The 144179-nt window shown below is 44.3% G+C and overlaps 1 protein-coding gene across 2 annotated transcripts; it reads right to left on the bottom strand.

The window, feature by feature from the left end:
- Window positions 1–34797: 34797 nt before the first annotated feature.
- On the bottom strand, window positions 34798–135603 carry IL2RB (interleukin 2 receptor subunit beta). 2 transcript variants are annotated; one of them, XM_029590064.1, is made up of 12 exons: window positions 135452–135603; window positions 134848–135094; window positions 127079–127262; window positions 92059–92160; window positions 86213–86327; window positions 85608–85686; window positions 82554–82665; window positions 82173–82321; window positions 81867–82032; window positions 64824–64938; window positions 46599–46683; window positions 34798–38489 (listed from the first exon to the last, which is right to left on the bottom strand). In XM_029590064.1, the coding sequence occupies exons 4-12, from the start codon at window positions 92135–92137 to the stop codon at window positions 37689–37691; spliced, it is 1701 nt and encodes a 566-aa protein (XP_029445924.1). In that variant the 5' UTR covers window positions 92138–92160; window positions 127079–127262; window positions 134848–135094; window positions 135452–135603; the 3' UTR covers window positions 34798–37688. The 2 variants fall into 2 exon arrangements, with proteins under 2 accessions (XP_029445924.1, XP_029445925.1); XM_029590065.1 differs by lacking the exon at window positions 135452–135603 and having other exon boundaries at window positions 134848–135106.
- Between the last annotated feature and the right edge of the window lie 8576 nt (window positions 135604–144179).

Genomic DNA, 144179 nt, shown 5'->3' with positions numbered 1-144179 from the left:
CTGTGCACGTCACCTTTGTTGTACATTGGCTCGGGATGTGGTTGATCAATTGTCTCCTGTTTAGGCACAGGGTATTCAATTGGAGCCCTTCCTGAGTGCAGTTGCCTGGCTCTTTCTCATTCCCAATCCCCACGGGATGCTGGGATCCATGGTTGCACGGAAGTGTTTTCCTTGGGGCGTGTGCTTGGCGCATGAGTTAATTGCAATGCATCCGTGCAAGTCAGAGCTGGTGGATCACTGCCATGGCGTTTAGTATTCATGGCATTTTGCGTTTCAGGTCTGATTTCTTTGGTCAAGGAAGCCATTTGTGAGGGGGAGCGCGTTCTCCCATGATGCAAGGGTTGCTCTGAGGGAGGCGGCGTTTTGGTGCTGGCGTGTGTTGGAGGGTGAGCCGTGACATACTCAAGCATCCGTTGGGCCGTGTCCTGCTGTGCCATGGAACTGAGTGGGTCCCCCCTACCGCCTTGGTCTAGGGCCACATCAAATACCTTAGTTTCTGCTTCAAGGGCTGCTGCTTCTTTTTTCTGCCACAACACGTCCAAGGCGATATCTAGTTCAGCCTTTCTGCATGCCTCGGTGGCAGCTGTAGCAGCAGCTGCAGTAGCGGCCTTCTGTTGTTCTTCTTCTATTCTGAGCCTTTCTCTTTTAAGGGCTGCTTTTTGTTCAGCATACTGTATGCATATCATGGCTGCTTGCAACTTTGCTTTCTTTTGGAGGGCAGCTGTGCTGAGTTGAGAACAATTCGAGTATCTTGACCCGTGTGACCTTGCGGACCTCGTTGTATGATTAGAGGTGCAAGAGTGCTGAGAGTCAATCTCGCTTATTGAATCGCCTGCTTCTGCATTGTTAATGGTATCCATTACCATTCTCTGGTGTACTTGGTCTAAATTTTGTTGGTGGATTTTTTTCTTCAAGGCTTTCTGCAGTGTTAATTCGTGTTAAGAATTTGAGATACTCTTCTGTGATGAGCTGATAGGTTTGGGAACAAAGCTTCAGCTGTTCTATATGGTACTTAAGATTGGCAGGGTTTTTTGAGACCTTCTCCTTTTCCTGCTCGACATTATGCCACTCTCTTTCTATCCTGTATTTATGCTCTTTTCTTCTTGTCTCATATCTCTGCATAGCTTTCTCTGTTAGTATACATAATCTCTTCGATTCACTGCTTTCATCCCTCCCTTAAACACTCTCCCCTTTTTGCTCTGTGTCATCTCTTATTCCCATTGTTTCAGTTAGCTGTTTTAAGGTGTCTTCTTGTGTTGCTGCTTCAGCCATCTCAACAGCAAACACTTCTTTCAGTCACTGAGATAAAGGGGGCAAGAGCTACCTGACACCTCAGGAAAGTTTGTCCCTAGGCGGTTGCTTTCTGCTCCCTGTCTGTAGAGTCAGCAGAGATCTGGTATCAATGGCAACCTTCAGCGGCAAATGTGTAACAAAGGAGTGGAGGGAAGGGCACAGCTCACTTTCGGTAGCAAGGTATGTAACAAAGGGATGGGGGAAGGGCAGAGCAGCTTTCACAATCACTGTCCTTTCAATCTTGATCCCCAATGCTGTGTGTGCTCAGCTTGAATTCAGTCTTTTCTACTCAGTTCAGTTCCCCACATTCACCAGCCTCTTATTTCAGAACCCTCTCATATTTCTTAATAAAGTCTTCACAATTATTCAGTTCTTTATTTGTTAGTTCTTGCTGCCCTGTCTTTGCAGCTTAAGGGCTTTACTTCACTGGTTTTTATTAGTTTTCACTATTTTCCTGTTTTGTCTCAGGTTTTACTGTTCTGGATCAGGTAAATATCCATGTTTTGCATATCCAGGCAGCTAAATATCCAGGCAGCTAAATTTTCTCTCCAATCAGTCCTCAAGGCAAAGATTCTGTAAGTTTGAAATTATTTATTGTACAGGTAAACTCTACTTACAATTGTTGCATTTCAAACGTGAGCCCTAGGCAAGAATCTTTGGTAACTGGAGACAAGGTAGGAAAAAGGGGTCTCTTGTGTTGCAGGAGTTGGTTTATGGTAGAGGTAGGAAGCATGAGGAATATGAGGCTGATTTAGTCCTTAAAAGAAGGCAATAAGAGAGAAGGTAAAACCCGATCCTTTTCAGGGGGTATCACAGAGCGATGCTATTCAGAAGCAGGCATGGAGCAAACTGAACTCTCATCGAGAGCTGCTAAAGGAAACACCTCCACAAGCTGGAGGCAGGGGACAGGGTCCAATGGCAGTGAGCCTGAGAACCATGTAACATAGGGGGAGCATGAAGGGCAGTCCCTTGAGCCTATAAGGCACCTTGGAAAACTTAAGTTAGATTGAGTGGAGGGGGGAGGGAGCTTCTCTTAAAGGCAAAGGCTCACAGATTTTTATCATAGGTTACAAACAGTGTTTCAGTATTAAGAATCCTCAGAAGGGAGGACTGCACTAAACACAGTTAAACTACAATATATACAGATACAAACATGTACTCACTGCTGGGGACAGAACACCGCTAGTCTGCTGCCTGTCCTGACTCCTGGTCCGCTACCTCGACTTGCATTGCTGCTGCCTGCCTTGACCTCTGGATTTCCTTGACTTCACTTCACCTCCGCCTGCCTCGACTTGGACTATGTTCTGACTATTCTTCACCAGAAGATTCTGTTGGTCTCCTGCCCCTGATCCGCCTCCTGGCTTTGGGTTCCGCTGCAGGCCTCTCTTCAGCGGTTTCCATTCATCTCCAAGCAGGTTCAAGGGTCCACTTCACAACAGTTCACAACAGAACCTCTGTATCAAGAGAGAGAAAGTTCTGACCCACTTTAAATCTCTATACCTGAATTTAGCCTTTTTGCAAGAAACCCACCTGTCACATACAGAATCTCTTAAGCTTAAACAATACTGGGTTGGCCAGCATCTTTTACTCCTGCAGTTCATAAAAAAAAGAGTTGTCATATTAGTCCATAAGTTCTTGTTTCTACAACTTATTCAAATGGAATCAGACCCTGACAGTAGATGGAATGCTGCAGTGGTTTCCATCCATAATACCAAACATTTGCTACTAAATGTTTATGTCCCTAACATGGATGTTTCCGCCTTTTACAGTGCTATTTCTATCATATTATGCACTTATGCTGATCTGCCTGTACTATTAGGAGGTGATTTTAATCAGCCCATTGATTTGGTGATGGATTGTCAATCCACTTGCCCCATGAGAATCTCTGCATCTTACCAAGTGATTTCTAATCTTAAATGTACTTATGGTCTTGTAGACCCTTGGAGGTTACTACACCCTACAGATAAAGATTTTACCTTTTTTTTTCTTACCTCACCACTCTTACTCTCATATTGACTACTTTTTAATCTTCAGCTCCTTAATACACCCCACTTTCTCTTCTGCTTTCCCTGATACTTATTTCTGATCATGCTATGGTGTCTTTATCTATCCACTGGGATATGCCACCACCTGGTGCTCTTAGCTGTAAATTCAATGCAGCTCTGTTAGAAGATTCCAAGTTCCATTCTCGAATTTCAGTTTTCATTGAAGAGTTCTTTAAATAATGCTATAGATATGCCTCAACAAACTGTTTGGGAAGCCTTTAAGGCAACCTTGGAAGATGAAATTATTAACTATTCCGTTCATGCTCGTAGAGTCTTTAAGACTCAACTTGTAGATTTAGAACATCAGATTTCTCTTTTAGAGCAAGCTCATATTGGCTGTTTGGATAATTCCCATTTGCAACAGTTGTACAAATTGAAATATCAATATAATACCCTCTTAAGCAGTCAAGCTGTTAAAGCTATATTCCTTCAGAAGTCTAGATATTATTTGGAACAGAACAAATCTGGTAGGATATTGGCTAACTATCTCCGATCTTGTAAGGATTGCCAGCGGATAGTCACTCTCATATCTAGCACTGATACTATGCTCTCCACACAAGTTGAAATTACTATTTGTCCCTATATACTTGTGAGTCCCGTAAGGATCCCTCCCTTATATCTAATTTCCTTTCTTCTTTAGATCATTCATCTCTTATCCCTGAGGATAGATAAAGACTTGATTGGCTGATCACTCAACTTGAAATAAGGCTTGCTATATCCTCACTCCAGTCTGGAAAGTACCTGGCCTAGATGAGCTATCTGTAGAATTCTATAAAATCTTTGGCTCCCCGCCTTCTTCATTTGGAGACTCTATACTCAGCCATGCAGACTTTTGGTTTTGCAGCTCCCTGATTACATGATGCAAAAATTGTGGTCTTCCTTATACCAGACAGAAATTCATTACTGGTTACCAGTTACAGACCAATTTCACTACTTAGTGCAGTCTACAAGATCTTTGCAAAACTGCTTACTCTGATTTAGCAGTGTGATCAGAAAATGAATGCATGTCACACAATCTGGATTTATGAAGGGGTTGACTCATTACGCATAATGCACTACTTTTCCTTAACTTTTTACATATCGCTACAAATGTCCCAGAGACACTAGCTGCTTTGTCCGTTGATGCTGAAAAGGCTTTTCATCATGTCAAATGGGACTACCTCTTTGAAGTTCTGCATTGGTTTGACTGTGGTGACTCCTTCCTCTCATTAACCAAACTCCTTTATCGTTCCCCAAGCTCCTTCATCTCTATTAATTCTATCTCAATAAGTTCTCTTACAAAGGGGGGCATGACATGGTTGCCCTTTTACTCCATATCTGTTTACCATTTCTTTGGAACCCCTTCTCTTATCCATTTGGCAAGATCCTGCAATTGCAGGGATTCAATATTGTGGGATGGAATTTAAATTATGGCTTATGCTGATGATGTCCTTTTATTTATCAGCCAACCCCTAGACATGATCCCAAAAATAATGGCTCATATTTCTTCCTTCTCATGCATTTCTGGTTATCATGTCAATTGGTGTAAGTCAGAACTGATACCTCTCAATGGGTGAGCCCTCAAAATTGTGTCCCAACTTCACCAGTTTAGATGGCTCCCCGATGGCTTGAAATACTTCCTTGCCGCCCTCTGACCCTTTCCAAATCACCCTCTTAACTGAGAATGTTACTAAAAGGTTGCCCTTACTTCTTTCCTATTGGAGTTATCTGGACAAAATTAAGATAGTGTTTGCTGCTCAGATAAATTTTATTCTTAGTATGCTCCCAATGCTATAAATGTTATTTTAGAATGGATGGCATATTATCTCATTTTTCTGGAATAATAGACCTCCACGAATAGCATTACGGAAGCTCAAATTGCCTAGACAAATAGGTAGAGTTAACTTTCTAGATTTTCGATATTATCACCTTTCCTTTATATTATAGCAGGGTTTTACCTCAATCTCTAAAGCGGTTCATCTTTCTTCTCTCCCAGTGTGACCTCCATTAGAGCAAGCAATAACCAGCCCGGTTTCTTTATCTGTTCTACCGGGGTTAGCTACAATGACGCCTTTCTGCTCTCACCCAATTCTTTTTGCCACCTATACAGCTTTTCACACTCTGGAAAACATTATCCCACAATCATCTGTACCTGGAAATGAACAGTATTGGTATCATTCTGGCTAAATTCCAAATTTCATATTGCCCAGAAACCCATGTCTATATGGAAGTCTGCTGGTTTGTGGTCCCCTACTCATTTATTTCAGAATGATAGACCTATACCATTTACACAATTATAAGAAAAATTCCATCTCCCCTCTTCCCATTATTTCTGTTGGGTCCAATTGATTTAATGTCTTTGTAGAGCATCCCAGGATTATAATTTGAGTTCTTAACTACCCCACGTGGTTAAAGTACTTCACACTCTGACTCTCAATGGCCATAGTATGTCCCATATCTATAAGTATTTTAAACTTTATTCCTTCCCATGTTGCAATGGTCTAGAAAGGGTCTGGACCCAGGAGTTGTCACTCCCTGATGATTTACCCTGGACAACGTTTTGGGATAAATCTATACAAGTATCTCTCTCTTCTCATCTCACTCAATCAATGCTCACCATGCAGTATGGATGCTAGGGATGTGAATCGTTTTAGGATGATTAAAATTATCGTCCGATAATTTTAATATCGTCTTAAACCGTTATGGAACACAATACAATAGAGATTCTAACGATTTATCGTTATAAATCGTTAGAATCGTGAGCCGGCACACTAAAACCCCCTAAAACCCACCCCCGACCCTTTAAATTAAATCCCCCACCCTCCTGAACCCCCCCCCAAATGACTTAAATAACCTGCGGGTCCAGCGGCGGTCCGGAACGGCAGCGGTCCGGAATGGGCTCCTGCTACTGAATCTTGTTGTCTTCAGCCGGCGCCATTTTCCAAAATGGCGCCGAAAAATGGCGGCGGCCATAGACGAACACGATTGGACGGCAGGAGGTCCTTCCGGACCCCCGCTGGACTTTTGGCAAGTCTTGTGGGGGTCAGGAGGCCCCCCCCAAGCTGACCAAAAGTTCCTGGAGGTCCAGCGGGGGTCAGGGAGCGATTTCCCGCCGCGAATCGTTTTCGTACGGAAAATGGCGCCGGCCATACGTGTATGGCCAGCGCCATTTTCCGTACGGAAAATGGCGCCGGCAGGAGATCGACTGCAGGAGGTCGTTCAGCGAGGGTTCCGGCGCCTCGCTGAACGACCTCCTGCAGTCGATCTCCTGCCGGCGCCATTTTCCGTACGGAAACGATTCACGGCGGGAAATCGCTCCCTGACCCCCGCTGGACCTCCAGGAACTTTTGGCCAGCGCACTAAGCCGAAAACTGATTTTTCATGAAAAAAAACGTCGATCCATGGGAAAATGAGATTTTCCTGTGGCCAGACAAACTCAAAAGCGGGAATGATTGGGCACCCGATTCATATCCCTAATATCCAACCATTAAAAACTTATAAAAAATTAAAAATTCTCCAAACCCCAATAATATTTCAAACAGCAGACATATCACATAAACCCAATAATTAAAATGGCAAGTCAATAAAAAAAAAAACAAAACTTAAAAAAACACTTTTACTTACCCTCTCCAGCAACTCTCCTGCTTTCCCTTGCAGGCCAATAGCAGACACCAGAACTAGCAGTAGCTGCTGAAGCTCTGTCCTCACGGTCCTCTTCCTTTGGGCCCACAACCAGTCTGTCTCTCACACACACACACACACACACAGTTTCTGCCTCTCACACACCAGACTCCTTCATGACCAGTCTCCCTTTCTCTCACACACACCAGTCACTTCCCTGACCAGTCTCTTTCTCTCACATACCATCGTCTCCCTGACCAATCTTCTCTTTCTCTCACATACCATCGTCTCCCTGACCAGTCTTTCTCTCACAATTACCATTCACTTCCCTGACCAGTCTCTCTTTCTCTCTTACACACACGTCCCTTCCTCTTTCTATCACACACACCAGTCAGCTCCCTGACCAATCTCTCTTTCTCTCACACATATCTTCTTACACTTACTTATACACAGGGTCTCAATCACATACATGCTGGCTCACTCTCTCTTTCTCGCTCAGCTTCCCCCCCCCCCCCCCCCCCCCGAGCACACAAGGCATCCTGGATCTGCACTGGCTGACTGAGAAGGGCAGCCTGTTTCTGCAATTAAAGCAGACTTGTGACAGGCTGGGAACTGCAACAGGAGTGACTCCCTCTGGCCTACAGCACTAAGAAGGCAGCACTCAGTGAAGAGCAGAGGGACAGTCAGCTGAGAATGTGGTTGTGGGGATTTCCAATTTCCCTCCTTGTGGCTGTTGGGAAATGGACATTCTCCTGTGATTGCAGGAGAGGGAGGGAGCCTTGGGGCACTTGATCTCTGCAATGGTGGCAGCAGCAGAATGGTCCTTTCTTCTTCTTGTGCACCTGCTGAACATCACTTCCAGGCCACAGAGGCGGGAAAAAGAAAATGCCATGTTGTTGTTGTCGGCTTCCAAGAACACTGCTACCATTCCTTTCTGGGCTTGAATGTGCTGATAGCCCAGGCAGGAAAGGCAGCAGTGTTCCTCAGAGAGCTATCTTCATCTCTTTGGGATGGGGGAGAGGGAGGGAAGAGCAGCGGAAGACCAGGAAGTGCGAGGCAAACCTGCCACTGCTTGGCGACACACTAGTATGTTTCTAGCTGTCCAGCCACCTCTATCTCCTTCCTGGGGGAAATTATTAGATTTTTTGTTATCTATAGCCCTTAAGCTGGTGCTAGTCAATTGGAAGAAATCTGCTAATTAAAATGTAACCTTTTGGCGGCATACCGTCTGCTTATATTATAGATATGAGAAAGAGGTGGCTAGAAAATACCAATGAATAATGCAGCTGGCTAGTCGGTTTGACCACTTCTTCAAGGAACCGGACATTGATCAGTAACGGTGATGTTCCTTTTTCTCATAATTTGAACTGTACTCCACTGTACCAGTTTTTGTTAACTTACCATTTCCAGATATCTCATTGTTTGATCAGCTTGCTCATATATCCATACTGCTTGTCTCTGAATGCACCTTTATATGGATTATACCCCTTTTGTATTTCTGGAAGCTCTCCCCCTCCTCGCCTTTCCTTCTTTTTTTTTTTTGTTTCCCCCTGATTTTGGTTGTTGTGAAACTTGACTCAATAAAGATCTGAACTAAAAAAAAGAAAAGAAAAGTAACAGCCTTCCACAGCCTGGATTCTAGAAGAATTCTCTCCTTTTATAGCTGTGGAGGATAAAGCTTCTCTAGAAGTTGCACCCAATTTTTGTTTCAATTGATCTCAAACTGTGGATAAATGCACAATTTTCAGTTGGTTAACACAGGCTTCCCAACCCTCTCCTGGAGGCAGCCCTAGTAAGTCAGTTTTCAGGATTTTCACAATTAATATTCATGAGATAGATTTGCATACCCTGGGTTTCCAATGCATGCAAATCTATTTCATGCATATTCTTTAAGGATATCCTGAAAACCTAACTGGTTAGGTGTGTCTCCAGGAAAGGGTTGGGAAAACACTGGGTTCACAGACTGAGTTTTTCATTGTTACACCCTAGCAGGCCTGAATCTAGAGGGCCACCCCAAAACGCATTCTGTTAGGGCTGTAGCAACATTGTTAGCCAATCTGTGGTTGTTTTCCTTCCCTGTGATTTGTGAAGCTCCAACATACAGAGCAAAAATATAGACTGCTCAGTTTCTTAGGGGGCAGGGAAGGAATACAGAGCTAAATGTGGGAAAGGCATAGGTTTATTTATCTATATGTATTTATTATTTATATTTCTAGTAATCACCCTTCAGCAACAATTGATTACATGTTTTTAAAAATAGATTTTTTCACTCTGTAAATTGAAAACCAAAATCTAGAGTGAAAATCAAGACACATTTACATGTTCAAAAGAAAATGTATTACAGCTGTCCTGGGATAGCATTGCAAAAAAATTAACTACAGAGAGCTCCATTCATTTTATGCAATACTAGAATTCTTCCATACTGAATGTATTTTGTCAGATTGGTGCTGCCTAGATAAACTAATTAGCTCTAATGTTAAGATTCATTTCCATGTGATTGAGCTTGGCTTAGCCCATGACTGATTGCAGAAATGTCATTAATTCTACAAAGGCATGAGAATGATATTTCTGATGATGAAATAGGAAGAGTAAAGCTGATTTTAATCAGCTTTGACAATTCTGAGGTAGCTATCACAGATATTTCCCTTATGTCCCATTCAGAAGGTCAACCACATCCTGAAGAGCCGCAACTTTAACTTTCCACTCTTTTGCAATATTCAAAAGTATAGCATGATGAAGCTGTAATAAAAAAAAAGCATCCAGATGTGTGAAACTCTGCAATTGACGTGCTATCAAACTCTCCAATGGCAAACTTCATTGTTGCTCATTGTGTAAACTGCTGCTAATATTATCAACTACATCATAAACAATTTTCCTGTAGGATGAGTGATCAGGTTAATAGTTTTAGAATGAAAATTGTTAGTGGTTGGAACATGGAACCAAGGGTTACCTCTAGTGCGAAGCTATTTCCATCTTAGGCAGCTTCGCTTATTGCATTCAGTTTTTACCTGCCTAGAATGGTGGATAGATGGGCATAAATTTTGTAAATCAATCAATCAATCAATCAATCAATAAATTTAAAAAAGTTTTGCAACAATTATTCTTGCAACTCTACAAGTCTTGATTATTGTAATCTTTTATATCTGGGCTTGCCAAAAAAGAACTTCAAATGATACAAAACTCTACAGTTGACTTTTTAACAGGTCTAAAAATGGAAGAAGCAGTATTAGCCAAATTGCATGAGTTAACAACATAGTCTAGAATCATATTTAAAACAAAGTTGGTCTTGACTTACAGAGCATTAAATGGTATGTGCCCCCAATTTTTGTAATCCAAGCGTATGAAGCATGAGCAGAGCAGGTCCTTGCATTCACAAAATGTAATCTGTTTTGAAAAAGGTGAGAACAGTTAAATTAATAAAGCAATCCTCTTGTTTTGTCCCATGTTTGTGGAATATTTTTCCATGGAAAATCTGCCTGAGAGATTTCTCTTATCTTTATATGTAGGTTAAAAATATAAGTATTTTAGTTTTGACATACCAATTTTTTGATAATTTTCTATACTTTTTCTATTAAAATATGATAAAAGATCTTAATTCTGGTGAGGTAGTTAGAAGTTTTAGTTGGCTATAAGTAGAGAGATGAGGTTGATTTACAGTTATTTAAAGGTATATTGCATAGTGATACTAGGATCATATTTTAATTTTTATGTGATTAAGTGCTTGGGTGATATTTTGTTATTGTGTATGTATTACTTTATTGTTGTTTGTTGTTACTATCTAGAATTTTGTAAGATGCTTTGATTATTTTACAGAAATATATGGTGTAAATATTGGAAATAAATAAATGTTACCCAGGCAGCATCTTGAAAAGTGAGGGGGTGGGGAGGCAAAAGGGGCTTCTAGATTAGAGAGCAGAGTATCTTTTTTCTACTTTGCTTAGTCCATTCTAGCTAGAATCTCCCCTCCCACCTCCCTTCCCTTCAAGAGATAAAATAGAAGGAGAAGGGAAATAACAGGATGCAGATAACAGGCACATTTGATTAACCAGCATAGCCTATTCACCATGCATGCCAGATAAAGGGGTATTCATTATGTATTTATTTATTTATTTGTGCAATTTTTATATACCGTTGCCCAGAACAAAAAGTTCTATCTTAACGGTTTACATAATAAATTAACTTAAGACAGTTAAGAAAACAGAAATAAATACAATAAAATATCAATAAAATACAATAAATAGAGTTATTTAAAAACTAAAATAGCATAAGTAAAGTTAGAAATAAAAAACCATAAAAGCTGCTATAGATTTATAAAAATCTATATATATATTTATATATATATAGATTTTTATAAATCTATATATATATTTTTTTTTTAATGTTGCTTTTACTAAACAGAACTATTTAAGATTTATTGTCATTTTATAAGTGTTTTATGCTTACTTTGTTGTTTGTATTGTTTTTATATATTATGTACGCTGATTATGTATGTTACCGCCCCAAACGCAATACGGAGGGAGCAGAATATAAGAATGCTAAATAAATAGAATTCCTCAGCAGACTAAGGCTAGTGAGGCTCACACCCAGAATCGAACATTCTTGTAGACTTCCTGTATGTAGGAAGGGTGGTACTTTCTAAATCTAAGTTTTTTTTGTTGTCATGGTATTTTTTGACTAGAATTCTTCAAAGAAGTTCCTCAGTTACTTTGTACTTTCCTTCATGGACACCAAAAGAAGTTCTGCTTGATGGATTTGTAGGTTACTTTTTTGAAGCACTGTATTTAGTGTCCAAATACTCAAACATGTTGTGCTCGGGGGTGGATCCCTGTCCTGTGGCAGTACAGGGACTGGCCATGGGGAGAAGCACAGAAGGAGACAGGGGCAGTGTAGGTCTCCACCACTGGAAGCCCAAGGTCCCCCCGGGAGGAGCCCATAGGGACACAGGCCTTAGGTTGGCCTCTCAGGGTCTCCTGGGAGAGTCAGAGGCCGGCATGCCCACAGACACTGGGAGAGTGCTATCAGGTTCGAAGCTGGAAACAGGTTGGAAGAGAGAGAACCAGAATAGAGTTGGAGAGGACAAGGCCAGAATCAAGCAAGGTCAAAGTCCAAGAAGTGGTCAATGAAGCAAGGGTCACAATCCAGATGTCAGGCAAGGTCAAAGAGCGGGCTGAGGTCTTTGGCAGGCAGGTCAGGAACAAGCTGAGGTCTTTACCAAACAGTCAGTCCAAGGTAAGACGAACAACAAACAGAACTGGAACAGAAGGTACCTGGAACGAGACTAGAAACAAGCAAGCAAGAACACAAGCAAGGGCAAGGGCAATCTCAGAAACAAAGCAACCCAACATGTAGATGCTCTTGGAATTCTTGAAGTAGGAGCTTGAACCCACAAGCTTAGAAATGAGTTTTCTTCAAATCAAGGATGTGGGGGTTGGGACCCATGAACAAGGAATCAATTCTAGGAAGCACCAAGAGTGGTACTTGAATTCACAACCTTCGTATCAAGGTCTCTTCACCTTAGACCAGAGCTTTCCAAACTTTTCATGTTGGTGACACACTTTTTAGACAAACATAATTTCACGACACGGTAATTCAGTCTACTAGTAAACCAGAGGTTAAAGGTTAAACGAACGAAACATATTTCGACAATTTATGCATGTTTCCTTAAATATATACATAAATAAAATGTTTCACGACACAACCTTTCTCATGAAAACCTTAAATGTATATTAAAAATATATATTCCAAGATTCATGTTATTGTTATAATTTATGAGAAACAATAATAAAACAAATTGTCTGTCCCCCACACACTCATCTCTCTCCTCCCCCCAGCACATGTCTGGCCCCCACACACTCATATCTCTCCCCCTCAAGCACATGTCTGTCCCCCCAGCACATTTGCCCCCCACTCACTCATCTCTCTCCCCCCAGCACATGTCTGGCCCCCACACTCATGTACCTCGTCTTTTTGATTGTTGCCAGTTAAGTGCTTCACTCCCTTCCATGATCACCAGACACTGCTGCTTGCAGTCAGTACTCCTCATGGCCAGGCCTCATCGGCAGCAGCAGCCAATGCAAGGATGGCTGGGCTCGTTCCACCCACCAAGCCCCCCCAAAAAACGCGATTGACAGCAAAAATCACCCAATAATAAGCACCCCATAAAATGAAAAAAAAAGTGAATCTCTAGAAAAAAAAAAGCCCAAACTCGCATCAGAGTTGACCGAGCTTGCGCGACACACCTGCACACTCCAGGCGACACACTAACGTGTCCCGACACACAGTTTGGAAAGCTCTGCCTTAGACATTGTGCCACATGCCAAGGCAAGGAAGTGAGGCCAGGAACTTCCTAATAACATAAGTTCAATAACGGTGCGCCACGGAACTAGGCCCCGCCTGGAACCTACATCAGGGCGGCTGGTCCACGCGTGCATAGGGGCGTGGCCAGCTGCTGAGACTCCGAGGCCTGTCATGAGGCTTGGCATGCAACAGAAGGCCCGACGACTGCTGCCGCGGGATGCCAGGGCCTAGCTGGACTTGCAAGGACCACGAGGGAGACAGGACCGGGACCCGCTGTGTGACCCCAAAGGTGAGCAGTCCCGTGTATGAGAAGACCACCGGTGGGGCACGTAACAGTACCCCCCCTTCTAGGCCTCCCCCTACGCGGCTGGGGTTTCTCAGGATTTTGTCTATGGAAGGTCTTCAGGAGATCCTTGTCAAGGATATTCTGAGAGGGTTCCCATGAGTTCTCCTCGGCCCCATAGCTCTCCCAAGCAAGGAGATACTCCCATTTGCCTCAACGACGTCAGATGTCTAGAACCTCTCTTACCTGCATACAAGCATCGGGTTCTGCCAAGATGCGTGGAGCTGAAGGGTCTTTGCGAGAGGGCCATGATAGGAAAAGAGGCTTCAGCAAGGAAACGTGGAATGTGTTGTGGATGCCCATGGACCAGGGAAGCTGGAGCTGATAGGAAACAGCCCCCACTCTTCTGAGGATTGGGAATGAACTGATATACTTCGGAGCCAGCCGATGAGATGGAAGTCGGAGATGAATATGGCGGGCACTCAGTCAAACTTTTTGTCCAGGTCGGAAGAGTGAAGCAGGTCGTCGATGGAGATCCAAGGTGCATTTAGTACGTTCAGCAGCCTGTGAGAGATGTTCTCTTACTTGGGTCCATACTTGGCAGATGGTTTGAGCCATAGATTGTGCTGCAGGAGACGGAACCGAAACAGGAACAGGAAGGGGCAGACGGGGCTGCCTTCCAAAACCACTGAATAGGGAGATACATTGGTGGCTGCTGCAAGGTGAGTATTATGTGACCGCTCGGCCCAAGGGAGGAGGTCTGACCAATCATTCTGTTGGTCATTGACATATGAGCGTCATTCTCTCGGCCTGCCCATTGGCCTGAGGGTGATAGGCCGAGGTGTAGCTCAAGGAAATACTGAATTTCTGACATGGGAAGCACCAGTACTTGGTGGCAAACTGTGGTCCCTGATCGGAGACAATCTCCTTGGGGAGTCCATGAAGTCGAAAGATGTTTCTCAAGAAAAGTTTTGCAAGTTCTAGGTCTGATGGAAGACCCGGTAATGGGATGAAGTGCCCCATCTTCAAGAAGCGGTCGATTATGACCCAAATCACAGTGTTGCCTTGTGATGGAGGAAGATCCTTGATGAAATCTGTTGAAATACTGGACCAGGGTTCCGTAGGCACTGGGAGTATCTGTAGCAAGCCCCAGTGCTTTCCTGTGGGTGGCTTTTGTTGTGCGCAGATGGGACAAGAGTCCACATAACTCCACGAGTCTTGTATCATGGTGGGCCACCAATAGTGCCGGTGTAGCATCTCTAGTGCCTGGCATGGCTAGGGTGGCCTGCTAGTTTTGAGTCATGGGCCCTCTTTAAGACCCGTTCTCGGAGGTGGCGAGGAACAACAGTCTTCCCGACTGGAACCATGGTGGTTGCTGTTAGGGATATACAGGCAGGATCGATGATATAACTAGGAACTTCTGGAAGGTCTTCGGTTCAAAGGATCTATATGGTGCGTCAGCTCGCTGATTTTTTGAACCAGGAAGGAAACAGAGATTAAAGTTGAATCTCTCAAAAAGCAAGGCCCAGCGGGGATTTAGAAGCTGGGCTTCCTTGAGGTGCTCCAAATTCTTGTGATCCATGAATATAATGAATTTGTACTGCCGCCCCTTCCAACCAGGGGTGCCATTACAGGAGGACCTTGCAAGACTGGAAGATTGGGCATCCAAATGGCAGATGAAACTTAATGTGGACAAGTGCGGGGTGTTGCATATAGGGAAAAATAACCCTTGCTGTAGTTACACGACGTTAGGTTCCATATTAGGAGCTACTACCCAGGAAAAAGATCTAGGCATCACAGTGGATAATACTTTAAAATTGTTGGCTCAGTGTGCTGCAGCAGTCAAAAAAGCAAACAGAATGTTAGGAATTATTAGGAAGGGAATGGTTAATAAAATGGAAAATGTCATGTCTCTATATCGCTCCATGGTGAGACTGCACCTTGAATACTGTGTTCAATTCTGGTCACTGCATCTCAAAAAAGATATAGTTGCGATGGAGAAGGTACAGAGAAGGGCAACCAAAATGATAAAAGGGATGGAACAGCTCCCCTATGAGGAAAGGCTGAAGAGGTTAGGGCTGTTCAGCTTGGAGAAGAGACGGCTGAGGGGTGATATGATAGAGGTCTTTAAGATCATGAGAGGTCTTGAACGAGTAGATGTGACTCGGTTATTTACACTTTCGAATAATAGAAGTACTAGGAGGCATTCCATGAAGTTAGCAAGTAGCACATTTAAGACTAATCAGATAAAATATTGATTCTTCACTTTCAATGCATATCCAGCATAGCTCTCTCCTTAAATGGCAAGGGGGGAATGAAGAAAAGTGGATTTATATTCAGACAACAGCCGACGAGGACTGAATTGCATAGGCTGGGTAAACAAATAAGTGTGGGAGTAGCTTGCTTATTGAGGCAGTTACTACCCCTAACCAATTAAGCTAGATACTTCACTTAGATGCAGTTACAGCACTGCTCTCTACATTAATGGCAGGGGTGGAAGGGAATTGGAACCAAAAGGTTACTAAGGGCCAATAGTAACAGATAAGTATGAGAAAAAAACAAGTGTGAAAGCTTGCTGGGCAGACTGGATGGGCCGTTTGGTCTTCTTCTGCCATCATTTCTATGTTTCTATGTCACATGCGGCGACTCAATTGGCCGGTCCCCAGTTCCCTACCAGTCTGCACCAATTAAGGAGCGGACTGGAAGAGAACTTTCATATCCCTAACCCTACTCTTCCTACCTCTTCCCCTCTCCACCCCGGCCCCTAAATCTATCTTAGCTATCCTATTTTTTTTTCAACTTACTTCATGCCCCGAGTTGAAGTATGTTGCATGTGCTGGCTGACTGACAGCGCAAAATGGCACTGTCGAGGCTCGACCCCCACCCTGCCCCTCCCTACCCAATCCTGTTTCCAACAGCGACCAATCCAGGTCACAATTACCTGGCAAGTACCCAAACATTAAATAGAACTCAAGCTACTATTCCTTATTGATTAATAGCAGTTTATGGACTTTTCCTCTAGGAACTTATCCAAACCTTTTTTAAACCCAGTTACGCTAACTGCCATAACCACATCCTCTGGCAATGAATTCCAGAGCTTAATTATGCATTGAGTGAAAAAGACATTTCTCTGATTTGTTTTAAATGAACTACTTGCTAATTCATGGAGTGCCCCTAGTCCTTTTATTGTCTGAGAGAGTAATTGATTTACATTTACCTGTTCAAGTCCTTTCATGATTTTGTAGACCTCTATCATATCCCCCCTCAGTCGTCTCTTCTCCAAGCTGAACAGCCCTAACCTCGTTAGTCTTTCCTCATAGGGCTGCTGTTCCATCCCCTTTATCATTTTGGTCACCCTCTTTGCTTTCTCCAGTGAAGCTATATCTTTTTTGAGATGCGGCGACCAGAATTTTACACAATATTCAAGGTGCGATACAGAGGCATTATGACTTTTTCGTTTTATTCACCATTCCCTTCCTAATAATTCCTAATATTCTGTTTGCTTTTTTGACTGCTGCATCACACTGAGCCAACAATGTCAATGAATTATCCACTGTGACACCTACACCTAGATCTCTTTCCTGGGTGGTAACTCCTAAGATAGAACCAAACATCGTGTAACTACAGCATGAGTTATTTTTCCCTCTATGCATCACTTTGTACTTGTCCACATTAAATTTCATCTGCCATTTGAATGCCCAATCTTCCAGCCTCACAAGGTCCTCCTGCAGCTTATCACAATCCTCTTGAGATTTAACTACTCTGCATAATTTTGTGTCATCTGCAATTTTAATCACCTCACTTGTTATACCCCTTTCCAGATCATTTATAAATATATTGAAAGGCACCAGTCCAAGTACAAATCCCTGAGGCACTCCACTGTGTACCTTTTTCCCACTGTGAAAACTGACCATTTAATCCTACTCTCTGTTTCCTGTCTTTTAACCAACTTGTAATCCACAAAAGGACATTACCTTCTATCCCCTGACTTTTTAGTTTTCTTGGAAGCCTCTCATGAGGGATTTTGTCGAATGCCTTCTGAAAATTCAAATACACCACATCTACCGGTTCACCTTTATCCACATGTTTATTAACCCCTTCAAAAAAATGTAGCAGATTTATGAGGCAAGACTTTCCTTGGGTAAATTCATGCTGGCTGTGACCCATTAGCTCATGTCTTTTTCTATATGCTCTATGATTTTATTCTTTATAGTAGTTTCAACGATTTTTCCTGGCACTGAAGTCATTGGGGTTACATTGGTCACCCTCCAGTCTTCAGGTACAACAGATGATTTTACTGATAGGTTACTCAGACCATATAAAAATAAATATTTCCATTGTGTATGAAAACACTGGATTTTCAGCTACTCTGCATATGTGAGAGCATTTGTTTGGGTGAGGCACAGCCTAGGGCAGCAGAATCCTCTTGCTTCCTCACTTTGGAGAACCTGTTTCTTTCCCTGCTTCCACAAAAAGACACACGGCTAAAATCCTTATGTTAAGATGCAAATTCCTTCCAGAAAAGGGAAGACAGGATACCTATATTAAATATAATTTCCAAAGGTCTCCAAAAGTAAGCATTTGAAATGCAAGTCAGTTTTCCTAGTGTAACACAGTAAATGAAGGCAGAAAAAAGCTAATAGGCCCATCTAGTCTGCCTGGATCCAGACTCTTTTTCCCTCGTTTTTGATCACTTTGGGTAGATGAGTGTATAAATTTGCATTGCCTAAACCACCCCCAGCCCCCACCCCCCATGTTTCCCACCCAAACTCTTAACCTTGCTCGCACTACCATCCTCCATAACTGCCACACATCTGTCCCCCTCTTTCATTTCTTCTGTTACTCTCAGCAGCCCTTTACCACCATACTGCATGCCTGTTTCAAGTATTTTAAAATCCCATTGTGATTTTGACTGCAGCTACCTATACTGGTAGGTTTTTCAAAACATCAACCATGTTCTCAGAAAAGAAGTATTGTATTAATTATTTAGTTTGTACACCACTTATGCCAAAGCCCTAGGTGGCATACAAGTCAACACGCATAAAATAACTGTGAGGCAAATTACATAAAAGTTAAGATCAACAAACAGTAAAGTTGCTGTCATGGGTAATCTGTATCTTATAAAAATGCTTGCCTGATGAATGCATTTGTACAGTCAGTGAGCTGCATTTCTTGAGGCAAAGTGTTCCAAAGAATAAGAGCGGAGATAGAATATGCCTGTTCTCTCATATCCATCAACTGGGCATGACGCATAGCTGGAATGTCTAGTAGGCCCCTTTGTGAAGCATGTAGGGACCTCCCAGGAAAACACAAATCCGAAGTAATGCATTAAGACCAAGGAAAGGTGTTAAGTGTGAGCAATGTTTGTACCAGGAGAACAATTTTGAATATGATCCTCCACTGCACCAGAAGCCAGTAGAGTTCAAACAAAACAGGTGATATATGATCTCTAATGCTGAGACCAGGAATTAACTGTGCTGCTGCGTTCCACAATAACTAAAGCACTTTTTATTATTTTGCTGGTATACCAGATAGACTGCATTACAGTAATGCAAAGTAGGAATTATCAAGGACTGGACAACAGAGTGGAAATCAGCAGGCTACAAGAGGAGTTTAATACAATGTAAAATTTGAGGCTTATAGAAATCGGCCCTAATTATAGATTTAATTTGAGGGCCCATAGACCATGCTGAGTCAATAATTACCCAAAGAATGACATTGGGAAGAATTTTAAGTGTCTCACTCTCAGCTTTAATACTGGGAAGTTTAAGCAGACTTTCCCTATGTTGAATGTCTACCATTTTGCTTTTAGCTAAATTTAAAGCTAATTTATTATGAGAAAGCCAGCATCTTACAGAGGTGAAGCACAATTAAATCATGGCAGTTGTTTCTGACTATGAATGACCCACAGGAATATAACGCTGTATGTCATCTGCAAACATACGGAAGTCCACTTAGCAATTTGCAGATCGCCACTCCCATGCACCTTCCTCACTGCAGCTTCACATCATGGTCCCTTGCCATGAATTTCCTGTTCTATAGAAGATTTCACCTTCTCATACTTGAAGACTGTTAAATAATTGTAAGCATCCCTTTTTTTTCCTCCAGTGAGTACACTTTGAGCATCTTAAGGCTTTCATAGAAACATAGAAACATAGAAATGACGGCAGAAGAAGACCAAACGGCCCATCCAGTCTGCCCAGCAAGCTTCACACATTTTTTCTCTCATACTTATCTGTTTCTTTTAGCTCTTGGTTCTATTTCCCTTCCTCCCCCACCATTAATGTAGAGAGCAGTGATGGAGCTGCATCCAAGTGAAATATCTAGCTTGATTAGTTAGGGGGTAGTAGGGGTAGCAATAAGCAAGCTACACCCATGCTTATTTGTTTTAACCCAGACTATATTATACAGCCCTTATTGGTTGTTTTTCTTCTCCCCTGCCGTTGAAGCAGAGAGCTATGCTGGATATGCATCTAAAGTGAAGTATCAGGCACATTTGGTTTGGGGTAGTAACCGCCGTAACAAGCCAGCTACTCCCCGCTTTGTGAGTGTGAATCCTTTTTTCTTCTCCCCTGCCGTTGAAGCTATGCTGGGTATGCGTGAAGTATCAGTTTTTCTTCTCCCCTGCCGTTGGAGCAGAGAGCTATGCTGGATGTGCATCGAAAGTGAAGTATCAGGCACATTTGGTTTGGGGTAGTAACCGCCGTAACAAGCCAGCTACTCCCGGCTTTGTGAGTGCAAATCCTTTTTTCCACATTTCCTCTTGCTGTTGAAGCTTAGAGTGATGTTGGAGTCACAGTAACCATGTGTATGTTTATTGAATAAGGGTATTGTGTCCAGGCAGTAGCCATCATTCTGGCGAGTCACCCACTCTTCATTGGCGGCCTCTTGACTTTATGGATCCACAGTGTTTATCCCACGCCCCTTTGAAGTCCTTCACAGTTCTGGTCTTCACCACTTCCTCCGGAAGGGCATTCCAGGCATCCACCACCCTCTCCGTGAAGAAATACTTCCTGACATTGGTTCTGAATCTTCCTCCCTGGAGCTTCAAATCGTGACCCCTGGTTCTGCTGATTTTTTTCTTATGGTAAAGGTTTGTTGTTGCCTTTGGATCATTAAAACCTTTCAAGTATCTGAAAGTCTGTATCATATCTCCTCTGCTCCTCCTTTCCTCCAGGGTGTACATATTTAGATTCTTCAATCTCTCCTCGTACGTCATCCGATGAAGATCCTCCACCTTCCTGGTCGCCCTTCTCTGTACCGCTTCCATCTTGTCTTTGTCTTTTTGTAGATACGGTCTCCAGAACTGAACACAGTACTCCAGGTGAGGCCTCACCAAGGACCTGTACAAGGGAATAATCACTTCCCTTTTCTTACTCGATATTCCTCTCTCTATGCAGCCCAGCATTCTTCTGGCTTTTGCTATCGCCTTGTCGCATTGTTTCGCAGACTTCATATCATTAGACACTATCACCCCAAGGTCCCTCTCCTGCTCCGTGCACATCAGCCTTTCCCCCCCCCATCGAATACAGTTCATTCAGATTTCCACTCCCCATATGCATGACTTTGCACTTCTTGGCATTGAATCTCAGCTGCCATATCTTCGACCACTCTTCCAGTTTCCTTAGATCCTGTCTCATTCTCTCCACTCCTTCCGGCGTGTCCACTCTGTTGCAGATCTTAGTGTCATCCGCAAAAAGACAAACCTTACCTTCTATCCCGTCCGCAATGTCGCTCACAAAGATATTGAACAGGACCGGTCCCAACACCGATCCTTGCGGTACACCACTTAAAACCGCTCTCTCTTCAGAGAAGGTTCCATTTACCATCACACATTGTCTTCTTTCTTTATAGGGCTTGTGATGGAGCCTCTTTTTTGACCTGCCTCCATCCTTTCAATATCCCTACAAAGTGAATACACCTTCAAGGTGTACAAACCATATCAACAAGGCATGTTACGTTATAAGGAAAATAATACAGAAAGGTTTTATATGGGTGTGTGCATTTTATATGTAGATATGGACTCCACATTGCTCTACTTCTCTCTTTCTCTGTACATATTGATTTGCCTGAAACTCTTTGCATAAGATATGTGTATATATATACTGTATATACGTAGAGACCACTAGATGGCCCTAGTTCCTAGCCCTTGGGTAGATAGCTGGAAAGGGGCATATCATTCTATACAGCACCTCCCCCAGAGGTTGACTGGAATAGGGAGTCTCTGAGGCATACGTGGGGGCTAGACTAGGTTACACTGTGGCTGTGTAGTTTTGATTTCAAAGGAGAAGCAGCTGTTCCAGTGTGCTTTCCAAGTTAAGGCCCCAGTCTAGCACAGAGAGAGAGAGAGAGAGACACTCCCCTGCCAGTTCTTCTGTTAGGACTGAAGAGGAGAGAGGGAAACTGAAGGATTTTTTGCTGGTTTTGTCTGATTTTTACAGTGTTTGTCCTATTCCATTCCTGGTAGCTCCTGCTCAGAGTTTTCAAGAAGGAACTGTGCAGCTTTTCACTCGGACCAAGAGGAGGTTACAGTGACCATTCAAAAAGAAGAGTGAGCTAGAATTGAGTTTTACCAAGTTGTGTTTTTTTTCCCCCTTTCCTTACCCAGAGCTGGAGGACTACCTCCATTATTTAGCTTTTCCTCTTGGAGGGCTGCAGCTATTCAAATTGAAGAGGAGTTCAGATGAGAAGACCCTCTGAAGGCCCCCAATGGAGTTTCCACCCCTGGGAAAATGCCGGTTTTGGGTTCTCTGTCTGCTTCAGCTAGTGTGGTAGGGGATCCAGTCATGGTTAGGACACCCTAGTCCACGTGGGACAATTATCATTCCACCGCATGGAGGATAAGCAGATTCCAAGCCCCTACTTGGAAGGACATGTCCACAGAGGCAGAGATCCTATAAACCCTGGCTTTTGTAAAGCTGAGGACCATGGATGTACTTGGACATTTAACTTTTTTTGCATCCATTAATTCTTTTGAGATCAATCACAGTAAATTCTGATTTGAACACAAGTACAGCCTGGTTTGTAAGTGTGCCTGTCCCAAAGAGCTATGATAGCACGCACACACACACACACCACACCACACACACCACACACACAAAGAGGAGTTCATCTATGCCCTGGGTCTAGAATATTATCCTTTCCCCCAATAGAAAGCACCCAAACCTTGGGAAATGAAGATGGGGAATGTGACTGCAGAGATAGCCCCGAGAAACAAATTCTATTATGGCCCCTTGAAATACAGCTTCTCCTCCAAAAAGGGCTTACATATATATATATATATATATATATATATATATATATATATATATATATATATATTATACACACACACACAAACACACTCGCTTATTTATACTGTTTAGATATGTTGATAAGATGATATATACAGATAATGTTGATCCCCTGGTCTGGAAAATTTAGTAGTTAGGCAGAATTCTTTTAACCTATAACTGACTTTCTTTCCTTGTATTTCTAACAGTTTTGCACAATGAGTTGCAGGCTGCTTTTGGCAAATGAAAAAGATGGCATACAGCCCATATTTAGATATTTATTCTTGGAGATGCGAGGGCTGAGGCCTCCTAGCTGTGCATTCTTGCTTCTCCTTATAGCAGGATAGTTAATATCTGTCACCATGCTCAGAACAGAGATAAAACAGATTATTCTGCTTGTCAAAAATGAAGACCAGGAAGTTCCTCACCACAGACCTACAATTTCTCAAAACAGATTGAAGTTACTCTTCCTGTATAAAACCAACTCAGCAAGGTTTCATTTATAGCTCAAAAGGTGCAGGCTTCACCTTTCAGCCAGTTTCAGAGCATCCAGTCTCTTATTGCAGAGTAACTTGATATTCTCAACTATTTAATACATCACATAAACTGATGAGTTTAATTGGATTAAATCATCAGTTTACGGTCTGAAAAGGCTCTGAAAAATATTAATTTCAATATGATGTAATTCTAAAGAATATAAACGTCTAGTATCTACATGCCATCTTATTTTGACACCGTGGCAGCGGTTTGCAGTAACTTTATTAAGTAGGATCCATGTTGGATGTAAAAGAGCTGGAGCAGAGCCCTTAAAAATCAGTGTGATGCAAGGCAACAGGCCAATAACATATCGCCACCACTGTCTTTCCTCAAAACCCTCCCCCTGCCTTCCTCATGCCATTCTCTCTCTCTATTACTACTACTACTACAACTACTTACCACTTCTATAGCACTACTCGATGTATGAAGCACTGTACAAACACACATATGAGACAGTCCATGCTCTGTAGAGCTTACTATCTAATGAAGAGAAACATACAGGGCAAACATCTGGAATTTCTTTTATTATGAAAACGATTAAAACCAATATGACTGAGAACACGATAATCAGGGGTTAAAGACTGAGAAGCAGCCTCAAAAAAAAATTGGGGTTTTAGACTTTACTTGAATGAGGCAAGAGAGGAAGCATGAGGCAGCAGCTCAGGAAATCCATTCCTTGTCCATGGTGCAGCCAGGTGGAAAGCACAGAATCAGAAGGTGGTGGTAGAAGAGAAAGGCACAGATAGGAGTGAATTGCCTAGTGAATGGAATGCCTGAGCAGTGGTGTAGAGAGAGGTAAGAGAGGCGAGATAGTGGGGAGCTGCAGAGTGAAGTCTCTTGTAGGTGAGCAAGAGGAGCTTGAGCTGTATGCGGAAATGGATAGCCAATGTGGTGACTTGAGAAGGAGGTGATATGAATGTAACAGCTTTGGCAAAAGATGTCTTACAGCTGAAGTTTGGATGGATTATAGTGGAAAGAGATGGTTCACTGGGAGACCTGAGGTCTAAGTGAGAGGTGATGAGACTGTGGATAAGGGTTTTACTGATGTGTTAAGAGACGAAGGGATGGATTTTGGTGATATTAAACAGCAGTGTTATTCCAGTTTTCCAGGGCCGCAAATGAGTAAGGTTGTCAGATGCTCCCTAATAAATATGCATGAGATAGATCTGAATGCAGTGGAGGAAGTGTACATGCAAATCTCCACTCCACTTGTCCCCGGTCACATGCGGCATCTTCGTTTAAAAAGTAGATGCTGCATGTGACAATCAAACTACTCACACTTTTCCAAATCTCATGTGGTAGGTTTTAGGGATGTGCAGAGGGAGGCCATACGTTGCATTCGGGATTCGTATTCGTTGGGGGGCAGATACGTTGCATTTGGCAAGGGGGGCCCCCGATACGTTTATACGTTAATTCTTATTCGTTTCCTGGCTAAAATTAAATTAACTACAACCCCCCCACCCTCCTGACCCCCCCAAGACTTACCAAAACTCCTTGGTGGTCCAGCAGGGGGTCTGGGAGCCATCTCCTGCACTCACACCCTCTGCTGCCGGTATTCAAAATGGCACCGATAGCCTTTGACCTACTATGTCACAGGGGCTACCGGTGCCATTGGTCAGCCCCTGTTACATGGTAGGAGCACAAGATGGCGCCAGCATTGGATTCCCAAGTTACTTTTTTGCAACAAAATGAAGAACAGCTGATTAAGTCGGATCTCATAAAGCAACGGAAGTTGGAAAATATAGGAAACTCCATTCGATATCAAAATTTGCGTATACTAAATTTTCCATTCTCAAAACTGATATCTCCCTTGGAAATGTTTACAAAATATATAACGGAAGTTTTGAAAATTCCTGAAGAAGTGATGCCTACTTTAGCCAGTTTACATGACAAAATCTATTGGTGTGGATAGGTCTGAACAGATGCTTGAACCTGACTTGGATCTGACACAGTTTCTGGAAACATCTTCAGAAATAAAGATATCCAGATGAGGAAATTTGTTTCTACAATGCATTTTTTTCCCAAGATAGAGATATGATATTGAAATCTTTCTTTCATTATAGGAAATCTCAGTTTTTTTGTCAATTAGGGAGTCATTTATCAAAGTGCTATATGGCGTTTTCGCATGCAAAAAATGAGAGAGAGAGAGAGAGAGAGAGAGGGAGACTAGCCTTAATGCCCTCACACTAGACAGGTATTTATATCTCTAAGGGAGACCCACCTAGTCACTCGAGGTGAGGTTTAGGTATTAGTGTAGGGGTTAGGGTAGGGATGTGAATCGTTTATCTGATGATTGAAAATATCGTCCGATATTTTCAATATCGTCAGATAGCGGGTGGTCCCCCATAGCGATAGGAAACCCCACGATTAATTTAGTGGGTTTTCTTATCGTTATGGGGGGGGGGAGGGCGGGAAGAAAGGACACAACCTAAAAACACAAACTGACCCTTTAAAATGAGTTTGTTAGTATCCCCCCACCCCCCAAAATTTTTAAATACCTGGTGGTCCAGCGGGGGTCCCGGGAGCATTCTCCCGCGCTCGGTCTGTCGGCTGCCACTAATCAAAATGGCGCCGATGGCTCTTTGCTCTTACCATGTGACAGGGGCTATCGGTGCCATTGGTCAGCCCCTGTCACATGGTAGGTGCACTGGATGGCCCGCGCCATTTTTAAAGATGGTGCCAGCCATCCATTGCTCCTACCATGTGACAGGGACCAGCCAATGGCACGGATACCCTGTCACATGCTAAGGGCAAAGGGCCATCGGCGCCATTTTGTTTACTGGCAGCTGACGGCCCGAGTGCGGGAGAATGCTCCTGGGACCCCCGCTGTACGACCAGGTATTTAAAAATTTTGGGGGGGGATTCCGGAGGGTGGAGGTATACTAACAAACTCATTTTAAAGAGTCGGATGTATTTTTTGGTTATCGGCTCGGGCGCAGCCGATAAAAAAAAACCCGATCGGACTGCAAGAAAAAAATTTCACGATGTGAATTGGAACCGGAATCAGAACCGATACCGGTTCCGATTCACATCTCTAGTTAGGGGTCACTTTGACATTCAAAGTGAGATGTACGAACAGAACAATGCCCCCAGGTAGAGATTCCATCAAGCTAGGTTGAGAGAACATTGCACAAATCTCATCTTTGGGTGAGTTTCCTCACTCCAAAGGTCATCAAATCTTCACAAGAGAGCACTGTTCTGTTCGTACGTCTCACTTTCAATGTCAAAGTGGCCCCTAACCCCTATACTAATACTTAAACCTCACCTCAAGTGACTAGGTGGGCCTCCCATAGAGATATAAATACCTATCTAGTGTGAGGGCATTATGGCTAGTCTCCCTCTCTCTCTCTCCCCCCAGTGGTTATATGTAGGAAATACAATTCTCACACTTATCACAAAGTGTGAAAAAGTTATCACAATTTGCACTAAGATAGCACTTCACATAGGTATTAGTGCATATTGTGATAAACTGCCTATTACCATAAAACACACCCTTTTTCCTATCACATGCGATATTTAGTGCATTTTGATAAATCCAGGCCTTCATTTTGGGTTTTTCTGGACATTACATGTTTCACCCAGGAACGTAGGAAAAAATTTCTCTGCATGCATGCTGAAGTAGTGGGTATGGGGGCTAAGTTTAATCTTAGATTATTCATTATATTATAATGAATATGCAGGGTGTGAAATAGGTTTACTTTGATCCAGAACAATTGCGTTCCTTTTTAGACGCATGTACTTCGGTATGTCCTGGTTAATATGTATTTTTCCGATCATGGTATAAAGGAAAAATTGTATCATGATAGCTTCTCAATTGCTTAATGTTTTTGTTTTACTAAGATTCCGCTCATGTATCTTCTGTCTTGGAATCCCTTTATTTCTTTAATAGGAGAAGAGAATGTAATTTAGTAAATTAAATGTATTTCTTTTTTCTTGGAAATGTAAAATCATAACTCCTATTTGTATTTTCCTTTAAAATTACCTGTAATTATGGTAAAAATTCAATAAATTAAAAAAAAACCAAAACAATTTAAGGTGTATGAGTTGTCCTAAATTCAATGGTTTCTCACCTGTAGGATTTTCCAAATGACAGAGTGCCTTCCATTCAGTGCAGTTTATGTGAAGAAATTCTTGTGAATGTTTTATTACACAGACCAGAAGACACTTGTATATTTTTTTGCAGAGCCTAAGCAGTTGGCTGTTTACTTCAAGAGTAAATCCAAGAAGATTGAATTGGTAAATGTGACTAATATTTCTTAAAGTACAAGTTTATTGGATATTTAAACTTGATGTTAGGTGATATAAATTTTCTGGAATTTCTCTCAGCTTCACACTGTATTCTAGGAACTGTGTTCCTCCCCTCTTTTTTGTGTGGTTTATATTTTAATAATATGATTATTGGATCTCCTTTTTATTGGGTTGTTAAAGGTTTTTCTTTCCTTCTCTTATGTGAATATTTTTTCATTTTGCTTGTAATATTTTTGTCACTGTCATTTCCAAAGCTATTTTGATTTAAGAAAGTAGTGCAAAATAAGTAAATGTAGTAAGTTGAAATAAATGCAAGTATTCTTTGATAATAAATAAATAAAAGGAAGAAGCCATTCATCCAAGCATATTTTTGAATACATGGATTTATTTTCTTCTAGAACACAGTTGTCATGGCATTCATTCAGCACATTAACTTGTTTTAAGCCCCTTCCAATAATTACAAATCAATGCAATCACTTACTGAAAATCTTATATACAAACTGCATTGCAGGAGATCTTAGTTTGATTCCTAAATCTTGTGTCTGCTCCTTAGGCTGGCCAGAGCTTCAGGGGCTGTGGAGGCAGTGTTCACAGATGCCAGAGGGGGAGAGAGGGAGGGAATCTCAGCTCCTGAATAATGGTGTTATGTAATGGTCAGATTTGGCAGGCCTATGTACCAGATTCTGGAGGAAGCTTTGATAGGCGTCCCCTGGCCAAGGACTGTGTCTGCGATGGCTGGTACAGTGAGAGTAGAGGGAGAAAAGATTAAAAAATGGGGAAGGCCCCAATAGATTGAGATGGAAGTCCAAAAGAAGAGGAAGAAGCTGTCAGGGCAACAATGAATATTTCCCTTACTACACGTTTGTATCAAGTTTGTTATTCTCTCATTTTCAATATATCATATTGTCTTACACATTCTTTGGTGTCCCTTGCCTTGTATTTTTTTAATCTGCTGATAGCTGATGGACATCACTAAATCCAGGTGTAGCAAGCTCCTATAAACCAGGCTCTTGCCTCCATGAGCTTATCATATGATGGATCCTTACAATGTGGACCAAGCTGTGTCTGGATCTGAGTGATGTGTTTTGAACCTTCCAAAGAGTGTTTTTCAAGCCTGCAGAGACTGCATGCCACTGCAGCCAAGGTGAAGAAACCCCTGTGTGCTCTTCTGTGTTTGGCAAATGTTCTGCAAGAGCCAGCACCCAGCACTCATTGTGTTGACAAGTTGGGAAAAGGGCTGTACTGTTCAGTCTGCCAAGAGAATAACATTATATAGCCAGCAGAGGAGGAAACCAAAGGAATGCTGGGAGACTATTTAAGGTGGAAAAGGCACAATTTGGCTGGCTCTGTCTGTGTGTGAGGGGAGGGAATAGCCAAGAGCTGGAGCCAGGAACCAGGAAGAGAGGAGTCTATCTGGCAGTTGGATTCAGTTCTTTTCCTGAAGAGCTAATTATTGAGGGGGAGAAACAGAAGTCAGCTATTCTTATTTCATAGCTGAGCTATATGTAAAATCCCAACAAGGGACAAAGGAGCCAGGAACTGAGAGACTGAGAGACTTCCTTTCCAGAGATATCCAGGCCCAGGAGCACAAGGCTGGATCATCCTCCTAAAAGACTGAGTTAAGTAATCTAAACTTTGCACAGAGAGGATCTTAGCAGAGGAGGGAGAAGGTTTATTTCCTTGCCTTTTGTCATCTAGCCAGCTCCGTCATCAAGAGGGACTTCTTCATTTTCTTGATTTTTTTTTCCCCACACAGTTTTGTGTTTGGGACAAGGTGCACCTTTACAAACTGATGACATTGGGATGGATCTGTTCTCCTCATCCCCTTTTGATTATTCAGGGGTAAAGACAATTTTTGAAAGTTGTGTACTTCAATGATTCCCCCCCCCCCCCCCCCACTCACCTTTCTCTATTAGTATTCCTTTTTTTTTTACTATGTATATGAATATGTTGGTTGCCCTGGCTGACAGGCCTTATCTAATGTTATTTTTGTATTACTTGATTTAAAATAAGAAAACTGCCAGTTTATATTATACTTCCCTGCTGTATTTTTCCCATTTAATGTTCTGGTTGAATTTACTGTCTACTTACATAATTCTAGTAAAAGGGTTAAATATTGTTTACTCTGGTGTGATGATTGTATTTGGTCTGTGGTGCCACAAGTGAGAGGTTGTTAGGGAAGGGCACAGAATTGTGGTATCGGGGTGACTGGGATCCTGTCTCATCCCCCACTCAGGCTATGAACCCTGAGGATAAATCATAATAGTACATATAGGGGCGGATTTTCAGAGCCCTGCTCGCGTAAATCCGCCCAAAACCGGGCGGATTTACGCGAGCAGGGCCCTGCGCGCCGGGAAGCCTATTTTACATAGGCCTACCGGCGCGCGCAGAACCCCGGGACTCGCGTAAGTCCCGGGGTTTTCGGAGTGGGCGTGTCGGGGGCGGGGCCGGAGCGCGCGGCGTTGCGGGGGCGTGTCGGCAGCATTTTGGGGGCGGGTACGGGGGCGTGGCTACGGCCCGGGGGCGTGGCCGCGCCCTCCGTACCCGCCCCCAGGTCGCGGCCCGGCGCGCAGGAGGCCCGCTGGCGCGCGGGGATTTACGCCTCCCAGAGGGAGGCGTAAATCCCCCGACAAAGGTAGGATGGGGGTTTAGACAGGGCCGGGCGGGTGGGTTAGGTAGGGGAAGGGAGGGGAAGGTGAGGGGAGGGCAAAGGAAAGTTCCCTTCTAGGCCGCTCCGATTTCGGAGCGGCCTAGGAGGGAACGGGGGTAGGCTGCGCGGCTCGGCGCGCGCAGGCTATACGAAATCGATAGCCTTGCGCGCGCCGATCCAGGATTTTAGCCGATACGCGCGACTACGCGCGTATCTACTAAAATCCAGCGTACTTTTGTTTGCGCCTGGAGCGCAAACAAAAGTAGGCTGTTCGCGCTCGTCTGAAAATCTACCCCATAATTTCTCATGTGGTTCCTCCCTTCCCAAGCATGGGGTAACTCATAGTCTGGACCAAGGGGAAGGGGACGGATGACCAAGGAATGGCATCCATATCTATCACAAGTTCCATCCAGTCATATTTTGTTTATATTTTATTTTGAAAAAAGGCAAATTGTATATTTTTTTCATTTGAACAGGTTTTTGAACTTGGAAGTTGAAACACTGCATAGTTGAGAGAAAGTGAGCAAACTTTTCACCTGAAAAAATCCAGGAAATAAAGAAGATGGCTGCTCCTTTAGTCCATGGCTAGTTTACATTGTATAAAGCAAGATAACATAATCCCTGCATCCCTAATTTCATAGGTCTAGATATTTTCACAAGGAGTAGATCTTATGTTGCATGTCCACTCCTGGCTCCTGTCCCCACGATGATGACTGAATGGAATAAAGAGAAACAAACATCAAAACAGTCTCAGATTGTGTGATTTTCCACTTGCTCACCAGGTTTTGGGGTGGGATGTACCAAAAGACTTCATGCCATGAAAGTCAGTCCTGATTTTGTTCAATTTTATGTAGGGAATGCCCTCTTTATTTATTTATTTAAAAATGTTTATATACCGCCTATTCAATTGCTTGGTCAAAATAGTTTACAAATATAAAATATAGGTTTAAAAGTCAATAAACAGAGAGAGAAAAAATACAAAAAAATCAGTTAATATAAAGCAAACTAAATAAAAATATTATCTTTCCATAACAAGAAAAAGAGAGCATGAGCCTACTAGTGCTACAAATAGTCTCTAAGAGGGAACCAACTATAATTGGTGATAATGTTCTTCAGTTTTCTGTGATGTTATAAGCTAATTGAAAAGGATATGTTTTAAGTTCTTTTTTGAATTGCTTTCTATTGGGTATGTGACGGAGTCTGTCAGGTATAGAGTTCCACAGGAAGCAGGCCAAGTCCCAGCATACAGTGAGCTAGGAGATGAACAGCAATACTAGCTCAGGCTATTCCCTTTCCTTATGATCTGGAGTTACCTCAAGCAGTATATCACGTTGCGTTCCAATCCAATAACATATCAGGGGTTTAGGCCTGGCCAGTATTTGAATGGAAGACCTCGAGGGAGCACTGGCTCTCACAGGAGTCCATCTGGGTGGATCTGCATTCTGCAGAATAAGGAACAAGTGCTCCAGCACACTGTCAAGTGTGCCATCTTTCGAGGGAGGTGTTCCAAAGAAAATCTCTGCTCAGTCCCGCTGAAGATCCCAGGCCACTTTTCACTAGACACAGCAGCTGAGTGTCCTGGGTGGCATGCCTGAATTCCAAAACAGATATTCCTGCTGAGGTTATCCCTGTGGAAACCTCAAACCAGCTCATTATGTTCTGAAAGGTCCCATCCCCTTATTTTGTATGTGCAACCCTTGTTCAACACCATGAAATGTATTGGGGGGGGGGGGGGGGGGGACTGTTCTTAACATACCATGGCATGCTGGCATGCTGTCTGCACTGGAGCAGTTTCTATGGATGTTGTTTTCTTGGAGGGCATAAACACGTTCAGATCACTTGTCACTAAATGCATATAGTTTACCCCTCATTTTGGAATTGACAGTTCCTGTCATAACCATAAAAACAGATTTTTTTTCTTTATTTGTTCATGCTCCAGCTCTGACGTTTTTTTTTAAGTGTATTTTATTGCATTTTTCAATAACTTTTAACAGATACAAAATCAAAAAATTACCTTAGACATAAAGTAAGGAGTGATAAATAAAGCAGGGTGAGCCACATACACATTCCATTGTGTATACATACACACGCTGTAAAGCTGAAATACCTTTAGCTAATATGAATACGGTTTCTGAACTTTACTGACCCATTTTTTTTTTGTCATTAGAACCATAACATTGTGCGCAATAAGCTTTAATAACAGACAAGTAATACAAATATCTTGACAATAATAAATTGTCACTATCATATCTTATATTACATCCTATGAATTACAAAAGTCCCATAGACAATCTTTCTTTTGTTGTAATATGTAAATCCTTTTTTTTCCCCCATGGCATCAATAAACATGACGTTGGCATTAGCCTTAGTGAGGAAACACAACTTCATCTTGCTACTGCTTATCATTTCTAAAGGGGTACTAGACATACGTAGTACTGTACAGAGAAACATAAGAGACAGCCCCAGACCCATAGAGCTTACAGTCTAAAGAAGACAAACATACATGAAGAACAAGTCTCTGGGAAGTGCATTCATTGTAAGGAAGGGATTAGGATTTAAAAGCAGCTTCAAAAAGTTGAGTTTTTAAAATAGGATATGAATACAACCAGACAGGCTGATTCAATAAAGTTCGTGGGAGAGCCGGTGCTCCGAGGCGAGCTCCTGACGCGCACCCAGGCACCTCTCCTGGGTGCGCGGTTCTTTAATTAAGTTAGTGCCCGCTCTAATAAGGAAGTGCTAGGGACACTAGCGCGTCCTTAGCGCCTCCTTATTGGCGGAAGCAGCGGCTGTCAGTGGGTCTGACAGCCAACGCTTAATTTTACCAGTGTCGGTTGTCAAACCCGTTGACAGCCACAGGTTCATAAAATAGACGCCGGCAAAGTTGAGCATCCGTTTTCCAACCTGTGGGCCGTGGGCAGATTTTTTTTTTTTTTTTTAATAAGTTTTTGTTTCTTTTTAAATTTTTGGGGTCTCCGACTTAATATCGCTATGATATTAAGTTGTAGGGTGTACAGAAAAGTAGTTTTTTCTGCTTTTCTGTACATTTGCCCAGTGCTGTCTGAAATTAATGCCTGCCTTTGGCAGGCGTTTTTCTGAGAGTAAAATGTGCGGCTTGGCTGCACACTTTACTTTCTGTATTGCGGGTGACTAACTAATAGGCTCATCAACATGCATTTGCATGTAATGAGCGCTATTAATTTTGGGGGGATTGGCTGCACGTTTTCCATGCGCTATTAACCCTTCCAGTATAAGGGGTAATAATAACACGTGAAAAACGGCGGCCAAACGGGGGATAAACGGTGCACTTGGCCGATCGCACTGTTCTGTATCTGCCTGAGAAATAGAGAGACAGCATGATGTACTGTATGTCTCAGGAAGTTTATTCCAAGCACACAGTGCAGCCAGGTGGAAAGCTAGTAGTCAGACGTTGATGGTGAAGGAGAAGGGCATAGATATAAAGGACTTGTCTGATGAACACAGTTATGAGGAAAGATGTAGAGAGAGAGTAAACACAAAACTTTAAAATCATAATAACCATGTTTTTGGATTCCTACTGACAAAACAATAAAGTATTAATCACCTGGGACCAGTATTGCTGAATCTTACCAAACATGTGGTAAAAATTAGCATCGTTCTCTGGACATCTAAAACAAACAGCCTGTACATTACTGTACATACATGATAGGGGATGGAAAAGCTCCCTTATGGAGAAAGACTAAACAGATTAAGGTTCTTTAGCTTAGAAAAGAGACAACTGAGAGGGGATTTGATTGAGATTTATAAAGTCATGCATGGAGTGTAACGGGTCACTAGGGAATGGTTATTTACCCTTTACAACAACACTAGGACTAGGGGACACTCCATGAAACTAACAGCCAGCAGATTTAAAACAAATCATAGGAAGTATTTTTTAACTTAGTTATAATCAAACCATGGAATCTGTTGCTGGAGGATGTGGTCAAGGCAAACAACATAGTGGGGTTCAAAAGAGGGTTGGACAAATTCCTGAAGGAAAAGTCCATGAGCAGTTACTAGCCAAGCAGACTTAGGAAAGCCAGAGCTTATCCCTGGGAGTGAGATGCAAGAAATAAATCAACTACTGGGGATCTGACCTGAACTGGCCATTGTCAGAGACAGGATGCTGGACTTGATGGACCTTGGTCTGTCCCAGCATGACACTTCTTCTGTTCTTATGTAGTCTCTTTGGATATATTAAGAGCCTGACTCACTAAGACCATTCTCACATTTTGTGTCTGCAAGAAAAGAGCTTGATGAATCAGACCCTTGTAATCCCTGAATGAGTTATATTAAATAGCTCATAGTCAAGTCACAAACTTCTTGTCATCCATTATCTGCAAACTTAGGGGTACATTTTAAAAGACAGCACGCGCGATTCCCCGGCCTGGAGCCATTTCGGAGGCCTCAGCCACGCCCCCAAAATGCCCCCAGGCCGGAACCACGCCCCCAGACACGCCCCGAAACACCGTGTCACATCTGACATGCCCCTGACATGCCCCTGCACGCACCCCAGGCAAGCCCCAGGACTTACGCACGTCCCGGGGTTTATGCGTGCCGCCGAGCCTATGCAAAATAGGCTCGGCGCGCGCAGGGGGTTTTAAAAGGGTTACGTATGTACCTTGTGTGCGTAACCCTTTTAAAATCTGGCCCTTAGACTCCCATCTCATTCTACCAGTTCTTCTTGAGCATATCACTCAGATTACTTAGATAAATTGGCCAGATACAACTAAGATATCCTTTTTCCCACCAATTGGGGCTTATATAAACTAAAGTTTTTCTCCCTTGTTATGCCTTTGGGAAAATCTATATTTACAGTTCACTCCCCCATGGAATGTTTGCAGAGTACACTTTAGAGTCACCACTCTGCTTATTGATAATATCACAGATTTGCAAATATCTAAAAAAATGTGTTGATTTCTAATTTTATAATTGTAAATCAAATGCTGAAAAGCATATATCATATCATAAAAATACAGATACCTTAGATATCTTGTCCAAAGGCTACCAAATATTGAATAAATTAGTAAAGCATTCCAATAGGCTCTCAGAGTGTAATCATAATGGAGACAGTGGTAAAATATAAATACAGCCTTCCTAGTATAAAATGATCACAAGATACCATAACTCCCATAACTATGAGTTATCATGTAGCCATGATCAACAAATTCTTGTGGCATCAGGCAAAATATTTCTGTAAGCTACATTTGTCTCATTAGAGATTACTCTATTTAAGTAGACACATGCTGGCTTGGCTTAAAACCAGTCTACCATTGGTGCCATTTGTTCTGCTTAATAGTAGGGCTGAAAATCCAGTAGTGAGAGGGCCCTGTTCCCATAGGATTATTGCAGTGTTTGATGCCCAACTCTCAGTTTGTTGTTTTGTCATACAAATTGTGTAACTATTTTGTTTAGCTTCAAGAAAAAGGAGTTAGACCATTGTTTCTCAGCCCCTGGTCTGTGAACTGGTCCCAGTCTGCAGCATCATTTTTCCCAGATTACAGAGCAGCAGTGATAAAGGAACTTAAGTGATGTACATGCTTTTTTATTTCATTCCACCTTCCCTACTTGGTGCCTATCAGAGTGGCTTTTTCTTAGGCACTTACACCCTATGGGGTGACATAAAAAATAACCTTCAAGCTTTTTTTTTTTAGCTGCCCTGCAGGTCATGTCACATTTGTCCCATAGGGTGCATTACCAAAGAAACATCTTTTAACTGCTCCACAGGCAGGAAAGAGTAGAAGCATTTGCGCCATTGGCCATGCAGCTGGAAGAAGGAGGAAAAGGAAGCATCATCCGGGATTTACGGACAAAGAAGGAGCAAAAGCAGCACTGGCCCATGTGGACAGAAGAAAATGGAGTCCCATTGGTTGAACAAATCTAAAAGAAGAGGCAATTGCCACTGTAGCGTTCAGGTCTGGGAAGGCAGTGAGTTAGAGAGAGCGCGAGTGAGATATATGAGTGAGGGAGAGTGAGGGAGTTAAAAACTTCTCAGCTTTAACCCTCTGGTAGGGAGACCTTTCACCACAACACTTCCATATGCACCAAATGTACCTTCCATATGCACCAAATGTACCTTCCAAATAGATGTCGTCATTTCCAGGGACTTTGCTTTATTTCAGAGTAGAAAATATAGCAAGTAGTTACAGCAGATAACAATCTATTTACAGTCAATTAAAGCCAGGTGCACTGAATAACATTTTTATTCCTCTTGCTCTGCCTCTCTGCTTTGGTGGACAGAGTGTCCAACCCCTTCAAGTTAATGTTAGACAGCAGCTATCAACTGAACAAAAAACGTGATTCTTCCTTTCCCCACCCACTCCAATGGGGTCCTAAACATGGTAATTACTGACTCCACTCAGATAGTTGGTATTTTGGCCAGAATTTCCACATCCGCATTTAATAATGGAAAAGGTCTATAAAACGGAGCCAACAATGGATACAATCAGCATTTCTGGCAGAAACTCAGGTAGACATCCATTTTCTAGAGAATATCTGAATGTCCAAAACTGAAGTGACTAGGAGGCTTCCATCATAGATTTTTGATGCTCCTTTCTCAAAGATTACATTGAATCAGTATATATGTGCTTATATGTTAATTATATACATTGCATATATTCTTGAATATACAGGTATTTGACTGTCTCGACGCTTTAGCTGTCAATCTTACCCTTTATTCCTTACCTGCTCTAGTCACTTGGCCATGTCACTCCTATTGTGCCTTCTTTGCCACCTTACCTGTATTTCTCATAGAAACATATAACATAATGGCAGATTAAGACCATATAGCCCAGACAGTCTGCCCATCCACACCTCTCAATTAGCTTAGAACATAAGACATGTCACACTGGGTCAGACCAAGGGTCCATCAAGCCCAGCATCCTGTTTCCAACAGTGGCCAATCCAAGACACAAGTACCTGGCCCCTGTGACATTTCCTGCCAGTATTCAAAATAGCGCCGATCGCCTGCCAGTATTCAAAATGGCACCGGTCACCTTTGCCCTCACTATGTCACAGGGGCACATGAGGGTAATTTGCTAGTGTGGCGGTTACTACCCTTAACCAATAAGCTTGATATTTTGGATGCAACTCCCGCATTGTTTTCTGCATCAATGGCAAGAGGTAATGGGGAACTGGTCTCAAACAGCAACCAACAAGGGTCCTGACTTAAATGGTCTGGGCAACTGATAATTATAAAGGTGACTTGTTTGGAGCAGTAGTTACTACCTGAAGCTTGCTGGCAGACTGGATGGACTGTTTGGTCTTTTTCTGCCATCATTTCTATATTTCTATGACTTGGAGGTTCAATGAAGCAAGAAGAAATTGCAGAGTCAAAAATTGATAGTTTAAAAAAAATCAATGAATGTGACTTCATCTTGAAGTGAAAATAAAATCCCCACTGCATTTCTTATTTACTCCAAGAATCTTTTGCTCTTTCAACAAGGTGTTCAGACAGAATGGTAGCCATAGTGTCCCTGTAGTTCTTTCAAAGTTAGATAGTCTCTATTAACCAGGCTCAAAGCTGGAGGATGACAACAGGAGTCAAAGTCCTGCACTGATGATGGTACCAAGGGTCTTATAGAATCACAATCTACCAAATGGGAGGTGAGATGCTGCAGTTGGCCTCTGTTGTCTGGCTCTGTGGTCCCATCAGCTTCTCCTTCTATTCCCTGAAGATCTAATCTGACCATGGGAGGTGGGAAGCGAAAGTGGAAGCGGTTCATGGCGTTTCTACTTTCTATCACATTTCCAGCTTGCACTTGCATGGTTCTAGCTGAATTACTAGCCAGTGCCAGAGGAGGAGATGCCAGGAACCGATCGGAGGATCCTGAAGATGTGTTCTGAGGAACATCTTGAAAGGAACAGTTTTTTCGCCCCATGCTGCCTCCTCCAGCTCTGTGCCCTATGACTGCCTCTGCAGAAAGAAGCGGGGAGTCAACCTGTGTACCAGGCGAGTGAAGAGCCCCATATGATGGGCTGCCTTCACTGCTAGAGCTCTCATTACTGAAGGGCTCATACGTAAAATAAATCTGGCAGGGGTCAATCTTGAAAGAGTTGGAAGAGTGGAAGAAGAAGTAGCCTTGATTTATGAAACTGGACATGGACTGGCCACTGGTCTCCCGAGGGACTGTTGGAAGAAATGACTCCTTAGGGAGGGACTTCCTTGGTGCAATCTCTACTGGTGAGATTTCTGGCTGCACTTCACCTGATGTGAAGAAGGATGGGGTGACTGGAGAGGCCAGCCATTTCTGAAAATAAAGGGAAGCAAATAAAAAAGTTAACAGATGGACTGATTTTCTGGGAGATAAACCTATTCATCTCTTGAAGGCTGTATTATTTCAGAAGTCCTAAGAGAGGTGGATTTCAACATGAAATAATAAGTCATTGATTTCACAAACTGCTGTTATACGCTAAATATGTTGAGTCAACTGTAATCCTTATTAGGCTGGAATTTGTAACCTGGTCCTAATACAAAAATAAAACTTGAAAACAAAAAAATTATATCTCCACTCTTGTTTCCAGACTGAAATAACAGAATTGGACAATAAAGGAAAATTGGTTCTTACCTGCTAATTTTCGTTCCTGTAGTACCACGGATCAGTCCAGGACAGCTGGGTTTTGCCTCCCCACCAGCAGATGGAGACAGAAGAAGACTTTGCGGACTCTGTCCTATACCCCTGAGGTGTCACCTAGTGTCTGCCAGTATGATTCAGTACCCAAGCAGAAAAACAGATACAAAAACCCATAACTACCAACCATAAAAAACCACCTCCCTCGCAGAGCAGAGGATATGAAACACTACATAAACCACATGTAACAAATAACATATGTTGACAACAGACGGAGCCCCAAAAGGGACAGACAAAAAAACTTGCATAGAAGTTGACCAGCCACCAGCCGAGTGGGCTCTCCTTCTTCTTCCCGGGCGGGCGTCTGGACTGATCCGTGGTACTACAGGAATGAAAATTAGCAGGTGAGAACCAATTTTCCTTTCCCTGTAGGTACCCAGATCAGTCCAGGACAGCTGGGATGTACCAAAGCTTTCTTAACCGGGGTGGGACTGAGAGAATCCCGCTCGGAGCACATTGGCCCCAAAGGAACCGGGTTCCGGAGCCCGGACATAAAGTCGATAATGTCTTGCAAAGGTATGCGGAGACCGCCAGGTGGCCGCCCTACAAATTTCCTGTGGCGACACCTGCTGGCACTCCGCCCAAGAAGTAGACTGCGAATGAGTAGAATGAGCCTTAAGGCCAGAAGGAAGTGGACGACCCTGAACCAGGTAAGCAGAGGAAATCGCCTCCTTCAACCATCGGGCAATCGTTGACTTAGACGCCTTCTGCCCTTTTCTGGGCCCACTCCACAGCACGAAAAGGTGATCCAAAAGCCGAAAACCGTTTGTCACCTCTAAGTAACGCAACAGAGCTCTCTTCACGTCCAACTTCTGCAACTCCTTTGCCTCTGAAGAAGAAGAGTCCACCCCCGCAAAGAAAGGAAGTTCCACGGACTGGTTCACATGAAAAGAGGACACCACCTTCGGGAGAAAAGAGGGAACGGTTCTCAAGGAGACTCCCGCCTCGGAGATCCGCAGGAAAGGCTCCCTGCATGATAAGGCCTGCAACTCGGACACCAGCCTAGCAGAAGAAACCGCCACCAGAAAAACCGTCTTCAAGGTCAGATCCTTCAAGTTCACCCTTCGCAAGGGTTCAAAAGGAGCCGAACAAAGCACTTTGAGTACCAGGTTCAACCTCCATGAAGGACAAGGACTCCGGACCGGAGGGTGAAGGTGCTTAGCACCCCGCAAAAAGTGAACCACATACGGGTGAGAAGCTGGAGGCAGCCCCGCACCTTCCCTCGAAAACTGCCCAGGGCCGACACCTGCACCCGCAGCGAATTGAATGCCAAACCCTTGGCTAGGCCTGCCTGTAAGAAATCCAGAACTTCTGGAATAGATGCCTTCGCGGGCTGCACACAGTGGTCGATACACCAGGACTCAAACACTCCCCAGACTCGGACATACGCCATAGACGTAGAAGTCTTGCTGGAACGTAAGAGCGTGGCCACCACCACATCAGAGTAACCCTTACTTTTCAACCGGCGCCTTTCATAAGCCATGCCGCTAGACAAAAGCTAACTGCCTCTGTGAAACAGATGGGCCCCTGCCGCAGTAACGTGGGAGACGGATGAAACCTCAGTGGACCGTCTACTGCCAGAGCCAAAAGATCCTCAAACCACGAGCGCTTTGGCCACTCCGAGGCCAGGAGAATCACTTTTCCGGCGTGCCTTTCGATGCGGCGCAGGACCTTGCCCACCAATGGCCATGGGGGAAACATATACAGGAGAATGGCCCTGGGCCAGGGGAGGACCAGGGCATCCACCCCCTCCGCCCCCGGTTCTCACCGCCGACTGAAGAACCGAGGGGGCCTTGGCGTTGCGGTGCATCGCCATCAGATCCATAGCTGGCGTGGACCACCGGTCGCACAGACGATGAAAGGAGTCATCGGAGAGTTCCCACTCCCCGGGATCCAGTTGGTGGCGACTGAGGAAATCCGCTTGGACGTTGTCCATGCCAGCAATGTGAGACGCCGCTATCCTGTAAAGATGTGTCTCCGCCCAGCGGATCAAAAGCTATGCTTCTGCCGCCACCAGATGGCTCCTGGTGCCGCCCTGACGATTGATGTATGCTACTGTCGTCGCATTGTCGGAGAGCACCCTCACCAACTTGCCCTCCACCAACAGGAGGAGGGCCTGAAGCGCTAAGTGAACCACTCTGGTCTCTAAGCGATTGATCGACCAGGAGGCTTCCTGCCTGGTCCATTGACCCTGGACCGCCGTATCCCTACAAACCGCTCCCCAACCAGAGAGACTGGCATCCGTGGTCACTACGGTCCAGCAGGGAGTCTCCAGGTCCATCCCCTGACGCAAGTTGTGCGGAGAAAGCCACCACTGCAGACTGGAACGCACCGCCCCTGACAGGGGAAGGACAGTGTCGTAAAGCTGCGAGCGAGGCTTCCAGCGGGACAACAAATCTGAGTGAAGAGGATGCATATGTGCAAATGCCCACGGCACGAGATCGATGGTCGAGCCCATGAAGCCCATCCTACGGCCTGCAAATAATCCCAGGCCGTAGGATGAGAGAGAGATTGGAAATCCGTCACCTGTTGCATGAGCTTCCAGACTCTTTCCTTCGTCAGAAAGACCTTCCCTAAGACAGTATCGAAACGAGCCCCCAGGAATACCAAGTTCTGAGAGGGGGTCAGATGGCTTTTCGCGGGGTTGACCACCCATCCCAAGGAGCCCAACATCCAGAGGACCCGCTGTACCGCGTCCCTGCAGAGACTTTCCGACTTCACTCGAACCAACCAATCGTCCAGTTAAGGATGGACCAGAATCCCCTCCCGTCGCAATGCGGCCACAACCACCACCATCACCTTGGTGAATACTCTGGGAGCCGTCGCCAGACCGAACGGAAGGGCGCAGAACTGAAAGTGGCGCCCCAGGACCGCAAACCGCAGGTATCTCTGATGGTCCGGATGGATGGGGATGTGAAAGTACACCTCCGACAGGTCCAGAGAGGCTAAGAACTCCCCCTTGTGCACCGACGCTATTACCAAGCGAAGCGTTTCCATCCGAAACCGGGGCACCTTCAGAGCATGATTTACTCGCTTCAAATCGAGGATGGGCCGAAAGGACCCGTCCTTTTTTGGGACCACGAAGTAGATGGAGTAGCGCCCATGCCGCAGCTGCCCTGCGGGCACTGGAACTATGGCCCCTAGATCTTGCAGGCGTTGCAGGGTGACCTGTACCGCCCTGCGCTTCTGGCTGTACGCGCAAGGGGACACTATGTAATGGTCCTTGACTGGCTGTGAAAAATCTAAGGCGTAGCCGTGCTCTATTATGCCTAGGACCCAATGATCGGACGTCAGTTGGGCCCACACCTCCCGGAAAAGAGACAACCATCCCCCGATCTTTGGAACGGAAGGGAGGGCCGGCCGCACTTCATTGCGTAGCCTTGGAGCCCCCATGGGACTGGGGGACACCGTCCCTGGCTGGGCGACGGCCCTGAAAGGACTGATTCCAAGAAGCCTGTTGGGGCGCGTTCTGACGAAAGGACGACCCGGTGGACCGAGAAGACCAGTACCGATGATTCTCCCGAGAACGATTTCACGGAGAAAAGGTACTTTTGGACTGGTGCCTATCCTCCGGCAACTGGTGAACCTTGTTCTCACCCAGAGACTTAATCAAATCATCCAACTGTTGCCCAAAGAGGAGCTTCCCCTTAAATGGCAAGGAACTCAGCTGCGCTTTTGAAGACGTATCCGCTGCCCAGTGCCTGAGCCATAGGAGCCTGCGGGCAGAAACCGCTGAGACCATCGTCCGGGCAGACGTCCTCAGGAGATCATACAGGGCATCAGCGCCATATGCAACTGCCGCTTCCAGCCAACTAGCTCGAACTGCTGCCGCGCCAGATAGGTCGGACTCAGCCTGCCAATCCTGAACCCAGCGGAGACAAGCCCTCTGGGCGAAGCTGGTACACATAGTTGCCCTGATTCCGAGGGCCGACACCTCAAAAATCCTCTTAAGCTGCAGCTCCAGCTTACGATCCCTGCAGGTCTTTCAAGGCTGTACCCCCCGTGACCGGAATAGTGGTCCTTTTGGTGACCGCGGCAACCGAGGAATCAATCTTGGGAAGCCTGAGGAGCTCCAATGCGTCTTCTGGGAGCGGGTACAATTTTTCCATCACTCATCCGACTTTCAAACCTAGCTCCGGATTGTCCCATTCCTTATACAATAAGTCCGTGATCGACCAGTGAAAGGGAAAGGAACGAGCTGGACCTCGGTGACCCACCATGACGGGGTCCATAGAACCAACCCTGGAATCCTCAGAGGGGACTTCAATAGCGAGCTCCTCCAGAATGACTGGTATCAGCGGCCCCAGCTCATCCCTACGAAACAGGTGCACCACCTTGGGATCATCACCGTCCGTCGCCTGGACTGCCCCCGGCTTGGCCGGCTGAGGGTGAAGCTCAGGATCCTCTTCCTGCCCGTCGCCTGGAGCCAACGGGGGCGCTGGATCGTCCTCCGATGAGTCCGATTGAGAAGACTCAGTCAGCCTTGACCGAGACCGGATGGTCCGACTGCCTAGACCGTTTCCACGCCGAAGTCTCCCGGGGCAACTTGGCGCGTGACCTCCGTCCCGACTTACGAGCTTTGAAGAACTTGCGCATCATGTCCACAAAATGGGAGAACGAGGAAGAAGAACCATCAGACTCCGGATCCTCCTCAGCTGAAGAAACCCCGGTTGGAGCTGTCGGCACCATGCCCCCGCCAGGAGCAGCCGGCCTCGGGGAGAGCGGAGGAGGAGAAGACCCCTCACACAGCGCATCAAGCGCTGCCTTCTCCTGGTCTCGGAAGGTCCCTAACAAAGCCTCCGAACCAGCACTCAGCTGGAATGGAGCCGGGTCCTTTTCCCTACGATCGGGCCTCCGGGGCTCCTGACGCGATCTGGAGCCTTGCCCAGGCTCCTTACCAAGCAAATCCTGTGAGGAGCCTTCCCCCCTAGAGAGACAGGCCATGCAAACCCCAGTGCGGGAAATCCACGCGCGCGCACTGCCACAGGCAGAGCAGGCCGCACCACGCGGCATATCCCCGGGCTCGATTTTTTGGCTGCTCGAAAAAAGAACCGCGGCATTCGGCACGATTTCCCGGTCCCCCACGGGCCGAAGAAATATCAAAAAAACGGCGAAGAAGCGGCGAAAAACGGTGAAAACAGAGCGAACACCCAGCCGGAAGAAGCTCTAACTCCAGGCAAGTTTTGAAAAGAATTTAGAAAATTTTTAAAATTTTATCATTTACCTGAAAAACGGCAGGCTGGCTGAGGGTGAGTGGCCGAGACCCCCGGCATCACCCTGAGCCACGGCAGAAGTAGGGTCCCCAACCCTCTGCTCTGCAGCCTCGATTACCAGGGGGGATGGTCCCTCCAGGACCTGACAACCCCCTGGGAGGCTAGACGCTGCACTACTTGCCTGCTGCAGAAATCTTCCTTTTTTTTTTTTTTTTTTTAAATTTAAAGGAACCCTGACCAAGATCCCTAACAAACCAAAAAAGCAGCACTAAGCTAAGAAGACCAAAATACCCCTAACTTAGCACCACCAAGAGACACTAGGCTTTGCACCTCCACCATCTGCTGGAGACAGAAGAATACTGGCAGACACTAGGTGGCACCTCAGGGGTATAGGACAGAGTCCGCGAAGTCTTCTTCTGTCTCCATCTGCTGGTGGGGAGGCAAAACCCAGCTGTCCTGGACTGATCTGGGAACGTACAGGGAACAGATGTTTTGGCTATTTTGAAGTTTATTTTTATTGTTCTTTTTACTAAGAATTCTCCTGTGAAGGATTCGTTTTTCTTAAATCCTATTTTTCTATTTTTATTTCCTTCCATCCCAGATGGGTAGGTTCAGACAACTCAGGTACCCTACTGGCTCTGAAGACAGAAGGGAATTCTCCTATAAGATTTATCCTCCATACCAATCTATTGCCAGCAGAAGTTGCCATAATACAGGCTGCCGTCTTCCCTCCCTGCCTGGCGCAAGTTTGTCATCTCTGTGGTACACCTGAAACCTGCTGGACTTGTCTGTTGTACAGTTTTTTTTCCCCTGTGGCTATCAACAGCATTAAACCTGGTAATGTTTTGTTTCAAGTTTTCCTGCAAAATGTCTTGTTTTGCTAAAGGTGACATTTCAAGGAATTAGTTGAAGATTTTGTAAAAAGGATATTGGTCAAGCGTTTTTCAGAATGTTTGGAAAGAAAAACAGAGAGCAGAAGGAGAAAAAAGAAAGAAAAGAGAGGAAGGACATAGATATGTGGTTTGCAAGAGTATAACAGGAAGGAGAAAGGGAGAGGGTGAAAGAGAAAAAAGAGGAAGAAAGATTAAATAGGAAAAGACAGAGAATAAGGACAGACAGAGAAGATGTGGATGAGAGTTAGAGAAAAAGCAGAAGAAGAATGACGGTGAAGTTCCATTTGCCTATTTTTCTTGTCTAATTTTAATGAACAGGCTTCAGCTCTCACTTGGCACTTCCTGAGAAGGTTCTGAGGTTTCACATCACTCATTCTTGTAGTTAAAGCTCACTTGTGAGCTCACGGATGACAAGTTTAGCTATGAAAACAACGCAAGTGCTATGCTTTAGAGGTATGTCTGTCTCCAGGGCACACTGGTTTCCATTTGATTCCTTCTGTGCTCTTCACTGCAATAAAACCCTGCCTCAGGCCTGCACCATGCCAAACTTGTCTCTCCTAGTCCACTTGATTTTAGCCACAGTGAACCTCTGAGTGTGGCCACTGACACATCCCCAGAATAAAAGACATCCCCTTCGCAAAAGCCATATCAAACATTTCCATATTTAAAAGGTCAACCATCCTCTGCCTCCCTTCCTCCCTGATATCAGTGGCCATGATGGCCAGCCAGCAGTGTAGGCACCCAGTAAGCACATGCTACTAGTCTCTGTGGCTGCTCTCTCTCGTCCTTTGCTCCCTTGCTTACAAAGGAAAAACATAGGATAGGGCATAAGGTCACCATGTCCCCATCCTGCTGGCCTGCCACTGCTCTGCTTATAGGTGACGTATCCCAAGAAACTGAGAGGAACCTGCAGGAGAGGGAACTAGAACTTGAGTGTTAGGTGATAGGTAGAAAACTGAGGATGAAAAGATAGATGAAAATGAACTTTAGCAGGTCAGAGAGGGTAGAGACAGAGAATAACCTAAGGGAAAGGAGAAGAGAGATGGAGAGGAATTCAAGGACAAGGAGAGATGAAGAGAACTCTGGCACAGGAGGATGGGGATGGGGAAGAGCATGAATGGGAGGATGAGAAGATGAAAAGAAACTTAGGGGGGGGGGGGGGGGAATGGAGATACCTAAGGGAGAGGAAGGGAAACACAGAAGATCCTGGAGGGAGGCGGAAGACAGAAATGGGAGGGGTTAGGTAGAGGAGAACTTTTGGGGATGGGGGTGACATGGAAAGAAGCCCAGAAGGGGCAGAAGGGAGAGGGAGGGGGAGGAAGAGAGAGAAAGAGAAGATGGGAAGATAAAAGTGAGAAGGGGAAGGAGTAGGGGTGATGATGCACTCAACCATCCGCACCATCCCTTTTTAAATTCTAAACCTGCCTATCTTTATCGTCTATGAAATTCAATTAAAATTCTTTTTCCATGTATGGCCAAATTGAAAAAGAGAGGAAATATGTTTCCTGTTCTTGCCTAAGCAGGAAATAGAACTTTTTTTTTTTTTTTTATAATAAAATAGAACTGTCCTATATAAAGCAGGCCACCCTCACCCCTTTTATTGTAAGAACTGATCACCATACCTGGAAATTTTCTTCATGCTCAGAATTGGCAGGATTAAAAAACTTGGCAGGGTCAGGAATGTGAAGATGCAAAATCCTCTTAAACCTGCCAAACGAGAAAAACACAGCAAAACATGAGGAGTAAAAAGGAGAGAATCCAAGAGAAAGAACAAGGGTAAAGTGGATTATTTGTGGGTTGTGATATCTTTTATTATACAAGAATTATTCAAAGATTCTCAAGCACAAATGGAGCCCTTCTTCAAATGTGAACAGAGGAGACCTTTGTGTGACCTTCCCATTTACAACATCTGTGGATAATTCTTATGTTGGTTCAACAGAAGAAATCACAACCTGCAAAGAATCCAGGAACCCATTTGAAGAGACAGCTGGACAAAGACAGATTGCTGACAGATTGGAAGAACATGTCAAAATGTGCAAAAAAGCTTGAAAGTCTGCTTGCAAACTTGTGAACAACTGTCTCTTTTGGCCAGGGGTTTTCATTTCCTGCAATTTCTGGAAGGGAGAGGAGGGTCACCAGAAAAATGATGCAGGAAAATAAATGAGTATGAAACAAGCCATGGGACACTAGCCAAAGCCTTCCACTTAGCACATTAGATACGAGTTCTACAGCTTTTGCACACAATCTTTTTTGTTTCTGGAGTTTTTTCCCCTTCCAGAAGTTGCCTCTCAGGCCGAAGATGCACTCTTCCAAAAATGTGCACAGAAAGAAACTGGCAGATTTTTCTGCATTTTTTTGTGGGCTGCTTCCCCCCGCCCTGCTCATCTATTTATTTATTTATTTCTATTTTGCCTATAATAACCAAGTTAGGTTAAGCGGATTTCAAAGTCAAGATAACAAAAATGGTTAAAAACAAAAATGACAGACAAAAACTATAGGTCAAAATTTAGTAGATGGAAATGCCTCATTAAAGAATGCTGCTTTTATGCAGTTATAGAACAATTTAAAATCCATTAGAACCCAGAATTATGGCTTTTTGACATTTAAAATTCAATTCAGTTTGTAGCATGCCTTCCCACAAAGGTGCTCAGGGACTGGCTCAGCATAATAAATAGGTATGTGCAGAGGGACAGCATACGTTGCATTCGGCATTCGTATTCGTCAGGGGGCAGATACGTTGCATTCGGCAAGGGGGGCCTTGATATGTTCATGGGTTTATTCTTATTCGTTTCCCAGCTAAAATTGAATTAACTACAACCCCCCACCCTCCTGACCCCCCTGCAAGACTCACCAAAACTCCCTGGTGGTCCAGCGGGGGGTCTGGGAGCCATCTCCTGCACTCACGCCGTCGGCTGCCGGTATTCAAAATGGCGCCGATAGCCTTTTCCCTTACTATGTCACAGGGGCTACCGGTGCCATTGGTCGGCCCCTGTGACATAGTGAGGGCAAAGGCTATCGGCGCCATTTTGATTACTGACAGCCGACGGTGCAGGAGATCGCTCCCGGACCCCTGCTGGACCACCAGGGACTTTTGGTAAGTCTTGGGGGACCCTCCTGACCCCCATAAGACTTGCCAAAAGTCCCTGGTGGTCTAGCGGGGGTCCGGGAGTGATTTCCTGCACTCGGGCCGTCGGCTGCCAGTATTCAAAATGGTGCCGATAGCCTTTGCCCTCACTGTGTCACAGGGGCCGACCAATGGCACCGGTAGCCCCTGTGACATAGTAAGGTCAAAGGCTATCAGCGCCATTTTGAATACTGGCAGCCGAAGGCCCGAGTGCAGGAGATCACTCCCGGACCCCCGCTAGACCACTAGGGACTTTTGGCAAGTCTTGGGGGACCCTCCTGACCCGTACATGACTTGCCAAAAGTCCCTGGTGGTCCAGCGGGGGTCCGGGAGTGACCTCCTGCACTCAGGCCGTCGGCTGCCGGTATTCAAAATGGCGCCGATAGCCTTTGACCTTACTATGTCACAGGGCTATCGGTGCCATTGGTTGGCCCCTGTCACATGGTAGGAGCACAAGATGGCGCCGGCCATCCATTGCTCCTACCATGTAACAGGGGCCGACCAATGGCACCAGTAGCCCCTGTGACATAGTAAGGTTAAAGGCTATCGGCGCCATTTTGAATACTGGCAGCCGACGGTGTGAGTGCAGGAGATGGCTCCTGGACCCCCCCCCTGCTGGACCACCAGGGAGTTTTGGTAAGTCTTAGGGGGGGTCAGGAGGGTGGAGGTTTTGTTTAAATTCGCTCCTTTAGACGGCCAAATAATTCGGTGAAGATTTGTTGTATTCGTGGGGAATCACGATACATTTCGCTTCCCCACGAATACAAGGAATATGGCCCTATATGTTGTGGATTACCAATACGTTGGAAATGAATGCACACCCCTAATAATAAATGTCACTAACAGATCAGGCGCGCTACATATACCAAATACATGAAAAAATATAAGTAGTTAATAACCTGTATAATCTGTTCAGTAAAGCAATGTTAAAGTAAATGTGTCAGGTTGGTCATCTGCTATTGCTTCAGAAGAGAGGGAATTCCAATGTGATGGGACAGTGTGACAATAGGCATGACAATGAATTCTTGATAATGTAGCTATTTTCACTGAAGGAAGCAAAGGATAGACTTCCTCAGAGGATCTAAGACAGTGCAATGGAAGGTAGAGAGCTAAGTGTTTTGAAAGGTAACCAGGACCCTGAACATGTAATCGTTTAAAAGCGAGTACTAAAACTTTGAACCATGAACGCCATTGGATGGAAAGTCAATGTACTTCATTTAATATGGAGGTGATATGTTCCCTCAATCTGCATCCAGATAAAATCCAGGCTGCCGAGCTTTCCACCAGTTGCATTACATGAGTAGTTTTTGATGGAGGACCTACATAAAGGCTATTATAATAGTCAAAGCGTGCTTTTAATAAATAAGCGCATGGGTCACCATCACTACATCTGTTTTACACAAGTAAGGACACAGCTGACATATCTAAGAGAAGGCAATGAGCTTCTAGCCATATTTAAAATATGCTTTTCTAAATTTAGGGTAGTGTCTAATGTAACCTCTAAACTCCATATGTGAACATTAATAGAGTGTGTTACTCTATTTAAGGACATAGAAATAGTTCTAATGGTTAAAGGCGTCGTAACCCCGCCCCTCCCAGAGCTTCCATTTTAGAGTGGTTAAGCAATTGTTTATTTCCAACCATCCAATTGCTGATTGTCTCTAAGGCTTTTGTTTACTTTTAATATAGTTTCTTCTTTATTTGAGCCCTAAGTAACATGGAACTGGATATCACTTGCATAAACGTAGCATTTTAATTCCTAATTCTAATTAAATTAACCAACGGTTTCAAATAAATGTTAAGCAAGAACGATGATAGGATTGAACCTTCCAAACCCCAAATTTCAAGGGTTGTGGCTTGGAGCCATGACTGTTGCCAGGCACAACAGTGCCACGGACTAGAGTCCTCCTCCATTTTTTTGTGACTGAAGGACTCTCTTTTCCCTCTCTCTGGTTCAGCCACACTGGAGCTTGCTGCCATAAGTCTCTGGGGTCCCTGTTCTCTCTTCCTCAGCCCCTGATGCCAGCTTCTTGTTTGGCTGCTCCTCTTGCACTCCCTTACCAAAGTGTTGATGGCCACATGTTCCAAAAAGATAACAAAGGCATCCATGCCAATTGTGCCCCGACTTCCTTGTCTCTTTAGTCCCTCCCCCTCTTCCTTTAACCTTCATATGAATGCCAACCCCCTACTATATTAAAATCTGACACTGAAATTCAAATTAACCTCAAGAAATAATCACGAACCATCGGTGAGGCATTGCAAACTAGCTGGGTAAACACAGTCAACTGTATAAGGCACAATCCTTCATGAGAACGAAGGATCACAATAACATCTTTGGAACATTCAGCAAGCCCAGCCAATATTTAGCCTGCGGCAGAGAGCTTAGCTGTTTCTGACCTGCAACTAAGGTTCCATGTCTTCCTGGGCATTGGTTCTCTGCATCCCAGCTTCACTTCCTGCCTCTGCTGAGGCTGTTAGTGTTCATTTACTAAAATGTACTTAACTGATGATCTAGGTTTTTAATGCATCTGTTTAGTTTTGTAGCCAAGATGCAAAACTGATCTCCCTGGCCCATCCAGTCTTAGTTCCTCACGCAGGCAGATTGGTAGCTTGCAGCTATCCATCTCATTTTTTTTTTTTTTTTATCCTTTGGCCCCGATGCTCTCTCTTCCCACCTCATATCTTTTTACAAGGCTTTCTAAGCAAACCTGTAGGAACCTGTGTTTTCTTCCTAACTTCCCAGGCTGTGTGCCTAATAATTTTACTTTAGCTAAACATTCAGGGGGAGAGTTTGGAGGTACTAGTCAGATTGATGCCTTTTTATGCTATTTTAGTCAATCTTAAGCTGTCTCTTTTCTAGAAAATTGCTATCCTAGAACAGCTGAGCACAGATATAGGCAATTATGACTTTCAAGAAGTGTCAACAAGTATGGTGTTCTGGATATCCATAATGAAATAGTCATCAGATTATTTCTGTCTGAAGTTGGTTTGGGGGTGTATTTTGAAACTTGGAACTTATCAGGTTTGCGACTCTCTCTATAGAGTTGCCTATTCCTTGTTTAACCTTACCAGGAACATTTGACCATGTCTGCTTTTGCACTTTTTGACTGAATTATTCTTTGCACACTAGAAATTAAAAATGACTTAAGTTCTTTAGCTAATATAACATTAAGCCCTATAATTCCATACAACCCATTCTGCCATTAATTGTAGACCTGCAGTATCCTCCTGAATGTTATCTCAATGTAGAAGGAAGACCATATGACCATGTTATATCTTCCTCCTCTTGATTTCAGACTCACTGAGCAGTTCACTAAGAGAAATGAGCAAGGAGGTCCTAAACAAAAATCCAGAGTCATTAAGCAGTTTGCCAAAACAAATGACCACATAGACTCAAAGTCAAAATGTCACTGAGCCGTGAGCAGCTCTCCAAGAGATAGCCAAGATGGGTCTGGGCAAGGATGTCTGAGTGTCATGGTCTGTAGTGACCAAAAAATCAGTCAAAACAGTCAAGATCCAGAGTTGTAAAAACACTCTGCTGTGCTGAGAGCAAAATCTGTCCACTAAGAGGGTGTTAGATTTATCAGAAGTTGTGTGCTAGTTACTGCATAGATGAGTACTTTTAGCATGTGTTTCATTGATCAAGGCTTGATTCTTGACTTTTTCTTTCTACTTTAGTCCTAAATATACTTTCTATTTTCTTTGTCCTAATATACTTTATTTCTTATATGTTTTTACTTTTATAAAATTAATATATATATAGTTTTTATTAAGGCCACACTTGGCTTTTAAAAACTCTCCTTCCCTGAATTCAGTCTCTAGTTCTTTGTATTGGATTCACATTTTTACATATGTCAGTACGACAGTTGCATGGGACTTTAAAACATAGAAACAGAATAAACTAGCATACAAGGATCATAGTGACCCACTTAATCTGCTCAATTTACTTCCTGATGCAATGCATCATTTTGGCAGTCCTTCACTGGATCTCTATTGTTTCAGAGGCTTCAACACCAACACGGATTACATTCTGGTTCTTATAGACATCGCAGCTGCATTTGATACCTTAAACCACAAAATCCTTCTCTCAAACCTTGAATGCATTGGTATATCCGGTCTTGCCTTACAATGGTTCCAATCCTTTCTAGCCAAACGTCCCCAAAGAGTCACTCTTGGTGATACCTACTCTAACTGGTACTTTGCTAATTCAGGTGTACCCTAAGGTTCATTTCTATTGGCAATCCTTTTCAACATATATATATACTACCTATTTGTCATATTCTATCTGGTCTTGATCTGAATTTTAAAATTTACGCAGACAACATACAGTTTATAATCCTGTTCTCAGATTCATGGATGAAAGCGCTATCTCTACTACATCTATACTTAAAAACAATAAAAACTTGGTTATCATACTATAGATTAAAACTGAATGCCTCAAAAACAGAACTGATCTTTTTTCTCAACCATTCCAGATTCAATACATTGTCTCCCCAATAAGTTTACCTTTGAGGATCACACAATTCCTATAACAAACTGTGCTAGAAATCTGGGTATTCTCATAGATTCAAAATTCTCGATGTCCAATAACATAGCTGCAACTGTAAAAATATCTTTTTTCAAATTACAAATGCTAAAGAAACTCAAACCACTGCTATTTAAATCCAATTTTAGATCAGTAGTCCAAGCATTGATATTATCTAGCACTTCCGGCCATGACTATCCTTCTTCTTTAACTGATTCAGAATTCTGCTGCTCGCCTACTATACAATATACCTCGCAAAGACCATATCACACCAACCCTTCAATTTCTGCATTGGCTACCAATCTCATATCATATTAAATACAAAATCCTCACCATAATACACAACTTAATTTACAACCCCTCATCAATCTGGCTTTGCTCAATGCTAAGACTCTATAAACTGGCTTGCCAGCTACCTTCAATGGATAAATGCATACTTGAAATACCTACAATAAAGACAGCAAGATTTTCAGTCACCAGTCCAGTTTGGTTTTATGGAACACCTTACCAGAAGACATTCGACTCATGTCCAATATCAATGTTTTTAAAACATCTTTAAAAACCTATTATAACATCACATAGCCTGCTATTTTAATGTCCTCTTCCATCATAGTTATCGATTTTATTTTAAGATTAATTTATATATCTATATTGTTTTAACCTATATGATCCGCCTATTATTTGATGTCTATTACTTTATTTTATTTGTTGTAATCAAATTTTATGTATGTTATATTGTAAACCGCATATATCAATTAACCAATTGTATTAGCGATATATAAGAAATTTTAAATAAATAAAATAAAATAAATAAATAAAAATGCAGCCTCTGTATTTCCTCAAAATGCCATAGTATTATCATTTGGCATACAGTAATCCAAAGGAACTTTACATAATTGGGGATGAGAAAATGATGTGCATGGACCAGGAGAGAAATCTTTTGGTGATAAGAGTCCGATGATCTGAAGTTAGAAAAACAATATGACAGGTGGTAGCTAAGGCCAGAAGTATGCTGGGCTGCATAGAGAGGCATAAGCAGAAGGAAAAATGTGGTGATAATGCCCCTTTACAGGTCATTGGTGAGGCCTCACAAGGAGTACTGTGTTCATTTCTACACACAATTTCTCAAAAGATAGAGATAGGATAGAAGTGGTCCAGAGATATGGATCTGCACTTAAAGACTTATGAGATGAGATCGGAGGACATAAATATGTATATCCTGGAGGAGAGGAGATACAGGGGAGATTTTTAAATACTTAAAAGGTATTAATAATAGAGATGTGAATCGTGTGATCGATCGTCTTAATGATCGATTTCGGCTGGGAGGGGGAGGAAATCGGATCGTCGCCGTTTGGGTTTTTTAAATATCGTGAAAATCATGAAAATCGTGTAAATCGAAAACCGGCACACTAAAACATCCCTAAAACCCACCCCGACCCTTTAAAATAAATCCCCCACCCTCCCGAACCCCCCCCCCCCCAATGCCTTAAATTACCTGGGGTCCAGTGGGGGGGAAGGCGGGAAACCGGCACACTAAACAACCCTAAAACCCACCCCAACCCTTTAAAATAAATCCCCCACCCTCCCGAACCCCCCCAAAATGCCTTAAATTACCTGGGGTCCAGAGGAAGGGTCCTGGTGTGATCTTTTACTCTCGGACCTCCGGTGCTTGTAGAAATGGCGCCGGCGCTACCTTTGCCTTGGCATATGACAGGTCAAAGGTAGCGCCGGCGCCATTTTGTTTTTTGTCCCCCAAGGTCAGGAGCATAGGAGATCGCTCCCGGACCCCTGCTGGACCCCCAGGGACTTTTGGCCAGCTTGGGGGGGCCTCCTGACCCCCACAAGACTTGCCAAAAGTCCAGCGGGGGTCCGGGAACGACTTCCTGCATGTGAATCGTTTTTCCGTACAGAAAATGGCGCCGCCATACAGCGTATGGCTGGCGCCATTTTCCATACGGAAAACGATTCGCGGCAGGAGATCACTCCCGGACCCCCGCTGGACCCCCAGGGACTTTTGGCCAGCTTGGGGGGGCCTCCTGACCCCCACAAGACTTGCCAAAAGTCCAGCAGGGGTCCGGAACGACCTCCTGCAGTCGAATCATGTTGTCTACGGCCGGCGCCATTTTGCGCCGCCATTTTGCGCAAAATGGCGCCGGACGTAGACAACACGATTCGACTGCAGGAGGTCATTCCGGACCCCCGCTGGACTTTTGGCAAGTCTTGTGGGGGTCAGGAGGGCCCCCCAAGCTGGCCAAAAGTCCCTGGGGGTCCAGCGGGGGTCCGGGAGCGATCTCCTGCCGCGAATCGATTTTCTGTACGGAAAAACCAAAGGTAGCGCCGGCGCCATTTCTACAAGCACCGGAGGTCCGAGAGTAAAAGATCACACCGGGACCCTTCCTCTGGACCCCAGGTAATTTAAGGCATTTTGGGGGGGTTCGGGAGGGTGGGGGATTTATTTTAAAGGGTCGGGGTGGGTTTTAGGGTTGTTTTAGTGTGCCGGTTTTCCCGCCCTCCCCCTTCCCCTCCCCCTGATTTACGATTTTTTGACGATAAATCGGGGGAATTGTTATTGTATCGCGGCTCTAACGATTTTTGACGATTTAAAATATATCGGACAATATTTTAAATCGTCAAAAAACGATTCACATCCCCAATTAATAATGCATAAGAATCTAACTTTTTCCAACAGAAAGGAAGCAGCAGAATTAAGGGTCATGATATGAAGCTCCCAGGGCATAGACTCAGGAACAATGTCAGGAAATATTTCTTCACAGAAAGAGTTGAGGATGCATGACATGCCCTCCCAGCAGAGGCAGTGAAGACAAGAATGGTGATGGAATTCAAAAGGACATGGGATATACATAGAGGATCCCTACAAGCTAGAGGATGGAATGAAGAACTGGGGTAACTTGTGGTAGCTTTTGGTGGACATTTCTGTTTCCACTCTAAATACCTTTCTGGGCAGATTAGATAGACCATTTTGGTCGTTATCTATTGTCATTTTCTATGTTACTATGTCTATCTTCTTTTTCCATGCAATAAATAAGCAGTAAAGAAAGGCATGAAGAAATATATAAATAAATATGGACAAAACAATAAATAAGATCAAGAAAAATACACTATAATTACATAAAGCCATAAAAACAAAAAATTATTCAATATTTTCCTTGATGTTATTTATCATAATGTATAAAGTATGAGCATATACCATTTTGAAAACAGTTGTGTGCATTCTGGAAATCACCAGTTCGCTGATACCTTCTCCAAGTCGCCCAATCCATCTCCAGTTCATCTAGACCCTCTGGTACTTCACCCTGAGCCACCATCAGTTCACCCAGACCTCCCACTCAAAAACTGCAGCCAACAGACAAGTCCGATTTCTCTAGCGCCGGTCAATAAGCAGGCGTAAAAGGGTACAAATACATTTGGTAATGTATACGTGTATTTCTCTGACAAAACAGCACCTACCATGCATAATTCTAAATCATGCACTGGATCACCTTTAGTCTGCCCCTTTTCTTCCCTAGTAAAATGTATGCATGAAATGGAAAATATGCATCTACTCTCGACTTTTATAAAAAAGCAAGTACATGGTACTTATGCATTTGTATATTATTTTTACATGTGAAGCCTCTTTGAGAATGTACTCCTTAGTGAACACTTCACCAAAACTTCTCCCAAGACATGAGAATTTTCAAACCCTTTCAACTGAACCCCAGGATCATTTTTCTCCCTGGAATTACTAGGTACCCCCACCTTGGGATTCTCCTTCCATGGACAAGAATCCTACTTTCCAAGACACTCCTCAGTTGTGAGAAAGTCCCACTCTATTACTTTCTCTGAGAAAAGAAAGAACACACTAGCACCACTCTGGAGGGAGGTGGCACCCTCAGACTGAGGTTTGCAGACTGGCTTCTTCTGTCTCAGATTTTCCTGGACACCAACATCAAACAGGTGCAGACACTTTATTAAACTAAGATTCCTTCTATTGGGGATTGTCACATCTCTAAAAAGTCCCACCTAAATTGACCTCACTAACAGGGGCAGGGTCTGTTGAGAAAACTGACTCTACGTGAATGGCCCGCCAGGTCTGTTGAGACTACTGTGGTCCTTACAGTTAACGGAAACTGCTCTAGTAAGGGGCACAATTGAGGTTCCCTTTATACTTGGATTACTACATCTCTCTAAGGACAATTAGCACAGTAAACAGGGTCAGATTTTCCATTAAGAGAATAAGGTGAATTGGGAGTAGCCAGGCCAGCCCCAGTGCACTAGCTGTGAAGAGATGGACTGGGCCAAGAAAGGAGAAAATACTAGAAAGTAAGGACAATCCAATGCTGCACTGTCCCTGATTTTAGTATTTCCTCCCTTCCTGGCCTGGTCCCATCTCTCCACAGCCACTACACTGATGCCAGTCAAGCCACAACCTACTCCAGCAACAGCCTGCACCTCCCACCCAAGGCTGGCACTGGGGAAAGGGGCAACCATGATACAAGGGGAACCCACCAGTCCTGTCCCCTGATGCCAGACTGTCTCGCTGCCAGCAGTTTCTGCAGAGGCAATAGAAGAATTTGGCATGGGGGCTTGTGATGGATCCACCCACTAATCCCACAAGAATTTTGTGTTACCAAACAAACCAGTGTGAGGTGTAGGGCCATTGCAGAGCTTGTGAGCATACTCGGCTCACAGGCCCCACACTAAAATGTTTTCCTATTGTCTCTGCAGAAGCTGCCACTTGAAGATTTCTACATCACATGAGGTGAGGGGAGGGAAGCGGAGAGGGTAGGGAGAAAATAAGGGAAGGGTCCAAAAAAGGGTGATGGAAGAAGGGGCTAAGGGACAGAACCTGGAATGGGGTGAGGGGGAGAGGAGGGGGTAGAGAGGAGAAGACTTGAAATGGGGCCAAGAGGGGCGGAGTAGAAGGGAGACAATCTCAGTACAGGGCCAAAAGAGGAGGAGTGGGATCCCCCATGCTCCACCAAAAGTTCATAGGGGGAGTTTATTTCACTACTTCATTCCATAGGGACATGTTGGGATTAAATCTAGCCCAGACATCAGCAGCTGATTTATTAAGATTCAAAATGGTAGATGACTGTGAGGGAAGGAATGAGGGTGGAGTAGTGAAAGCTACAGTGTCTCTCCTATAGTTTGTCCCACCTTCCTCAGTAATGGCTCTCTGTTCTTCACTCCCCTCCCCGGAACTTCCTTTGGCTCTTCATAACCCCCAGTGCTTCTTCTCTATCCTTTACCTCTACTCTTTTCAGCAATTCCTCTCTCTTATTTGCCATTCTCCCCTCACCTCGCTTTCTCTTTGTCCTTCCTAGTGACACAGGGAAAAAGGTGAGACTACATGTACGCAGGTCACATGGTCATTGCTCTTAATATGCCTTTGAATTGCCATTTCCAAGGCTGATTGGAGAGAGTGTGTATGTTGGGGGAAGGGAAGGGGGATGACGACACAATCAAGAGGACTGGGAGAAGGGATTTCCCTATGACAATGGCAACTTCAAGGAGTGGGGAGAAGGAATTGGGAGCCTTCTATAGACTGCCCATTCCTTACGAAAGGCCCTGCATGTGGTCCCTGCTCTCTGCTGCACTTCTGTTTCTGAATCTACAGTTTCCTCCTGCTTATTTGGGCTTCCATCTCATACTGGAACCAGCCATTGTTAAACTACCATGTTATGAGCTTTCTTTCACAAGTATCTAAGAATTTTCCCCCATTTTATATCCCCTCCCAACTCACCTAGCCCAGTCATTGCAGTGGTTGTTCTCAGTTAGGGGCTATGCATAGGGTGGCCATCTGGATCCATGACATAAGGAACATGCTGATCCAGTCCTGGGTTTACCTTATTACAGGCAGGGACTAAGTTCTGATTGTCCCAGGTAAACCAATGGGACAATCATAACTACTAAGTCCCTGCCTGCAATAGGGTAAAACCAGGACTGGACTACTCAGTTCCTTATGACAGGGAACCAGGTGACAACCTCAGCCATGTAGCAGTACTCCCTTTACAACCTTACTGTCATGGACCCTAAATCTGGCCACTAGGTGTCGACAATGACTGGAATTCCCTCCCGCCCAGGCTGCAACATCCCCAACACTGGCTAACCTGGGGAGCGGAAGCCAGGAATTCAAGACAGGTCTGCTGCATAGCACTCTACAGCACTGCACCGAGCCCCACCTTGCTGCACTTCTGAATCAGAAGTACTGCGGAGAGAGAAGGAGGAGGAGGCCAGAGTTGTGGGGGGGCCTGTGAATGCTTGTATATATATGTACAGTCTCATCTAATCCCTTGCGATGTCAGCAGCTGTTGCTGCTCCAGCTTCCGGCATGCTGGTGTTTTCATGCGCCATCAGGGATGTAAAACATTGACTGGGCAGCTGCTCACAGTCACCAAAGTTGAGAACCGAGATCCCTAGCGTTTGGGCAGCCAGAAGACTCAATAAGGGGGATCCAGGAAGTAGGAGAGGGAACAGGCAGTCCAGGGATCTCCCAAAAAAATCCAGGAGACTCAGGCTTTCTGGAGATGTGGTTTTAATTTGCATTCCCAGGTCCTGTACCCTGCATTTATTCTTGTTCAGTACAGTACTAAGTGTGGGTGACCTCTCCTGCAGGCTCAAAGCTCCCATTATTTCCTATAAGAGGACAAATAGATATTGTATCTTTGCTTTTCTCGCATGGAAAAAATCATGGAAGGCAGCCTTATACCACACTGTTTTTCCTTTTAACTATCTGATTTCATTGGCATGGAATCTGAAAAATGTGTTAGGAAAAAGTTGCAAACAGCTACCCATTTGGAGTCATTTTTCACTGCTTTTAAAGACACAGTACCGCAGTTGCTAAGGCACCCACCAGGCCAGTAATGGTCTGACAGCCCCAGATGGAGGAAGGGGGAATGGTCCCTTGGCCAAAAGATATCCCATGCTTATGTCTGATAAGGAACAGCAGCCTGTATAAAAGGGGTACAAACAGGGTGTTGTTTTTCCTTTCTGCTTGATCGAACTAAGAAGGTCATACATCTGAGATACACCTCAGGGGTTCTCAGAATACATCTACTCCTTCAACCACGTTGCACAAGTCTCCCATAGCAGAATGCTTCACCCCAAGCAGATTGGTAGGAGCCGACTCTGACAGAGTGCCTGAGCAGGTTCCTGCTGACCAGAACTCTTATCTCCCACCTCTGTGAAAAGTTCTGAGGCTCCGGTTGGAAGAGTGTGAGAGCACAGTGGGGGGAACCGCATACATTCAGATCCAGGTGCATAAGCACCGGTATAAGAGACTCAGCGTGGCAAAGCCTTCCCAAAGCCAGGATCTCTAGGTGCTAAAAATCATCTCTCTTCAACATCCTAGCTGCCTCTTCATTCAGTATAGAGAGAGAGAGAGAGAACAGGGAAGGCATCAGGACGGAGACCGAGGCTGGAGCTGGAAGATAGCCCTAAGCTTGTTGCTGCTGCACTGTAAATTCCCCACTTTGTCTGACTCTGCTGGCCAGAGCCAGTGACAAATGTGGAAACAGTTTCTCTGGCTCCTGCAAAGACTGCTAGGAGAAGGCAAGAGTGTAAGAGTGAGTGAATGGGTTCGGGGGGGGGGGGGGGGAAGTGAGGAGAGAGCAAGAGATTGGGTTGTGCATGAGTGATTGTGACAGGGAGGAGTAGCAAAGGAAAAAGCAAGAGTTTGTGAGTGTGAGATTGAGAGAAAGAGAGAAGAATAAGGAGAGAGCAAGAAACTGTGTATTTATGTGAGTGAGGATGAGAATAAGAGTGGGGGAACAGACAGGAGTGAACATGAGACTGTGTGATTGTAAGGCTGGGGGCACAGAGAGGAAAGAGAAAGGGATTGTGATTTGTGATTGTGAGGGTTGGGGCGCAGAGAGGAGAAGATAACAGGTTGTGTGTTTATTTGTAAGGGTGAAGGGAAGATCACGAGTGGGGAGAACAGAGAGGAGAGAGCAAGAAATAGTGCGTGTACGAGAGGGAGATCAGAAGTGTGTTTGCTGGGGGAGAGAAAGCACGTATGGGGGCAGTGAGAGGAGAGTTCAAGAGAATGAGTGTGTGAGTGAGGGGGGAGATGAAGAGTGTGGGTGTGTCAGGGAGCAAGAATGTGTATGCACTTGGGGGACAGTGAGTGAGTGAGTGAGATTGGGAGCATAGTGAGCAGAGAGTGTGTGAGATTGTGAAGGAGGAGGCACAGAGAAGAAAGAACAAGAAATTGCATATGCAATTGTGAAAGTGAGGTGGAGATTGGGGGGGGGAAGGTAGAAGAGTGCGAGTGTGAGGGGGAGATCAAGTGTGTCAGGGAAAGATCAAGAGAATGAGTGTGTCTAATCCTAAATCCCTTGCACCCTTGCACCCTGCACTGGCTCCCCATTGCGCAGAGAATCATGTTCAAAACCTTATCTCTAATACACAAGACCCTACACAATGAAAACATGACATGGTTCAATAATGATCTTTACTTCCACAAACACTCCAGAACCCCTAGAACACAACATGCAGCCACCCTACACACCCCCACACTTAAAACTACCACTCTTGAGTCGACTAGGAAGCGTGCGATAACCATAGCTGGGCCGAGCTGCTGGAACAAAATGACACCGGAGCTACGGCAAGAAACATGCCCAATAAAATTTAAGCAAAAACTGAAAACATGGCTTTTCCTACAGGCTTATACTTAACTTTACGCTCTCCTTTCTCTCTTACTCCTACAGCCTTGCCCACTAACTTACTTAAGTGTACATCCCCGTTCTCTCTCACCACACCTATCGTCTTATTGGCAACTACTCATATCTATTGTATTTCAACTGGACATAAGACTTCTATCCTATTTCTTTCTCTCAGGCCCAGCTTCTCTCTTTTCCAATTGTGTTTTATAAAACTCATTCTATTTATTTACAGACATAAGTTCAGCGAGAATTTGCTATGTATCACTATTTGATTTTTCCCTTCCATTGTTTCCACTGTTACCCCTCCTCCCCACTCTGGTTAAATAAGTTTGTTGTAAAGCACTGTTGCATATTTTCGTTAACAAGTTTATTGTAAAGTTTATTGATTATTGTAAATGTTTATTGTAAAGCACTGTTGCATATGTTTGTTCTAGTTCGCACAGCTGCAATGTTTCTGTTATCTGTGAACCGATGTGAGGTTACTAAATAAATGTCGGTATATAAAAACTGCAAATAAATAAATAAAATAATAAATAAATAGATTCTCCGATTTTGCGCTCACTCCATACTGAAAGAACTGGAAGCACACCGTCCACCCTCCACACATCTGTGGCGGCTATCCAAGTTGGCCCCCCTATGGCAAAATACTGCTCTCCATATAGCTAATAAAGTAATTAACTGGCCAATCTGGCAGCATTGCAACATTTGGTCTATACAAGATGTGCTCCAGTCTAATTCTGTTATGTCCTTCGAGGAATTACAGATGCAATACAGCCTACCCTCCACTCAATTTTATGCCTGGTTGCAACTATGTAAAGCTCTCCGAAAGGCCGGTTAATTACTAATGTTCTTAATAAATCCCCTTACATATTAGATGTTTACTTAGAATATGGTCCCAAGGGTCATCTAGCTTCACATTTTTATAAGCTATTTCATTACCTTAATAACTCTAAACATCTCCATACACTTCAAAATATCTGGAACTCTGATACGGGGGACACTTACACTACTGAAGTTTGGCAACATGTTTGGAAGGTTTCTGTTCGCATCTCTCTTTCCTCCAGCTTAACACAATCTTCCTTCTTTATACTACATAGAGCTGTATGGACGCCATGGAAAACTACACAAAGCCGGTCTTACCCCATCACACACCTGCTGGACCTGCTCGGTGCCTAAAGCCACACTACACCATCTATTCTTCTCCTGTTCTTATGTCCAATCTTTCTGGCAACAACTATGGTTTACCATATCCAAAATTTTACCAATAACTTTACCCATTTCATATGCTATTATTATTCTATAAGGTGCCTTCCCTAACTTCTCACTTTCAAATTCCCAACATAAACTTCTGGATTTTTTTACTGATGGTTGCTCAGCATAATATTTTGTCTAATTGGAAACGTGGCGATTTATTATCTGAGCATCTTTGGTGGAGCTCGGTTAACCTTTACTGTAAATATGAGAAAGCCATAGCAATTAAATATAACAGATTCACCACTTGGTCACAAGTCTGGAAGCCCTTAAATGATTATGTCATGTCTCTATAATATAAATTTCATGGTAAGCGATATCTACTGCTTTGATTATAGGCTCTTTCTTGTTCCTTCTTTCCCTCCCTTCTCCCCTTCTTTACTTATCCTATTCTTCCTCTGCCTTCTTTTATTCATCTATCTTACTCTTTGTTCTTTCTATAAAGGTTTTTCATGATTTGCATTTGTATAACTTGCTCTTATCATATCTCTGCTTATTAGAGATGTGAATCGGAACCGGTATCGGTTCGGATTCTGGTTCCGATTCACATTGTGAAATTTTTATCTTGCAGTCCGATCGGGTTTTGTTTTGTTTTTTTATCGGCTGCTCCCGAGCTGATAACCAAAAAATACAGCCGGCTCTTTAAAATGAGTTTGTTAGTATCCCCCCACCCTCCAGACCCCCCCCCAAAAATTTTTTAAATACCTGGTGGTCCAGTGGGGGTCCCGGGAGCATTCTCCCGTGCTCGGGCCATCGGCTGCCAGTAAACAAAATGGCGCCGATGGCCCTTTGCCCTTAGCATGTGACAGGGTATCCGTGCCATTGGCTGGTCCCTGTCACATGGTAGGAGCAATGGACGGCCGGTGCCATCTTTAAAAATGGCGCGGGCCAGGGGGGGTTCCCAAGTCCTTTCCCAAGTCCTCCGGCACATCGGCCGTGCCGGAGGTTCGCACCGCAAGTTACACCTTCCAGAAGCAGGCGTAACTCCATCAAATAAAGTAGGAGGGGGGATTTAAGTAGGGCCGGGGGGTGGGTTAGATTGGGGAAGGGAGGGAAAGGTGGGGAAAGTGGGGGAATCCAAACAAAAGTTCACTCCAAGGCCGCTCCGATTTTGGAGCGGGCTTGGAGGGAACGGGGAAAGCCATTGGGGCTTTCCTTGGGTTCGGCGTGCGCAAGGTGCACAAGTGTGCACCCCCTTGCACGCTCTGACCCTGGACTTTATAACATGCATGCGGCAGCGTGCGCATGTTATAAAATCGGGTGTACATTTGTGCGCGCCGGGTAGTGCGCACAAATGTACCCTGCGCGCGTAAAATTTAAAATTGGCCCCACTGTGCATATTGAAATCCCCACGCTAACTGGTCCAAAATGCAAGGGCTAGTTAACAAATGAAATCCCTTCTACCCAACAGCAAAGAAGTCTCTCCAGGGACTGACTGAACTATCTCCCCCCTACCCACCACTTTTTAGGCAACATAGGCTCCTTCATTGGCCACCTGACCCTTGACTGAAGGAGTCAGACCCCCTGAGCCCCGATCCTCTCACCCATGCTCCCGAGCCATGAGTACAGTTCTCTCTTCAGTCCTCCCGCTTCCTCCTCCATCCAGTCATCCTTGGACTCAAAATTCAGGCACGAGTTTTCATGGCTAGATGATGGTGAGCAGGCACACTAGGTCAGGGTTGTTCAAAACAGTCCTATTTGGCCCCCCCCAACCAGACGAGTTTTCAGGATATCCCTAATGAATATGATTGAGAAACGTTTGCATATACAGGAGGTAGTGCATGCAAATAAATCTCATGCATATTCATTAGGGATGCCCTGAAACCCAGCTGGCTGAGGGGCCGGTAGGACTGGTTTGAGCACTCCTGCACTAGGTGATAGCAACATTTTGTGAATCAGCCCTATAGTTTTTTTACACTAACTGTTTTTCATATTGATTAAAGTCACAAATTAATAGGTTTTCTGTCATCTTTAGTTTAGATGTCTTTTTAATTCTTCCACTGGAGAACTAGTATTGTTTTGCAAATGATCCCCTATCAGGGAGGATCACTGACCCAATTGGTTTAAAATCGGTCTTAGGGAAATCAGATTTACAATTTTCTAAATGCAATGGAGCAAAATTTGGATTGAATCAGACTCTTAAGGTTAACCTGAATAAGGTGACAGATCACATTCAAATCTCTATTCAGAGAAACGAGCATCTTGTGGGAAAGCAGTGGCATTTGTGAGAAAATGTTTGTAATGAAGAGAAAAACTGGAAAAGAGTACTTCTACTTTTCCTTACCATTTAGATGCATAGAAAGCAGCAACCACAAGAGTGATGATAGCGCCAACCGAAATACATGGCACCAGCACCTGGAAAAATATTTTTTCCTCTGCTTTTACTGAGAATCTGAAATCTAAGAAGATAAGAGAAAAAAAAAGAGATAAAATGATCATCATGCAAACAGAGACAATTATTCAAAAGGGTAGGAAGAAAAGACCAAAAGCTCAGCTGTCTTCCAGTGGAAGTATGAACTCGTCTCCTCTACAAGTTCATACTTCATAAATCCATACATCTTTCCAGTACTGAGAATTTTGCTACATACAATTCTGCCAGTGCATCCCAATCCTGACCCACAGCACCCTCTGATATCCCAGTACTGAGACTATACACTAGAGATGTGAATCGTGTGCCAGATCGTCTTAACAATCAGATTCGGCTTGGGGGGGGGGGGGGAATCTGATCGTTAAGATATGTGAATTGGAATCGTTTCCGATTCCAATTCACATCGCTAATTTTTTTTTTTAGGGAGGCCCGCGCCGCTAAAAAAAACAACCCACCTGACCCTTTAAATCGACCCCCCCTCCCGACCCCCCCAAAACCTTTTAAAATTACCTGGTGGTCCAGGGGGGCCTCGGGGAGAGATCCAGGGGAGCCTCGGGGAGAGGAGAGATCCAGGGGGGCTTCGGGAAGAGATTTCCCGTTCCCAGGCATCAGCTGTTCTAAAAAAAAAATGGTGCCGATGGGGGCTGATGAGCACTGGATGGCTGGCGCCATCTTTAAGGATGACGCCGGCCATCCAGTGCTCCTACCATGTGACAGGGGCTGGCCAATGGCACGGATACCCTGTCACATGGTAAGGGCAAAGGGGCATCGGCCCCATTTTTTTTTTAGAACAGCTGATGCCTAGGAACGGGAAATCTCTTCCCGAGGCCCCCCTGGATCTCTCCTCTCCCCGAGGCTCCCCTGGATCTCTCCCCGAGGCCCCCCGAGGCCCCCCTGGACCACCAGGTAATTTTAAAAGGTTTTGGGGGGGTCGGGAGGGGGGGTCGTTTTAAAGGGTTGGGTGGGGTTTTTTTTTTAGCGGCGCAGGCCTCCCTAAAAAAAAAGAGTCGGGAGGGTGGGGGAGGCTAAGGGGGGGTCTATTTAAAGGGTCGGGTGGGTTTTTTTTTTATTGGGCCATCGGCGCCATTTTAATTAGTGGCAGCCAAAATGGTGCCGATGGCCCGAGAGCGGGAGGTCGCGCCGGGACCCCCCCACTGGACCACCAGGTAACTTAACATTTTGGGGGGGTTCGGGAGGGTGGGGGAGGGAAAGGAATTGGTTTTAAAAGGTCGGGGTGGGTTTAGGGGGTGTTTTGGTGTGCCGGTTTTTCCGCCCTCCCCCTAATAATTCCCGTGCCCTATTTAACGATACAATACAAATGCCCCTGACGATAAATCGGGTGCATTTGTATTGTATCGTGCACTCTAACGATTTAGGACAATTTTAAAATTATCTGACGATAATTTTAATCGTTCAAAAACGATTCACATTCCTACTATACACACATAGCTCTGCCAATGCACCTCAGTCCTGACCTGCAGTACCCTCTGCTATTCCAGCACTAGGACCAACTCACACAGATCTGCCATTGCAACTCAATTCTGACCTGTAGGAAGCCCTTCTATTCCTGTACCGGACCCAGCACCCTTCTAAGGTTGATCCTAGAGGGGTGTGGGGCCTGAGATGAAGCTGGTGGAGCTGGTCCTCCCTCCCCCACTGCAGAGGTCAAAAGTTCCTCTTCAAAGGAGGATGAACAAAGGAGGTGGATGCACCCCAGGAGGTTGAATGGATCATAGAATGATATTTCAAGGATTGCTGAGCAGAGATGGAGTCTACTTGTCGAAGAAGGGGACACAGCATCTTTCAACATAGAATGGCAAACCTACTGAGGAGGGTTTTAATCTAGAATCATTGGGGATGATGAACTAAACCCTAAGGTAACTAAAACATTAAAAACTCATATAAAATTGAGAGATATGGGAAAAAAAAGGGCAATATTTGAAAAGCCAAGTACGCTAAGGTTATTACTATGGGAATAAAATCCCAGACCTAGAGGCAGTCATGGAAGAAGCTGAATTAGATATAGTAACTGTCACAGAGACCTGGTACACAGAAAACCATGACTGGGATATAGTTATACCCAGCTACAATCTATTCAGGAAGGACTGGGTAGGAAGAAAGGAAGGTGTGGAATATATTAAAAAAAAACAATATTAAACCAACAGCATTGCTGAGCTTCCGAGGTAAGGTGGAGGCACTGTAGGTGTTCATGTTATAAAATATGGTTCCCATGCGCACTGGATTTTAATATCAGCGCACGCATGTGCAGGCGGGTTTGGGACTCGCACATGCGCGTGGGGGGGGGTTTAAAAACGCACGGCGACGCAATCGGGCTTAAGACGAGTTCCCTCCCAGTCTGCTCTAATTAAGGAGCGGACTGGGAGGAAACTTTCCTATCCCCCTTCCTACTCTGCCTCCCTTTTCCCCTCTCCTCCCTAACCCCTAAAACCCCTTTTCCTACCTTTATTTTTTTTTTTTATTTCGGAACTTACTTCATCTGAATAGATGAAGTGAGTTCCATGCACTGGCCGGCTGCCGGCGCATGCTTCCCCAGGACAGGGCCTAATGGCCGCTGTCCTGGCCGACCCTCTCTCCTTGCCTCTCCCCGCCCAGACTCTTCCCCCAGTCCACCCCTTCCCTTTTCAATGGCCTGGCACTTCTGCGCATATCAGGGGTTACGCGCGAGGCTGGACCCTTTATAAAATGCTCTTGGCACGTGCATGACCCGGCCACACGCATAACCCCCAGGATTTGCGTGCGTGGACATAAAACGTTTGGGTGAAAATGAACACAAATAAGATTGGAAGTGAGGTAAACCTTAATTTTCAGAATAGTGTGTTTATGAGGAGATAATTAAAGTAGATAAGGCGATGAAGCCAGATGGGATTTAGCCAAGGAAACTAAGGGAACTTGGAAATGTAAGCCGCCACCTAATGCATGCATACCATCAGTTTTGCGTGCCTACCTTCTGCTAAAATGAATGAAACCAATGAAACAACTAATGTACATCCTTATTAGGCATTACTTTGGCAAATCCCATGAGTGAAGACTAGTCTCCCAGATGGAAAGGAAGATGAAATTTAATCTTACACGTTAATTTCCTTTCCCCTTGAGTCCTGGCAGAGCAGTCCAGAACCCTCCCACATAGGAAAAAAAAATAAAAGAACAAGTGAGGGAGTGGGAAGAAGCCTAGGTAGGCACAACCATGCACCCTAAGGTAGTACACACTCTTGCTCAGCATCTAAAAAATGGGTAATTTGAAGGAAAAAGAGGGGATATTAGAGAGGAGAGAACAGTGGAGCGAACTGTGCCTTAGGTTCAGGTGCTCTGTTTTGGCTATTTCCAGCCTCTTTGTCTGCTAATAGTATGCATTTTCTAGGGCAGGAAGCTCCTGACAGCAGTTCCAGCTATCCCAGAATATATAGCAAGAACAACAGAATTAAAAAAAGAGAGTTTTCTGCCTCCAACTTCTAGTAAAAAAGTTATTCCCATGAGTAATGACTAATCTGCAAGGACTCAAGGAAAGGAAATTAATGGGTAAGATTAAATTTCACTATCTTTTGCTTTCAGTCTCAACTGCCAAGCACTTGACTATTTCTCAAGCTTTCTTAGATTGCTTCTCATTCTATCTACTCGCTCAGGAGTGTCCACTCTGTTAGAAATCATAATGTCTTATGCAAAAAGGCAAACTTTACCCATTATTTCCTTTGCAATATCGCTCACAAAAATATTGAACAGAAAAAGCCTCACAATAAATCCCTGAGGCTCTACAGTAATCATGCTTTTATCTCAGAGTGAACACCATTTACCACCACCCTCTCTCAATCAGATTCCAATTCAATTCTCCTGCTTGGGGCCTGACCCCTTGCTGCTCAGTTTGGGGTAGATTTTATAAAGTTACGCACATGCGTACTTTTGTCCGCGCACCAGGCGCGAACAAGAGTATGCAGGATTTGAATAGATACGCGTGTAGCGGCGCGTATCCATTAAAATCTGGGGTCGGCGCGCGCAAGGCTGCCCAAAATCGGCAGCCTGCGTGCGCCGAGCCGCACAGCCTGCCTCTGTTCCCTCCGAGGCCGCTCCGAAATCGGAGCGGCCTCGGAGGGAACTTGGAGGGAACTTTCCTTCAGCCTCCCCCCACCTTCCCCTCCCTTCCCCTACCTAACCCACCTCCCCGGCCCTATCTACACCCCCCTACCTTTGTTGCAAAAGTTACGCCTGCTCAAGGCAGGCGTAACTTGCGCGCACTGGGCCAGCTGCCGGCACGCCATGTTCCGGTCCCGTGGCAGGTCCGGAGGCCACGGCCACACCCCTGGAATGCCCCCGAATGGAACCACGCCCATGGCCCCGCCCCGGATGATGCGCCGGCCGTGTCACGCCCCCGACGCCCTCCGATGATGCACCGTCGCGACACGCCCCCAGACACGAATCCCGGGGCTTTGCGCATGCCAGAAACCTATGCAAAATACGCTCGGCGTGCACTGGAGGGTTTGGGGTAGGTTACCGGGGGTTACGTGTGTAACATATGCGCGTAACCCTCTGAAAGCCTACCCCTTTATTAATGACTCTTCTGTGTGGGACAGTATCAAAAGCTTTGCTGAAATCAAAGTAAATCACATCCAGTGCTCACCCTTGATCTAATTCTTCAATCACTTCTTCAAATAAATTGATCAGCTTTATTTGACACAATCTCACCTTGGTAAAAGCCATGGTGCCTTAGATCCTACAACCCACTGAATTCTAGATATAGTCACTATCCTTTACTTTTGGAGAATCTCCATTAATTTTCCTACCTGTTCAGTGTTTTACTTTTTTCCTGGTCATCCTCCACATTCTTTTTTTTTTTTTTTTTTAGTTTGTACTTTATTAAGTTTTATAGCATCAAATGATACAAAACAGGAAAAATATGTAGAAAAAGGAAAGCATTAATTCAAAAATTCAAAATCATAACAAAATATTCATAAACAAGCCCTCATTATAAGGGGGACAAATACAAGACGAAAATAATTAAGGACATTTTTACCCAAGAACCTCCTAACCCCAGATCTACTTAATAAGTCTTATTGACTAAAAAGACTTCCACATGTGCAGGATATAAGAAAATACATTTATTCCCCTGAAAATAATAACACATTTACAGGGGAACTTCAGAAAGAATGATGCTCCTATGGCTAGTACGCAGATTTCAAGTGAAGACATTTTTTCCTCCTCAACATCAGGAAAAATGTGAATCTTTTGTCCACAAAATACACTCCCCTTATATTTAAAATATTGCTGAAAGAAAATATCTTTATCAGAGTTGAGTGCAAATGTGATAACAAAAGCAGCTTTAGCTGATTTATCATCAGATTCTAAAAAAGATGATATATCAGGACTAAATATAGGGGTTAAAATATCAACAACTCCTTTCTTCCTAACTAGTAACTCTCTTCTTAGTAGGCAGATAATAGGAATTAGATAATTAAAAAATTCCTATCAGGAGATAATTGAAGTACCTCTATTACATATTTCTTAAATAACTTGGTTCCAGACATGAAGCGAGTAATAGGAAAATGTAATAAACGTAAATTTTTTTTAACTTAATCTGTTCTCCATTATCTCAAACTTTTGATGTATAATTAAATTATCCATACTGGCCACCCAAGCTAACTGCAAGTCAGCTATTACTCCAACCTGTGTATTATCATTTAATTCCAAGTTCTGCTGGGCTTTTCAGCTGCTAGCATAATGGGAAGAAAAGAAAGGAAAGCCGTTGTCATCAGGGCCAACACCCACCTTAGTCCATGAGCCAATGGACTTGCAGGTGCACAAAGCTAATTCATCACTACAGGAACTGAGTGCAGAATTGTGCGTTCACCCCCCCCCCCCCCCCCCCCCCCCCCCAGGCCTCAAGTTTCACCAGGTATGTCACTAGGGAATTTCAGAGCTGTAATGGATCTCAGGGTATATAGGGGGGAACAGAGTTGGCAGGCCTCTGGAAATGTACAAGTGTTGGGTGCTGGGGAGCTGGCCATACCCTGCGTTAGAGGCCATTAAGTCTACAGTCTGCGTGGGTTGTATAATCCCAGCCCCTGTGCAATTTAATCTGCCCAAGGAGGGGCTTGGGATGAATATCCAGGAGGAACCAGTTGAAATATCTCTGGGAGACATATGGAGAGCAATATCTTGGATTGATAATTCCCTGTTGAATGCTAACAGTGGGGGGGCTAACAGTGCGCTCAGGTCGAGCGCACTGTTAGCCCCCGGTTGGATGCGCATTTTCGACGCTCTATTTTTACCTTTTATACAGTAAGGGGTAATAGCGTGTGGAAAACGCGCGGCCAACCCCCTCGAAACTAATAGCGCCTGCAACATGCAAATACATGTTCATGGGCCTATTAGTTATTCCCGCGTGATACAGAAAGTAAAATGTGCAGCTAAGCTGCACATTTTACTTTCAGAAATTAACGCCTGCCAAAGGGAGGCGTTAATTTCGGCCGGCAGCGGGAAAGTGTACAGAAAAGCAGAAAAAACTGCTTTTCTGTACACCCTCCGACTTAATATCATAGCGATATTAAGTCGGAGGCCCCAAAATTTAAAAAAAATTTAAATTAAAAAAAAATTTAAATCTGCCCGCGGCCCACTGGTTGGAAGACGGACGCTCAATTTTGCTGGCGTCCATTTTCTGAACCTGTGGCTGTCAGCGGGTTCGAGAACCGATGCCGGTAAAATTGAGCATTGGCTGCCACACCCGCTGACAGCCGCTGCTCCTGTCAAAAAGGAGGCACTAGGGATGCGCTAGTGTCCCTAATGCCTCCTTTTACCGTGGGCCCTCATTTGCATATTTTTTTCTTTCTGAATCACGCGCCCAGGAGAGCGGCCGCTCGCCAGCTCTCCGGCGGGTTTTTCTGTATCAGCCCGTATGTAACTAATACTGCTGCGCAGTTTCTTTGAAATTTTCTGATGTGGAAAGGAGAACTACCCTCCACATTCTTGCTTTTCTCCTCTTCAGTCCTGCTCTTCTTTCTTTCACTGATATATCTAAAAAAAATATCATGTCTCCTTGTTTCACTGCCTTAGCTATCAGTTCCTCTCCTCTTGATGTTTTTTACATGTTATTTTGAGGACATTTGGTATGGTTGGACTAAGGGACATGTCATAGAGTAATGACAGAGTAGATATATATATTTTTGCAGGACAACCCCTCCTCCCCCACCTCACAATATGACGTGCTGAAAAGCGGAATATAAGTAAATAAGACAAGACAATGTGAGGGACTAACCTTCCAAATTCAGGGCACTGAGCCTGTTTAGCTAGACTAGTTTTCTGTATTAGTTTACATAACAACCTGATGCTACTCTTCTTCTCTCACGGCCTGGCTCATTGCCGCCACAATGCTGTTTGGTTTCTAAGGATGTGAATCGTTTTTCAACGATTAAAATTATCGTCCAATAATGTTAATATCGTCTTAAATTGTTATAGAACACGATACAATAGAAATTCTAACGATTTATCGTTAAAAATCATTAAATCGTGTTAGTGCACACTAACGGGAGTAAGTGCGCACTAACTCCCAGTTAGTGCACACTAACTCGATTTAGTGCGCACTAACTGAAAATGATACAAATAAACACTTTCCAGGTCACTGAAGGTCAGTTAGGAATGAATATGTGTTCCTATTGGCTGGCTGCCCTCTTATCTATTGATGTTACCAAGGTTACCACTGAGGTGATGGTTGGGGGGATGGGAAATGGAACTGGAAACTAACGAACACCAACAGAAAATGAAACAAAGTGTTCACACTTCCCAGGTCAGTAAAGGTCACTTAGGAATGAATATGTATTCCTATTGGCTGGCTGTGCTCTTATCTATTGATGTTACCAAGGTTACCACTGAGGTAATGGTTGGGGGGATGTGAAATGGAAACAGTTGGAAGCTTGACAAAAAAAGTAATGTAATGATCAGCACTCACGTGACTAGAACTTGTTTGTTTATTATTTTTGTTAGCAGGCACCTGAAATGCTAGTGCATGTTGAATTTGCCAATCACTGTGCATTTTAGAAAGGTGGTCCTGGCTGGAACTGTACACAGTTCAAATATATGTAATTGATTGTTGGTAAGTGTAGATTTTAAGTGATTTTCCTGCATACAGTGCCCTAACCCTGGCACCAGGGGTGTTGTGATCTTCCTGCACACAGTGCCCTAACCCTGGCACCAGGGGTGTTGTGATCTTCCTGCACACAGTGCCCTAACCCTGGCACCAGGGGTGTTGTGATCTTCCTGCACACAGTGCCCTAACCCTGGCACCAGGGGTGTTGTGATCTTCCTGCACACAGTGCCCTATCCCTATTAATACCAGGAGTGTTGTGATCTTCCTGCACACACAGTGCCCTATCCCTATTAATACCAGGAGTGTTGTGATCTTCCTGCACACACAGTGCCCTAACCCTGGCACCAGGGGTGTTGTGATTTTCCTGCACACAGTGCCCTAACCCTGGCACCAGGGGTGTTGTGATCTTCCTGCACACAGTGCCCTATCCCTATTAATACCAGGAGTGTTGTGATCTTCCTGCACACACAGTGCCCTAACCCTGGCACCAGGGGTGTTGTGATCTTCCTGCACACAGTACCCTATCCCTATTAATACCAGGAGTGTTGTGATCTTCCTGCACACACAGTGCCCTAACCCTGGCACCAGGGGTGTTGTGATCTTCCTGCATACAGTGCCCTATCCCTATTAATACCAGGACTGTTGTGATCTTCCTGCACACACAGTGCCCTAACCCTGGCACCAGGGGTGTTGTGATCTTCCTGCATACAGTGCCCTATCCCTATTAATACCAGGAATGTTGTGATCTTCCTGCACACACAGTGCCCTAACCCTGGCACCAGGGGTGTTGTGATCTTCCTGCATACAGTGCCCTATCCCTATTAATACCAGGAGTGTTGTGATCTTCCTGCACACACAGTGCCCTAACCCTGGCACCAGGGGTGTTGTGATCTTCCTGCACACAGTGCCCTAACCCTGGCACCAGGGGTGTTGTGATCTTCCTGCATACAGTGCCCTAACCCTGATACCAGTCTGAGACAGCTCCCTCCCTGCATTACTAGTGAGAGGCTGGCTTCACAGACAGGGGGGAGCTGCCTGACCCTCACTCCTGACTTCCCCCATGTCCCAGCTAGTGAATGGTGTGTGGGTGAGGGGGGGAGGAGGATGGTGAAGTCTGAGACAGCTCCCTCCCTGCATTACTAGTGAGAGGCTGGCTTCACAGACAGGGGGGAGCTGCCTGACCCTCACTCCTGACTTCCCCCATGTCCCAGCTAGTGAATGGTGTGTGGGGGGGGGGGGGGGGGGGGAGGAGGATGGTGAAGTCTGAGACAGCTCCCTCCCTGCATTACTAGTGAGAGGCTGGCTTCACAGACAGGGGGGAGCTGCCTGACCCTCACTCCTGACTTCCCCCATGTCCCAGCTAGTGAATGGTGTGTGGGTGAGGGGGGGGGGGGGGGAGGATGGTGAAGTCTGAGACAGCTCCCTCCCTGCATTACTAGTGAGAGGCTGGCTTCACAGACAGGGGGGAGCTGCCGGACCCTCACTCCTGACTTCCCCCATGTCCCAGCTAGTGAATGGTGTGTGGGTGAGGGGGGGGGAGGATGGTGAAGTCTGAGACAGCTCCCTCCCTGCATTACTAGTGAGAGGCTGGCTTCACAGACAGGGGGGAGCTGCCTGACCCTCACTCCTCCGGGGTATTGTGATCTTCCTGCACACAGTGCCCTATCCCTGATACCAGGGGTGTTGTGATCTTCCTGCATGCAGTGCCCTATCCCTATTAATACCAGGAGTGTTGTGATCTTCCTGCACGCAGTGCCCTATCCCTAATACCAGGGGTGTTGTGATCTTCCTGCACACAGTGCCCTATTCCTGATACCAGGAGTGTCGTGATCTTCCTGCATGCAGTGCCCTATCCCTGATACCGGGATGTGTGCAAGAAGATCCCAACACCCCTGGTATCAGGAATAGGGCACTGTGTGCAGGAAGATCACAACACCCCTGGTATTAGGGATAGGGCACTGTGTGCAGGAAGATCACAACACTCCTGGTATTAATAGGGATAGGGCACTGTGTACATGAAGATCACAACACCCCTGGTGCCAGGGATAGGGCACTGTGTGCAGGAACATCACAACACCCCTGGTGCCAGGGTTAGGGCACTGTGTGCAGGAAGATCACAACACTCCTGGTATTAATAGGGATAGGGCACTGTGTGCAGGAAGATCACAACACCCCTGGTGCCAGGGTTAGGGCACTGTGTGCAGGAAGATCACAACACTCCTGGTATTAATAGGGATAGGGCACTGTGTGCAGGAAGATCACAACACTCCTGGTGCCAGGGTTAGGGCACTGTGTGCAGGAAGATCACAACACTCCTGGTATTAATAGGGATAGGGCAGTGTGTGCAGGAAGATCACAACACCCCTGGTGCCAGGGTTAGGGCACTGTGTGCAGGAAGATCACAACACTCCTGGTATTAATAGGGATAGGGCACTGTGTGCAGGAAGATCACAACACCCCTGGTGCCAGGGGTAGGGCACTGTGTGCAGGAAGATCACAACACTCCTGGTATTAATAGGGATAGGGCACTGTGTGCAGGAAGATCACAATACCCCTGGTATCAGGGTTAGGGCACAAGTTCTAGTCACATTGACTGATCACATTACTTGTTTTGTCAAGCTACCAACTGTTTCCATTTCCCATCCCCCATATACTGTCAGTGGGAAGCTTGGTAACATGAATAAATAAGAGGGCAGCCAATAGGAATACATATTCATTCCTAAACTGACCTTAACTGACCTGAAAAGTGTCAAATTGTATCATTTTCAGTTAGTGCGCACTAACTCCCGTTAGTGTGCACTAACTCGAGTTAGTGCGCACTAATCGGAAAAAACGATTTTTAACGATTTTTTAACTAAAAAATCGTGCCTAGCACGATTTTCTTGCCCTGCCACACGATTTCTATCGTTAAGACGATATGGAAAACGATTCACATCTCTATTGGTTTCTGAGTACAACAACTGACTTAGTGCAAAGAAATCAAGAAGAGCCCAGACGGCTCAAATTCAGGGAGTCTGCAGGGAGGAGAGAGTGAACCTAAAGTCACTGCAAACATCCTCCTCCCCATATTCCCCTTCCCCCCTCACTCCTCCTCACTTTCTTGCTAGCAGAACTAAAAAAACTGCAGTGGGTAAATCATCCAGGAAATAGCGCTAAGCAGAGCAGTATCGCATCTTGCTTACTGCACTGAGATATTTTAAAAGTATTTATAAATTATACAATTTTTATGTTCAAAAGTCTTATGATTTTGAATTACCTCAGTGTGGTTATTAGTTGCAGTAAATGAATTCATTGCTGATTTGACCTAGAATGTAAATTTGGACACTTTTGTAAATGGAATACATGTTTTTAGTTTATTCTTTGTTGAGTATCCCCAGATCCACTGAGAAGTCAATTGGACTCTAATATTATGATGGGAGGGTTTGAGGATGATCCTTATGGATTATTTTAAGGGGGAAGATTTCCTTTTTCTTTTATTTGTATTTCAAGTGTGCAGACGTTTATGTATTATAGGACTATGGGTTTATATTGTTTTGTTGCACCTTGCCTAGAACATATTGGGAGTAATTTTGTAACAGCCCACATAAGAAAATCCGCAGCTGGGAACACAAGTTGCAAGAATTTTCAAAGCAAACTTATGCACCTGGAAAATTCTTCCATCAAAACTACCTGCGCACAATTTGCTAATCCGTGTGCAGGAAACTTCTGAGAAAACGTATGCACGTTCTTTTGAACATGCAGATGTATACATGCAAGTCCAAACCGTCCCCACCTCTGCCACAGGAACACCTCCACTCAGTCGGGGAAAATGTACGCACCTATAGAACATGTGAATAAGCGTAACCTGCATATCAGGTGGGACAATTGTGTAGCAAGTCATTTCTGCAGGTAAAGTTCCCTTTGAAAACTGAATCAGAAAAAGTACCCACATCGATCTGCACCTGCCATTTGTGCAGGATTTATGTACAGAGGGGTCAATATTCAAAGGCATTTAGCTTGATAGCTGACAAATGATCCGGCTAAATGCCAGCATTTAGAATGAGGGGGCACATATCCAGCTAGATTTTAGCGGGAGACAGCCAGGAGTGGTCGCAGCTTACTGAAATCTCAGCAACTGGAAGGGATTTTCAAAGTGACAGGGTGGGTGGGAAGTTTAGGATTGGGGTTTGGGGAGGGGAGAGGAGAGGAGAGGGATTTCACCTTTGGTATGCACCAAACCGAAGGGCCGATACGGTAAAATGCGCGGGAGAGCCGGCGCTCCGAGGCGAGCGCCCGCTCTCCTGACACGCGCCCAGGCCACTCTCCTGGGCCCCGCGATTTAGTATTCAAATGAGGGCCCGCGGTAATAAGGAGGCACTAGGGACACTAGCGCGTCCATAGCACCTCCTTATTGGCAGAAGCGGTGGCTGTCAGCGGGTATGACAGCCGACGCTTAATTTTACTGGCGTCGGTTGTTGAACCCGCTGACAGCCACGGGTTTGTAAAATCGTCGCCGGCAAAATTGAGCATCCGTCTTCCAACCTGCGAGCCACGGGCCAATTTTATTTTTTTTCAAGATTTTTTATTTTTTTTTAAATTTTTGGGGTTTCCGACTTGATATTGCTATGATATTAAGTCGGAGGGTGTACAGAAAAGCTGTTTTTTCTGCTTTTCTGTACACTTTCCCGTGGGCAGGCGTTAATTTCTGAGAGTAAAATGTGCGGCTTGGGGGGGTTGGTCATACGTTTTCCTCATGCCATTACCCCTTACAGTATAAGAGGTAATAATAGCGCATTGAAAACGCGCATCCAGACGGGGGCTAACAGTGCACTCGGCCAAGCGCACCGTTCTGTATTGGCCTGAGAGAGAGCAGGGGGAGGGGGACGAGGTGAGGTTTTCAAGTGTTAAACCTTACTTGGGTAGGGCTTTGGAGGTTGGGGAAAGGCTTGATTTGGCAGGGACATTTTTTCAAGTATTGGAAGGAGCTCAGGGATTTGAGCCACCCAGACTTGTGCTGCACACTTTTTTTTTTCACCAAAACCTCTTAACTGGCTATATTTCCTTTAAATATGGCTGGTTAAGTCTCAAATTATCCATGTACATTTACTCAGAAAACTTTTAATCTAGCTGATTATATTCAAATATAGGTGTAGATTTATCAAAATGCAGTAAAATATCTCATGTGATAGGAAAAGGGGTGTGTTTTATGGTAGTAGCCTGTTTATTGCAAAGTGCACTATCTTAATGCTTTGCATAGGTATTACCTTAGAGCGTGCTAACTTTTTCACACTTTACAGTACATACCACAATTGTTGTAATTCCTAACTACAACCACTGGGGGGGGGGGGGGGAGAGAGAGAGAGAGTGAGAAAGAGAAGAGAGAGAGCGAGACTAGCTATAGGGCCCTTATAGTATGTAGGTATTAATACCTCTATATGAGGCCCACCTAGTAACTCGAGGCGAGGTTGAAGTAGTAGTAGTAGTAGTAGTAGTAGTAGTATAGGGGTTAGGGGCCCCTTTGACATTCAGAGTGAAACGTACGAACAGAACAGTACACTCTGGTGAAGATTTGGTGACCTTCGGAGTGAGGAAACTCACACAATGATGAGATTTGTACAATGTTCTCTCAACCTAGCTGATGTTTCCCTGGTAGAGAGTCCATCAAGCTAGGTTGAGAGAACATTGTACAAATCTCATCTTTTTCCTCACTCCGAAGGTCATCAAATCTTCACCAGCGTGTACTGTTCTGTTTGTACGTCTCACTCTGCATGTCAAACGGGCTCCTAACCCCTATACTACCATTTCAACCTCACTTTGAGTTACTAGGTGGGCCTTTCTCTCTCTCGCTCTCCTTCCCCTTAAAATACTGAAAACACTAGTTGTGAAAACATCACAAAATGTGATAAAGCCATATCACATGTTAAAACTGTATAATATGGCAAAGACAGCCCACTTGGCCAGAAATCCTGCCCCAAACTCATCCCATCTTCCAAATTAGCATTGCACCATGCGTTATGGTGCTTTTCGCATGCGAAAACGCCATAAAGCAATTTGATAAATGAACCCCATAGACAACTAGGTTTAAAAACTGGTAGAATGTTTATCCTGCTAAAGATCCATGACAAGTTATACAGACAGATAACTTGCTCACTTGATGGCTTTCTGGATACTTTTTGAAAGTAAAAGTATACATGTAAATCCTGACCCTGCCCCAAGTCCGCCCCGAATACCTCTCCAAAAGTGTGCATAATTTTATGCACATAACACCCATATCAGGAAGGAAATCCTGAAAGGAGATATTTATATGGGTAAATGGCTTTGAAAGTCAATAAGGTGAGTGATAAATTGTAACCAAATAAATAAAAATACATTGTGTAAATTAATATTTTCCATCTTTATCTTCTTGTTTCATCGCACTATTCTCAACTTTCCCTTTGATTTCAGCATGTGTGCCTCCTGATTCCTTTGTCATGTAATTCCTTTCCATCTCTCCCTGCCCTTCATCTGTCTCTCTAACATATATTCTCTTTCCCATATCATTTCTGACCACCTCTCTTCTCAGTTTCTCTTCCATTAGCACCTGTTCAAGTTTCTCATTACTCTCCTCACCCTTCTTACTCATCTGCTTCACTCTGTCTCACAACCTCCCTTGACCTTTCTCTTCCCATCTCTCCTAACCCAAGCTTTCCATCTTCTCCTCTGTCTCTTAGCCCAGCCCTCCCTCTCCTCTTCTGTATCTTGTCTGTTGACCCTGTCCTGTCCTCTAATTATGTCTCCCACACTCCTTCTAATCCCCCAACCCTTCTTTTATTTCTCTTCCCTGCTCTGTATTTTCCCCATTTCTTTCCCATCTATACATCTCCTCCTCCTCATCCCCTGTCTATTCCTTCAACCCTCTGCCTCCATCTATTACCCCCCTCAAGCCCATTTTCTTTGACTGAGTGACTAAATAATTAGATCAAGGGAAAAATCAGGATGTAGATTGCTTGGATTTTAGCAAAGTCTTTGATATAATCCCACATAGGATGTCCATGCATAAGCTGAGTAGCTAAGGAGTGGGGCCCATACTGGATGAGAAACTGGTTGAGTGAGGCACCTAGATCATTTGAATATCAGGCTCCATATCTCCTGAAAGGATATAGAAGGGCTGCAGACAGTTCAGAGAAAGGCTATCAAAATAGTGCACAAAAAGCCACATGAGATGAATCTTAAGGACCTAAATATGCACATCCTAGTAGAGGAGAGAGAGACAGGTGAGATATGATAGAGACATTCAAATATCTCAAAGGTAAAACTCAGGCACAAGAAGAAAATATTTTTTTAGATAAAAGAATACTCTAAAACAAGAGATTGTGGTACTATTTTCTAGAGGGATAGACTCAGGATCAACATCAGAAAATATTTCCTTACTGAAAGAGAGGTGGATGCATGGAATGAACTCTCAATGGAGGTGGTAGAAACAAACACTATCAAATTTTTAAAAAGCATGGGAAAAGCCCAGAGGATCCCTGGTAGTTAAGAAGTGGAGGGAAAGTCAGAGATCAGCTGGAGTCTATGGCATTGCACCAGGAGTGAAGTTGGGCAAACTTAGATGGGCCCAATTGGACTTATCAACTGTCAGTTTAAAAGAGTAGTAGGAACAAGCTTGGGAGGATGCAGTATTGCAAACATACTGCCTTTCATTATCTCAAGAGCAGAGGGCAAGGGAAGAGGTGAAAAAGTCAAACAACAGGTGTAAAAAAGAAGCACAATCTATTATTATTATTGCGGGTCACAGGATAGCCATGTTGGTACAGGCTACAACTCCCTAGGGAACATCAGTGTCAGTGGCAGAAGGCTGGTGGTGGCTGGGTACTGTTCTGCAAGACTATATAGACTTAGAAGGCCAATTGTTTAGATTAGTAGCTTTCTAGGGGGTTGTTGCAATAACTTGTGGGTTAAAACTTGTGCACTAAAATTCAGTGCGCAGTTTCTTTACATACAGGTTAAACATTTTTTAAACTCCAGATGCAATACGCTAATGCTAAGCAGATGCATTGGGAGTTTTAAAAAGTGCACAGACTGGAAAATGTGCTCCCAAACCTGAATTCAAATGTGCACTCAGCATAGACTAAATGCACATTTTAAAGTCGAGGGAGTGGGGGCGTCTTTCAGTCATGCTTTATGATCACAAAACTCATGTTTTGGCATATAAAATATGATTTATATGCATAAAAATGCTTTCAGGTCATAAATCCCGTTTACAGGCCCTGATGTCAGAATGTGAACTTCTGCCCATAGACTGACACTAGCTCAGGAAACTACTCCACTTCTGACCAGAAATAAAATTTCCAATGCTAAGAAAACCCGACTTGAGCCAACACACGTCTCTGCACTGGGGGAGTGGGAAAATAGTTAATGCCTTCATTTGCATGGGATTTTCATGCGAAGGCTCTAAGCAGTGTGTACACTTCTATGCAAACATTTTTTGTGCACTTAACTCCTTGCTGTATTGCGAGTAACATTTGCGAACAAAAAATTTGCATGCAACTGCAGATAAACTGTGCATTCTACTGAAAGCACTTTATTGCATCAGCCCCTAATCATTATGGAGCTCCGTGAGGTCATGTTTTATGTGGGGGAAGGGGAGAAAGGGAGTGGGGTGTGGGATTGGGGGGATGGGACCTTGTACGGTCTTCTATCAAGAATGGTCGAGAGCCTTTGAGGAGGCAGGCAAAAGCTGACTGGTAAAACAGTGATGTCCTGCAAGCAGTCAAGCAGCTGGGATATATCCTTGCAGTGTGGACAGGGATAACTGGCCAGACTGGATGGGCCTATTGCCCTTTCTCGGTTGTCAACGACTATATTACTATGTTTTGATTTAAAAATAAATAAACCCTCACATCTTGTACCTGCTTTGGGTGTTATCCACACAAAAGCCTGACTCCAGGGGCTCCACCAGCTATCATTGTATCGTATTTGTTTCACCCGAACCTGAGCCTCATACTCTGTGTCAGGCAAAAGATTTCGAATTTCCACCCATCTCTGTTCTTGTTCAATGAATAGTACATCTGTGAGCTAGGGAACATCAAACCAGAAACTAAGTGTTAGTTTTCCTCCTGCTTCAAATCAGCAAGCCTCAGGTGTCTCTCTCTTTCTCTCTCTCTTGCTGGGAAGGAGCTAACCTCCCTCCAACCTCTAGATTCCTTCTTGCTCACCTTCCATTGGTTGCGCTGTGTTGGTTTATACCTCACTTCGTATTTCCTCCAATTCACTAAGTAGTTGGAATGTTTACAGTGCCAAGTTAGATTATAGCCATCATCACTGCTGTTAATTATTTTGAGGGAAATAGGGGAGCTTAGCAAGACTGGAAATGGAAGAGATGCAAGTTATTAGAATGCAGACAAAGTAACAGGGATCTTTGCCGATTCCTTTACAAATGGCAAAAGACAACTCTACCTCATCCTTTATGAGACAACCCTCTCCCCTCCCCCACCCACACATGCACACTCCTCACACAAGCTGGAGCCCTTTCCATGGTTTTCAAAAGGTTTGGGGATTAAGAAGCATCAACATTTTTCCATTTAATTTTCACGTACTGTTTTTAAACGGCCTGTACATCGACACCTCAAACACTTTATCTTCTGTGGTCTCGCCTTTCATGCAGCTCACCACAAGGTTCATACTCTGTGCAACTGTCACAGCCTGATCCTGAAGGAGTAGAAAGAAGAATCCTCGGCAAAAGGTTTGTTCAGTACTTCAAACGTTTCATCACAATCTTAAACTCCCTCCCCTGCCCCCCCCCCCTCCAACACACACATACATATCTGCAGCATTCTCAATAGAAGGCAGTGAGGACACATACTATAGAAGGAATCATATGGCATGGAAGCTAGTTGTTTTGTGATTTACGCTAGGCACGAAACATGCATTACATTTTTTTTTCTATTATTTACACTTGTATATTGCTGCTCCCTCTGAATGCTCTCAGCAATTTACATTGGACAAAATTAAAATTAAAACATTTCCATATAAAATCCACAACATTCATAAAAATCACAGGCTAACTAAACATTTATAATATCTACTCCCTAATACTTACAATCTCACATAGCATAATTAGGTTTCAAAGGCACAGTGCGCAAAACATCTATCAAGCCATTTTACAGTCCCAGATTCCCTTTTAGCTCATCCAAGTGCATAAAACACTCTGTTACAGTTTGAATAGCTTGCAGGAAATGCAAAAAGCAATGTTTTGCATTTTTTCCTACAGCTAAGATAAACTTTCTGAACTTTGCTCGGGAGACTACTCACAATGTAAAAACCATGAAATAGGGAATATGATCCAGAAACAGACTACAAGTTCATCTGGTCTGCCCCTTTTCCCCTTCCATTACAAAATTACAGACTGTATTTGATCTCCAAATTTACCCTCATGTCCCTGCATCTAAGGATCCTCTGATTTTGCCCCATGATTTCTTGGATTCTGATACTAATTTCTGTGAAGAAATATATCCTATTGTTTACTTTTGAATCAATCCCCTTTTCGCCTCAAACCATGACCCTATTTTTTAATAACTTCCTTTCCACAAAATAAATGCTTGCTTCTTGTGCATTCTTTATGCCTTTGAGGTATTTGAAGTTCTCTCTAATATCCTCCTTTTCCTCTAGGAAAGAGCTTCCCCAATAGCGTGTCACAAAATTTATGCCACCTATGGAGAAACAAATGGGCTGGTCACAGCTGCCTCTGCCAGCAATAAAGCCTTAAATCTCTCTCTTCTCCCCCATAACCTGCACTATCCCCTCCCACCAGTAGGAGGAGTCTATGAGCAGCCGTTCTTACCTGCTGCTGCTGCCTCCTCCTCCTCTGCCAGCTTGCCCCTGAAGCTGGAACTTTGTGGAGCCAGTGGGCCTTGCGTCACTTTGGGCCTTGTCTGGTTCCAACTTCAGAGGAAAGCTGGCATAAGAGGAGGCAGCAGCAGCAGATAAGAAGTGCTGCTCTCCTCTTGCTATCTGGAGTCAATCCTAAGGGAGGGAAGGAAAGTTATATCATGGAGGTGGAATGGGAAGGAAAGCATTGATGCTATGGGGTTGGAGAGATGGGGAAGGAAGGGATGGTGATGATGCCAGGAAGGGAGGGAAGAGAAGGTGTGGATGATAGAGGATGGGAGGGGAATGTGATTATGCCAGTAGTATGAGGAGGAGGGGAAGGGAAGCTTGCAATGCCCAAGGAAGGAAGGGAAGGTGATGATGCCAGGGGATGGCAGTGGTAGTGGGGGGGGGGGGGGGGGGGACAGGAAGATGATGATACGGGAGCTTGGGAGGAGAGCGACAGAGTCAGTGCTGGGTCTGCAACACCCAAGGCCGGTGCTAGCTTTTTTGCTGCCCTGGTGAACAATTACTGTGCTGCCCCCACTTTGGAGGGCATGGGTAAGAAATCTTTTAAAATAAATAAATATTACTTAACCCATTTCTAACCTAGGCTTCCATCTTAGATCACAGCCTCTAGGTTACTCAGTTTATTTATGAGCCTTCTGTGTGGGAAGCTCTCTTTTACTGAAATTTATGTATACCACACTCAGCGCTTCCCCCAATCTAATTCCCTGGTTGCTCAGTTAAAAACATTGAACATATTTGTTTGACATGGTTTTCCTCTGATAGAACTATGTTGTCTTTGGCCCTGTAATCTTTTGGATTCCAGATTTTTCACTCCTCTTTCCTTCAGTAGTGATTCTTATAATTTATCCACCACTGGCCTGTAGTTGTCAGCCTCTTCCCGACTTTCATTTTTGTAAAGAGGGATGATAACTATCCATCTTCAGTCTCTTTAAATGCTCCTATCTCCAAAAATGATTGAACAGAGCTGTCACTTGCTCCTCTCCAAGCTCTTTTAATATTCTAGGATATATCCCACCTGACTCCATCCATATGGGTTTTTATTTTTTTGACTCCATCTTCTGCTCTTGGAGCCAGTAGGAGCCATGGATGCCGCAGATGCAGTGTTCACAGCCCCGAGGGAATGGAGCATCAGCCATTACTCAACAGTAACTCCTACTGGTCAGACTCAGGGTCCATGTTTACCAGGTTTGGGATGGAGCCATGGTCTGTGACCCCTGGTGAAAGGCCGTTGCTGCAACACTGAGCTAGTCAACAGGAATTAGTAAAATGGGGGGGGGGGGGGGGGGGGAAGCCTGACTGGTGTCAAATGAGGGCTCATTACTCCAGTAGAGATAACTTCCATTTGAACTGGAAGCTCAAATGAATAGTAAACTGCAAGGCCAAAGATAAAAAAAAATAAGAATAAAAGGGACAATAGATCAATCTGGGGCTGCTTTTCTATAAAAGATTTCATATCATTCCATTTTTAGTATAACCTTCGGAGGAGTAGCTTTATGAACAGAGAAAGGTCAAATTTATCAGTCTAACTGGCCAGTTGATATAAAGTCCCCTGTGTGTGGATGGGGCAGAGAGGAGGACAGAAAAGGTCTGACTTTTCTCTTATGGACATTAAATATACCCCATATTATTAATTGCATTGCCTTAACAGGATCTCAGGCTACTTACAATCTCAACAGGAATGCCTCCATCTCTCCATGAGTGATTATTACAAAAAAAAAAAAAAGTGTCTAATGACTTCTAGTTTCTATACAAACCTCTCTGTTCTTCCTTAGTACAAGCTCACATTTCCGGGGTGTAAGTCCACTGGATAAATTACAAGTTTCCTCAGTATTGCTGTGCGGAGAAAAGGAAAATATTGTCACTTGCATTTATCAGATGGGAACATGAATAAATCCCAAATATCCACTGTTAAGAGGAAGACATCCTACCCCCTTTCCTTTTGGCCGCAAATTTTTCTTCAGGGCATTCTGACAGGAGATTTAAGTCAACTCGCTTGATTTCTTGATAAATATCCCTATTAAAAGTTTCCATCTGGAAAGCTTGCTCATGGGATACACAGCAATCAAATGCTGTGGAAATTAACCTGCCCACAGAGAGATGCCATGGGTATAGAGTAATGTAAAGATCCAACAGAGGCTTGGATGCTTCCATAAAATGGTCCAAGTCAACTGTCTACAGTGCCTGGAAGAGGAAAGACCCTGACCTAGATTTCTCACCCATCCAAAATAGACTTTCGAAGGCTGGTCTGTCAGTTTTATTCATATTGAGATAGGCAAGGGCACCCACGTGTGTTTGTAAACTCTTGCCTTCTGATAGGTTGTTAAAAAATAAAAAGCTTGGAAACAAGAGGACTACTAACTCGTTGTTCACCGTGCCTTCAATTTTACAGGGTGTATCCACGAGACCATAGTCTGGTGTCCAACTGCATGCTATAGTGGCCAATGAGTCAAACGTGCAGTTCAGTCCTGGGGTTTCTGTGGAGAAGAAAACAATTCAGTGTCATAATGCTAATTAGTGGAAAATGAAACCAGAAGAAATAACATATCTTTAACTAATGCAAACTGGGCAATTTAATTAAGGCTGTTTTAGTACCGAATGCAACATTTGAAACAATTATGCTTAATAATGATGAGGTAATATTATATGATGTAATGCCCTGTACCAATATGCATAAAATCAAAATTTCAGCACAGACAGGTCAAATCACACAGCTTGTGGTAAAGATGACAATAAAACTAGAGTCTCCTTTTATGTTTATCTATGTTTTCACATTCAAAAAAATCTAAAAGTTGTGGTAAGGCATGACTTCCCTTTGCTAAAGCTATGTTGACTCTTCCCCATTAAGCCATATCTATCTATATGGCCAGTGATTGTTTTTTTTTAAGGATGGCTTCTACCATTTTGCCTGACACTGACGTCAGGCTCAACAAGTTTTCCGGACTATAGTTAGCCATATATTAGTGTTCTACTAGAATCTTCTTTTCTATTTGCGCAGTTTCCCTTGGATAGATTGTGTTTCTAATCTTTTTTCAAGGGAAGGAGTTTATTTTATTTTTACAATGGGAAACCAGAAAACTCCGCAGACAACTGAGTGGGTACTGAATAAGAGGAGCAGAAAAGCCGCTCAGAAACATGTGCACAACCTTTTGAGCAGTTTCTGGGGCACTCCAGTAACCACACTAAAGATGGCCAAAGCCAAAAAGGCAGTGCAAACTGAGTAGGGACATGAGGGACTTGCCTGACTGCTCACCAGGGTTTCTAGTGAACTGGAAATATGGTGCAACATCCACAGTCCAACCTGGGACCCTATAGTACAATTTAATTTTCTGACAAATATGACCAGAACTATGCTGTTAAAAATATTTTAAAAATGTATGACAACCCTATCAAGGAAAATTCAAGCACATTAAAATGTTCATCATCATCATTATTTATTTTATGACATCCTTTTCCACCAAAGGAGTTCAAAGCAAGTTGCAATTAGTTTAACATACATAGCTACAATAGGTCAAACAGGTAAATTTGATTCTGCATTTTGGTACGAAGAATTTCGATGGAAGGGGGTGCATGGCATTGGCCATAGCCAGTTGACATTCACGATTTGCTTGGTAGGATTACGTTTAGATTCAACACATCCAGTGCAAGTTGTGTGGGGGATTTTCTGCAGATCCAGAGAAATACTAAATGTCTGCTGTCTGCATGTATGTCATGGAGAGTCCTCTGATGCATTAGCCAATGCTAATGGTTGGGCCCAAAAGCTGCCTCAAACAGCCAGGTTTTTACTAATTTTCTGAAAATTAGAAGGTCCGGGGCCAGTCTGATTGGGGGAGGGGAGTGTTCCAAAGATTTGGGGTGCAACCTGCCGAAGTTTAGTTTCTGGTTTTTGAAGGGCTTATTGCTCTGGTAGGTGGAATCGCAAGGTGAGCTTGCAACTGGGATCGCACTAGGGAGCTGGACTCACAGGAGGTGAGCTGTTGCTAAGGTAGGTTGGAGTCAAGGTCAGGATCTTGAATTTTGTACAGTAGAGTGTTGGGTGCCAGTGCAAGTTTTTTTTGAGAACTGGGGTTTTATGATCAAATTTACGTGTCCTCATTTTCAGTTGGGCAGCAGCATTCTGGATGAGTGCTAGGCGTCAGTTTAGCGTATTAGGGATTCCTATATACAATGTGTTACAGTAGTTGAAACATGAGATGACATCAGCATGAATGGCATTAATGACGGCAGTGTTGACGGAGTGGAAAAAAGATGTTTTGGTTACTGATAGAATCTGAGCTTTGGTGGTGAGCTGTGAGTCAAATACAAAGTCAAGTCTCCACACTTGTGACCTAAATGTGAGTTGTAACTCCAAGGATCATTTTTGGGAGAGGGTAGTCAGGCTTTTTCCTCCCAATCCAAGGCACTTCTATCTCTTGGTGACTGAGGTTCAGCTTGTTTTGGTGCAACCAGTTGGTGATTTTCTCTAGCGACTTAGTGGTTTGTGCCACTTGGAATTAGGAGCTGGATGTCATTGGAATACAGTAGAAATAGTAGGTGATGTGGCATACCCTGATGAGTTCACAAGGTGAACAGTGTGGGTGAGAGGATGTTGAAAGGTTTAAACATCAGAAATGGCTTCTTATCTATCCTTCATTCCCCAAGGGGGCCTGAATTGCCCAAGAAGGTGAAGCTATATATGTGGAGGGAAGGAGTGGATAGTGTAGCTGGGTTTAAAAAAGGTTTGGATATGTTCTTGGAGGAGAAGTCCATTAACTGCTATTAATCAAGTTGTCAGAGATTAGCCACTGCTATTACTGGCATCAGTAGCATGGGATCTACTTAGTGTTTGGGTGCTTGCCAGGTGCTTATGGCCTGGATTGGTCACTGCTGGAAACAGGATGCTGGGCTTGATGGACTCTTGGTCTGACCCAGTATGGCATGTTCTTAAAAATCTCTAGATTATAATGTTGTGTAAAAATTTGCAGTTACAGCAAATTTAACCTTTCATATTTATTTATTTGTTCATTTTTATATACTGATGTTCGGGTTAAACATTTTAAAAAATACATTTAAAAAGTAAACATAGAAATATAATGGTAGAAAAGGATCCTTTGGCCTATCTAAACTGCCCATCCACAAAACTGCTCAGCTCTACAATCCCTATCACTCTGTCAGCCTCTTTTTATGTGCATAGCAGTTAAGCTAGGTTTCTAAATGTTAGACACAGAGGAGTCAATATTGAAAGACTAGCCAGGGAGCTAATTTAGCCAGATATACTTTTCCGGCTAATTTAGCCAGGATATTCAGCAGCACAGTCGCACCGCTGAATATATCCAGGTAGCTTTGAAGTTAGGTGGATAAGTATATCTCACCAGCAGGTCTAACTTATCCAACTAATGGCCAGATTCATTAAGGGGTAGATTTTCAAAGGGCTGCATGCTTAAGATATGCGCACAACCCCCAAAAACCTACCCCTGCCTCCCCCTGCGCGTGCCCCAGAACGCGCGTAAGTCCTGGGGCTTGAAAAAATGTGCGTTCTGGGGGCGGGGCCGTGGCCTCCGGAACAGCCACCGGGATGGAGAGCCGGCACGCGCAAGTTACACTTGCCCAGAGGCAGGCGTAACTTCTTCAATAAAGGTCGGGGGGGGGGGTTAAATAGGGCTGGGGGGCGGGTCAGGTAGGGGAAGGGAGGGGAAGGTGGGCACAGAGGCAGGCTGCTCGGCTCGGCGCACGCAGGTTGCACAATTATGCTCCCCCCTGCGAGCGTCGACCCTGGATTTTATAACATGCGCGCAGCAGGGCACGCATGTTAAAAATCGAGCGTAGATTTGTTTGCGCCGGGTTGCTCGAACAAATCTACGCCCGCGCGCATGTTATAAAATCTGGTTTTTCTCACATTTTGTGTCTATGAGAAAAACCTTTAGTGAATCAAGTACTAAGGTGGATACGTGTGAATATTGCCACTTATCCAGTTAAGTTGCTCCTCCCCATTACACTGACGCCCCGCTCACCATTTAGCCAGCTAACTACCTAGCTGGGTAAGTAGTTATCCAGCTAAGTGGCAGCTGCTTAGTGCGGCTGGATATTCAGCCACTTCCACTTAGCCAGATAAGTCCCTACTTGTTGATAGTGAAAATCCTGCCCCCCCCAAAAAAAAAAAAGACTTGGGCAACTCCCCCCATCGCCAACAACCTCTCTCCGAACCTCGCAGTTCTAGTCTGACCTATCCCTTATTCTTGGAAGGCCTGGATGGAAAGGAAAGCAACAAGGGGAAGAATATTTCCCTCCTGCCCCAATCCCATCAAATTCAAAATGGTGCCTGCCAACCTGTGGTCGCACGATGCCCTTATAAAAAGCTTTGCATTTTTCTGGCTCTCACAACTGCCTTGTTGCACTGTTTGCCACCCTCAAATTCATCAGATATAAACAATCCAATCTTTCTCTCCTGTTTGTTGCACAATACTACCTCATTCTAACTTTGGATTTCTGTGCCACAAAGGCATAACTGTTTGATGCAACTCAGCTTGTGCACACAAGATGAAAAAGCAGGTGCTAAATAATTAGGTTTTGTTGCGTTACTCTGAGCCTCTTTGCATTAAATCTTAGGAGTCAAACACTGGCTTGGGCCTCAGGCCTCCTTAGAGCAATTTTTATTTGTTTCCACTCCAGCTGTTGCATCCACCGTGCTGCAAATCTTAGTATGATCGGTAAACAGACACGCCTTCCCCATTATCCCTTCTGCAAGATCACGTAGGAAAAGAGTGGAGTCGGAAGCTTCAGAGTAGTAAAACTGCAGTCTTGTGGTGTTTGGGAAGGGATTGCTCCTCTTTCATGCACAGTGCTAGTGATAAGGCAAAGGAGAGCAAGGCAAAACATAGGAAGGGGTTTCCGACAGGACTGGGTTTCCTTGTGCTTTGTTTTACAAACATGTCCACGTTCTTTGAGTCTTATACGGCTTTATCATCCACTTTCGCCTAGTGATCACAAGGAACAATGGATTTCTATTTTTCTGAAACTATTTTTTTTTTGCCTTTTTTTCCTATTAACTCCTATGTAGCGGGGACGGGTAAATGGTTCTGGGTATATTCAAATGAGACACTGTGGTGACTGAAGCGTAGGCACGCATTGTTGGACATTGGTTAGATGAGGACAGTGATTCAGAGGTGCAAGAGAAGGGAAAGGTCATGGTTGTTGGAATCAAGCTTGGGGAGGACCATTTACCTGGGTAAACAGAGCATCCGAAAAGTACCCACCCTATGCACAGATAAAAGCATGTGCAGGGATCACTAATGTTTACACTTTTACCTGTGGTAGAAGCAGGGGGCACTGTGAGGCAGGATTGCATTTTCCAATACAGTGTGCATTGCTGTGCAGGGGAAAAGCATCCATGGAAAAAATAGGTGCACATCTCTGCAGGTTCTTTTTCTCTAGATCAGTGGTTCTCAACCCTGTCCTGGGGACCCCCCCAGCCAGTCGGGTTTTCAGGATATCCACAATGAATATGCATGAGAGACAATTTGCATGAGTGTATGCAAATTTTCTCTCATGCATATTCATTGTGGATATCCTGAAAACCCGACTGGCTGGGGGGGTCCCCAGGACAGGGTTGAGAACCACTGCTCTAGATACATTTTTTTTTTTTTACATGGAAACTATGTGTGTATGTTCCCTTCGAGAACTGATACAGTGTCCACAGGTGAAGGCATTTGGGAGGTTTCAGCTATCCGCGTAATTTGAAAACTTGCCACCGTAATGTGTTATGTGATTCAGAGAAAGAGTGGCCTAAAAGCACATATAAAAGGGAATTTATTTGCATTTTCTGGGATGGGCATGGCCTCAAATGTGTCTTTTTAACATAGGATGTGATGATTTTGTTATTCACTGCAGTAAATGAGTAATTTTCTGACATGACATTTTTGGTGTCCCCAAAATTGGATACTTCAGGCCCAAAGTAGGTAAAAGTGTCAGATTAGAATGGTACCCCTCCATGTGTCTCGAATTAAAACCCTGCAACTCTAAGATGAAAAATAAATCTCTGTGCCCTGGGTTGTGAGAAGTCTGCTCTGTGCTCTCCCTGTTCATATCTCAGCTATAGATGTCCATTTGGCAATGTAAGTTATGTCCATATGTCACAGATGCCCTCCCAAGGGGTTTTTTTTTTTTTTTAAATTTTCATTTTAACCCCTCCCCACTCATTCCTCCTAGACTGAAATTCCATCCTTACTTTACCTTGCGAGTTTCCTACAACGAACACCAGCGACAGCAAGAGCCAAAGATGGAGAAGGCGGAGCTGCCCGGTGATCTTCATCCTTCAGCGTACAACAAAGGCAACTGAAAAGCAGAGAAACAAGACACGTGAGGAGGAAAGGCAGAATCCATCCTACTGGAATCCCCAACAGGCTGCAGACAGGTCAAATCCTGCCACTCAGCTATAGATTTTATGTGACAAAACTTCACTGTGGGAAATTTTCACAAATGTTGACTGCTGTCCTAGCACAATGCCTTTGATGTGATGCAATTAGTCCAGCTGTTTTTGTGCCATGTCTCTGTGCTTCACCCAGTATCCCTCAGGCGGAGACTCGGCACTAAATAAGGTGCACTGCAAAGTAAGTCACAATTCATTGACATTCACTTCAGATTAAGGGGTGGGGTCAGGACTCTTTGATGTTCTGTATCTGAGTGGTATAATGTTTAACTTTTTAGAACTAGAACCAGTTTGTATGCTCCCTCTTATTTCACAAATGGTGTCAACTCACATAGATGGTGTGGCAATGAGATTTACACTAGGTGAAACTGATTATTTCTCTTACTAATTTTAAACTGAAACAAGTTTAGAAGGCACTAATGCCTGGATGTTTTATAGTAAGTTAGTGTACACATTCCTGGAAATTTTTGATTTAGAGTCACCCTGAGCTCTTTATTAATTAGCAGTGGGAGGTGGTGGAAGGGGGTGGGCATGAGGGGGCTGAATGAGCGGCATGCACGCTAACTTTCTCCTCTTCCATGCACACACGCTCTAACACATTCACATGTTCATTTGCTCTCACATACTAAATGCTCATTTCCACACACTTGCTCGCTCACATTCCTCTCATTCTCACAACCACATACATGGCCCCTGACATACACTCCCTCCCACCCTCCACACACACACCAACACACACACATGCCCCCCTGACATACACTCCCTCCCTCCACACTCACAATCTCTTCCTACCTCAAACCCACCAGTGGCAGCAACCTCATTCAAAGAGCTCTCATGGCCAATGGGCCTCTTCCTTCTTCCAGTCATGCCAACTTCTGCTTCTGCCCTGGTCCTATAGGACTCCACTTCTTCCTGCCCTGTGGCCCCCTCCCTTCTTCCTGCCAGCAAGGGCCAATCATAGGCCTGCCAAAAGGTTTATTCATCTGCATCCTCCACCAAGATCAACTGGATGAAATGCTCAGGGCTTATGACGAGACTGCAGATTGTGGACGCCCTCCCGAGCAAGTTTAGTCATTATTCCCAGAGCCCAGAAACCCTGAAATATCTGGGCATCCACCTATCCACAGAGGAGATCATGGCCTTGATCAACTGGTAAGAGCAGGAAGGCGCTCACCTGAGGTCATGGGCAGGGCTGCTACAGCTGGTGAAGCACTTGGTGTCCAGCATGTGGTGGCATTGGCTTACCACCCTGAGCTCTCCCACAGAGTTTCTCACTCAGACCCAGAGGAAGCTGATGGACTTATTCTGGGCCAGCAAGCACTGGGTCCCTACAAGTATCCTCTCTCTTCCCCTGGAAGACGGAAGACAAGGACTAGTGTGTCTGAAAAGCCAGGTACACACCTTCTGCCTCCAGGCCCTACAGAGATTTGTGCACGCAGAACTCCCTCCACTGTGGTGCCCCCTGGCTGTTTTCATTTTTAGCCAGGTGAGCAAGTTGTGGCATGGCTGGCCACTTTTACTTAAGCTGGAAGGTATGCTCGCAATCTCTCGACACTGCCGCCTTTCTATCAAGATCTTTTTAAGTCTTGGTGCATGGTCTCCATGAAGAGGAGGCCAGCTGCCCTCCCAGAAAACTACCTGGAAGAACCCTTCTCCATGCCCCCATTCTGGGTCCCCCAGAGCATGTGCTGACCTCAGCCAGGATATCAATTGGTCACCCCCATTTGGATGACTGACATATCTGGTGCAGTAAATCTAAATGGCACAGCAGATGGAATTAAGACATCCTCTGCTGCCTGATGTAGACTTATATCTCATCCAGACTAGGGCACCCAGTTGCTTGTCCACTCTATTGGGAGGGGGGGGGGGAGGTGTTCTACAAGCCAGAGGCCTCTGCCAGGTTTCCATCCCCCTCTCCTATGGACTTGAGTGTATAGACCCTATCATCAGAGACCCCCCTCCTTCTCTGCTCAACCCACTCCACCTAAGAGCCTTAGCAGACTGTGGGACATATTCACTGCAAATTTTGAGGCCTTGCTGAAAAGAGCCATTTAGCTACTCATGCACATAGTTCACTACATCGCCTTCTCCTCCTGCACAGATATGGTCTGGAGGCAAGCCATGGGAAAAGGATAGGGACCTCAATGGAAGGCTTTTAATATGGCACCCATCCCTAAGCAAAGTAACATTCTGAGTTGGTGCAAACCACATGGGGGCTATATGAACTGCCTGTATGCTAGAAGCAGTCACACACTCTCCATCACTCCCCCCCCCCCCCCTCTGCCGAGCCCAGAAGATAGTGGCCCATATATTCTGGTTTTCACCCTACCTAACCCCATTCCTTACCTTTTTAAGGAATTTATTTTTGAAGTTCTGGATGTCCTTTCCCCCCATCTCTTAATCTATGGACACTCTGTGCCAAGAGCCCCAGCAGCATGCAGCCAAGTCTACCTCACCAGCTACCTCCTGGCAGAAGCCAAAGTTATCATCAGTTGGACCAGAGAGGCGAGATGGGCTGGATGAAATACAGCTGCATGCAAGACCCTTTTTAGGTTCTTGGTATCCTTGTGTCTGAGGGCAGAGCACCTTAATGCGGTAAGCACTGACCTCATCAACAAGTTTACACGCAACTGGACCATAAACAATGTGTTCTGCCTGCCCACCCACCCTCCCTCCCAAATACACTCTGCTAATGTTCATCCAAGCCTCTGGAAATTTGGTTCACTATGAAGAGCTAAAGGACACTGGTAGGGTATCCTCCAGTGCTTCCTTTCTGCTATGAGCAGTGCAATTTTGTTTGAATGAACCAATATTTTCACCTTCTTTATTAATTCCAACTCCCCTTCCCCCTTGTTAGGAATTCCTTGTCTTTTGGAACCTTTTCTATTAAGTTGCTTGTACACAGGAACCCAGGCTACCTGCAGAATCTTGCAGCCTGCAACATATCCACAAAACATTTTTGGATAACCAGTTTTTTTAAATGGTTGGACATATTTGTTTCCCTCCCCTGAGTGGCACACCATGGGATGTGGATTCACGGTCTTAAGCTATCATGTTTTTTGCTGAGGGGGGCCGCCTTTGGCGGTCCTACCCCAGCATCCAACATTTAAAAAGTCCAGTGTACATAGGCTGCTTCACTAGCAGGAGCAGCAGCAGCAGGCCAGCCAGATATTTCACTTGTTGGCCCGGAGACACGGCAATTCTATTAGAATTTCAGAGTCTCCAGATCAAATCCAAAAAGCTCCCAAGTATGAATATACACACCTGGAGGTTCCTCCTGTGGCATAACAATGCAAGTTCCTTGCACAAATTTAAAGGGGATAGAGCAACTCTCTGCTTCATGCCTCAATCTCTCCCAAGCTTACCAGAAGGGGTAATATCTCCAGGAGTAAATAATATTGTGTAGTACAACAGAATGGAACATAACGAGTGAATAAAAGCCCTGATTTCTCTGTGTTGAGAGAAATAATGTCAGGCAGGGCCTGTGACATTTTCTGGCTTTGCTTTCATTTACTATCACAAGACTCACAAAGGTAAGAGAGCGAGTGCTGTCACTGGCAGGACCTGTACTGTGGAACTCAATGCCACTTGAAATTAGACTGCAGAGAAGCTTTAAACTCTTCAAAGTAAGTCTAAAAACCTGGCTGTATAAACAAGCCTTTTATAAGCAGAACGATGAGAGCAAATAAGCACATATGTAAGTAAGCACCAAGCATTCAACTTTATTAAAATTTCTTTCTCCTATCTCCTATTACATATTAGAACATTAGCTTTATATAGGAACTGTTAAGAAGTTTTTATTCCAACCAAAATATAAGCAAACTCAACATATAGCTTTGATATTAAAAAAATGTTACCGTTCCCTAATGGCACACCTATATGATGTTATCTATACCAATCAACTTTTAACCCTATTTTGTACCTTTTTTTAACCGTTGTGATGGTTAATTAACTACGGTATAGAAAAGTTTTAAAATAAATAAATAAATAAATCACTAGGGTTGGGGAGAATGAATAGGTGTGGATAACCAAAGATATTCATGAGTAAAGAAGGTTAGATTACATCCTGCCATCCTACCCTGAACTAACCTCCTACTTCATTAAAAAACAAAAAAAAAAAAAAAAAAAAATAAGCAGACTCCACTCAATCTTCATTCTTATTTTTACTTTGAACAAGCAAAACAGAACACAAGGTTTTTCATGAGTTGAACCCTCACCCACAAATCAAGAGAGTGAGGTGAGATGTCTATAAAAGAAGCTTCACACCACAAGATAAGTGGAGAACAAAAACGCATCAATAAAAAGTCCAAATGAATGCAAGAGGTGTGTCAAGGCAGGTAAATCATCAACAGGCTCAAAGGACCGTTGTAGGTTAAAGGCGGTCTTTTAATAATTCAAACATCATAGTTGTCAGGCAGACATACAATTCTTTCATATATCAGTTATAGCAGGTTTTTGCAAATTTCTTAGTCCCCTGACAGGGTCGTGTTTCGCTTGGATTGCATTGGGAGGGACAGATCGAGAGCAAATTTTTGCCAGAATATTTGACAAAAAATCTTATCAACTGTCACGCTGGTCGGTGTCTCCCGTGAAGCTACTTGAGATTGTGTCCCCTCATTTGGCTTTTTACGGTTCCTTTAGCATTTCACATTTGTCGATAAGATTATTTGTCAAGTATTCTGGTGAAGATTTGCAAAAACCTGCTTTACTGATGTATGAAAGAATTGTATGTCTGCCTGACAACTATGATGTTTGACTTATTAAAAGACCACCTTAAACCTACAACGGTCCTTTGAGCCTGTTGATGATTTACCTGCCTTGACACACGTCTTGCATTCATTTATAAAAGAAGTTTCACATAAGCAAATATATGTATGTAAGGACATACTGCATCCTTACCAAGCAGTGTACCCCTGTTAAAAAAGGACTAAACCATTTTCTCAAACACTCCCATAGGATGTGCTACAGTGGATCGTTCCCTGTGACTTACTCTAAACAGAGCCTAGCCTAGCAGCTGCTGGGGGTCAGTGATGCCAATTTATCTATTTTGTAACTAAATATGGCAACTTTTTGAACCCAAAGGAGATTTTAGAATTGTGAATGTGACAGTAAAGTTAATTTGGCTAGTTTAGGACAATTTAGCTATAAATCTAGCGACTTTCTCAAAGCTCTAAAATTTACATCAGGATCCCTACTTATAGAGCATATGTGGAAGCAGAAAAGTTTTAGACAGTACAACCTCCTTCGGCTAGAATGCCCTGCTTGCTGCCCCAGCACCCTCTCCCCTGGCCACAGCCCATCAGTACTCCTTAGAACAGGCTCTGCTAGCTTAGGGGCCGATGCAATACAGTGCACTCAGCCGAGCGCACTGTTTAACCTGAAGTCGGACATGGGATAAATAGGCGCTAATCTAGCCCCTAATGCAATAGGGGGATTAGCGCCTATTGCATGTGAATGAGGCTATTACTCATTCACTCCGAATGCAAAAAGATAAATATGCGTTAATAGCTGAGCACATTGAAAGGAAGTACAGAAAAGCAGAATAAACTGCTTTTCTGTACTTCTTTTTTAAAGTTAAAAAAAAAAATACTCGGCAGACCGTCAAGTTATGAAGACCTTTGCCGGTAAACTTGGTCTCGGTTTTCATAACCGGCCGTCTGCCAGTAATGAAAATGTCCGCCAGTAAACTCGGCGGTCGTTTTTATTACTGGCAGACAGGCAGGTTATAAGTTTACCGGCGTCGGTCTTCATAACCAGCAGCCACAGCGGGTCAAGTTAGGAAGGAGGTGCTAAGGTCACGCATGGCGCCCCCTTGCTCATCCTTGATCTAATTCTCTAGTCACCCAATCAAAAAGTCAATCAGATTCATTTGACCCAATCTTCCTCTGGTGAATCCATGCTGCCTAGATCCTGCAACCCATTGGATCATAGGTAGTTTAGTTGACTATCCTTTCCTTTAGCAATATCTCCATTAATTCTCCCAAGTAAGGCCAACCACCCTGTAGTTTCTTTGCTTCCACTTATGTGAAATGAGAAAACCACTGCCCTTCTCCAATCTTGTAGCAGCACACCCAGTTCCAGAGATCCATTAAACAAGTTTTTCAGCAGACTCATCAGCACCTCTCTGAGCTCCTTTAGTATATTGGGATATAGCTCATCAGGCCCTATAGCCTTGCTCACTTTCAATTTTGATAATTCCATCCAAACATTCTCTTCTATAAATGGGGTTGTATTTATCCGACTACCATCAGCACACTTTCCACCCAGGGTCTAGTTTAGTGAACACCACTGCACCTTGAGCTAGCCAGCTAACTTTTCAGCTGGATAAAAAGTTATCTAGTCATGTCAGGACTGGTCAGCGCAATAGGATTTTCAAATCATGCCATGTGTACAAACTTAGGGCCAGATTTTAAAAAGCATTTACATGCGTAAATCTGGGTTTTACGCATGTAAATGCACTTTACTCGAGTAAGTGGGCTTTTGAAAATTGCTACAATATATGCCATTGAATCGTCCATAGGATTTATTCGCATAAGTGCACTTTACGTGAGTAAATGGCTTTTGAAAATTGCTACAATAGTAGTTACATTTATGCGCGTAACTCCTTTGAAAATTACCCCCTTAAGATGGAGAAATGATGTTGAATATCAGCCTAATAATGTTCTTTATACCATTGACATAGAACCAAACAACAAAGCTACAGTATAGGGAATTTGAGAGTCTAATTGTAAGATTCGTGGATGCTTGTGCTATGGTAAGGTTGGCTCAACCTATAGAGAAGGCCCCATAGGTCCTTGCCTACAGCTGGCTAAGCTATGCTGGGATGAGACGGATCAGGGGTTTCACCTATACCAATCCCTTTCCCTTCAGAATGAGCTCTTGGGTTCCAGAGGCCGACAGATCTTAGGCAAGAGTCTCTAAGGATGAGATAAGGGCAAAGGTTCAGTATCAGGCTAGGGTCAGGGGGCAGGTTGCAGGCAAGAGTGGTCAAGTTTCAAGCTAAGGTCAGATCTAGAAGTCAGTCCGCAAACAGGTGGAGGAGACAAGGAGAAGGACTGACACGGAAGGGTAGGAAGAAGGCAATGACTGTAAAAAGACAAGAGAAGCTGTGCTGGAGAGACAAGGCGGGCCCAGGATCAAGAAAGCAGGAGAAGAAGCAACTCACACTACATACAAGATGTAGCCTACCCATTGCTTAAGCAAAGGAAAGAGTCCTGAGAGACCCTCTATACGGCTGGAGTCCTGACGTCATAGGGAGGCGCCACAAGCCCTTTAAATGTGGCAAAGTCCAGCGCGCACACCTAGTGGAACTATAGAAGGGAGTGACGATGGTGGCGACCCCATGCAGGGGAAAGAGATAGGCAGATCAGTGACGTCGGGTGAGTACCGCGGCTCGTGGGGCCTACCCAGGAGCCGCAAAATGTAACAGTAGTTTTTCTTGCTGTTGGCTGTTTTTCTGAAAATCTTAATATTTATTCTTAAAACAGGGTTTCAATATCCAAAGTGACATTTACTAATTGTAAACACAGAGGATGGAAATCTCAATACAAAAAGCTGTAACAGTAGAAAGACATCATGTTGCTGACTCACCCTTTGCCTGCACCTTTGGGCTCCCTGCTAAGCTGGTTGACCTACACAGGATGCTTTCATGGAGATTCTGTTCACAGTTTTCTAGGGCATATAAAATAAAAGTCCTAGCGGCAAGGGAATTTCAGCTTGGCATCTGGCTTGTGGGCTCAAGTAAGATGCTGGATCAGACTGGACGCAGAGGTAACTGGTGTGACTGGGTCTCTTCTGGACAGGGAAAACAGGAAAAGAAGCAAGTTTTTCTGCCCTCCATTTATTTATTTGATTTATATTCTGCCTTTCAGACACTTCAAAGTGATTTACATTAAGGTCCTGTTGATTATAATTTGCCCCCTTCCCCTACCCCCTGCCAAGTGAAATCCTCTTGCTATCCTCTTCACACATCCTTTTGGTGGCCTCTGCTTCATGGAACCCACGACCCTGGCATTCAGTAGAGGGAGTCTCACATATTGGCTGGGTGGTTGCAACTTGCAATTTATTTATTCTTCAAGGGTAGTCAGCACTAAATCACATCAACTTTAGTCATGGGTTACAGGGCAGAGATAACAGCTTATGCAGCTGGGAAAACAAATATTCCCCTGCCCATTTGCATTTTAATAAAGTCAAAACCTCTATTCCTAACAAATGATAGACATTAGTCAGTCTCCAGCATAATCCCATTGGTATTCAGATAGGCACAATGAGTTCATTGAGAGGAGTTGGATTCTAGATAAGTAAAAAAAAAAGAAAAGAAAGAAAAGATTTCTAGCAAGTAGTTGTATCCACATCTCCTCCCAGACTCCAGGAATTGAAAGCTAGGCATAGTGTGTAAGAACTGTCGTTAGGCACTCTCTTATCCATGGCAAAATCCATGGGGCCACTTCTGAACTGGTAAACCAGAAGGCCTTTAGGGAACTAGCAGAGACTCCACAAACAGGTCTTGTTCCCCTAAACTTAAAGGAACTCAAAAAACCCTGAAGGAACTTTTCCATTAGGAACTCACGTGCTGCTGGTGGATCCAATCCCACTGACGGCAGAAGGAGGAGGCCCATGGTGCCACCAGTAGAGATGTGAATCGGAACCGGAATCGGTTCGGATTCCAGTTCCGATTCACATCGTGGGTTTTTTTTTTTGTCCGGCCCGATCACGGTTTTGTTTATCAGCTGCACCCGAGCCGATAAACAAAAAACCCACCCGACCCTTTAAAACTAATCCCTTAGCTTCCCCCACCCTCCCGACCCCCCCAAAAACATTTTACAGGTACCTGGTGGTCCAGTGGGGGTCCCGGGAGCAATCTCCCTCTCCTGAGCCGTTGGCTGCCACTAATAAAAATGGCGCCGATGGAGGGAGCACTGGATGGCCGGCGCCATCTTTAAAAATGGCGCGGGCCATCCAGTGCTCCTACCATGTGACAGGGGCCGGCCAATGGCACAGATACCCTGTCACATGGTAAGAGCAAAGGGCCATCGGCGCCATTTTGATTAGTGGCAGCCGACGGCCCGGGAGCGGAGATCGCTCCCGGGACCCCCACTGGACCACCAGGTACCTGTAAAAAGTTTTTTTGGGGGGGTCGGGAGGGTGGGGAAAGCTAAGGTGTTACGACTATGGCTGCTGTGCAACCGCCTCACCACCAGGGGTCCTTCAAGAGCAGGCTCTCCTGGCTGGCCCAATCCATCTGCTCTATGCCCTGGATGTTCCTTTATAAGCCTGCCTACCCAAGACTCCAGTGCTTCGGCATCGAGCTCGTTGGGCTCCCTGCTCTAGCCTTGCCTTGCTGTGTGTGGCCTTCGGGCCTTCTGCCTTGTCTTGCTGTGTGTGCGTGGCCTTCGGGCCCTCTGCCTTGCCATGTGTGTGTGGCCTTCGGGCTCTCTGTCTTGCTATAAGGTTCTTGTGACCCTGCCTGGACATTGACTCTGTTGCCTGTCACCTGCCTTGACCCTGCCTGGACTTTGACTTTGTTCCCAGCCAGTACTCTGCTCCATATATCACAGCCATCGCCCAGCTCCATTCACTCCTGCCGCATCACATTCCTTCCCAGCCATCATCAGAGACCTTCCAGCTATCCCTGTCTCTCTCCACCTGGAGTCACTCCTGAAGGTGGTGTTCACTACACCGGATCACTGCCCAAACGTAACATAAGGGATTAGTTTTAAAGGGTCGGGGTGGGTTTAGGGGTTATTTTTGTGTGCCGTTTTTCCCGCCCTCCCCCAAAATGATAAGAGAACCCCCACGAACAATATCGTGGGGTTTTCCTATCGTTTTGGGTGAGCCCCCGATGTCTGACGATTTTGAAAATATTGTACGATATTTTCAATTGTCCGAAGCCCGATTCACATCCCTAGCCACCAGTGGACCCGATCCCACCGGCGGCAGAAGCAGGAGGCCACAGCAGAGGAAGCCCATCCTTCAGCTCCTCCTTTGGTGCTGGCCCCACGGTCTTGAACACTCGTGGTACTAGAACTTCCTGTATTCTCGTGAGATTAGAAAACAGGAAGAAGTGCTAGCACCGCGAATGTTGACTTACCGTGGTGCTAGCACAGAAAGAGGAGCTGCAAAATGGCTTTTCTCCATAAAAGAGTCACTTTAATTTTTCATTGGAGGGGTTGACGTGGGACAGGCTCAGCCAGCAGAGGTATTTATTTCTTTATTTATTTGCCACCAATGCAAAAGTTCTAGGTGGCTCACATAATTATAAAAATGAACAAATGAATAAACAATACAACAAAACAGAATAATGCAAGTTAAAAATAGGAAGCACTTTTTAAAAATGTCATTTACTGGAGAGGGGGGTAGGGTGGTGGGGAGGTGGGGGAGAGCTGGCACTGAGAGAACACAGTCTTGGCTATGGAAAAATACTAGATCTTAAATCATATGGTGACATTTCTTCACAGAAAGAAAATGAGGATGTATGGAATTATTCTAGTGGAGAAGGTGCGGACAAATAAGGTGATGGCATATAAAAAAAAGCATGGTAGGACTCTTAATGTTGGGACACATGGCTGAAACTGGAGATTTATTAAGGTCTGCTGTATTGTAGTAAGTAGTGAAAATGTTTCTACATTTCTGTAATGCTAGGGCTGGTTATTATACACAGGGCTGGACAAATTTAATTGTATTTGGTGATTCGGGCATTTTTCATTCTTCACACTCTCCAGCATGTATGCCACTACTTTCTGTCTTCTCCTATCTTACAAATCAAAGTAAGCACTGTTGGCCATGCAATTTTGGTTTGGTGGGGCTCAGGTATGGTTTATTAAATCAGACCAAAATCCAAGTCAAATCGGCTTGACCTAACCTAGCAGATGAGTTGGGTCACAGCAGGTTCTCCCATCTCCAGATAAGAGACATCTGATCTCACAGTGACACATTTACTCATAAGAGATCACTGTTTCCTGGTGAAGCAGTGGTTCCCTTACCTGCTGTGAAGGACTACCCTGTCCTTGGATATTAAGGTACACAGAATGCTATTGTTTAGATAATTACATCAAAAAGAACAATAGAAAGACTTCTTCATCACTACAAAAGGGATGCGGCACAAGTTGAAAAGAAACAAAGCCACAGAAACTGATAAGATTTTGGCTTAGATAAAGAGACAACTTCGGATGTTTGGCAACCAGAGAGAGAAAGAGAGAAAATCAGTACAAACAGACAAAAGAAGGTGGGGAGAGGCACAAAAACAGATGATAACTGAGAGGGGGAGAAGTGATGATATTGTGATGGTAATACTTGGAAAGTGATGGAGTTGCAAAGGTTCCGCAGGTCCCACAGGGAATGCGAGCTATAATTTACTAGTGGGACAGAACTAGTAAATAACAATAACATATTCCCCTGCAACACAGACAAATGTAGGCAAAAAGAAAGATAGAAAAGACTAGAATCATGATTGTCTAACAACACTAAGCAGGGAGACATAAAATGCACTATTTAAATTGGAGTAGTTACTTAGTTAAATGTCATGCAACTTAAATGGCTCAAGCAACAGCAGACTTAATTTCATTCAGTAGCTTTGATTCAGTTTTTTATTCATGTTTTAATAATTTATTTTTTCTTATAGTCTGCAATTTCCAATTTTGTTCAACATGGATGACAAACAATGGTGAGGTCAATATTCAAACGGTAGATAGCCGCATAAGTAGGACTTACCTGGGTATCTAGTGGCCAGTGAATATCTTTTATATTCAGTGGCCACAAGAAAGTTAGATAAGACATTTATCCAGCTATCTAGTTAGCTGAATAAATTGTGGGTGGGCAATGGGTGGATTGGAGTGGTGCTACTTAGCCGGCTAAGTTATCTGGCTAAATAGCAATATTCAAACAGATAACTTAGGGGGTCATTTTCCAATGATATAGCACGTGTGCAATAGCTAAATTGGGGTGGAGTCAGGGCGGAGTCCACACAGGAAGGGGAGGAGTCGAGCAGCGTCGGGGTGGATGTCGCGGAAACGTCGCTGACGGCGAAAGGTAAGACTCTTTATCGCCGCCAGTATCACGCCCAATAGCACCTCCTTTCACGGTGGTGCTATTGGGTGCGAAAGCCAGCAGCGATAACACTGTGGTGGTGCGATCACTGCCGGCTTTTGCAGGCCCGCCCCCTGCTTCGCCCCCGGCTCCCCATTACTTCCGGATTCTCTAAGGTCTGCGATCTTAGAAAATCCAGGTCTTATTTGCTAAGTCAGAACTGCTCAATAACAAGTCTAAACTTAGATAACACTTAACCGTCTAAGGTCTGGATTCATCATTCTTCACAGAATGATGAATCCTGCAAAAACAGGGGGGGGGGGGGTGCGGGTGGGCCTGCGAAAGCCTTCTCACCATGGTGGTGCAATTTCGGCGGCCGCGGTGCACTGGCTGCTGGCTTTCACACCAAATAGCGCCGCCATGAAAGGTGGCGCTATTCGGCACACTACTGCTGACGATAATGTTAGTAACATTATCGCCGGCAGCGAAGACACCGCCGACTCTGCCCCGACTCCTCCCCTCCCCCTAATTTGCATTATATCGCATGCGAAAAGGCCATTTTCACATGTGATAATGCTTTACAAAATAACCCCCTAAGTAGCAATTTGTCAGGGGATATTCAACAGCATAACCATGTTGCTGAATATCCCATCTAAGTTAATCGTATAGGTCTCTCGGGCTTATTTAGCTGAACAGCTAGGTTTTCAATATTGACCGTCTACATAATAAACACAACACACAATATTTCACTCAAAAACATAAAAAGATTCAAGGTCTCATTCTGTATATTATAGCTTGCAGATTTAACATCTATTATCCAATTAAGAGGATCAATAGTCCAAAAAAGGCTTACACAAATAACACAGCTTTTAACTTTTTCTGACACCATAGATAATCCCGTTCTTCTTGAATATTATACCTTTAATGAAGAATCATTAAACTGACCAGGGATTGATATTTAAGGCTTGCTTTTCAAAGCCATTTACACACATAAAACCCAATTTTATAAATAACTATACTAAAACAGCTTTGGGCTCAGTGTGTACAAGCATGCGTGCACCCCACAAAACCGGAAAGAGGCATTCGGGGGGGGGGGGGGGGGAGGAGTTGGGGCAGATTTCAGATGCACGTATAAGAACATAAGAACATAAGAAAATGCCATACTGGGTCAGACCAAGGGTCCATCAAGCCCAGCATCCTGTTTCCAACAGTGGCCAATCCAGGCCATAAGAACCTGGCAAGTACCCAAAAACTAAGTCTATTCCATGTTACCATTGCTAATGGCAGTGGCTATTCTCTAAGGGGCGGATTTTCAGAGCCCTGCTCGCCTAAATCCGCCCAAACCGGGCGGATTTAGGCGAGCAGGGCCCTGCGCGCCGGGAAGCCTATTTTACATAGGCCTACTGGCGCGCGCAGAGCCCCGGGACTCGCGTAAGTCCCGGGATTCTCTGAGGGGGGCGTGTCGTGGGCGTGTCGTGGGGCGGGCCCGGTCGTCGCGGCATTTCGGGGGCGTGTCGGCAGCGTTTTGGGGGTGGGTACGGGGGCGTGGCTACGGCCCGGGGCGGTCCGGGGGCGTGGCCGCGCCCTCCGTACCCGCTCCCAGGTCGCGGCCCGGCGTGCAAGAGGCCCGCTGACGCGCGGGGATTTACGCCTCCCTCTGGGAGGCGTAAATCCCCCGACAAAGGTAAGGGGGGGGTTTAGACAGGGCCGGGCGGGTGGGTTAGGTAGGGGAAGGGAGGGGAAGGTGAGGGGAGGGCAAAGGAAAGTTCCCTCCGAGGCCGCTCCGATTTCGGAGCGGCCTTGGAGGGAACGGGGGTAGGCTGCGCGGCTCGGCGCGCGCCGGCTATACAAAATCCATAGCCTTGCGTGCGCCGATCCAGGTTTTTAGCAGATACACGCGGCTCCGCGCGTATCTACTAAAATCCAGTGTACTTTTGTTTGCGCCTGGAGCGCAAACAAAAGTAGGCTATTCGCGCTCCTTTTAAAATCCGCCCCTAAGTGAACTTAATAGCAGGTAATGGACTTCTCCTCCAAGAACTTATCCAATCCTTTTTTAAACACAGCTATACTAACTGCACTAACCACATCCTCTGGCAACAAATTCCAGAGTTTAATTGTGCGTTGAGTAAAAAATAACTTTCTCCGATTAGTTTTAAATGTGCCCCATGCTAACTTCATGGAGTGCCCCCTAGTCTTTCTACTATCTGAAAGAGTAAATAACTGATTCACATCTACCCGTTCTAGACCTCTCATGATTTTAAACACCTCTATCATATCCCCCCTCAGTCGTCTCTTCTCCAAGCTGAAAAGTCCTAACCTCTTTAGTCTTTCCTCATAGGAGAGTTGTTCCATTCCCCTTATCATTTTGGTAGCCCTTCTCGGTACCTTCTCCATCGCAATTATATCTTTTTTGAGATGCGGCAACCAGAATTGTACACAGTATTCAAGGTGCGGTCTCACCATGGAGCGATACAGAGGCATTATGACATTTTCCGTTTTATTCACCATTCCCTTTCTAATAATTCCCAACATTCTGTTTGCTTTTTTGACTGCCGCAGCACACTGTACCGACGATTTCAATGTGTTATCCACTATGACACCTAGATCTCTTTCTTGGGTTGTAGCACCTAATATGGAACCCAACATTGTGTAATTATAGCATGGGTTATTTTTCCCTATATGCATCACCTTGCACTTTTGATTTAAAAAAATATGTGGGTAATTTTCAAAGAATGCTGCATGGCCCAAATGCACATGATTATAGTCACCCAGAGATCTACTATAACCTACATGTATCTGGTCCACACAGATTATAAAATGCATGCATATACACCCACCAAGATACACACCTATGCTTCAGTATGCACGAATATCTGCAATCCATAGAAAATGTGTACTTTTCCTACCCATTTCATAAACATACATGTGTATATTTTATATGCAGAAAAAATATAACATGTTTGCATAAAAATCCTGAGTTTATATGCGCACCTACTTGAAATCTCCAGTTTGCTGATATCTCCACCATTTCACCCACTCCATTGAGACCCTCCGACTACTTCATCATGAACTCTAGGGATGTGAATCATTTTTGAACGATTAAAATTATCGTCAGATAATTTTAAAATCGTCCAAAATCGTTAGAGTGCATGATACAATACAAATGCCCCCGATTTATCGTCAGGGGCATTTGTATTGTATCGTTAAATAGGGCGCGACAAAACCGGCACACACCAAAAAAAACCCTAAAACCACCCCGAACCTTTAAAAAAATCCCCCACCCTCCCGAAACCCCCCAAAATGTTTTAAATTACCTGGGGTCTAGTGGGGGGGGGGGGGGGGGGGTCCCGACGCGATCTCCCTCTCTCTGGCCATGGCTGCGTTGAGAGAAATGGCGCCGGTGGCCCTTTGCCCTTATCATGTGACAGGGCAAAGGTAGCGCCGGCACCATTTTGGTTCCTGGTTCCCGACGTCACGCATCCAGGAGATCACCCCCCGGACCCCCGCTGGACCCCCAGGGACTTTTGGCCAGCTTGGGGGGGGCCTCCTGACCCCCAAAAGATTTGCCAAAAGTCCAGCGGGGGTCCGGGAGCGACCTCCTGCACGCGGGCCATATTGCCAATCTTCAAAATGGCGCCGGCGCTACCTTTGCCCTCACTATGTCATACGGGCGACGGTCATACTGTCATATTTCATATGTCATATGTCATACTGAGCAGACTTCTCTCTCCTTCCAAACTGGGATGAACAATGGCTAGAAACTCTGAGAAGAACTTTCTCGCTCCTCTCTCACATCACATCAGGAATAGGCGCTCCTTCCTACTTCACCCGAGGAAGATCAGTTCACTGTTCCTACAGGAGTCTATGCATACCATCTACTGGCAGAAACCATCAGCCTAAAAGGCGATACTGCACATTAATGCATGTTGTCACGTATTAACGTGCATTGTTACTAAATAGTCCCCATTACTTTCAATGGGAACTATTTACTAACAGTGCGTATTGACACACATTAATGGCCCCTTAAAGAAGTGGGAAAGGTCATTTGCCTTTCTGCCTACTTCTACTCCTGAATCTTTTCCAAGTTGGCTAGGTTCTATTCGTAATAAAAAAAAATGTAGCTATGCCTATTACTGGAAACTACATTATATAAAAAAGCAATTTCTACACTTTTCCTTGCTTTCTTTTATTTTCAAAGGGAAATCAAGAATAAGATTGCATGGGACTAGGAAAAGACCCTATGACAGGGCTTCCAAAGCAGTTCTGGCGGCTTGATTGCTAGATGGGTTTTTAAGATGTTTACAATGAATATGCATGAAATAGCGATGCATATAATGGAAAATCAGTATATGCACATTTATCTAATGCATAGTCATTCTGGATATTCTGAAAAGCCAATTGGCTGGAGTCACTAGAACAGGTTTGGAAAGCCCTGTCCTCCGGACATCTGAAAGATTCTGCCAGATGACAATTAATATTCTTTGTTAATTTCCTAGTCTAATTTCTATTTCAATGATTTAACTAAATAATAAAGAAAATCCACATATTTGTGTTCATACTGGGGATTCCTGACTACTGGAGCACCGAATCAACCTAAGGGCAGGGGTTGAGTTTATTACAAAAGGAGTGAGAAAAACGTTTGAGCTGTGGCTGCCCCCTTCCATCCATTCAATTGGCTGGGGCCCCCAAAAATTGAGTTTCTCACACACACATACACACACATATGAAGGGTATCCTGGTTTCCTGGCCTGGTGTCTAATTCTCTTGCCAACCAATCAGCTCTTGAACCAGTTACCAAGCCAATAGGGAGCCATACTGCCAACCAGTGGCTCAAAGTCCTCATTTTGTTTCTCTTCAAGTTGCTGAAAAAAGAGGAAGCAAACATGGATACACAAGCATGGATACAGAGACGCAAGCACTCCGTACCCACATGGATAGAGAGGCAGGTAGACAACCCAGACACAGAGAGAAACAAATACTTCATGTCTAGACAGACACAGAGAGACAGAGACACAAGGCACTCAGGACACAGAGAGGCTCAGACACCCACACCCAGATAGACAAACATAGGCAGACATGCTACACCCATACACAGGGAGAGACAGGCAGGCAGATCACACCACACACTGAGACACAGAGATCCCACATAGACAAACACACTCCATACTGAATCAGATCCAGATCCAGAGAGAGACACATGGTTAGACATGGTAAGACATGGTAAGACAAATGGTAAGTGGTAAAATATTTTTCAAAAACTTAGGTGCCAAACCCCAGCTTTTTAGAAGCTGGGGAAAACTCTATCCCATTACTGTTTTCACAATTTGTTCCTATTTTTTGCTTTTTTTTTTTTTCTGTTTGCTTATCTTTTTATTTTATCATGTTTTATTTTGCTTACTTTTTTTTTTTTGCCTTTATTCTAACTCCCCTCCATATCTACCCTTTCTCTGGCCTCTCTACCCATTCTCTTCCCCTGCAGCACCAATTATTTCCCCTGGGCAGGCTGTGGCTGTGATCTCTCTTCCTCAGGAGGGACCTGGTGGGAGCAGGCCCTCCTCCCGTGCTGTGGCCTGAGGATAGCAGCTCTTGATAGGTTGCAGAATACTCACATGCCCGGGCCTGCTGCAGTGAAAGCAGCTGCATTTCCCAGGCCCCTTTCCTAAGCCCATCAAAGTGGAAGCGACTCTTCCCTGGGCCAGCTGAAAGAGACACCTGGCTAAGTTGTGGCAATGCTGACGATGACATCACTATGCTCCCTTACTCCTGAGTTTGCGGTGCCGCCGCAGCACCAAGACTGCAGCAAGCAGTCATTTTTTTCTTCTTTGATCAGGCAGCAACACTCCCTCTTTCGGGATCATTCATTCTCATCCCCTCCCCCCATCATTAGAACATGGAAAGGAAGAAAGACTAAAGAATGACAGAGACACAAACAGAAAACAACAAGACAAAGAGAGGGAAAAGTACCACAGCAGGAGAAAGCCTCAGAAACATGCGCTTACAGACCATCAGTGGGCGTTCAAGAAACAAAACTGTTCTGCCGCAGCAGTGCTGCTCAAACATTCTTATTTTAAACAACTTAGGCAGCAGTTCCAGCTAACAAACCCATTATGCTCTCTCTATTCCTTATTTTATTTTATTCCTGGTGTGAAATGGCAGCTTGGACTTTTACACTTCCCCTCATTAGCCACACTTGGCTCAGAGGAAACATGAGTACATGATTCTTTACTGAGATGGGCGATAGATGCTTGCCGAGGTAAAGGAACCAGATCGGAGCCAGGGGCCAGAGAACAGTGATGACCTCCATCTTTCACTTTTCCAAATAGACAAAAGGAAGTACGTTCAAAAAGATTCCAGGGTTCGGTGATCTAGCAAAAAATTACTAATGAACACCTGGAATAATCTACCAGCTGAGGTGGTAGAAACTAAAACTGTGACAGAATTGCAGATCACTTGGGACAGATATAGGAGGCAATGGCAGGAACAGTATTGCAAATAAGCCATCCTTAGTAATATAGTTAATGATGGCAGGTAAAGACCAAAATGGTTCTTCCAATCTGCTCAGCAGTTGCTTAGGATAATGATTACTGCACCATGAAAGTTACTCCTGTGCCTTTTGTTAGGGATAATAACTGCTGCTCCGTGCAGGTACTCCCATGCAGAAATGTAAACTTCAGTTTTAACATAAGTTACTCCGTGTCTTCATTTCCATTCCCTAGCCACTCGGGATCCTCTGTATTTGTCCAACACCCTTTTGAATTCCATTGCTGTTCTTAGAATTCAAAAGTGTCTTGAGAATAGCTGCAAGGAGAGAGGTGCTAAGGAAAATACCAGAGGCAGATAAAGGAAGCAGGATCTAGTACACCATAGATTATGTATGGGGGTAGCCATGTCTAGAGTTGCCAACTAGCTCCAGATTTTCGGGACAGATTGATACAGTCATGGTTTTACCCCCATTGTATGCAGGGACTTGTAGTTCTGACTTGCCTATTGCAGCTCCTTAGAAAAGCAAGAATACATGCTTGCAATGGGGTAAGCCAGTTAGCGTCCCTAGCCATGTTAGAACTAGCAAGTTACAACTCTCAAGAAACTAACAAGATCAGTGCTGGTGGGCAGAAGCCTCACTACCAGGATTGCCAACAGCTCCGGATTTTCAGGACAGGTTGATCCGGTCCTGGTTTTAATATCCTGCACGTGGGTATTTATAGTCTTGATTTTCTGAGGGAATGCAATAGGTAAATCAGAATAAGTCCCAGCATGCAATGGAGTAAAGCAGAGACCAGATCAACCTGTCCTGAAAATCCAGAGCCGGTTGGCAACCCTACTCACTACCTTTTTGAGCTATAGCATGACTGGTTTTGGTTGTAATTTAGAGCATTACAAAATTTGGTAGCAAGACATGGGGGATGGGAAGGGCTAAATGTTGATTTAAGTAGAGGAACTTGCATGTTCATCTATGTAGTATGGTAGAGATTGAAAACCAATAAGGAAGACAAACAAAAAACTGTCTCAGATAAGGAGTGCTGCCCAAAACGTGCTTAGATTTCTACCACTGGCACCTTAAATAAATCCTTAGCAATGAGTATAGACTGGAATAAATGGAAAGGCTGGATGTAAATGGTTTTTACTGTGATACAAAGTGCTGCTATATCAAGCAGCCAGTTTTGCTTTCGTTAACATTGTTTTTTTCTAGCCAATGCATGAAAATACCATAATTGAAAGTTAAGAATGCTTACTTACTTGAAGAAAGAAAGGAAAGTTTAATATGTGCTTATAGCTAGACTTGATTGCTGTAGCACCAGCAATTTTGATGTCTGTATAATGCTCTATTGTAAGTTTGGATTTGTTGTGGCATTGCTTTACACACAGACATTTCTCTGTCTCTTAATGTAAAACTGACTCTATTGTCTAAATCTTACTTTTGCAACAAAGTCTGGGAAAAATAATTACTATAATGAGTTTGTTCTCTGCCATCTTCTTTTCTCAATCTGCCCCCAGTCGCTGAGCGCCGTGATCTCTTCCTGCAGACTGTCGAATGATTCATCTGTTCAGATGTTAACCAGAATTCTTGCTCTTCTCCTTACCTAACTGATTCCATTCTTGCATAATTTTTCAAAAGAAAACCATAATTGTCAAATATCTTGCAATATTTCAGAAGGGCACATGGCTACTCACCCTGCACCAATTAAAAATATAAACGAAGTCATTAACTTTTAATGATTTATGCTGCTTCTTCCAATTCCCTTGAGCCTCAGGGAGCAGTCTTGTTAACATGAGAGTTACAAATTACCTCCCAGTCACTGGATCTGTCTGGTCCTTGTTGTTTTTGGCTATCTTGTCACAAATATTACATCACTAGAGATCCAGTGACTGGGAGAATATTTTATAACTTGCTAACGATGCAGTTCCAAGCAGCTTAATACAATTGCAGGAGATGGGCTTAAAGTGAAAATAAATTACTCAATAGTAAAAAAAAAAAAAAAAAGTAATTTCATACAGAAAGAGTGTTACTACTACTCACTGTGAACATTCTTGAAATATTGCACGTTACCTGGTGGGCAGAGAGTTTTTTTCTGTATGCTCTGTCTGACTGATTATCCATGCCTTCAAATGGAAGGCTGCCAAGTTTAATTTTTCTTTCTCTGAATTTTCTTCTCCACCAAAGTCATGCTTGGTGATGTACATGGTCAAAAATCAAGGCGTTATTAACCCAGACCGTCACTTAACACTGAAACTTCATGTGTCCATCGCTGCCATATCATACAGGTTCATTAGCATAGTATTTCCAAGGTTAAACCGTTTCTCATCATTGAAGCATATAAACTCATTAGCCATGCCCTTGTTATCCCTCACCTGTCTTAGTGGTGCCATGCATGCACCAGAAAGCCCATTTGGCTAAGTCAAACTTCACCTGCTAGACTCATTTGCAGCTTTGGCATGGTCTGCAGCAATCCGATTCTCTGGGCTGCTGTGTCCTGCTAAAGTCTCAAAACCTGGCTCTTCCGGAAAGCTTTTCCTCCAGATAAATAACTGTCTCCTTATTCCACCTATCCGCCAGATAAATTCCTCCCCCGCCCTCAGGCCCTGCCATCCCCCTTCCCTGTCACTGTACATAAGTCAATCAAAACACACCCTGTTAATAACGTTGTTTTTTTTTTTCAGTATATTTTACTTTTAAGTTAACTCGTTAACCATATATAATTACCAAGTTAATTATTCTGTTACAATACACCGTGTCATTATAAGCAAGTTATAAGTTATATGTTCCGAGTTAAATTAATTCTACTATGTTTCAATGTACTATGTCACAATTTGGCTTGCCTTATGACATCATGTTTTATGTAAACCGATGTGATATGCCAAATCGAATGTCGGTATAGAAAAGCAAATAAATAAGTCATACTGCCAATTCTAAATAACTCTTATCTCCTAGAGACCATGATGCACTCAGTCCACAGAATAAGTTTCTTCTCCCTGCTGGTTCCACTTTGGTGGAATGAATGCCCACAAGCTATATAATCAGCTATATCTCTCTCCCTTCACAGCTGTTAAGAAACTCTGTTTCCTCTTTTGCCTTAACATCTATAAAATGCAGAGTTGTTTGCATATTGTGTTTTCTTCCTCCTGAGACTTGCAGAACAATATTATTGTTCCATTAATTTAAAGAATAAAAGCCTTATATATAAGCTATCATAATAGTAATCATGTAACCATTGTATCTAAAGGTCGAGGAGATCTATTGGAAAAAAAAAAAGGAAAAGGAGCACACATTTATAGATTTTTAGAATGATAAGATTGATATTTAAATATAATGTTGGATGTTGTACTGATTGGGACTGTTTCTACCCATGGACAGGGTCTAGCAATCCTTTTTTTCTTAAGCATTTGGGAATTAGTGATGGTTAAAAAGATTTTGGGAAATGTTCTGTCAACAGTTAGAGAGGTTGATGTGTGGTGACTGGGGATTCACCAAGCTATCCCTGTATTGATAGGGAGGAGAAGGATTAGAAAGGATAGGATTGTTAGGTGATGGGGGCCTATCCTTCCAACAAATAGTGTGAATTTTCTCCCTGTCCCTATATTATGTACAGGTTTATATAGGATTCTTCCTGTTGATCTGGTTGGTTCTTTGATGAAAATGTGTTCAGTATAGCATTTACTATCTATGACTTAGTTATGGTTAATAAACTAGATTTATTTGGGATTACTAAGACCTGGTTAGCAGAGTCAGATATAGTGGCTTGTAATGGTCTGTGCCCTCCTGGTTATTATTATGAATATAGTTTAAGGAAAGGGAAGAAAAGATATTAAGGGATAAGATTCAGTCCACTCATTTGAATATATTCGGCAGCTTCCAGAAGTTGAAAGTTTATTGTTATGAATAAAACTCCCCAGTGAAGTTAGATGCACTGTTGATCTTTTGCCCCAGGCATTGGCAATTCTCAGGTAGAGGACTTCCTCTCCCTTATAGCTGAGGATTCCCTTGGCTTTATCTGATATGATTATTAAGGAGGATTTCAATCTTCATTTTGATTTATCCGATGGTGAGTTGACCTCATTTTCTGTGAATGGTATGAGATCTTTGGAGTACCTACAGATGATTAATACCCCTACTCATTCCAAAAGATATATTTTGGACCAAAGTTTTTTGTTGTTGTTTCAATGTGAATAACATTTCTATTTCTAGTGTACCTCAATAGGACCATACTACAATTTCTTTTCTCGATCATTGCCTATGATTTTAGGCAATAATAAGACTGATTATATGAACATCATTTTCAAGACCTTCTTGCAGTCACAGAATGTAATTCTTTAATGGATCCACTTGCAGAACACTACTATAATGCTGAAGTGTCTGAACTGGCCTCCCATTGGGAGAAAGAAATGAGATCAGTTTTAGACAGAATGGCTCCTGTGAAGTTGAGATTATTAGCCAAAGGGAAAAAAAATGGCTTCTTGATCCTCTGAGGATTTGAGAAGTTTAAAACAGCACGTGGAGAGCTGAGAGGACCTGGTGTACAGAGCTAACATATGCAGTTTTTTTTATTACAATATAGGGTTCAGGAATCATTGTGAAGCAGGGATTAGAATCTGCACAAATATTTTTCTCAATGACCTTTATGGGATTTTTTGTAGGTAGTTCGCTCTATACATATCCTGCACCTCCCTAGTATCTCGGATGTGACTGTGACATGGTTGATGCAACCTAACAGGGAAGCCTGCCAAGACCATGCTGACAGCTGGCAGTCAGCCCTTACTGGGACTGGAGCTGGAGCTTCACTAGGGGCTGGCAGGGCTTAGGCGTGCGTTCCTTAAGGAGCAGTCAGAGAGAATCCAGGCATGGGCAGTGGTCAGGGCTGGCAGTGAGAGAAGACAGGATCCAGGAACAAGCCAACGTCGGGGCAGGCAGAGTACAAGGGGGAACCAGTGTCTGTACCAGGTGGTAGGCAGAGACGGCAGGCAGGCAGATGACAGGCAGAGATGGTCAGACAAGACACAGGGGAACAGGGACACAGGCAGGGCAGACAGGCAAGGCAAGGCAGAACAAGGCAAGGCATAGGATACAAAGCAACATGTATTTCAAGGAAGAGGGACCTGTTGCTGAGGCAGAGATTGGGAGCACAGCTGGGAATCCTCAGCTGGGAGCACAACTGGAAATCCTCAGCCAGCACTGATGTCATCAATCAGTGCTGCTGAGGATTTCCCGCCATGGGGCCTATGAAGGCTCATCTGTTGTGCACGTGCATGCCCTAGGGAGCAGCATAGTGTGGCCGGAGGAAGAGAAGATGGTGAAATTCCTGCCGCGCTGAGATCCAGGCAGTGTTGGGGAGAGACAGCAGCATCCAGGTTGAGTGTGGCCGGCCATGGGTGCCAAATGTTACACCTAGCTTTTGGGCCATTCTCTTTTTGGGATGGGTCTCAGGGGTATAAATTGCCACTGAGTATATGCAGAGATTCAGAGGGAAAGAGATATTCAGAGGGTTGGTGGTAGAAAGTAAGGAGATCATCCCAGGATCTTACTGTGTAGGAAAAAAGTTGAGTAGGTCCCCAAGGCCCTAGTCATGCAAAGATATTTTTGGAATCTAGAGGTTTTGAGAAGTTTGAGAGGATTTTAGATATTTTGGATTAGCTTCTGACTGAGAGGAAGTGCTGGATCCCTGTTTTTGCATCTTGTGTCCAGTTAACAGCAAGGTGGTTGGCAGAGTAGGGATTTTGAGAACTTTAATAAATACTTTAGAGTTTCCATCTGTTTCTGAAGCTGGGACAGTTTTTCCATCACCTCTGGCATGAGTTGGAGAACTTACCTACCCTTAAACGGGAAGGCATTTTGGACCAGGAGGCAGCTGAGAAAAGGAGAGTCATCTAAAGAGGCATTATGCACAGAGAAACACTTCCTTTCATTGATATGTTTCTTATCTTGTTTTTGATTGTGGGACTCATTGCCTGAATATTATGTTTTTCAAGCTTAAGTAAATCTTTGTATTATTTGAACATCACCTTTGCACGCTGAGCCTTTTATTCAAGTGTCCACTTTTGGATCAAATAACCCCTTCACTGTGATTATTGATAAAGACTGAGAGTGACTGTGCAGCCTGGTTACCCCCACCACAGCACCTAGGGCCGCGGAGGGTTAGACCTCCTCCTCGCCAGAAAACTCTGGCCCCCAGGGCTTGGTGTATGAGAATGAAAGAGATCCTGGAGAGTAAAGACAGCCCTGGCATGTTGCTGGAGCCCTTGCATCAGGGACCCTCCGCCAGAGAGGGGGGTTACAATTGTTTGCAAAGATAATTAAAGAAGCTAAAAAAAAGATAGCACTAAGAAGCTGGAAGCATCTAATAATAGGCCAAAGTAATTGTTTGCTATCTTGAATACACACTGACTGCTCCAAAAAGGGCCTCTGTTGGCTTAATAATTACCTTTGTCAATTATTTTATTGTCATGAGTTTGCTCAGTATATGGAATTTGCACTTGAGGAATGAAGTGACCACACTGCAACAACAAATAAACGTGGACGTGAGTAGTTGTGTTTTTAGGAGTTTGGAAGGGCAAGAAATGGTTCAATTTCATCAAATTATGGTAAAAAATGCTTCTGTAGGTTGGAACAATACTAAGATTTCTAAGTGATGCTTAGGAAATTGTTTTAAGCTTAATCCAAAATTTTATGGTTTGGGTAGCTTGATTTAAAGCCGGATTTTTCAATTACACTGCTTGCTCAAAGGCAAACATCCAATAGGATGGATCGTGATTTGGGGGGTTTGGCTTGAAGCTGATTTACTAATGCCTGATTATATTTCTATGGTAGTCAGGTCTACATATCATCTGAGAGTGATTCGAGAAATTCATTACTATCTTTCTCAGCAAGTCTTCAGAACCAATTGTCCAGGCCCTAGTTATTTCAAGATTGAACTACTGTAATGTGATGTTTCTGAATCTGGAGCTTCCAAAGAGATTACTTTCTCAAATGTAATCTATTTGGAATACAGCAGCTAGACTGACTGGGGATCTTAAAATGTATAACCAAGTCTCACCAATGCTTCGGGAGCTTAGTTGCCTCCCGATTCAATATTGCATTCTGTTTAAGCTGTTAATATTGTTCCAGGCCTTGCATCATCAGGCACCTCAGTACCTTGTGAGGAAAACTGAGAAATATGCTCCAAGCCATTTGCTTTCTTTTTCTCAACTGGAGCTTTTGGTAGTTCCAACATTTAGAGAAATTAAGCTGGAAAAGTATTGGTCTCAACTCAACATATTCTGGTTGATTTTTAAAGGCTTGCGCACACCAAAATTGGGAGATCTGTGCGCAACTTGCGCCTGCACATGCCAAATGGATTTTTAAAGGCCCATGGCCACACACTAAAGGCCGGATTTTAAATACTCCCTGCGCGTAAAATCTGGCCTTTTCACGCCTGGCTAGGCCTTGCACGTGCCGAACCTATTTTCAAAAAGGCCCAGCCATGCGCGTAAAGGCTGGTACAAGCATAGATGCCAGCCTTTCTGCAAGGAGCAGGCCCGGGGGCGGTTCGGGACAGCGCCATTCTTTGCTGTCCCGGAGCCTCACACACAAGTTACTTCACGTCGGGCTCTGAAGTAACTTGCGAAACAAAAAGGTAAAAAAAAAATAAAAAATGGGTTTTAGAAGGTGGGGAGGAGAGGGGAAGGGAAGTTAGGGTAAGGGGTAGGAAAGTTCCCTCCCAGTCCACTCCTAAATTGGAGTGGACTGGGAGGGAAGTAGGGGAGCCCCAATCTCGTCGCTGCGAGATTTAGCTTTATTCAACCTCCCCCTTGAGGGCGTTGCCTGGGATTTTATAACATGCGCGCGCATGTTATAAAATCACGTACCCATGTGTGTGCGCTGGGTAGCGCACACACATGGATGCACGCGCCTATTTTTTTAAAATCTAGCCCTTATCTCCCAGTGCATGCATAAAAAAGTTTTTTGTAAAAGGGGCAGGCCAGGATTGCACCATTAATTCAGTGCATAAGTAGTTATACACAAAAGCGTGCACCAGTTTCCCCTACTGTGTAACTTTACTTCTGCTAAGGACAGCGTGTAAGCTGTGTAACAAAAAAATGAGGCTAGTCAGCGGGATTTTAAGGCTCGTGGCTAATAGAGTAAAAGGGAGTCAAGCTAGCTAGGGGGGAGTTTAGGAAGTCCTCTCCTTTACTGGGGCGAACTAGGAGCAAACTGGGAAAAAGGCCTATTGCCTCGCTGCGCATACCTACTAAAATTCCCCCCACTTATGCACTCGAGATGGCATATATGTGCATATGTTATAAAATTGGCGCATCAATGTGCACGCGCACCAGCAAACGTGCGCATTGTGCATTCGTGCGAGGGTCTTTAATTTTACTTTTTAGGGTGGTTGCTCCTAAGACTCAGAATTCTTTACCATAAGAATTGAGGATCTGGGGTGTTTCTCAGAAGTTATGGTTATTTTCTCAAGTATATGGTTGATATGATTGGTAATCTATGAAGTGTAATGGGAGGTGGGTTGGATTCTGATCTGCTGGCTATCTTACACGATTTATTTGTGAGGTTGTGATTGGTGATTAGTATAGATATTTATTAAATATATAAGTTATTTTATTGTTTTGTATTTTAAATTAATTTTTTAGTTGTAAATCGCTTTGAGATTCTTTGGAAGGTGATAAATACATCTGATATATTATTAATATAATAAAAAGTACATATCTTATATCTTCTCCCCCTTATCTAAAAATATAGTTGGAGAAAACAGAAGTGAGATTAGGGAATATGATACAGTGTGGTCAGTGCAGTATACTCCCTTCCCCAAAGTATGTTAATAGTTTGAGAGCCATATGTTTTGTTTTATCATTGCTTTATGATTTCTTCTAGTACAACAAAATAACAAAAATTTGATATAATCAATATCATTTGAGGAGGCATGCCAATGAATCTTACTGAGGGAAGGAGGATTTCCTGTACTCACAGAGCCTGTTTCATATATAGCAAATTCTTTGAATGAATTTTGAATAAAACTGAGATTTTAACTTTTCACCAGTCTTCAAAGTACACTCTTTCTTACTCTCTTAATTCTCTTGTGACCTCAGGAGGAAGAGATTCTAGTAAGGAATCAAACTTCCACTGATGAGGGGCAACTTTAGTGTGTGTGTATATATATATTCATAATCATTAAATTAAAATTCAAAAACATTACTGACAGGCAACCAGCAGTAATGATAATGCACATCTAAATAGCACACATTAATACATGCTATATGTACATGGGCATTAGCTAGCCCACATTAATGCAAATGCCCATTAGTACATAGGCCCCTTTACAGAGAACAGATAAATCTAATTTATCCTACCCTGGTTAAATTTAGATGTTATTGATGAAAGTGCATATCATAAATACTTTCATCCCAATTACGGTTAGGCTCACTAAAGCACAGGGTGATAAACAGATCTGGCCAAGAGCACACAAAAGATAACTGAAAGAGCTGTAGGATTATCATGCTGAAGCACCATAATCTCCAGGATGTGCTTCAGTCACTGCTAGACCATTTCTACATGTGCAATTATTTAAAGAAAGGCATTTTAATATTTTTCTATTTGTATATATGTAAAGACTAGTGACCTAATCACAATTAGATCTGAATCTTTTCTATTAACCCCAGTGTCCCAGGTATGATTCTCACTCACTTTGATCCAAACAGATTTCACCTGATCCAAATGCCCCTAACATAGTTTTAAAATCTAAGATCAAAAGAAGTGCCAGACTGGATCAGACCAAAGGTTCAACAAGCCAAGCATCCTGTTTCCAACAGTGGTCAATCCAGGTCATGATTACTCTGCAGGATCCCAAAGATAAGATCCAGTCCTTCTTGCTCATACCCAGGCATGATTATGAGCCTGGCTATGAGCAAGAAGCTATGTAGACCTTCCCAAGTCTACATAGCTAATAATGGTTTTGTGACTTGCCAATAACCAAGTCAAATAAATTTTGGTTAAGGAAGGTAGACTCTTGAGCCGAGACAAGGTTGTTGCCACCACCAAGGGGAGGCCCCTAGTGGTCCTCATCGTTGGGAGGCGGTTCCGAGAGAGAGAACCCAACAGGACCTTCACCTATATCAGCCCATGTTCCCCATGGGTTGAGCTTTTGGGTGCCAGGGCCAGCAGGACTTAGTCGTGGGTCTCTCAGATGGCAGGCAGTAAACAGGTTGGATGATCCAAGGGTCGAGGTACGCAGCAGGCTATACAAGATGGAGGACAGGCTGGGCAGGCAGAGAATAAGCTGGAACAATGGACCAGGCTGAAGATCAGGGCAGGCAGCGGACAAGTAGAAACCAGGAGATGAGCAGGGTCAGAGCCAGAAGATCAATCTAAGGGAGCAGGAACAAGGAGCTGGAACATGACTAGGACTGGAGCAGGAGCATCACAGTAATGCGGGATCAGGATGCAGACAACATACGCTCACCAGGAACAGGATCTGTTGCCGAGGCAAGGAGGAGGTGGCAAGGCAGGGTATTTATAACTGCCTTGCTAACATTATCATCCCAGGCCGCAGGGAACTTTCCCACCATTGGCCCTTTAAATTGAGCCCAGGCACACGTGCTTAAGGGGCCCGGGGATTGCAGCGGCATCAGGAGAGCCACAAGCAGGCCGCAATGTTGGCGAACCGCACTGGGATGCGGCAGCGGCAGGGGAACTCTGGAGTGGGTTTCCTGCCCATGCAGATGAGGAGACATGGCCTGACTCCCTGAGGGCCAGGGCACCTAACAGTACCTCCATTCTAGTCCTCCTCCTAGAAGGTCTGTTTTTTCCTAGATGGGAGGCATGGAACTGCCGGGGTAAGTTATCTAGTATATTGGCAGCCAGCTCCCAGATGTTTTCATTGGGGCCGAAGCCCTCCCAACCAATCAGATATTCCCATCGTCTGTGATGGCGTCTTATGTCTAACATCTCCTTCACTTGGTCCTCCTCTGCTGCCAGCTGCTGAGGTTCCGAGGGTCTCCGGTGAGACCATGACAATACCAGCAGTTTGAGGAGAGACAAATGGCATGAATTATGTATCTTCAAGGATGATGGGAGTCTTAGATGGTGGGTAACTGGACCTAGATATTGTGGAGCCAATTGCATCAAGGACACCCACAGGCGGATGTGGCAAGTGCTTGGCCACACTCGGTCCCTGGGGTTGAAGAGAGGCACTGGTCTCCTGTGTTTGTCGGCTGTTCTCTTAGCTTGGTCCCCTGATTTGCAGAGGTTCCTTTGAGTGTGAGTCCAGAGGGCCAACAGCTGCTGGGTGGAGAGCTGCACTGCCGGAGAAGGAACTGAAAGTGTGGTAGGAAGCGGTGGCATCGGTTGTCTCCCATACACAATTAAGAATGGAGAGGCGCCAATCACAGAATGAGTGTGGGAATTGATGGAGAACTCTGCCCAAGAGAGAAGAGTGGGCCAGTCATCCTGTCCATCATTTACAAAGGAGCAGGGGAATACCTTCAGGGTGCGGTTAATGTGCTCTGCTTGGCCATTGCCTTGAGGATGGTAGGCAGTGGTGAAATAAAGATGAATCCCAAACTTCTTGCAGAGTAAGCGCCAGTAGTTCAGTGTGAATTGAAGTCTGCAATCGGAGGTGATATGTTTTGGAAGTCTGTGGAGGTGGAAGACATGCTGGACGAAGAGTCTGGCGAGCTCCGTAGCCGAAGGGAGCTTAGGAAGCGGAGTGAAATGGACCATCTTTGAAAACCTGTCGACTACTACCCAGATGACGTGGTGGCCATCCGAAAGGGGTAGGTCAATTATGAAGTCTGTTGACAGGTGTGTCTATGGCTCCTCGGGAACAGGTAGAGGCTGGAGTAGGCCCCAGGAACATCCCGCCAAGGGTTTCTGTCTGGTGCAAAATGGGCGCCAAAAGCCTTGATGTCCCATGCTATGTGTGGCCACCAGTAATAGTGCTGCAAGAGCTCCAAGGTGCGGACTCTTCCAGGGTGTCCAGGAGTGAGAGAGTCGTGGGTCCAACTTAGGACTTTCTGCCTGAGACAAAGAGGAACCATAGTTTTCCCTGGTGGAATAGTCTGTGTTGTGCTAAGAGTACCCTTGCTGGGCCAATAATGTGGTCAGGCTTCATGGGGGTGTCCCCTGCGTCAAAGATCTTGGAGAGCATATTGGCACACACGTTCTTGCCTGCAGGACAGTAGTGGAGGACAAAGTCAAACTGGCTAAAGAATAGAGCCCACCGGGCCTGACAAGGGTTCAGTTGTTGGGCTCGTTCTCAAGGTTTTTATGGTATGTGAAGACAGTGATGCTGTGCTGTGCACCCTCAAGCCATTGCTGCCACTCCTCAAACCCCATTTTGATGGCGAGAAGTTCCTTGTCACCAATACCGTAGTTTTTCTTGGCCATGGTGAACTTGCAAGAGAAGTAGGAGCATGGCAGCAGTGTCCCCTTTGTGAAGTACTGGCTTAATAAGACTCCAACGGCCGAGTCAGAGGCATCGACCTCTACTGCGAAGGGTCAGGATGATGATGGCACATGTCCTGCAAGAAGACGAGCTTGAGTTCCTCAAAGGCGGTAGTAGCTTTGGGTGGCCAGTTCTTGGCGTCTGCCCCCTTCTTGGTTAGTGCAATGAGTGGGGCCACTATGCGAGAGTAATTAGGGATGAATTGTTGGTAGAAATTGGAGAACCCCAGGAAGCACTGCAGTGCTCGGAGTCCTAAGGGTTGGGTCCAATTCTGGATACTGGCGACCTTCTCGGGGTCCATGTGGAAACCGGTAGTAGAAACAATGAAGCCCAGGAACGAGAGAGGTTCCCATTCGAAGAGACATTTCTTTAGTTTTGCAAATAGACTGTGATCACGGAGGCATTGAAGTACCCATCGGACCTCACGGTGATGGGATGTCTTCGGTAAATATTAGAACATCATCGAGGTAGACGATAACACTGGTGTAGAGCATGTCACAAAATACCTCATTCATTAAGGGGCGGATTTTAAGAGCCCTGCGTGCCGGTGCACCTATGTTCAATAGGCCTACCGGCGCGCGCAGAGCTCCGGGACTCATGTAAGTCCCGGGGTTTTCCGAGGGGGGCGGGCCCGATCCGCGCGGCGTTTTCGGGGCGGGGCGTAGCGTTTCGGGGGCGGGTCCGGGGGCGTGGTTACGGCCCGGGGCGGTCCGGGGGCGTGGCCACGCCCTACGGACCCGCCCCCAGGTCTCGTCCCGGCGCGCTAGCGGCCCGCTGGCGCGCGGGGATTTACGTCTCCCTCCGGGAGGCGTAAATCCCCCGACAAAGGTAAGGGGGGGTTTAGACAGGGCCAGGCGGGTGGGTTAGGTAAGGGAAGGGAGGGGAAGGTGAGGGGAGGGAACGGAGGTAGGCTGCGCGGCTCGGCGCACGCCGGCTATACGGAATCGGTAGCCTTGCGCGCGCCGATCCAGGATTTGCGCGGCTACGCGCGTATCTACTAAAATCCAGCGTACTTTTGTTTGCGCCTGATGCGCCAACAAAAGTACGCCAAATCGCGCTTTTTGTAAATCTACCCCTAAGTGTTGGAAGACTGCTGGCACATTACAAAGGCCCAAAGGCATCACTAGATATTCATAATGGCCGTCCCTGGTATTAAAAGGTGGTCGTCCACTCGTCCCTGGGTCTTATGCAGACGAGATTATAGGCCCCTCTGAGGTCTAGTTTGGTAAAGAGTTAAGCCCCTTGTAAACCATAGTTTTGGGATCAGAGGAAGCAGGTACCAGTCCTTTTTGGTGACAGCGTTCAGACCTCAAAAGTCTATTACAGGGGTACAGGGAGCTGTCCTTCTTTGTGACACAAAAGAAGCCGGTGAGGTGGAGGGTTGGATTTAACCCCTTTCCAGGTTTTCCCAGATGTATTCCGTCATGTCTTTGGTTTTAGGAGAGGAGAAGGGGTAGACTCACCCCCTTGGTGGAATCGTGCCTGGAAGGAGGTCATAGCACAGTCAAAGGGGTGGTGCTCCAGTAAAGTCTCCGCCTTTTCTTTGGAGAAGCCATCCCCAAAATCAGAATACTGCGGTGGCAGAGACAGTTCGGTGGTAGCTACAGGTAGAACTGGCCAGGATACTCTTGACAGACAGGATGGGTGGCATTTGGGGCCCCAAGCGGTTATCTGTAAGGTCCCCCAATCGATGTAAGGGGAATGCTCCTGAAGCCATGGTAAGCCCAGGACCACTGGGTGTATGGTCTTTTCAAGGATGAGGAACGTAAACTCCTCTTCATGAAGGATCCCTGTGCAAAGATTTACCAGAGCTGCCATATGGGTGATCCTGCCGGGCAGGGGGTCTCCATGAATAGATGAGATAGTCAATGGGAGCTCCCAAGACTGCGTAGGCAGCCCTAGTTGATGGATGAGCTGGATCATAATAAAATTTCCTCCAGCACCAGAATCAATCAATGCCAAGGTGCCAAAATCCCCATGAGCATGGAGAATCGTCACTGGAATGGTACATTGGGGAGCAGGGTGGCCACAGCCCAGGGTCATCTCTCCACTGACACCTAGGCTTGGCATTTCACGGTCTCTCGGGGCATTGGGCAAACATGTGACCCTTACTGGCATAGTACAAGCATAGTCCCAAGGTGCGCCGATGCTGTCTCTCTTCGGGGGAGAGTCAGCTGTGGCCAAGCTGCATAGGCTCCTTTCCCAGAGGTGACATGTCTTTGGCAGAAGATGGAGGCGCCAAAGGTTGGGAGAAGGACGGGGCCAAGACCACGGGACTGTGGACAGGTCGTAGCTCATGCAGCCGCCAATGTGGCCGGTGAAGTCGGTTAGGGCTTCCAGGCCCTCAGGCTGTTCTCGAGCTGCCATCTCGTCCTTGACTCAGGTAGACAGCCCTTCCAAGAAAATACTGCGGAAGCTATCTTCTTGCCACCCGAGTTCACATGCCAGGGTACGAAATTCCACGGCAAAATCGGCCAATGGGCGTGAGCCTTGGCGTAGGTGTTCATGTAAGTGCCCCTTATTGCACACAAAAGAACTTGCACAAAGTCTTGTCTGGTTTTTGTAGAGTATAACTTGTGCAGGTGAACTTATATACAGGCTTCTGAAAAAATTAACATAGAAACACAGAAACATGTGGGCAGAAATAGACCACATGGCCCATCCATCCAGTCTGACTGTCCGCCCAATTAATTTAACATCATAATTCTCATCACTTTCTTAGCAATCCCTTGTGTGTATCCTTGCTTTCTTGAATTCAGATACGGTTTTTGTCTCCACCACTTCTACTGGCAGGTTGTTCCATGTATCACTACCCTCTCTAAAAAGAAATATGTCCTAAGATTACTCCTGAGTCTGCCCCTTTTCAACCTCATTGCATGACCTCCTCATTCTAGAGTATCTTTTCCATTGAAAAAGGCTCGCCTTCTGTGCATGGAAACCTTTGAGATATTGGAATGTCTCTATCATATCTCCCCTATCTCACCATTCCTTTAGGGTTTATATCTTTAGATGTTTAAGTCTTTAAATACGTGTACAAGACCCATCTCCACCTCCTCCCCTCCCCCCGAAAACCTATTGTTTCATTGCGCGTAAAAGTATTCTCAAAATCGGGAATGCAGATACTTTTACGTGCATCGAGCCCTGGGCTATTTTATAACATCTATTTCTGCGCAACAAAAATCAGATTTCATGCGTGTCAGACAGGCCTAAAATGACCTGCCCAACATTGTTTGGAGAGAGTCAGTGGTAGAGGACTCAGATTTTCATTCCCTGGAATGAAAGTTCAGAGCTGCCACAAGACCGTGCCTCTTCCCCAAACACTGAAATATGCTGCCAGTCTTCAAATGCAAATCAAAGTAAACTGCAACAGCTGAATTTAACCTTGATATGACATATGAGAAGGTAATTGTAATCTTAAAAGTAAGTGCCATGGGCAAAAACAGTGCTTTGCATGAAGAAATGCGCTTTCAGAAAAATGCCCTGTCTGTGAGCAGGTGAACTGCAGAGTGTAGTGCAGCCATATGCATCACATTAGCCAGAGTAGGGGGGAGGTGCTCCCAGGGGCGGGTTTGGATTTATACACATACTTTTGGATCTCAGACATATACACATCATTTTCTTTTTTTGGGGGGGAGGGGGAGGGGGAAGGAACTGTCTGCACAAAATAACAATTATAAATGTGTGCAGGTAATTGTCCTAGGTAATTTTCAAAGTTATCTGCATAATTTCACTTTGAAAAGTAATGCGAAGTTCGTGGTTAAAAGATATCTGTGGATTTTGCACCAGTCTGGGTAGTTTTCACATGAATCCCCCTTAATGTAATACTTGAATAGTCAAAATGATTTTAAATACATAAAACCTGTGGCAGGCCTCTTACCTTGACTGGTTTGTTTCTCCTATCTTCTGAGGCCGGTGGGAAGTGGAGGCTGTGGCCTGATGCTTCTGAAGTCGGAAGGCTTGCTAATGATATGGGCGACCCTTTCTGTCACCTCAAGGGCATTGAAGGGCGCCACATCAGAAAGAGGCTTCCACTCCAGAATTCAGTCACCCTGGTAGTTCTCCTAGGGAGGCAGGGGAAAGAAACAGGAGAAAAAAGGAACACAAGTAAATGTATATAGTTACAGAAATGTATCGATCGAACATGATAGGGCCTTGAAGGAAGGCCCTGGAAATATTTTGTTAGCTATGACCCTGATAACAAGCCGCATAAAGTGACAGAGCCACCCATGATACCGATTTACTTGGTTAGAAGGTCTGTTTGTAAATTATCTGCCCTCAGCCTAGCTAAAAGCGCGCATGGGGTTTAGCTAGGTTAAAGAGATGTGTGTTCAGTTTGGTGGAGTAAAACAGCCCTACATACCTGACATTTTCAAGCGCTATTTCCCAGTCAAAGTCAGCCCACAGAAAAAAGTAGGTGCAAAGTTCATAGCCACTTTACACTAATTTTCAAAACTGGACCTTTCTGTTAGAAAATACAGAGAGTGAGTGTGCTAAAAGAGGCCATGCACGTCACACCAATATGGGCTGGTTTGAAAAATTTTCCCCACTGAGACTACCGCTAGCTGTTAGCAATCGTGTTCAGTTTTTAGAATGGTTACAATTTGAAACTGTTATGCCTGTCGGTCGCAGATGGCTGCGACCATAAGTACTCACTGCTTGTTCCACACTTCTACCCTCCCCGAGTCTGCTCGCTGCACGGGCCTGCCTGCATCGCCGCGTTCCCCGGGCCTCCTCGCGGAGGCATGGACACCATTACTTCCTGCTCCGATGTCAGGCACTCCTAGGTGCACACGCATGTCACAAGCCCCGCCTTTGAAGCCACTACGGCAGGAACCTCGGGGGTGTCCCTGTTTGATGATGTCATTGGACTCCTGTATTTAAGCTCCCCAGCAAGCCGACTTGGCAACAAGTTCCATACAAGTCCTATACCTGCCTCTTGCTCCTGAGACGCTGCTCCTACCTGCTTCATGGACACTGTCTGGCACCCGCTCCTCAGGGGTCAGTGTGCGTTCTATGGGGATTTTGCTTCCTGGCCTACCCCACTCCTCAGGCTGGCCCAGCGCCTCTTGGATCTTATCTGGCTTCCTGCTCTTTCTCATGGTTCTTGTGACTTGTGAGTCCTCAGCTGGCCTTCCTCGCTTCTTGGGGTTGCACCATAGTATTCAAGATCTGTGGCGTAGCCATGGGTGGGCCGGGTGGGCAGCTGCCCACCCAACTTAGACCCAGGCCCACCCAACTGGCACTGGAACTGCAAGGCTGTCATGGGATCCCATCCCCGCGACAGCGAACAAGAGAACCCACGCCTCGCGCGCCATCACTGCACACATGGGGAAGCGCTGCTGCGGCCGTATGGCCAACCGATCTTCCTGTTTGCAGGGGGGGGAGTGGAAGCGCCGTGCACAGCTTCTGCTTCCTCCCCCCAAAGCAAGAAGATCAGCTGGCCTCTCCTGCTGCCACCGGCCTCCTGCTATCTTCGGGCCATATGGCCCGCCAAACTTCCTGTTTGGGGGGGGAGCGGAAGCGCAGCGCACAACTTACGCTTCCTCCCCCTCCTCCCCCCGAAGCAGGAAGATCGGCGGGCCGTACAGCCCAACCCTGAAGATAGCAGGAGGCCAGTGGTAGCAGGAGAGGCCAGCTGCTCTTCCTGCTTTGGGGGGAGGAAGCGGAAGCTGTGCATGTGCTTAAATGTGTATGTGTGGATGAGAATGGGAGTCTGGGTGTGTGTGTGGGTGAGAATGGAAGCTTGAATATGTGGGTGAATGGGAGCTTGAATGTGTGTATGTGTGGGTGAGAATGGGAGCCTGGGTTTGTGTGTGGGTGAGAATGGAAGCTTGAATAGGTGAGTAAGAATGGGTGCTTGAATGTGTGTATGTGTGGGTGAGAATGGGACCTTAAATGTGTGTATGTATGGATGAGAATGGGACCTTAAATGTGTGTGTATGTATGGGTGAGACTGGGAGCTTGAATATGTGTATGTGTGGGTGAGACTGGGAGCATGGGTGTGTAGGTGAGACTGGGAGCATGGGTTTGTGGGTGAGAATGGGAGTCTGGGTTTATGTGTGTGGGTGAGAATGGGTGCCTGGATGTGCGTCTGTTTGTGTGCATAAGAATATAAGCCTGGGGAGGGGTGAGAAAGTGAAAGCTTGTATGTGTGTCTGCAGAGAATGTGAACTTGTGTGTGTGGGGGGGAGGGCATACGAGAGTGAGAGCTGTATAATTTTTTGGACTCAAAGCCAGGGCAATCAGAACACTTCGATTCAGAAAAAGATTTTAAAATATAATTTATTCAGCTGTTTATAAGAAAGTCCAAGACAAGTGTTCTGGGAGATGCAATATGACTGCCCTCTATTAGTAATAACTTGCATCTCAGTGAATCTCTGACATGCCCTGACTTATATAATCAAAATACAACATTCCCGAAGCTTCCAGAATGAATGACGTGACTGCCCAAAGACTTTTTTACAAAGATACCTTATGCTGTTGTCATGACAATCTATCATGTATAGGAAATGCTTGTGAGGATCACTCCCCCCATTCTGAGAATTCCTAACCAACTAAACCTGTATATCCTCCCACCATCCTTTATCAATCATGGCTTTGCTGGCTTTTGTTCTTCTGTTCTTCTCTTGATATTCTTTTGTTGTGTAAACAGGTAACAAGTCTGGTTTTTGAATAGAAACTCAGCATGAATTCCGTTTTGTGGCACCAGGATTTAATTAAAGCTGCACCCTCAGGGGCATCTTCATTTACCTGGCTCCTGTCAGTTGAAATAGGCATCTGCAAGACAAAAGCCTGCAGCCTGGACCCAGTATCTCTGTATTGTGGTGCAAACAGTCATTGATGCTTTTCTGGCCTTCTGTGCAGAACTTACAAGTTTCCTAAATCTTCTACATCCTTCGAATCTGTGATAGTCAGAAAGTCTCTCAGAGTTCATTCACCTCTGACAGGCCACATTACAGCAGAGGCATCTGGGAATTCTTGGTTATCTGCTCGGCCTATTCTTCAGAGCGTGAGTGTGTGAGGGGGAGTCTGTGAGAGAAAGCGTGTATGTGTGTGTGTGTGTGGAAGGGAAGAAGACAGTAATAGAAGAAAGACACTGAAAAGGAATTAGGAAATAAGCGACAAGGGAAAAAATGGGAAAAAGAGACCAGGACCAACTGATTAGAAAAATACAAAGATCAGACAACAAAGGTAACAAAAAAAATTATTTTGACATGTCAGCAATTTAAATATAAGCAACACAACCGCTCTCTCAAAATTTATGGACAGGTAGTAACCATGTATAAAATCGTAATAATAAGAAGGCTAAAGTACCACAAATCACCGTGAATTATGTTTGTATCATTAAGTAGACCTCATACTTAGGCGTAGATGTGAATGCTATTCTGCATAACGTTTTACACCAGTAGTATAATCATGGGTCAGAAAAGAATTTTATATGCTTAGTGAGTCCAAAGTGAAAAGAATTCAAAGTTGATGTAGCATGACATTTCTCATTGTATTTATTGTTGCAGAATTTCTTAACTCATCAGAGTATTGACAACATTCAGTTTCTTAAGCTAATGTAGCTATTTAGCTTTTTTTGCATGTGAAGAAACGCCTGAGAGTTAAAGATATTACAAGGCTCGAGGTGTACTAGCCCGACACAGACCGTGTTTCGGCATCTGCCTTCATCAAGGAGCCAAATGTATGTGAGATGATTTTCGTGGCATTTTCACCAACATGGAAGTAATGCGTTTCCTCACATTCCTACATTATCTTAAGAAATTGAATGTTGTCATTACTATGATGCATTAAGAAATTCTGCAACATTGAATACAATGAGAAATGTCATGCTACATCAACTTTGAATTCTTTTCACTTTGGACTCACTAAGCATATAAAATTCATTTCTGACCCATGATTATACTACTGGTGTAAAACGTTAGGCTGAATAGCATTCACATCTCCACCTATGTATGAGGTCTACTTAATGATACAAAAAAATGTAATTCACTGTGATTTGTTTTGTTGATAATCTGTTGTACTTTAGCCTTATTATTATGAGCAATTTAAATATCTCATCTTTGGGAATGTGTATTTCTTATATTTTTGTATTTTGCTCTTTCTTAAGTATTCCACTGTTCAGAAATTGTAGTTTCTCAGGCTATTTTGGTTTTATCTGCATGTTTCTGTTTCTAATTTATAGTCTCTTATTTCTATATTAGGTAAGGGTCAGTCTCAGTTTTGCCTGTGTGTGACAGAAATGCAGTATTTCTGCTAGTGTGCAGTTTCTCTGTAGTAGTAGTCCAGCTTGTTCTGATATTCCCATAGGTGATGGGACCTGGTGTAGTATTTGCATTGCTGCTTTTTCATAAGGTTGCTGTTATTTGAATCCTGAGAGTCAGTGCTGTGTCTGTATGGCAAGGTTCTAGATGTCTCTTTCTTTGCAAAAGTTTGTGTTACTTTACAAAATAGCAGTGGAGGGTTATTTTTTACTGAGGTGACACCAGAATTTGAATTTTTTTTTTCATGTTAGTTGTAATGTGAATTGCCCTAGCTTTGTGCTGCACCTGTTCTGATGATTAATTATATTTTATTGTATTTATGAAGATTTCTGGTTTTCTGCAAAGATGGTTCATGAAAGAATACATTAATTTTTGTTTTATTACATGATTGGATCTGATTGTTTTCTATACTTGTGCATTTATAAACTGCAATAAATATAAAATAAATTCTGATTAATAAGGAATTTTTAATGTTGGTAAGTGCTAGAAATAATTGAAGTAAATTATTTTAAAGTTTCATACATGATGCATAATGGCTGTTGCAAATTACTTAGAAAGCCATTCTAGGGTGCAGTATATGGCATTATTTATCAGTAAAAAAACAACTAGTAGACCTGCATGCCTACAGTCCACCCATGTTAACCTTGTGCCCATCCAAAAAATCAATTCTGGCTACGCCACTGTTCAAGACTGTTTGCACTCCCCACTGCTCGGGCCGTGCTCACCTATTCTCAGACCATCCTGAGCCTCCCCACTCCTTGGGGCTTGATCCGGGATATTTTACCATTGACAGCTATCATGCTCCTTGGGTCCGCTTCTCTACTACTCAGCCAGCTGCCCTCCGATCTCCAGGTATCTGTCTACATGAGATGCTGGATTTGGGCTCGGGCTCACTGCCCTGTGGGTTCGCCTACACTTCTGTCTACGCCTACTACGCTGCGGCTCTGCCCTTCAGGGCTGTCCTATTGGAGTATCTCCTGCTCAGCTGTTCAGGTGCCTACTGTCCCTTGATCTGCCTGGCACCCTCTCTCACCAGAATCTCCAAGGACTGTCTACAGTCTGCTACCCTACGGGAGTCACCTCCTGGTCTCTGGGGTTCTCCCTACAACTGTGCACAGAGCTTCCCTACACTCCAACACCTCGCCTCCTGACAGTGCGGACCTGGGAGGCTCCTCCCTATAGGCTGTGTCAACTCACACCTCGGGCCAAGGGTCCACACACACACCAGTCATAACAGAGATATCATTAAGAACATAAGAAATTACCATACTGGGACAGACCAAGGGTCCATCAAGCCCAGCATCCTGTTTCCAACAGTAGCCAATTCAGGCTACAAGTACCTGGCAAGTATCCAAACACTAGATCCCATGATACTGATGCCAGGAATAGCTGTGGCTATTTCCTAAATCAACTTGATTAATAGCAGGTAATGGACTTCTCCTCCAAGAACTTATCCAAACCTTTTTTAAATCCAGCCATACTAACTTCACTAACCACATCCCCTGGCAACAAATTCCAGAGTTTAACTGTGTGATGAGTGAATAAGAATTTTCTACGATTAGTTTTAATGTGCTACATGTTAACTTCATGGAGTGCCCCCTAGTCCTTCTTTTATCTGAAAGAGTAATAATTGATTCACATTTACCCGTTCTAGACCACTCATGATTTTGAAGACCTCTATCATATCCCCCCTCAGCTGTCTCTTCTCCAAGCTGAACAGCCCTAGCCTTTCCTCAAAGGGGATGGAACTGTTCCCCTATATCAAAAATTTGTTTATAATTGCTAATAATTTATGTGGCTAATTCTGGTCTTGCCACTGACCTGTCCTAAACATATCTGGCTAACTTCAAGATATTTGGGTATATTCAGCCGCATGACCACCACACCACTGAATATACCCTGCGAGTTAGCTGGATAGGATTATCCAGCTGTTTAGTCGAGCCGCACAGGGCTAAATATTGCCCCCAATATTATTTCACTTTTTTGCCTGATAACACCATTGTATCCTCTTCCATAAGCTTTAGGGAGACAATTTTGATTATCCCGTGCGGGTGCAAGGTCCAGGGCTACTTTTGTACCAGCATACCTCTTAGCTCGTTTTCAAAGGGAAACTACCTGGATAGTTTGTTATGTGGATATAAAAGTCCCCGTATTAAATCTACGCACATATTTTTCTTTTCCCGACCCATCTCCACCCCAGGGACAGCCCATTTTTGCTGCAGCTAAATCTAAGCTGACTAGTAAAAATATGTACTGCAGATGGAATTATATTCTCTCCAGGTGTATTCAGCTTCAGTATTATCCCAATTTTAAAACCAAAAGTAGCTCTGGATAGACTGAAAAAATTCTGTCAGCTAAAAATGATACGACAGCTTGTAAAATAATTATAGGAAACAATTTACTGCAGAAGTTTAGCATATCTTAACAACACTGCACAGCGCTGGGATATCAATGGTACCTTATCACATTTTTCATGTTAATGCTGTTAAAGCTCTGGGGGATTCAGGATAGATAATGAGTGCACCAGTATGCTCAAAAGAAGAACAAAAATCAAGGACAAGAACTAATCAGCAGAGTTAAGACAGCCAGTACAAAATACACCCACAGAAGAAAAGTCAGTACTTCAGTATATGCACAAACATCTTAAAGGCAACATCATTGCCTGCAATCATTCCCAGAGACTGAGAAATCTGATTGTAAGCCAGCCAGGAGAGAAACAAATTTGAAAAACTACAAACAATTGATAAAAAAGAAAATCTCATATGAAATGAGAAGTTCCAAACAGAACTAATGAAGCCTATTTTCTGGAATGTTCTTGCATGTCTGCACATACGCTGGATCACTAAAAAAAAAAAAAAAAAAAAAGTACTCCTGTCAGTATTCTCTTTGTCCCCTTGATATGTCCTGAAATTTGGTGTGGCTGGAGCATTTAACACAAACGTTATTAGCATTGGACACACAAAAGCACACACACAGTAATCTCATGAGGCTTCTTTCATTTGGAAAATAGGTCTGATACAAGTACATTCTGACCCTCTGTGGTCTGTATCAGACTAGTTTAAAACCTAATAGAAGAAGAAGAAAACCAATATCCCATTCTGCTACTCTCTATCTGCCATAGCCTGTGCTCAAAGATCCTGAGCCCTGGGATATCCACAACTATCCCTTCACAGCGCTGGAACATGTATAACAAGACCTAGCAAAAACATTGGCACATCCCTGGTAATCCAATGACAGCACTTGCATGAAACTGATAGTCCACTGCAGTGGGAGGGGGGGAGGAGAATACAGTAAAAAGTGTGATTGTTTTGCTATCCATAGGACAGCAATCAGTAATCCTATTTTGATCTATAGAATACATTCCCACAGAAAAGTTTACCTCTGCAGATGCCTTGAGGTAGCAGACCAGTCATTCCATTCTTTGGTGCATCTGCCTTTGCATCCTTCTCCTATTCGTAAGGGGGTCTTCAGCAGCCGGATACTCTGTCTGATTGCTCTTAGCCCCTTTCCTATCCTGGTCTCATGTCTGGCCTCCTCTGGAGACTGTCATCATGCCAAATCACGACCCTGGTGCAATCTTAAATGGCTGTATATGAGAGGACTGGAAGGGTTAAACCCAATCTGATCTGCATGCAGAGGGAAAGAAGGAGTCAGAAAGCAGGAGATGAAGATAAAGAGGAAAATGGGGGGGGGGGGGGAGTAAAAGGCACAGCGGCTTGGAGAGAGGGACTGCGGACTGACACAGAGAAGCAAAACAGAACAGTTGCGTGAGAGATTCAGAAACTAATGCAGTGGCCAGGAGAACCAACGCAAACAGATATCTTCTCAAGCAGTTAGAGAAAGCCCCGTCAAAGTGAAACTTCCCCAGCTGTGCTTCACATTACACATCAAAGCATTGCTCTGTGCTCCTTCCAGCCCTGGAAAAAAAAAAAAAAGCCTAATTAAATAAATCATCTTTCTTTGTAAGTTTTCTCTTCTGTTACCTTCATCTATAAGGTCTCTCTTCTCTTCATCCACACTTATTCAGTTTATCTTATGGGAAACCATCATCTCCTGGCATGGACCTGGGTGAGCTGCTGGTCATTGTGGGAAGAGAAACCAGGAGCCTCATAAGAGCTTCCTTGATACAAATTTAAGCAGAGTCTAAAGTGCAAAACAGCAGCTGCTAGTCACCTTTCCATCAAAGAGGTTTCTTTGGTTTCTAATCTCCCTCTGACGCCGGAAGCCACTGCCGCTAGTCTTATTTTATCATGTAGAATTGAGATGGTGGAGGGAGGGGAGAGCATTATTTAGACCCGTGAATTTAAGAGACTGCAGGCTGGCAAAGGTCAAGCAAAACCCACAGATACTTCCTGCCTGCTTGCAGTCCACTTTACTGCATTTTTTGAAACTGGTGGAGGGGCGAGAAAGATGGTGTTCTGGCTAACTTTTAGTCTTAAGCAGAAAAGCTGAATGCCCAGGGATATTAAATATTCCCTGTAATAAACAACTGTCACAAATACTTTGACAGTGGGCTGCATCAACAATTCTTTCAGAAATAGGAAAGCAGCTGAGTAACAATTCCTAAGCAGTCTCTTTATTTACTTCTACTTCTGTTCCTTCACAGGCAAATGCCCGGCTCAGTTCCTCTGAGGCACCAGGGTCTTACCCATAAGCACAGAAGACATCGATAATATAGATTGGCACCAGACTTGTTTAAGAATCCCCAAATGTCTTCTGCAGCTCATTTTCCTGGTACCCTATAGTCCAGTGGTGGCTCATTCACACCCTCAGGGCTATCTCTTACCAGCATATCAACTCTAAGTTCCCTGTCCCCCCTCTACTAAGGTCACTGCTCTCCTGGCAGCTTTTAGGGGCGTCACCTTCATGATACCCCTGTGCCTCCCCTGTAGCTTTCCAACAGCTTCTCAGGCCTCTGCCTTTCTGCCCATTTCTAGGGTCTTATGCTTGGGCGCCTGCTATCCAGACAGCTTTGTAATCCTCTGCCTCCCACGCAGTCTCTTCCTGGCAGATTGAATGCTTCTGTCTCCCTGACAACGTCTGTGCACTGCAGAGGCCTTCCTGACAGCCTCTGTGCTCTCCAAGTAAGACCCTAATTGGTCACATGGTCCCAATCAGTGTTCCTTCCCTCCATCAGCCATTGCCTTCAATCAGAAGATTCTTGAAATACAGCATTGAGCATGCTCTTCCCTGCAGTGACCTCACTTCCTTTCTGTCTTTCACTCTTTCTTATGGAGTTTCCTTTACAATACCCTCTGCTCCTCTGGCAGTCTAATTCTTCCAGCTCTTCATAGTCTCCCTGTCTGTGTGGAGCCCCTGTTCCATCACATACCTTCTTCCTTCTAAAAAGTGTGCTTGCACACTTGGCATGAAACAAGCTCTCCTCTTCCTGAGATGGCCTTCCTCTATCACTTAACTCAGTGGCAGCATTGTCTTCTCTCTGATGAGGTATCAAGTTGGTCTTTACATACTTCCTCTTTTGTATGGGTATTTAAAGGAAAGCTTTATAATTAATGGTCCTATGACTCTTCCTCTGTCTTCCATAGTACTTAGAGCTCCCAACTCTAGTTCTAACCATCATATTTTCTGCCAAATATTCTTCTGGCTAGTCCTTTCTCCACAGACTAAAATATATACAAAGTAGTCTGCATAGTCATCATAAGATAGAGAAGGCTTCACTTTATCAGTTGCCAGTATCAAATGATTAGCGAGTTGCTGTACAGTCCAAAATTATTCACGTGGGCTCAAGAGCAAATTTTCAGCAGTGTTCTGGTGGGTCTGCTGGTTTACAAAGCTCAGCAGGGCCTTGACACCATGGGAGCAAACGTACCATCACTGTGCTCCTAAGGGGAAGTGGAATTAAAACAAAAGGCAAGCTAGGAATAGTAAGGGATTTCTTTAGTGTTTTTGTGAGCTAGCATAATAAGTTAGTATTTCTGTAAGTATTAGAACTGTGAGTTTACAAAGATTACTTGTTGATCTAAAAAGGTGAGAATTCTGGTTCCTGGGGACTTAGTCACTAGGTTTGGGCTCTCCCACCCCAGGTTCATTTTCTATTAAAAAGATAACCACCCCAATTAAAAGGAAAATATTCTAAACAGGAGTCAGAGAGCTTGAAAATCATACAATTAACCCTAATTTTAGTAATTTAGTTCTATGTAATGCTTTTTGCAATATTCTGTTTCACTGTAAACCGATATGATATGTAATTTCCCTCATGAATGTCGGTATATAAAAGTTCAAAATAAATAAATAAATAACTGATTGATTAATTTTAGTCTTGTTGCTGGTAATTCATAGACTAATATATCACCTAATTATCAATGTAAATACCTTAGACTTTAAAAGACACCAAATAATTTAAAATCCCTCAAATTATGAGACATACCTACTCTTTAATTAGCTTTTCAAAACTTTAGCTAATTAAGAAGACTAAGATGCAGACAGAAATCCAGCAGCAAGTTGGGGGCCATCCAGTCTTTTGCCCTGAGTGCCTTATGTATGATTATCTACCTGTTGGTTAGGTGTTTGACAATGTCCCTCATGAGGGGCTTCTAAGAAAAATAAAAAGTCATGGGATAGGAGGCAATGTCCTTTCGTGGATTACAAACAGGAAACAGACAGTAGGATTAAATGGTCAATTTTCTCAGTGGAAAAGGGTAAACAGTGGAGTGCCTCAGGGATCTATACTTGGATCAGTGCTTTTCAGTATATATATAAATGATCTGGAAAGGAAAACGACGAGTGAGGTTATCAAATCTGCAGATGATACACAATTATTCAGAGTAGTTAAATCACAAGCAGATTGTGATACATTACAGGAGGACCTTGCAAGACTGGAAGATTGGGCATCCAAATGGCAGATGAAATTTAATGTGGACAAGTTCAAGGTTTTGCATATAGGGAAAAATAACCCATGCTGTAGTTACACGATGTTAGGTTCCATATTAGGAGCTACCACCCAGGAAAAAGATCTAGGCATCATAATGGATAATACTTTAAAATCATTGGCTCAGTGTGCTGCAGCAGTCAAAAAAGCAAACAGAATGTTAAGAAATATTAAGAAGGGAATGGTTAATAAAATGGAAAATGTCATAATGCCTCTATATTGCTCCATGGTGAGACCGCACCTTGAATACTGTGTACAATTCTGGTCGCCACATCTCAAAAAAGATATAGTTGTGATGGAGAAGCTACAGAGAAGGGCAACCAAAATGAAAAAGGGGATGGAACAGCTCCCCTATGAGGAAAGGCTGAAGAGGTTAGGGCTGTTCAGCTTGGAGAAGAGATGGCTGAGGGGGGATATGATAGAGGTCTTTAAGATGATGAGAGGTCTTGAACTAGTAGATGTGAATTGGTTATTTACACTTTCGAATAATAGAAGGACTAGGGGGTATTCCATGAAGTTAGCAAGTAGCACATTTAAGGCTAATCGGAGAAAATTATTTTTCACTCAACGTACAATAAAGCTCTGGAATTTATTGCCAGAGGATGTGGTTAGTGCAGTTAGTGTAGCTGGGTTCAAAAAAGGTTTGGATAAGTTTTGGAGGAGAAGTTCATTAATGGCTATTAATCAAGTTTACTTAGGAAATGGCCACTGCTATTAATTGCATCAGTCTGCATCAACCAACCTCTTCCCTTGCAGTAATAATTCTTCAACATACATCAATATAAGGGAATACTTGTGTAATGGTGTTTTTTGTACGGTGGCTGTTTTTAAGGGCAACCAATCTGTGGCTGTCCTTGTATTCGCCCCGTCTATTGCTCTTTATTATCAAAATCTTGAAGTCATGTAATTTTTCTGTCACAATTTTTCTTTTTGATAAAACCCCAACTCCCTGTTGGCTGAGGCGACCCGTTAGTGAGTGAATAAATACTTATCGAGGCATCTGTCTCTGTAGCTTCTTACATCATTTGAAGGGGAAAAATTTTTGTACAGGTTCATTAGACAACTACGATTACGACTATTTTTTGCAAACACTACGGAACATACTGAGCGAAAGGATGAATTGACACCTCGTTCCACATGGGTACCACCTGGACCCATAGATCCGGTGATCTATACGTTCGCAGAGGTGGTCCGTCAAGACAGTTTCAATAGAGTTATCCACTATCCATCACGACGACATAATCTCTCAATAGCTGAAGAACAGGCATTAAAGGAAATCAGAGAAAATCCAGAAATCGTCATAAAACCTGCGGATAAAGGAGGCTCAGTGGTTGTTCAAGACAGGACAGCTTACATCACTGAAGTGGAGCGGCAATTAAACGATCGTAAATATTACCAAAAGCTGGACGCGGACCCTACAGCAGACATAAAAAAAACAATAGATGCAAGAATAGCCGAAGCTCTAAAAGCCAATTGGATCACAGAAAAAGAAGCACGGTTCCTTATGGTGAAGCATCCAGTCTGCCCAGTATTCTATACGGTTCCAAAGATTCACAAATCTTTACAGCAGCCACCAGGACGACCAATCGTCTCATCGAAAGGTTCCCTTCTAGAACCACTTTCGCAGTTTGTAGACCGCTCATTACGCAAGTTCATACCACAAATAGCATCATATATAAGAGATTCGGCACACCTTATGACAAGTCTACAAGACATCCACCTCGATCCCACATCAACTATATTGGTTACAATAGACGTCACAGCATTGTACACCTCGATTCCACAGACTGAAGCCATAGAAGTCATTATGAACATCCTCACCACAGAGCAAAAACCTCAAAGAATCCCTAATGCTTTCATAGTGGAATTGGCAAGTTTAGCACTACAGGAAAACTATTTTATGTTCCTAGGTAATTTCTACAAACAGATAAAGGGGACAGCAATGGGGGCCACCATGGCCCCCGACCTGGCAAATTTGTACATGTCAGAATTTGAAGAAAGGTGGGTGTATCAGAGCCCACATTATGCTTATATAAAAGAATGGAAGAGGTTCATTGACGATATATTTTGCATCTGGCAAGGTGGAGAGGAACGACTGCATGAATTCATCAGATGGCTAAACAGCTGTGATCCACATTTAAGATTCACTAGTCAACATGATTCACACACCATTGCCTTTCTGGATATCCAGATTTCATTGACAGACCAAGGGTTTCACTTTACCATTTTTAGAAAACCCACAGATCGCAATACCTTATTGCATTATTCATCATTTCACCCGAACCACCTAAGAGACAATTTACCAATAGGTCAATTTCTACGCTTAAGGAGATTGTGTTCAACTACAGCAAAATTCAAGGTACAGTCAGATGACATGTCTAAGAGGTTCTTACAAAGAGGATATCCGGCTGCAGTAGTAAGGAGAGCATATAAGAGGGCGAGATGGGCCAACAGAGATTTACTCCTCACACCTAAAATCCCACAGAAAAATGAAAGGATAGTATGTGTTCTCCCATACACACCACAAACACAGATGCTGAAAAAAAGTATCCTAAGACATTGGTCTCTCCTACAGATTCACCCAAGCTTTCGGGAAAAACCAATGTTTGCTCTGACTAAGGCGAAAAATGTAAAGGACCTTATGGTTCACTCTAACCTGTTACCTACAAGAGTAGAGCACATTAACCAGCAAGGCAGCCACAAGAAATACGGGAAATGTAGCGCTTGCAGCCATGTATATGAAGGCACTTCACTCATAATACCAGGTAGAAAAACCTTTTATTTTCAACATGAGTACAGCTGTGATTCAACACAAGTCATATATGCTCTCTGGTGTTTTTGCCATAAAATATACATAGGCAAAACTATGAGAAAGCTCAAAAACAGAATTCAGGAGCATGTCAGCCGTTTGAGACATCAGGTTGAAGGGGCACCCCTCACTGACCACTGGCGAGAGTTGGGCCATACACCAGAGGACTTTCAAGTAGCAGTGATATTTCAGCTTCACATACATCCAAGAGGTGGAGATCTGAATCTCAAATTGCTTCAAATGGAACAGAAATGTATCTACACATGGGATACTACAGCCCCCAAAGGGCTTAACCGTGAAATTGACTGGACAGTTTTTTCATAAATAGTTACAGCCACGGAGCAGCTCAGTAGCATATACCCTTACACAAGTTCCACAAAGCAGCTTAGAAATAAGATAGGAGTGAGCAGGGACACTGAAAGATGGATTAAGTTGACATATACGGGAACAGACCAATAAAGTACGGTAACTTGATAAAGTACAGCAACCTAATAAAGCGTAACAGATAGGGCTCGTGTTGGTGACGTAAATGATACTAACCATGGCGATACTAACCATGGCAGTACATTAGTATATTATAAGTCAGATATCAGCTTGGTTTGAAGATTATAGTAAGAGTGGATAGACCGCGAGATAGGCGTGCCCTAAGCGCTGTGATCTCCCTGACAAGACACAATATTATTGTAAGGAATCTGGGACACATCCCAGCAGTAACAACCTAAGGCACGCCCACAAGCTGGATCGCACGCCCATTGTCTCTCAGACAGTAAGCGGACGAGAGAGAGTTTAGTCCCCCACCAGGTCCGCATTATAAATCGAAGGGGTATTTAGGACTATCAAATGCATAGAATGCACACCTTAGGATATAGAAGGAAGTATTTTGAAATTAAGGAGACATGGAAAATAGGAGTTAATATATCGTACACATAAAGGTGGCAATCCAAAGGGCACAGATACAGCTAGCACCCCACACATAGATTGGAAGCTTTCGAGTAAGAATTCATGAAATGGGTTAGAGCTGTATATTAATAGTAAGATTCGAAGACTTTTTGGTAGGAGTTTACATCTATGCGTGCCAAGATCGGTGCAGCGCACTGCGATCAAACCCAACATAAATCCTCACCACTTATCAACGCCTAAACAATTCTAGCCACACCACGCCTAAGAGTCAACCAACATGCCCCCTTTTTTCCAAGACTGCAAGCGGACGTGAGAGAGTCTAGTTTCCCGTCAGGTCCGCAGTACCGTAACACAGTTCACCTGAGTCAGCCTCGATTCTGTGAAGAGAGCAGGAGGGAGCCCACGGTAAGTATAAAAGCACAGAATAGGCATAGACGCCCCAGACATGAAAATGAGGCGTCGTCCATGGCCAGAAGCATGGAAAATTTAAACGTAAGTGATTTCGACTTGACAATGGTGAGTGAGTAATTTGCAGCTATAATAGGTATAAAAGAACAGATTTATCGTTGTGAATTTTATTTAGTTGAAGATATACCAGCCACTGTGTACCCAGCAGGACGCAGTAGCTACCCCTCCTGTAGCCCCTGAAGCAGGCACATCTGTGCCGAAACATGGCCCATGCCGGGCAAGCAGAAGCGATCCTGTAAGAAGCTACAGAGACAGATGCCTCGATAAGTATTTATTCACTCACTAACGGGTCGCCTCAGCCAACAGGGAGTTGGGGTTTTATCAAAAAGAAAAATTGTGACAGAAAAATTACATGACTTCAAGATTTTGCTAATAAAGAGCAATAGACGGGGCGAATACAAGGACAGCCACAGATTGGTTGCCCTTAAAAACAGCCACCGTACAAAAAACACCATTACACAAGTATTCCCTTATATCGATGTATGTTGAAGAATTAATTGCATCAGTAGCATGGGATCTTCTTAGTGTTTGGGTAATTGCCAGGTTCTTGTGGCCTGGTTTTGGCCTCTGTTGGAAACGGGATGCTGGGCTCGAGGGACCCTCGGTCTGACTCAGCATGGCAATTTCTTATGTTCTTATATGTTCTTCTGCAAAGAGCTCCTGACTCTCAGAGAATGAGTGCAATCTCTGGAGGCCAGAGTGGCAGATCTGGAGGAGTCGAGGTAAACAGAAAGGTATACAGGTAGAGTCCTTCATGTCTAGTTTTGATTTTAAAAATTTTTCCCAGGAATTTATCAGAGTTTATTATGACAAGAACAAAAAACAGTAGAAATTAAGCAGTGGACAAATGTGGCTCATTTTTCTGGATAAATATCAGAGTTTATTGTGGACTGAAGCCAGGTCAATGAAACAAAAAAATGTATTTATTTGTTTATTAATATTAAGTAGATTCTTCCCCTCACCCACTCAGCAGCATCCTTATCTCTCTTCCCATCCCCCAGCATGTCCCTTTCTCTACCCTGAGAATCTCCCTCTTCCACCCTTCCCATGACCACCATTGCAGCAGCATTCATCCTTACCAGTGGTGGCTCCAGGCTTCTCCTCTCTCCTTCAGCAGCAGCAGCTTACTGAGGCTCCCATGCCTATAAGAAGCACTGCACTTCTGCTTTTGTGTGGAGCCAGGAAACCTGCCAGAAAGTGCTTCTTATAGGCATGGTCTGCTTCAAATACTGCACTGGCAGCACCAAGCAGCAGGCACTTTGACTGCTTGGAGGAAGAAAGAGTCAGGCGCTCACTCTCCAGTGCCACATCAGCGACACTGGAGAGTGAGTGCTTTTGCTGGAGGGGGATGGGACTTGAAACACTGCAGGTGCTTTGGCGTGCACTGGCTTCCAGCAGTTGCTGGAGGCCTTGAGACACTGCATCTGCAGCTCTACAGCTGCTTTTTAATCAGCCTAAAATTAGGGTGAAAATCAATTTAAACTGATTATTGCTTTTAGAAAAATCCAGCAATTTATGGGTGAAAATTGATTTAAACTGAAAACAAAGGACTCTATAAATATAGAGGAGACCTTCAAGAACATAGTAGAGACTAGGTCCCAACTCCAGTCAAGTAGCACTTGTGCTGCTATGAAGCATTAAGGTC

Source organism: Rhinatrema bivittatum, chromosome 2, assembly GCF_901001135.1.
Source record: "Rhinatrema bivittatum chromosome 2, aRhiBiv1.1, whole genome shotgun sequence".
Lineage (NCBI taxonomy): Eukaryota > Metazoa > Chordata > Amphibia > Gymnophiona > Rhinatrematidae > Rhinatrema > Rhinatrema bivittatum.
This window is presented reverse-complemented; position numbering and strand designations above follow the sequence as displayed.

Coding starts and splice junctions, on each gene's coding strand:
- IL2RB (XM_029590064.1), bottom strand. CDS start 92,137: ATGAAGATCACCGGGCAGCTCCGCCTTCTCCATCTTTGGCTCTTGCTG. Junction 82,322..82,553: donor GTACAGGCCGTTTAAAAACA/GTACGTGAAAAT, acceptor TTCCATTTCCAG/TCTTGCTAAGCTCCCCTATT. Junction 64,939..81,866: donor GTGGATAACACCCAAAGCAG/GTACAAGATGTG, acceptor TTATCTTCTTAG/ATTTCAGATTCTCAGTAAAA.